Below are 121,896 nucleotides of genomic sequence, written 5' to 3'. Positions count from 1 at the left end.
GCACCTGTGGCGTGCGGTGCGGCCAGCCCTGGGCTCTGGTGAAATTTGAAGAACTGTGAAACTGGCTGTAAACCCCAAGGTGCAACCATATGCAAAGGGCTGGTTCCACTGAACTTTCCTAACTAATAAGGCAAGCACACAGAGGAAAAAGCGAAGAACAAAACAGTAATCGAGTCATGGTGAAGGCAACGTCTCCTAGGGAGGGTGGTCTTAGACCCAGTGTGGCAGGATGGACCCAGTAGGGGTGAGGCAAGGCTTTCGGGGTTGAGGGAGTGGGGGAGTAAGAGGGTGGCCTGAGTAGAAGCAGCGAAGTCCCAAGTGACCAACTGGGGGAGGATTTGGAAGGGGCTGCAAACTGTCACAGATGCACAGCCCTTGGGTGCAAAGAGGGTGGTGAGGAAGTCCTGGGGCCCGTGGGGGCAAAGACCGAAGCTGGGGCCCCTGACAGGGAGGGCAGATGCCTAGGGTGGCACCAGCCCTGGGCAAAGAGGTCACCCACAGGAGGAACAGATGTGGCTCTAGTGTCCAGGGGACAAGAGCTGGGACCTGGAATGGATCTTTGACGCGTGGCTGTGGTAAGTGACCCGGCTGTGTGCCTCAGTGTCCTTTTCTGTGAAACAGGGATCAGAGGAGGGCAGCTTCCTAGGCTCAGTGAGGACTCTAGGCTGGTCACAGCGCTGGGCGCACCGCCCGGCCGCTCCAACTCGGGCGGCGAGGTGTGCTCAGGACAGAAGCGGGGCCCGCAGCTCCTCCAGGAAGCCCACGCCACCTCGGCCTTTTTGGACAGGGCCTGTAGAGCCCGCGGCCCTTCCCGGCATCGGGGCGCGTCCTGGGAGAGACGGGGACCGCGAGGGAGGGTTGGGGGGCGTCCCGGGGGGAGGGGCGGTGACCGCGGGGGGCGGGCAGGGACACGGGTCGGGCGTGGAGGGGTGGGGGGGGGGCGGGGACGTCTCGCGGCGCGGGGACGCGTGCGGGGAGAGGGGCGGTGACGTGAGATGGTGATGGAGGAGGTGGGGCGCGTCCGATGGGGAGAAGGGGCGGTGACCCGGTGGGGGGGGGCGGTGATCGCGGGTGTTGGGGGTGCGGGGGAGACGGGTCTGGGCGTGGAGACCGCGGAGGGGGACACGTCGGGGCGGGGGAGTACGGAGACCGCGGAGGGGGAACGGGCCAGGGGCGGTGACGGCGGGCGGGGGACGCGTCCCGGGGTGGCTGGCAGTGACCAAGGGCCGGGGTCGCGTCCGGGGGACGGTGAGGTGAGACGGTGATCGAGGGGGTGGGGCGCGCCCGGTAGGGGGAGGGGCGGTGGCCGCGGGGGCGGAGACCAGGGACTACGGGCGCGTCCAGGTTGGGGCGGTGACGAGGGGCTGGTCGCCCCCTTTACTGGGATCCCGCACACTCAACTCCTGACGCACCCTCTGCGTCTCCCTGGCAACCAGCCGCGGCCCCGCCCCTCCCCTCGCGTCGCGTACAGAGGAAATGGGCGTGCGCGCGGCGTGCGCTTCCGGCTTGGCGAGGGGCGGGAGCGATTGTGAACGGGCGGCACGTAGGGCCAATCGCGGAAGACGGCTGGGGAAGAGCCAATCGCCAGGGCCGGCGGGCGCGGGTAGGGGGCGGAGCCTCGGGCGGGGCTGGCGAGGCCGAGCCAATCGCACCGGCCCTCGGGGCGGTAGCTGCGGCGACCGAGACGGCGGCCTCGTCGGGTCTGGGTCCGGGGTCGGGGTCTCGGGCGGCGGCGGGCGCGGCCATGCTGCAGCTGCGGGACTCGGTGGACTCGGCCGGCACGAGCCCCACGGCGCTGCTGGCGGCCGGCGAGGAGGTCGGGGCGGGCGGCGCGGGCGGGGGGCGGCCGGGGGCGGGCACTCCGCTGCGCCAGACGCTGTGGCCGCTCAGCATCCACGACCCCACGCGCCGCGCCCGCGTCAAGGAGTACTTCGTCTTCCGGGTGAGGCGGGCGTGGGACCGGGGCGGCCCGGGAGGGGGGTGCTGGGACGGGAGGGGAGCGGGGCGGAGAGTGACACCCCCCCCCCCCCGCCCTCTGCCCGCGCAGCCCGGCACCATCGAGCAGGCGGTGGAGGAGATCGGCGTGGTGGTGCGGCCGGTGGAGGACGGCGACATTCAGGGCGTGTGGCTCCTGACCGAGTGAGCGGGGCGCGCGGGGCGTGGGGACCGGCCGGGTGGCCTGTGAGCGGGGCGACGCCCGGTGACTCGTGTCGTCTGCGGGCAGGGTTGACCACTGGAACAACGAGAAGGAGCGGCTGGTGCTCATCACAGACCAGGCACTGCTCATCTGCAAGTACGACTTCATCAGCCTTCAGTGCCAGCAGGTGGTCAGGGTCGCCTTAAACGCGGTGGACACCATCTCCTGCGGAGAGTTCCAGTTTCCCCCCAAATCGCTCAACAAGTAAGACTGTGGGACACAGAGCCTTAGTACCAGGGCCTGTAGCAGGTCCGTTCCAAATCGGCCCCCTGGTTGTCCTGAGTCTGCCATTCTGCGCGAACATAAAAGCGTCTGCTTCAAATCGATAGTTTCTTAGAATAGAAGCAAGTGGGCAGCAGGTGCATTAAAAGGAATTCTGGCACAGAAGACAGCTATCAGGCTGGTAGTAAGATGAACTTGAGGTCTGTTGAAGCAGAGCTGACGTGGTGTTCTTAAGATGAGAGCCACATTCGGTGTGTGTCACCTCTGTCACATCAAGCTCTGCTCCGGTTAAATTTTAACAGAAAAAAAAAAGCATCGCTTTTATTTACTGATGTTACTAAAGGCAGAAGATAGTTACTGACCTGCTTTCAGAAGGGCGGATCTTGAAATACGAGAAGCCTGGACTTTAATACAAGGTAGAGCTTTGCTGCAGGGATGTGATCGGGGCTGTACCCAAGTCAAGACCGCTAACCGGCCGTGGGGCCTCCTGGACAAAGGGCCTGAGGCTACAGACATGTTGTTCTCGTGGTTAGCCTGCCTGCAGCGCCTTCCCGTTGCTGTTGAACTGCACTAATAGCATAAAGGGTGTTGGGCCCAAACCAAAACAACGGCGTCGGTTTGTAGTATTCAAAGTGCTCGGTGCGGGTGACTGGAGACCCCCGGCTCTGAGTGACACAGGTCCTGTCCGGGGTCCCAGAGCAGCCCCCTAACGTCACACCCCGTACCTGCCGGGCTGCCAGGGAGCGCTGTGGCCTGCTGGGTGACGTGAAAGCTTCTTTCTTTGTAGGCGAGAAGGTTTTGGGATCCGCATTCAGTGGGACAAACAAAGCCGCCCTTCCTTCATAAACAGATGGAACCCCTGGTCCACCAACATGCCCTATGCCACGTTCATAGAGCACCCCATGGCTGGTGCGGATGAGAAGACAGCGTCTCTGTGCCAAGTAAGACCGTGAGGGCAGCGCTGTCCAGCCATGATGGCGACACTCTAGGCCTATGTGGCTGTTGAGCACCTGGACTGTTCTGTGTCCTGGGAAAACTGAGAAAACAAACTTTTAAGTTTTAGAAATTTTAGCTAACTTACGTTTAAATAGCCCCATGTGGCTAGTGGCTCTTGGTCAGGGTGCTGTATGACATCGCCCCTTGTGGCCATGGTCACCTTGGAGAAGGGCCCGGAAGGGCTCTGGGCAGTCTGTGCTGGGCCAGCAGGCTGCGTGCTCGCCAGCAGAGGAGGCCCTGGGGCCACCGATGAGGGGAGTTGGGCCTCCCTTGCCAGTCGCGCTTTGGCCTGCTCACTAGTCTGGTGGGTGGTGGTGAGGATTGAGTAGGTCCCTGATGACACAAGTGCTCTGTGAGGCCTGTCGTCTGTCCCAGTGAGCACAGAGCTAGGATCTGACGTTTCCAGAGAGGCGCATCGAGGAGCCGAGGGGAGGGGCTGCCAGGGTGTGGCTGGAAAGGCACGTCCTCCAAGGGCAGGGATGGGGCTGGCACAGGAAGGGGTGGTCTGTTCCACGTGTAGACCACTGACCGGCAACATGATTTCTGTTTTTACAGCTGGAAAGTTTCAAAGCTCTGCTAATCCAAGCTGTCAAGAAAGCCCAGAAAGAGAATCCTTTGCCAGGACAAGCCAGTGGCGTGCTGGTCTTGGATCGTCCCCTCCTCATCGAGACCTACGTGGGACTCATGTCCTTCATTAACAACGAGGCTAAACTGGGCTATTCCATGACCAGAGGCAAAATAGGCTTCTAGATGGCACCCACAGGTAGACTTGGGGACGCGGGGCCTCAGACCCGGGCCAGCTCCGCTGCACCGGCAGAGTCGGGGCTGTTAACCTCTAGGGATCTGAGTGTGATTAGAATAGTCGAACGCATTCCCTGCTATCCCTGGGTTTTGGAAGTCTGGTAATAGGAGTCACAGACAAAAAAGCCAGGTGAATCCAGCGGTCCCGCTCGTGGCTGGTGTTCTATCTTCTAGAACTTGTTTCCATGTTTCTCTCAGAGTGTCTCCATTCGGCTTCTCGTGGTCCTGCCCAGCCCTCCAGCATGTGAATAAACATGTGCCCCCACCAGAGCCTCCCCGCTAGCACTCCACCCGTGTGGATGGTTCCATCCGGGGAGAGCCCCAAACCCCAGTGCCTGGAGTGGCAAATAAGTTTATACTTAGTGTCAAGTTTTGTATTTGGAAATCTAATCCATTTTTTTAAAGCTAAGTGCAAAACAAGCCAGCAGACTGGTGAAGTAAACAGGGGACAGTCTGCCTTGTCAGCTCCCGGATGGACAGTTGCTTTTGTGCAAATACGTCTTTGACCTGAAGTCACACTTTTTCTGAAGTTATATCGTGTTCGTATTTGTGGCATCTTTCCCAGGCCCCAAAGCTGGCAGGAAATCATTTTTAGACAATTCATTAATTTGAGTCACCTTGGTAGGTAGTTCTTTGACAGCTCTACGTGCTTTACGTTTGTACGGTCACGTTCGTATTTAAGATGGGGACTGCTCAGTTTGCTTTTGGAGAATGCCCTTTTGAAAAAGGAACCGTATTGTTAGAGTCTCGTGAAGCCGCTAACGCCCGGCTTGGTTACCGCAGTGCCCACGCAAATGCGAGGCTTTATTGGTGTTGCCCTGAGCGTGCCTGGGGCTTGGCGGCCCGCCGAGCACGTCCGTGTGGGAACCGTGGCCCCCCCCCCCGCCCGTGGCACCCACACATCGTCGGCTTGCTGGCTTGACTGGAAGCTTTGTTATCAACCCCAAGCGCTGGTGCAGGGTGTCCTCCCCATTTACAGCTCTGGTGTAGCTCTAACCCGCGTGGATGTGATCCAGATCATAGCCTGTCCACATCGAGAGGCCGCCGCCTCCATCCTGCCTGGGTCCTGAGCCTTTGCTTTTGGTCTCACAGTAAAGACGTTTACAACCGAATGGATATCGTTCGTTCTTTGAGATCGTTATTCAAAGTAGGGGCGACAAGCAAGAAAAGTCACCTCTGAAGTGTGTACGTTAAAGCTTTGTAAACCTGCCACCTTGCTGTGCACGTTCAGGAGGATGCTAAGGAAGTACGGTCCCCTGAGTTCGCTCACAGAAAAACCCAGAGTGATGGGCCAACTGTCTAGCTTTTAGGAAGACCAGTCCAGGTTTGGAGCCCTGCTTCATTCATCACAAGCACCTGAACGTAGAGGTGGGGGGACTCTGTGCGGAGCCGGCCTTGACCCGACGGCCCTGGGGCCGGCAGCTCCTGTCCCCGCGCTCCAGCACGCACCCCATGTGAAAACCGAGCCCGCTCTCCAGAAGGTTCAGTGACCAGGAACGGGGGCGCCAGAGCAGAGCAGGATGTCTGTCTGAGGGGGAAGTTGCTGCCTGGGGTCAGTGACTTTCTATAAGAACGTGAACCCAAAACCTGAAACAAACCAGAAAACCTTCCTATGACTTAAACCTGTCACGAAAACCAGCATCAGCCGTCTCATGAGTTAGCAAATGTTTATTTTAAATAAAAATTAGTTTCATACCATACATATTTACAGGAATGCTATACAAAAATAAAAGCCGGTCATTTCATCTGGGCCACTGTTGGGGAACACCCCCCGCCCCCCAGAAGCCCCGCACCTTCCCCGTAGCTGCCACGTGCCGCGGTGTTCTCTCGTCTCGGCCGGGCCTGGGCACTCGCAGGTCCTACGTGTGGTCACCTGGCCGTCCAAAGGCCGTGCCAACCCTGTCCTCGGTTTCCAGGAAACACAGGCAGAAGTGGTCCTTACTGAGGAGGGCCAGTGAGTCCCCGTTTAAATGCCAGCACAGAGAAAGCACCTGAAAGTCACCTGGAGAAAGACAGGCAGCCGGAGGGTGAAAGGGTGAGGCCGGGGTCCCAGGGTGAGCGCGGCCCCAAATCCTGTGGCCGAAGGACAGGCCTGGAGAGACCCAGCTGCAGCCCCAGAGCTCAACTCGGGTGGGCATCTCTGTGTCCCGTGAGAGCTCGGAGCGGTGGACCCCCACCCGGTGTGTGATGCCGGGGACCGGCCTGAGGTCTCCCCGGATGTGCCCAGAGGGACTCCGACCGTACACCCGAGGCGGTCGCCCACACGAGCCACGGTGCCCAGGTCGGCTGGGAGGGACTCATCTGCTAGGGTTCTGCCTACAGCCGGTCGCAAGCGCCGCTGCGCTCACCTTCCCCAGGCACCTGCACGGACACGCAGCCCGCTGGCGACCACAGGTACACCTTGCCGCCTCCCGTGCAGATGGCCAGCCGGGGCTGCTGCGGGTCCCACTGGAAGGAGCGCACGGGGGACAGCTGCTCCAGCACCACGAAGAGCCTCAGCTTCTGCATGTCCCAGATCCAGACGGCGTCCGGGACACTGTCTGAGGAGGGAAGACGCAGACACCCTGCTTCAGTGTCCCCGCCTGAGATGCACGCTGGGGGGCAGGCCACAAGCCCCGTGGACGTGGCTGCTCCGGTGTCTCCGAGCCAGATGGTCCCCCCGCCCAGGCTGAGAGCCCACAAGGGCGGGTTTGGCGGTTTTTACAGCCCTCAAAACACGTGAGCCCCCTTCCCGCACGAAGCGGGCCGTGGCTGTGGTGGCGCCCGGACCCTGCTCTTCACCCGATGGCAAGCAGCGGGCGGAGGCGCCAAGACACCGCGCCTCCGGAAGCTTCTGTGGGCACAGCGTCCCGGCAGGAGGACGCGACGTGCCGGAAGCCCGTCACCGGGGTTTCGCTCACCCGGTCTTCATGCCTGGGCACCGGAGGAAACGGGGAGGGGCACGGCCCGCGAGCGCAGCCACTGACCGCTTCTCGTTGCCAGGAAGTAGCTGTCCGGGCTGAAGGCCAGCGCTCCGATGCCGATTTTCGGGTTCGCTCTGTCGGCAACAGGCTTCAGGGTCTGTAAGGAGACTGGCACGGAGGCGATCTCATCTAGAACACGGAAAGGGAGGGGACAGGAGCCGCTGGCCTCGTCCACTCAGTTCAGACAGAAGGAAAAGAGGACTTCGCGTTAACCCACGGAGGCAAGATTCTATGGAAACAGAGGCTTAAGGGGACCCGGCCACGGCGCTGGAGCCCGTGTTGCGGGTCAGCGCGCCAGGTGCCCCCGTGGCGGGGTCTGTGTAGCGGAGAGGCCACGTGTGAGCGGGCAGGGGTGTGGCAACCCTGTGCCTTCCCCTCAGTTTTGCCATACACCTAAACTGCTCTAAAAAAGTCTTAAAAAAAACAAAAAGCCGTTATAAAACTCACGGCAAAAGGTGGTAAGGTGATGATGGAAGGCCAGGTGAGCGGGTGTGCTGGCTGTGTCCCTCCCCCCCCTCCTCCGTCCGGGGTGCTTACTGAGCGGGACTGGGCCGCGGACACCACACGACCCGGGGGCTGCTCCCCCACCTCCTGTACCTCGTTAGCCCACCGTACCGATGCCAGGACTGAGGCACAGGCCACCTGCCCAGGACCCGCGGCCAGTTCCGCAGCCCCACCCCGTCTGGCTCCTCCAAGGGCATCTTACTGGTCCTTAAAGAACCACCTGCAGGGTACCGCCTGTCACACTGGGACCGCCAGCCCTCCCGACGCGACGGAAACATCCCCCCCCCCCCCCCCCCGGTCAGGCGAGTCTAGTGACCCGCAGGTGGAAGGACGCAAGCCGGGAGGTGTTGCCGGCAAATGAGGGAGCACCCCCCCACCCCCAGCTGCTCACACTTGGTCTCCGCGGGGTAGGCCACGCCGGCCGCTGCTCTGGGCGGGGGGAAGGCCACGCGGCCCGGCGCCAGCCGCGGAGTCTTCTCGGCTTCCTTGTACACGACCTGGAAGACACGACGGTCCTGCCACCACCACCGCCCGCACATGACACGCAGGAGCAGAGGTGGTGACGCACCGGGTAGTGGTGACGCTGGACCTCGAGGTGAGGCGCTGCCGTTCCTGGTGACGGACACAGAGATGCCGGGCCACCGGCGCCCACTCCGCCGCGGGGGCGCCCAGCGTGGGTCCCACCCCAAGCCCCACCCCGAGCCCGCCCCTCGGGGGAGTGGCCTGTGCTGGCTGCGGGTTCGTACGCGCCCAACCGACCGCTGGCCAGTGAGGACACAAGCGTCTCAGTGGTGCCAAGTGACAGACGCAGGTCCTGGGAACGAGGGGACATCTGTGTCCCGAAGCCTGATGGGCCCATGAGGCCGAGGCGGTGAGGCAGCCCGGCTGCCCCCTGGCCTCAGAACGAGCTCGAGCTGCAGGCCGGGAGGGCCGAGCAAACCCTTCGCGGCCCGCGTGGTTGGCCTGCTCGGCCTCGGCCTCCCACAACCATGGATGGCTTCACCCGCCTGCACCTCCAGCCAGGTCCCACCTCAGGACCGCCGCCCCAGCCTCGCCGCCCCAGCTGTCCCCTCCCCCTCCCCTCCCCCTCCCCTCCCTCTCCCCTCCCCTCCCCTTCCACACGGCTACCTGCAGCCCTACTCCTGGTGGCCTCCCTCATATTTCCCACGTGTGGGACAGCTCCCCAAGGTTGGGGTCTGTCTGTCCCCTGCTAAAAAGGACACACATGCCCACCTCAGGCCCTTTGTACTTCCTGTTCTTGCTGCCAGAACTGCTCCTCCCTCCGATGCCGTATCACTTCTTCCTGGCCCCTGACCCCGTGACCGTCCCTGCCTGCCCCAGGGACACCTGCCCCCCACTTCTCAGGTCTGCTTCTCCAGCCCCAAACGCCCGGTGCTTGTGGGTGAGGGACCCTGGGTACTCTGCCGAGGGCAGGAACAGACCTGAGAGTGACCCATCTGGGGAGTGGGGAGGGCAGGGCAAGGACACCACTTGGGATCCTTTGGGAATTGGTCCAGTCAAACATTTGAAATGTTACCGTAACGGAAGTTTCTGGTGATGTGAGTACCGACATCATCATGAATAATGTAAAGTGAAAAAAGACGTTTTCTACCTCCCTTCTCCAAATGTGGCTCAAATAGAAACCTGCATTCCAGAGAGGGAGGAAGATGGCGGCGAAGGACGACGCTGGGCTCAGCGCGTCCTGCTGATCGCTTAGATTCCACCCACATCTGCCTAATTTACCGCGATAACCACGAGAAGACTAGCAGAACGGACTCTCCGGAGCCGAGCGCAGATGACAGGCCCACGGAAGAGGGTAGGAAGGGCGGAGGGGCGGTGCGCGCTCCACAGACTGGGCGCTGGGGCGGTGGAGGGGCAGCCAGCCCGCCCGGCAAGGCAGAGCCCCCGAGTCTGGCTGGCAAAAGCGGAGGGGCCGGACGGAGTGTGTTCCGTCAGCCAGTGAGACTTAACATCTGGAAGGATATAAGCTAACAGCTCTGCTCGGAGAACGGGAGGGCCGGAGGACAACGGGAGGGAGCGTTGTTGAGCCCCGGACGACAGAGCGCAGCTTGGCGGGGAACAAAGGCGCTGGGAAGCGCCTTCTCCCTCGCCCACCCCCCAGCCAAAATCCCAAAGGGAACGAGTTCCCGTCACGGAACTTGCTTGCACCGCGCAAACACCCAACGCTGTGCTTCTGCGGATCCATCCCTCCGACGGGTCGGCCTCCCTCCCGGTGCCGCAGGGCTCCTCCTGAAGCGGATCACCGAAGGAAAAGCGAGCTGAGCCTGCTCCTCCCACCCCCGTGCACCTTGCGGATCCACCCCGGCTAATACGCCAGATCCCATCGAAGCAGCACCACCAGCCTGGCAGTGTGCACGTAGCCCAGACAGGGGCCACACCACTCCACAGTGAGTCCTGCCCCTGGGAGAGGGGAAGATAAGGTACCCACCAGTCTGACTGTGGCCCCAGCAGTGGGCTGGGGACAGACAGCGGCTCTGACTGCGGCCCCGCCCACCAACGCAAGTTACTCCAGACAGCACGGGGGAAGTGTCCTGCAGTTCCGCGCCACCCCAGGGACTATCCAAAATGACGAAATGGAAGAATTCCCCTCAAAAGAAACTCCAGGAAATAGCGACAGCTAACGAACGGATCAAAAACGATTTAAGCAATACAGCAGAAAATGAATTTAAAATAATAGTCATAAAATTAATCGCTGGGCTTGAAAACGGTATAGAGGACAGCAGAGAATCTCTTGCTACAGAGATCAAGGGACTAAGGAACAGTCAGGAGGAGCTAAAAATGCTCTAAATGAGCTGCAAAATAAAATGGAGGCGACCACAGCTCGGATTGAAGAGGCAGAGGAGAGAACAGGTGAATTGGAAGATAAAATTATGGAAAAATAGGAAGCTGAGAAAAAGATAAAAAAAATCCAGGAGGATGAGGGGAGACTTAGAGAACTAAGTGACACAATTAAACGTAATAACATATGCATAATTGGGATTCCAGAGGAGGAAGAGAGAGGGAAAGGTGCTGAAGACGTACTTGAAGAAATCATAGCTGAGAACTTCCCTGATCTGGGGAAGGAAAAAGGCATTGAAATCCAAGAGGCACATAGAACTCCCTTCAGACGTAACTTGAATGGATCTTCTGCACAATATATCATAGTGAAACTGGCAAAATACAAGGATAAAGAGAGAATTCTGAAAGCAGCTAGGGATAAACATGCTCTAACATATAAAGGGAGACCTATAAGACTAGTGACAGATCTATCTACTGAAACTTGGCAGGCCAGACAGGAATGGCAGGAAATCTTCAATGTGATGAACAGGAAAAATAATGCAGCAAAGAATCCTTTACCCAGCAAGTCTGTCATTCAAAATAGAAGGAGAAATAAAGGTTTTCTCAAACAAACAAAAACTGAAGGAATTCATCATCACTAAATGAGCCCTACAAGAGATCCTAAGGGGGACTCTGTGAATGAAATGTTGCAAGGACCACAAAGGACCAGAGACACCATTACAAGCATGAAATCTATAGATAACATAATAACTCTAAACCCATATCTTTCAATAACAACACTGAATGTAAACGGACTAAATGAGCCAATCAAAAGACATAGGGTATCAGAATGGATAAAAAAAACAAGACCCATCTATTTGCTGTCCACAAGAGACTCATTTTAGACCTGAGGACACCTTCAGATTGAAAGTGAGGGGATGGAGAACTATCTATCATGCTACTGGAAGCCAAAAGAAAGCTGGAGTAGCCATACTTATATCAGACAAACTAGACTTCAAATTAAAGGCTGTAACAAGAGATGAAGAAAGGCATTATATAATCATTATAGGATCTATCCATCAGGAAGAGCTAACAATTATAAATGTCTATGCACTGAATACGGGAGCCCCCAAATATATAAAACAATTAATCACAAACATAAGCAACCTTATTGATAAGAATGTGGTAATTGCAGGGGACTTTAATACTCCATTTACAACGTTGGACAGATCATCTAGACACAGGATCAACAAAAAAACAAGGGCCCTGAATGATACACTGGATCAGATGGACTTGACAGATACATTTAGAACTCTGCATCCCAAAGCAACAGAATATACTTTCTTCTCAAGTGCACATGGAACCTTCTCCAAGATAGATCACATACTGGGTCACAAAACAGCCTTTCATAAGTATACAAGAATTGAGATCATACGATGCATACTTTCAGACCACAATGCTCTGCAGCTTGAAATCAACAACAGGAAAACATCTGGAAAACCTCCAAAAGCATGGAGGTTAAAGAACACCCTACTAAAGAATGAATGGGTCAACCAGGCAATTAGAGAAGAAATGAAAAAATATATGGAAACAAATGAAAATGAAAATACAACAATCCAAACACTTTGGGATGCAGCAAAGGTAGTCCTGAGAGGAAAATACATTGCAATCCAGGCCTATCTCAAGAAACAAAAATCCCAAATACAAAATCTAACAGCACACCTAAAGGAACTAGAAGCAGAACAGCAAAGACACCCCAAACCCAGCAGAAGAAGAGAAATAATAAAGATCAGGGCAGAAATAAACAATATAGAATCTAAAAAAACTGTAGAGCAGATCAACGAAACCAAGAGTTGGTTTTTTGAAAAAATAAACAAAATTGACAAACCTCTAGCCAGGCTTCTCAAAAAGAAAAGGGAGATGACCCAAATAGATAAAATCATGAATGAAAATGGAATTATTACAACCAATCCCTCAGAAACACAAGCAATTATCAGGGAATATTATGAAAAATTACATGCCAACAAACTGGACAACCTGGGAGAAATGGACAAATTCCTAAGCACCCACACACTTCCAAAACGCAATCAGGAGGAAATAGAAAGCTTGAGCAGACCCATAACCAGCGAATAAATTGAATCAGTTATCCAAAATCTCCCAACAAATAACAGTCCAGGACCAGGTGGCTTCCCAGGGGAATTCTACCAGACGTTTCAAGCAGAGATAATACCCATCCTTCTCAAGCTATTCCAAAAAATAGAAAGGGAAGGAAAACTTCCAGACTCATTCTATGAAGCCAGCATTACTTTGATTCCTAAACCAGGCAGAGACCCAGTAAAAAAAGAGAACTACAGGCCAATATCCCTGATGAATATGGATGCAAAATTCTCAATAAGATACTAGCAAATCGAATTCAAAAGCAAATAAAAAGAATTATTCACCATGATCAAGTGGGATTCATTCCTGGGCTGCAGGGCTGGTTCAACATTCGCAGATCAATCAATGTGATACATCACATTAATAAAAGAAAAGATAAGAACCATATGATCCTGTCAATCGATGCAGAAAAAGCATTTGACAAAATCCAGCATCCTTTCTTAATAAAAACGCTCGAGAAAGTCGGGATAGAAGGAACATACCTTAAACAGCATAAAAGCCATTTATGAAAAGCCCACAGCTAACATCATCCTCAATGGGGAAAAACTGTAGGAACACGACAGGGATGTCCACTCTCACCGCTGTTGTTTAACACAGTGTTGGAAGTGCTAGCATCAGCAATCAGACAACAAAAGGAAATCAAAGGCATCAAAATTGGCAAAGATGAAGTCAAGCTTTCACTCTTTGCAGATGACATATTATACATGGAAAATCCGATAGAGTCCACCAAAAGTCTGCTAGAACTGATACATGAATTCATCAAAGTCGCAGGATACAAAATCAATGTACAGAAATCAGTTGCATTCTTCTACGCTAATAATGAGGCAACAGAAAGACAAATAAAGAAACTGATCCCATTCACAACTGCACCAAGAAGCATAAAATACCTAGGAATAAACCTAACCAAAGATGTAAAAGATATGTATGCTGAAAACTACAGAAACCTTATGAAGGAAATTGAAGAAGTTACAAAGAAATGGAAAAACATTCCATGCTCATGGACTGAAGGAATAAATATTGTTAAAATGTCAATACTACCCAAAGCCATCTACACATTCAATGCAATCCCAATCAAAATTGCACCAGCATTCTTCTTGAAGCTAGAACAAGCAATCCTAAAATTTGTATGGAACCACAAAAGACCCCGAATAAGGCAAAGTAATACTGAAGAAGAAAATCAAAGCAGGAGGCATCACAATCCCAGGCTTTAGCCTCTGCTACAAAGCTGTAATCATCAGGACAGCATGGTATTGGCACAAAAACAGACACATAGGGGCGCCTGGGTGGCTCAGTCGGTTGGGCATCCGACTTCGGCTCAGGTCATGATCTCGCGGTCTGTGAACCCAAGCCCCGAGTCGGGCTCTGTGCTGACAGCTTGGAGCCTGGAGCCTGTTTCGGATTCTGTGTCTCCCTCTCTCTCTGACCCTCCCCTGCTCATGCTCTGTCTCTCTCTGCCTCAAAAATAAATAAATGTTAAAAAACAAAAACAAAAAACAAAAACAGACACATAGACCAATGGAATAGAACAGAAACCCCAGAACTAGACCCACAAAAATATGGCCAACTAATCTTTGACAAAGCAGGAAAGAATATCCAATGGAAAAAAGACAGTCTCTCTAACAAATGGTGCTGGGAGAACTGGACAGCAACATGCAGAAGGTTGAAACTAGACCACTTTCTCACACCATTCACAAAAACAAACTCAAAATGGATGAAGGACCTAAATGTGAGACAGGAAACCATCAAAACCCTAGAGGAGAAAGCAGGGAAAAACCTCTCTGACTTCAGCTGCAGCAATTTCTTATTTGACACATCCCCAAAGGCAAGGGAATTAAAAGCAAAAACGAACTACTGGGACCTCATGAAGATAAAAAGCTTCTGCACAACAAAGGAAACAATCAACAAAACTAAAAGGCAACCAACGGAATGGGAAAAGATATTTGCAAATGACACATTGGACAAAGGGCTAGTATCCAAATCTATAAAGAACTCACCAAACTCCACACCTGAAAAACAAATAATCCAGTGAATAGACAGAAAGCATGAATAGACACTTCTCTAAAGAAGACATCCAGATGGCCAATGGGCACATGAAAAGATGCTCAACGTCGCTCCTCATCAGGGAAATAAAAATCAAAACCACACTGAGACACCACCTCACGCTGGTCAGAGTGGCTAAAATGAACAAATCAGGAGACGATAGATGCTGGAGAGCATGTGGAGAAACGGGAACCCTCTTGCACTGTTGGTGGGAATGCAAACTGGTGCAGCCCCTCTGGAAAACAGTGTGGAGGTTCCTCAAAAAATTAAAAATAGAACTACCCTATGACCCAGCAATAGCACTGCTAGGAATTTACCCAAGGGATACAGGAGGGCTGATGCAGAGGGGCACTTGTACCCCAATGTTTATAGCAGCACTTTCAACAATAGCCAAATTATGGAAAGAGCCTAAATGTCCATCAACTGACGAATGGATGAAGAAATTGTGGTTTATATACACAATGGAATACTATGTGGCAATGAGAAAGAATGAAATCTGGCCCTTTGTAGCAACGTGGATGGAACTGGAGAGTGTTATGCTAAGTGAAATAAGTCATACAGAGAAAGCCAGATACCGTATGTTTTCACTCCTATGTGGATCCTGAGAAACTTAACAGAAGACCATGGGGGAGGGGAAGGGGGAAAAGAGTTAGAGAGGGAGGGAGCCAAACCATAAGAGACTCTTAAAAACTGAGAATAAACTGAGGGTTGATGGGAGGTGGGAGGGAGGGGAAAGTGGGTGATGGGCATTGAGGAGGGCACCTGTTGGGATGAGCCCTGGGTGTTGTATGGAAAGCAAGTTGACAATAAATTTCATAAAAAAGGAAGGAAGGGGAGGGGAGAAGAGGGAAGGGGAGGGGAGGGGAGGGAAGGGAAGGGAGATGCATTCCAGACTTACTATTTTGGGATTGTTAATGGTGGCTGGGTGCCCAAACTCTGTGATCATTTTCCAAGTCACGTGATTAAGGATGCGCACCTGAGGGGAGAGAGTGTGCTTGAGGGCCCCTGGCGGGCACCGTGCCCACAGCATCTCCACGTGTGCTACTCGGCCTCACCTTCCCGTCATAGCTTCCGATGGCCAGGAACTGACTGCTGGGGCTCCAGGCCACAGACTTGACGCCCAGGGACCACTCGTAGGCACAGTACGCGGACAAGAGCCGGCCATCCAAGGAGTAGAGCAGGACCTTGTACTGCGGGAGACAGTGCAGATGTTGACGCTCACCCTGACCGGAGCATGGGGGGGGGGGGGGGGGGTGGAATGGGGACACAGCCGATGGCCAGCGGGAGGTCAGAAGGAAGACCGGTGGAGCGGGACAGGCCCTCCCGCAGAGGGGACAGCGGGGACCTTGGCCGCAAACGTAAGGACTCGCTGGTCAAAGGGCTGGGCTTGGCCTCGGAGCCTGGTGAGCCGACCGAGCCTCCACATTCAGAAAGCGTCGGGTAAACACAGGTCAAAGCACCCCAACACACAGGGTCTGCCTGGTCACCCTGCATACCTCCAGGCAGGTGTCCCACACTGCCAGCACACAGCCGTTTGGGGCCCACTCAATCCCTGCGAGGTCCTGGGTCTCTGTGTCAAAGTGCTTCCAAAGCAAGACAGGGAAACATTAAATTCGAAAGTGTTTTCTTGAACAAATACACATTTTATCACTGACGTTGGGAACACGTTTCGTATTTAATTTCCTTGTACAGAAATGGACAATGTCTCCAGCCCTGTCCTTCCGTCGTTAAAATCCTGCCTGAGCACTCAGGAGGCCCCAGGCGGGCCCAGGTGGAGCCCACCAGGCAGGACAGTGCCCAGCACCGCTGGCTGTGAAGCAGCTCCTGCGGCCTGGCACCGCCCCCCCACTCCCTCCCCCTTCCCGCCTGGCTCGGCCTCACTCCTGGAAGATCAGCTCGGGCGAGATCCCGCCAGGACACCCCGTGCCCAGGTCGATGGGGCCGCCTCCGTGCTCTGGCAGGAGGGGCACTGCCAGTCCGAAGGCCTCTCCGCACCCACCCGGCCCGTGGAGCCGAGCCCGGCCAGGGGAGGAGGGCCCCGCGCACCCGGCCGGGGCCCCTGGAGGCTGGCCCAGAGCAGACCCTCCAGGGGCAGCAGCCCCTGGGCGAACCGCACGGCCCTAACAAGAGGACAGCGGCTCACGGCTCACGCCGATGGCCTGTGGCCGCCCCGCTCACCGGCAGCCGCCCCCCCCCCCCCCCGGGGCGTGCCCTCCGGTGACCCGCCCACCACGAGATGGCGCTGCCGCGACCCCTCCCAAAGGTGCCCGGGCCTCGGAGACGCGAGGCGTCAGCCGCCCCCGCCGCGCGGCCAGCAGCGCACCCCCTACCCGCAGGAGCTGCCAGTCGCTGCAGACGAAGACGCTCACGTGGTCCTGGCAGTCGCGCCGCTCCGCCAGCGCCATGTAGCGGCCGTCCCGGGTAAAGGAGACCCCTGGCGGGAGGAGAGGGACACCCCGCTGCAGCCCCAGGGAGCGGTGAGAAACCAGAGGCAGGGGTCACGGGGAGGGACGGGCGCCCGCAGCCAGACGGCGGGGCGGAGGGCGAGACCGCGGCCTCGGTGCAGCAGGCTCCAGGCACCCCCCGACCCCCGACCGGCAAGGGACCTGACGGAAAACCGCAGGAACCGGGCCCCCGAAGAACCACAAAGTGTCACTGAAAATGCAGCTCCTGACGGATCGTCGTTTTTGGAGCACAAATCGTAGGGAGCTCAGCCAGCTTGTCAGCTTCTCATCACACCCAGTTTTACTTTTTTAAAAGAATATCTTATTTACTTTTGAGACCGAGAGAAAGCAACAGCCTGGGGGGGGGGGTGGTGGCAGAGAGAGAGGGAGACGGGAACCGAAGCGGGCTCCGCCCCGACAGCACAGAGCCCGATGTGGGGCTTGAACCTGGGAGCGCAGAGATCACGAGCTGAGCCCAAGGCCGACCCTCAGCCGGCCGACTGAGCCACGCAGGCCCCCAACTTCCTACGTGTACTTTTGAATTACTCAGGAGAAGAAAACGTAAGGTCAGAGTTTAGAAATAAGCTTTGGTTGAAAATGTGAAACCGTATTTTCCGTTCTGTGTTAGTCGCAAGGCCCCAGGCCCCAGCTCACACTTCGTGAGCCACAAGAACACACAAGGCGCTGCTGTCTGCACCCATCACGGCAACTTCACGATTCAGGGATGGGCACCCCACTCGCTCTCCGCGGTCCAACCGAGTCCCGCGGTGGCCGGCTGGGCGGGGTGGCCGCCCTCTCCCCTGCACAGAGACCACAGAGCTGGCCAACAGAAGTCTGGAGGCTTGAAGTGCAGAACTGGGGGGGGGGGGGGGGGGGGGCAGGTCCTGGGACACACATCAACCGAAGGGACCTGATCCCCAGTCCTATGACAGGAAGGGAACCGCACGTAAAGCCTACTTCTCTGAGGTCCTTTAAACCACTGTGGTTCTATCTTGAAAGGGGAGCCCTTGTCCTCGGGAGACACACACGGAACTATTCACAGAGAAGCATCAGCAGGTCTGGGGCGTAGAGAAAGAAGCTGGCCACACGCTGATAAGCCGCTGAGACTACTGTGCCCGGAAACTTTCTGTATTAAAAAAGTGTCCCTCCCTCCCCCCCCCCCCCCCCCAGCCCCCGGGCCCTGAACAAAAACAACAAAGAAACAGCTTTCAAATCAGCTTCGGCCGACTCACCCTGCTGACAGGCTTTGGGGTATTTGATGTAAGACACGGACTTTGTGCACAAGGACCAGACAGTTATCCGCAGCTGTCGAGGAGAAGGGGAAAGAGAAACGGTGCACGTTTAGCAGCTGGGAAGACGGCGGTTAAGCCACAGACGGGCATCAGTGACCCAGTAAGAGGTTTACTGCAGAATTAAGAACAGCAGCTGCTCCTGGGTGTCCCCCCCCCACCCGTCTCCCGTCCTTTAATTTCATGCTCCTGGTGTCTGGTTTTCTTTTTGTAACAGTATCGCGTGAGCAACACAAAGTCGAATATAAGTGCATTTAATTTAAAATTTCAAAGTAACTGCGGTTTTCCTCTCCTAACAAACGTGCAGACGCCGGCAGGCAAGCTGTCCAGGACGCTGGGTGTCCCGGGGACTGAGCGAGGTCAACCTGCTTGGTCCTCTGCCTCAGCAGACTTGTGAGCAGGAGGTGGGGGCAGAAGGGCCCGTGCGGTGGCCTCGCTGCACGGCTGCTTCCCCACAGGGTTTCTGGGGGTGACCGCTGTCAGCCGGCCGTCCCCTCCTCTCCCGCCCGCGTGCCTGGCGGGGTGGTCACGGACACCCGTCCCCAGGAAAAGCCCACAGTATAGCTTTTAAGCGTTCAAACACCCGTCTACATTTACATCTAATATTGCGGTTCTATGACCCCCTAGATCCCATTAGAGTTTAAAAGGGAATAACCAGAATTTCTTAACCCCGATTCCTAGTTTTGTTTCTAAAAACTGTCTCCGTGCCCTTCCCGTTGGCTGACGTGGCAGTTCACTACTTGACGAGCGTCCAACAGCTGACTCTGAACAAGGACAACGCTGGAAAACACACTGACCTGGTTTCCAGATTTACTGTGAAGTACAATAATCAGAGAGTATGCTGTTCGCACAAAGCGAGGCTAATAGGTCAATGGAACAAGACAGAATCCGGAAACAGACCTGCACACACACAGGCAACGGGTTTTTGACAGAAGCGCGAGTGGAAAAGATCTAAACTCAAAATAGGTCCTGTGTCTACACTTAGGAGCCCAAACCATAAAACTTGTAGAAGAAAACAGAATAAACTCTTTTTGGATCTTGGGTTGGGTGGGGATTTCTTTAGATGCACAAAACATAAAAAAAACAAAACAAAAAAACCTGATCCGTTAGACTCCATTAAGAGGAAACACTTCTGCTCTTTGAAAGAAGCTGTTAACTAACTGAGAGGGCAGCCTGTAGGAGAAAACACTTGCCAGGCGCGTGTCTAGGAAAGGACTCGCATCCAGAATATAATAGAAGAAACTTCACAGTTGAGTAACGTGACTAGCCACCCGACAAAGGAACGAACAGACAAGTCCTACAATAACGGGCATGTGACAGAGGTCTAATGGCATTAGTCATGAGGACAATGCAAACTAAAACCACAGGCAGGGGCGTCTGGGAGGCTCAGGTGGCTGGGCGTCCGACTTCAGCTCAGGTCATGATCTCTGGGTTTGTGAGATCGAGCCCCATGTCGGGCTGTGTGCCGACAGCTAGGAGACTGCTTGGGATTTCTCTCTCTCTCTCTCTCTCTCTCTGCCTCTTCCCCACTTGTGCTCTCTGTCTCTCTCTTTCTCAAAATAAATAAACTTAAAACAAAAACAAAAACAAAAACCCACAGGGAGACACCACGACACAAGACTGACTACAGCAGAAAACCGCACTGATGCGTGTCGAGGGTCATGAGAGTGTGGACACCTGAGCTCTAACCTGGGGGGGCAGCCACGTTAGAGAGCAGTCGGCAGTTTCCTGAAGCGTTCCGCACATGCCCCCCTGGCACCCCCTCCTAGGGATTTACCCGAGTCAAATGACGTGTGTCCCAGCAGCTCGTTCCGGACAGCGCCCACGGGAAAGCGCCCACGGCCTGCCAGATGGTGGATGGAAAGCAGATGCCGTGTCCCCATGCCACGGAATGGCGCCCGGCCACGAGGGACCGCTGCTGATACCCTCAGTGACAGCACAGCGCTGAGTGACAGAGGCCAAACACAGAGCCCCCCACGCCACGTGGCCCCACCGACAGAGAATGTGGACAGCAAGCAGGCAGTGGCTATCCGGGAGCAGCGGTGGGCGCGGACGGGGCTGTCCACGTCCTGGCTGAGCTGCGCGCCTCAAGGGGTGAATGGTGCTCGTCGGTGGTTTTAACTAGCTTTGTGGACACGTGAGAAAAAGGTTTTCGGCTTATTTTTTTGGGGGGCAGCTATGGGCTGTTTACAACACAGACACTGAAATTTAAGGACACGGGAAGGTGGAAAAGTAACAGGAGTGAAAAAGAAAAACCACGAGAGCCACAGGCTAGGCGAACAGCTGACAAAACAGGTTTGTGAGGCAAAAAGATCCACGAGGGACCACGAACGATGAGTTACAATCAAGGTTCCACTGGCCGTGAGGACAAAACATCCTCCGTCCGAGCGCAGCTGGTAACAGCACCTCACAAGTACAGTAAACAAACCAACACCACAAGGGCAACAGGAGGGGGCAGCCCCACAGACACCGACACGCTACAAACCCGGGGACGTAAACAGTGTGGCACGGCAAACCGGCGTGCCAACGGCGGAAGAGGAAGGAAAATCGGAAATTGTATGTAAACATAAAGAAACTCAGTTCTTGACAAACGTCGTTGGGAAAAAGATAGACGTGGATCCCTTCCTCACACCACACAGTCCACGGGAACCCGAAGCGCATATCAATCAAGTGTGCGAGAGTGTGCGTGTGTGTAAAACAAGGTATGAAAGCACTCAACCTCACTAATAGTCAGGAAACAAGTAAAACCACAATGCACTTCCTCTGTAGCTCCACTGGCCTGGCAGCTACCTATCTATCATCTATCTATCTATCTATCTATCTATCTATCTATCTATCTATTTTTGAGAGAGACAGAGACAGAATGCGAGTGGGTTAGGGGCAGAGAGAGAGGGAGACACAGAATCTGAAGCAGACTCCAGGGTCCGAGCTGTCAGCACAGAGCCCGACGCGGGGCTCGAACTCACAAACCGAGAGATCATGACCCGAGCTGAGGTTGGACGCTCAACCAACGGAGCCAACCCCGTGGCCCCCAAGTTGTTTTTTAAAATTAGATTCATGCTGGGGCACCTGGCTGGCTCAGTTGGGGAAGTGTGTGACTCGTGATCGCCGCGTTGTGAGTTCAAGCCCCATGTTGGATGTAGAGATTACTTAAATAAAAATAAAACTTTAAAAAATAATAATAGTAAATAAACTTAGACTCGTGTTGTCAGGAACTTGAATGAACTTAGAAGGAAATTAGAATTTCACTCATGTTTCTTTTTTTATGTTTATTTAATTTTGGGAGAGACAGAGCGCTAGCAGCGGAGGGGCAGAGAGAGAGTGGGGGGTGGGGAGGAGACCGAATCCGAAGCAGGCTCCAGGCCCCGAGCTGTCAGCGCAGAGCCTGACTCGGGGCTCGAACTCACAAACTGTGAGGTTATGACCTGAGCCAAAGTCAGACGCGTAACCGACTGAGCCCCCCAGGCGCCCCAGGACTGGCAGTCAGTTTAAATCCCGATAAAAAGCTTTGGAAAGTCGAATGCCATCTACTATAAGCAGGCAGTCCCCCAGGCTACCCCCGACAGGGTGCCTCAATATAGTAGGTCACATACAATATACTCCCGGCACCGTGGCCCCTACCCCCTTGAACACCGGCAGCAGCAGAGGGCAGACGGGTGTGCCGTGACTTCCCCTGCGAGGAACAGCAGAGTGAGCCACACCTTCCAGACGGACGAACACCGAACACAGAGGGTGAAGAGAACCACCCCGGAATACAGAGGACGAACTCCCCTCAGCAAACTGGAAACAGATGCAAAGCAAGCAACACTGTATACGCTCGTCATGCATGCGCACACGTGCACACACACACACACACACACACACACACACACACACGACCCAAAGGAAAGCAAGAACGGGTTAACACAGAACGCGGGGTCCATCCCGCCTCTGTGGGGCATGCAGGCAGCCCTGCTCTGGGCCTCGGGGGTGGGGTGGGGCACACAGTGCTTCACCCTCGGGGACCCTGTGCAAAGGGCCTGTCACATTCATGTATGGGAGGCAGGGAAGCCCTGGCACACGCCCGTCTGGACACTGGATTCTGGCCCCAAGAATTCTAATCACGAAGACTGTCGGGTGAGGCCGTATAAACAGTTCAACACGTCTGAAAACTTCCAAATTGCAAACGTCTTTAAAAGGCCAACGTGTGCAGCTCTGGGTCTCGGTCCACTTTCAGTCTGACTCCGGATTTCAGCTCAGGTCATGATCTCGCGTGAGATCGAGCCTCTCACTGGGCTCTGCACCGAGCATATGGAGCCTGCTCAAGATTCTCTCTCCCTCCCTCCCTCTCTCTCTGCCCCCACCCCCACTCTCTCTCAAATGAAAAATGAATGAATGGGGGCGCCTGGGTGGCTCAGTCGGTTGAGCGTCCGACTTCAGCTCAGGTCATGATCTCGCGGCTCGTGGGTTCGGGCCCCACATCGGGCTCTGTGCTGACAGCTCGGAGCCTGGAGCCTGCTTTGGATTCTGTGTCGTCCTCTCTCTCTGCCCCTAAGCCACTCGCATTCTGTCTCTGTCTCTCTCAGAAATAAATAAACATTAAAAAAATAAATAAAATAAAATAAAATAAAATAAAATAAAATAAAATAAAATAAAATAAAATAATAAAAAAAAATGAATGAATGAATGAAAAGTCACCATGTGCACCGCAAGGAAACCAAGTGCCCTGCGTCCTGCTCAGTCTCCGACAGCCTGTATGAGCAGACGCCACATCAAAAGCGGGTCTTAAACCGTAACAGAAGGTACGTGAAGCCACACGGCCGTCTCAGGCGGCCGACTCAGCCGCCCCCTCACGGCTGGACACAGACCTTCTCCCACATGATGCCAACTTGAAAAAGACCCGATGATGACATCCCACAGGGTCGCCCGGCACCCTCACGGCTGGGCACAGACACTCGCCCTCGCCACACGCACGTACTGTCCCCTCTGCAGCCTGGGGCGGGGCTCCTGCAGGGCACCGGGCAGCCCAGGCCTGGGGGTTCGGGCCCACACCCTGGGTCATGACGCCCCCTCAAAAGGCACATCGTTAACAGGATCTGCGCGTTTTTCTTTGAAAACAACACTGCTGACACCAAAGACCTTCTACCCCAACACCTTATATGTGCAAATTCCCTAACTTTGGCGGGGGGGGGGGGGGGAGCCCCAGTGAGGCTTGGACAGGACGCAGCAGCGACCGGCGGTCACAGGTCAGGCATCTTAAAGATGTGAAGTCGATCGTAGTGAATTCATCTTCTACCCCCGAAGTAAAGGAACTGTTTAATTCTTAAATCCTGTCATTTAAAACCCACGTTACTTTTCCTTAAATTTGGGCAGAAAGATCATATAACAACCGTGTCGACCTAAGACACACATCTTTCTCCGTCTCTCCCTCTCTCCCCATATATGTATATACATATACATATATATGTGAAAGATGCACATCGTTCTCCAAAATTCACCCGCCTGACCGCTACCCAGCAATTTCCGGAGAAAGGCGCGAGGAGTCACCCTCCTCCGCTCGACGACGTGTGCCCGGGGCCTTTGCACTTACGTGGAACTCGGTTGTGTTGAGGATGTGGCGGCCGTCGGGGCTCCAGCAGGAGGCCACCAGCCCGGCCGAGCCCTCGTCGATCCTGCAGTGCCACTCCGGCTGCTCCAGGGACCACACCTGGATTCGCAACGGACAGAAACGCAGACCCACAACACATGAGCGCACGCGCGTCAAGCTGGAAAACAGCCGGTTCAACGGCACACGGTCAGGACACAGGGCACGTTTCCACATCCGCCACGAGGCAGGGCTGGAGCCGGAGCAGTGGTGTTTTAAAGCCCTTCGCCAGCCCTCCAAGCTCCTTCGGGGAAACTTCAGATCTGCTAGAAACGCATCTTCGCGCTTCCCCAAACCCGTGAGGCCCAAGCTTCTAGACAGCTGTCTGCGGACACTTCCTCTTACTGAATTCTACCTGATGACACATTAAGGCTACTTAAGTGTTTTCCTGTTTTCAAAGTACTTAAGCTATTAGGGAACCGTTATAATTTTAAGAGGAAACCGGCTTGAGCCGCCTCGCCTTTTTTCTCAAACTACAAGGGCACAGAAGAGGCTGCTCCTTCCCGGGTACCCTCAGGCAAGAGCCCCTGGCTCGGAGCCCGCGGGCGGCGCACCTGAACCTGCCCCCGCTTGTACATGGCGCACAGGATGAAGAGGGAGTCCGCCGACCACTCGATGTGCTGGATCTGGTCCAGGCACGTGTACAGGTGAAGGATCTGGAGGGTGTGCACATCCCGGACCACTAAGCGGTACTGGACGCAAGAAGCCTAAAAACGGGGGAAAAAAAAAAGCCCTTGATGGTCTAACAGTCTAAGGGAAGGGAGCTCAGGAGCCGGTGCTCCCCTCCGTCCAGGAATTCTAGCTCCCTCTGTCCTTCCGGACGTATTTCCTGCCTGGACGGCCTCATGTTCACAGACTGTCACCCCCTCTAAGGATAAGGGTTCACGAAAAGACAAGGTTGAAATACACAAACTAGGTGTTGACGTTGCTCCAGGATAAGGCACTCTGTTAAAACTCTCTACTAGGTCACTTTTTACTTTCTGACTCACGTCTTAAAAACTAAAGCAGGACACAGCGTGGGACCAGCTCTTCTGTGAACTAAGCCAGCACTCCGCTGCTTTAACCACCGGCAGACAAGGCACAGGGAGTGCGGACGGGGGCCTCAGGGTCCTTGGTGAGAAGGACCACGGAGACATAAGGACGAGGCAACAGAAAAATACGTATTTGTCCCTGCCCCCAGGCCCTGGCACAGGACTCCTCGAGTCCTTGAAACGTCCTGGGCAGTAGGAGCGTCTTTTGTTCTAACGAGGCAACTCTAAGTGGGCTCCTGGCCACCAGAAATACCAGCCATGACTAGAAGCTTGGAATGTTCAGTCCCACTCCCCCTTCTCCAGAGAGGGGAGAACGGCTAGCAGCGGAGTTAATAATTCATCACGAGGAATCCTCTGTAAAAATGCCAACAGGACAGTGTTCAGAGAGCTCCAGGCCGGTGAACACAGGCACACAGGGCAGGTGACGCACCCACCCCCACGGGGACAGCGGCTCCTGCACTCGGGGCCCTCCTGGACCTTGTCTTCTGGATCTCTTCACCTGGCTGTTCACCTGCATCCTCTCTGGTCTCCTTTAGCACAAGTGTCTGAGTTCTGTGAGCCACGCTGGCAAATCAGCCAAACCCGAGGAGGGGGCTGTGGGAGCCTCTGACTGGTGGCCCAGGCAGACGGAAGTTGTGGGGAGCTCGAGATTCCTGTCTGGAATCTGAAGTGGGGGGCACAGGGGCGCGTGGGGGGCACAGCTGGTGAAGCGCCCGCCTTCGGCTCACGTCACGATCTCATGCTTCAGGAGTTCCAGCCCCACACCGGGCTCACTGCTGTCAGCACGGAGCCCGCTGCAGATCCTGCCCCCTTCTCTGCCCCACCCCTGCTCATGCTCTTTCTCTCTCTCTCAAAAATGAAAAAAAAAATAAATAAATAAAATAGACAAGAAAATAAACATTAAAAAAAATGCAGTGGGTGGGCGGTCCACCTCGGGTCTCCAGGGGGACAGTGCCAGCATCGAGCTGTGTGGCACCCGCTGGTGTCCTGGGGGCTTGTGTGCTGTGACACACCCCCAGCTCCTGGCAAACGTGACGGGAAGTGTCAGCAGTGCGGCGAGTGTAACAGCGGCAGCGGGACAGCAGAGGCGAGGAACAGCAGCAGGCTGACGCTTTCCCGACACAGGAGGGGACGCAGGGAGGTTTCTCTTCCACTGCGGGGACTTATTCTGAGTACTGACCATGAAGATGTTTAAGCGTTAATCCTGTTTTCTTGAAGAGGCAGTCTGTGTCCACGTTTGTTAATAATATCCATATCTAAGCACATTATTTGGATATACTCCTCTGATTTTAGATTATATTATAGTTTAAAAATCAAGAACTGGTTTAAAAAAAATTTTTTTTAATGTTTATTTAGTTTTTTTTTTTTAATTTTTTTTTTCAACATTTATTTATTTTTGGGACAGAGAGAGACAGAGCATGAACGGGGGAGGGGCAGAGAGAGAGGGAGACACAGAATCGGAAACAGGCTCCAGGCTCTGAGCCATCAGCCCAGAGCCTGACGCGGGGCTCGAACTCCCGGACCGCGAGATCGTGACCTGGCTGAAGTCGGACGCTTAACCGACTGCGCCACCCAGGCGCCCCTATTTAGTTTTGAGAGAGGGAGAGAGGGAGAGAGGGAGAGCGAGCGAGCAGTGGAAGGGCAGAGAGAGAGAGGAAGATACAGAATCCGAAGCAGCTCCAGGCTCTGAGCTTTCAGCACAGAGCCCAACACTGGGCTCGAACTCATACACCCCGAGATCATGACCTGAGCCAAAGTCAGAGGCTTAACTGACTGGGCCACCCAGGCACCCCAAGAACTGATTTTTAAATGTTAATTGCTTCGTTCTTATCAAGATCGAACTCAATTATTGGTTTGTGTTTTACAAACCTTTTCCTTTCCTTTTCCAAACCTTCCTTTTCCTTTTGAAAAAAACCTTGGGGCGCCTGGGGGGGGCTCCTTGTGATCTCATGGTTTGTGAGGAAGTGTGAGTTCTGTGAGTTTGAGCCGTGGGCTCCATGACGCTGACGAGGAGCCTGCTTGGGATTCTCTCTCTCCCTCTCCCTCCCTCCCTCTCTCCCTCTCTCTCTCTCTCTCTCTCACCTCTCTCTGCCCCTCCCCCACTCGTACGCTCTCACTCTCAAAAATAAAGTTTAAAAAACACACCTCATGAGTCTTCCTTGTAAAAAGGAGAAGGGGAGGGTAACTTCAGGTGAGAACATGTGTCACATTGTAGCTTTGTCATCAGTTACAATGAGCTTAAGACAGGGAGCATGTGTCATGGCGTGGAAAAACCATTATCAGATCTGTTGCAAGATATTAAAAACGGCAACACAGACCTACTTTCTTCAGGATTTAGGATAGAGCTTCGAAGAACAAGACTCCAGTAACACCATATTTCCACCAGGGTGGAGAAGCCAAAAAAAAAAAAAAAAAAAAAAAGCACCAAAACGAAGCAAAGGAACATAGTCTCTCTCTTTATAATTCACTGGAATTTTCATAGACGATTTTTTTAAACAATGAATTTATGGGGAGCATTTCAAAAAATACACCACGGTTTCTGGGGGTGAACTTGAAGCTGAAGACATTGCGTATCTCTTAGCAGAATGCTAATTTATGTATTTAGGATAATACCTCCACAAAGGAGTTCCAGTTTCAAAGAGCTGGAAAAGAACAGGAATGTTCAGGTTCAATCTGAAAAGTCATGAAGCGTTGGTGAGTTAACATACAGAACTAAACAGACACACTTTCTTTCTTTTTTTTTTTTTTTAACAGACACACTTTCTATAAGGCTGATCTTTTTCTGAATGGACTTCCAGTGCCAATCATACCGCCAGGTCCCGAGGATACACACTGATGATGCTGGTGTGCTTCCTGCACAGACTGGCTCAGCGATTTCAGCAGCATTTGGTCGCCCCCTCCCCCCCCCCCCCCCTCTCGTGATGAACAGCTCGAATCCCAATCGTTCGAATAAACAGCAGTGCGGACGACTGGACTCATCCGGGCAGAGACTGCTGGTTATTTCAATCGCTTATTTGCCATATGGTGGGGGGCGGGGAGGGCTGGCAAAGACAAAGTCGCTGCACCAGGTTACAGCCAACAGAACTAGGTATGTCCCCCCATGTGTCAAAATAACAACAACGAGCTGATATCCTTTGTACCCTCAAATGTGTGACGACAACACTGCCATTACCTGCCTCTGACAGATGGAAACTGGGGTGTAGGGAGGCTGGCACCTGCCCACGCCCCATTCCCCCGGGGCCCCTGCTTGGGGCATCTGTCGAGTCCCCAGCCCCGGTGTCAGCCCGGGCCACGTGCCCTGGGTCCCCTGCTCCAGGGCGCCTGCCTCGGTGTCCGCCCGGGGCCCCCGTCCGAGTCCCCAGCCTAGGGTCCCCTGCCTCGGGTGTCAGCCGGGGTCACGTGCCCTGGGTCCCCAGCCTCGGGTGTCAGCCCGGGGCCCCTGCTTGAGGCCCGCACCGGCGGACCCCCAAGCTGCCCCCTCCCCCCGGGCCCCGCGGCCGCTCACCAGGTACTTGCCGTCCGGGGAGAACTTGCAGAGCAGGCCGGAGAGCTTGAACACCTCGGAGAAGTTCATGGCTGCCTCCGACCCCCGGCCCCAGGCGCTCCACTCCAGCTGGGTCTGCGGCAACCGCCAACACCGCGGCCGGAAGTGACGGGGGTGCGGAAGCACCTCGCAGCCTATCAGGGCCCCGGGTGCCCGCGCAGCATTGTGGGGCTTGTAGTTCGCGCGTTCCCGCGCCGCCGCGCTTCTCGCCAGCAGGACGATCCGCCCCCCAGCGAGGGTTGACACCGAAAACGCGGGACGCGCGCTCAAGTTGAATTTCAGGCAAACGACGAATCATTTTTGTGGGAAAATGCTCTCAGATACTGTATGGGACAAACACCAAAAAAGTACCCGCTTATCTGAACTTCAAATGTAAACGGGCGTCCTGTGTGTCCGCTTACGTTTGAGTGTTTATACTTACACGTGAATGCGCTTAGATGTAACTACGTTTACGGACACCTACGCGCTTCTATCTAAATACGTAATAGTGTATATACACACATTGTATGTTATACACGGTGAATAAGTACGTATTCGTTTTCTGGGTTTTTTTCTTTTCTTTTTTCTTTCTTTTTGGCTGAACTGGGCAACCCTGCCTGCAGGGAGGCCCTCGCCTCCCCTCGGGCACTACGCAGATCTGGGGAGAATGCCTTTGGCGTTTGCACCCGCGCGGAGGAGAGGGAGAGCGCAGGGCGCGACCTGGGACCTGCCCACGCAGGTCAGCGCGGGTTTTGCGCGGGTGTCAGCGCGGGTTTTGCGCACCTTGCTGGCGCCCCCGCGAGTGCCTTGTCCTCTCGCCCTCTGGGAACCCCTGGTCCTCTTCCCCCGAAGGAGGCTTGCCCCATGACCCGACCAGGCCCTGCCTGCCAGAGCCTCCGCAGTCTACCGGGGCCGGCGGACCCAGACACTCACGCTCGCCCCTCCCTTCTGAGAACCCAGACCCAGCCTGGGCCCTCCCCACACCTCTGTGCTCACAGCCCCCGGCCTGCAGCCTGCCGACGTCCCCCGCCACCCCCCTTTGGAACACACGGGCAGGGGATGCGTGCACGCGTCCAGCTAGGCGGTACCACAGCTCCATCCGTCTTTGTGTCTCCAGCCCCCCCGAATCTAAACCAGTGGGTGAGCAGTAAAGGTGTGTGGAAGTGAGCCAGGTCCGCCAGGGGAACGCGGACCCAGGCGGCCAGAGAACCCAGTTTGCACCAGCCCGGCTCGTACGCAGTTCCACAGGCGACACTAACACGAGGGTCACGCGAGCCTGGGGACGCCGGTTAGGAGGCCGATAACGGGTCCTGAGAGCACCGGAACGCAGTTCACAGCAGGTGCACGCCGCGAGAGCCTTTCCAAACGTGTCCTGCGGGTCGGGTTCTCTGTCCAAGGACCCGCCCAGAGTGGGTCCAGACCCGTGGAGCCGTGGGTGACACCGGTCCGAGGGAAGACTCGGCCCGAGGCCGGTGTCTGAGCGTAGAGAGCAATTCCGAGTGCACGATCCACGTGTCGCCGTGGACGCCCACGCGCACCTGCCCGAAGAAGAGAAACCAGCGCTGGGGGGCGGCCAGGGGAGGGAGGGAGCAGGGTGCGCGCCGCGACCTGGGAGTGTTTGCGTCACCAGATCCTCCCCAGGGGCCAAGGGACACAACCTCCGCCCAGGATGAGTGTGGGCTGGGGCCAGACAGTCGTTCCCAGAGGGTCCCCGCGGATCCGCAATGCCGAACGGGGCCGGGGAGCGGCCGTGACCTCGGCTCGGTGTCAGTATAGATGGCGCGCCCTCCTCAGAGTCTCACTGGAGCCCCACCGGCGCAGACGACCCCACCCAATCCCCTCGCCCTGGGACCGCGCCCCTCACCCCTGCTCCCGGCAGCGAGGGCGGACACTCCGCGGACCAGGACGGCTCTTCCCCTGCTCCCGGGGGTCTGAGCGCCCCGCGCACGGAGGAGCCCAGCGCCGGTGGGGGCGGGAGGGCCGCCCGGGGTGTCGGGAAAATGCGGCGTCTGGGGGATGGGGTGGGGTGGGGCGGGGGGAGCAAGGCGTCGGGACGTGGAGCCTGCTTGGCTGCCCGCCCTCGCTCCCGCGCGCCCTCGCCCGCGGCCCCCAAGCTGGCCGAGGGTCGCGGTCCCCATCTCGCCTGCGTCCGGCCCGGGGTAGGAGGCCCAGCGGGCTCCGCAGGGGCGACGCGCGCCAAAAGGCGGCGGGAAGGAGGCGGGGCAGAGCGCGCCCGGGACCCCGACTCGCACGCGGCCAGCTGGGGGGGCGGGGCGCCGGCGGCCACCTCGGCCTCGGCCCGGCCCCGCCGCCCGCGCTCCTCCCGCCGCGCTGAGCGGCCCGCGCTGCCTTCCCGCCCGGCCGGCGGCGCCAGGCGCTAACTTCCGCGGCCGCCCCTGCCCGCGGCGCCTCCCCTCCGCGCGCGCATATAACCCGCCTGGGCCGCCCGTGCCCGCCGTGCACCCACTGCCGGGCCGACTCCGGCGTCGATGCCCCCGGGCTCCGACTGCACCAGGTAGGAAGCGCCGCGAGCCCGCGCGAGCGGGGCCTGGGCGTGGCGCCGCGCGGCCTGCGGGGGCCGGAGCGCGGGGCTGGGGGGCACACGGGCTCAGAAGCTAGGGGTTGCGAGGAGGGGGCGAGCGTGCAGGAGCTGGGAGAGAGGATGACGTGGGGCACCCCTCCGGGGTCCGACCGGCCCCTGGGACGCCGCGCGGGGGGCAGGGAAGTGGCCGGAGTTCAGCCCGCGAGGAGATGGGGGGAGGGGGGGGCCTGCCAGCAGTGGCTCGGGGGGGGGGGGGGGGGGGGGACAGCGTCGCTGGGATTCCCGGAGGGCCTACCTCTAGCTGACCCCTCTCCAACCCAGCGTCTGAGGGGAGGCTCCGAAGGTGACGGGGAAGAGGCCGGGTCGGAGTGCAGGTGCGGATGGAAGTTGGTGAGCGTCCCTGTCGCTGACAAGCTCCTCCCCGCCGGTGCCCTCTCGCTCCGTCTGCACCCAAGAGGGCTGTAGAAATCCGGCCGCGTTACTCCCCACTTCCCCGAGGCTGAGACCCAGTGCTCCCCTGGACCCCGGCGCTGGGCGCTGGGCGTGACCACCAAGCCACATCCATGGGGTCAGTCACTAAAGAGCCAGGGTTCCAGAGGGACATCTCCAGGTGGTTCTGAGCTGGCCAAGGGTGCCTGGCCTGTCTTCTGAGCCTGTTTCAGGAGGAGCAGAGTCAGGCCCCGGGCCCACCCTGGGGAAGCAGCTCCTCTGCCCTGGCTCCCTCGCTCCCTACCCTCCTTCCCTCGCATCTACTGTCCTTTCAGCCTTTGGAGGGAGGGAGCTATCGTTACCTTCTTACTCAGCTTGCATTTTTGTCTGGTCCCTAACCGGATATGCAGAAAGTGTGCACATGGCTACATAAATAGACGGGTGACAGGTAGACCATTGTCAACCAGCAAGGGACCGGGGAGACAGTGCATGGTTAACTTCTGACCGGAGGTCAATCGGTCCCAACGATTGTTTATTAAATTACTGGACATTTGGGAACCGTTAGCACAATGGTTTGGTTCTGTTTGCTCTCGTTTATTTGTATAGACTTCATAATCACCTTTGGAAGAAGACGAGTACGGAAATGTATCGCATTCCAGGGCTGGGGTCTACTGTTAGGTCCAGCCACCCATCTTTTGATTTACCCATTAAAGATAAAAAGGCGTTGCATTGAGAACAATTTGAGATTTTGCAACATGCAGATTCACGGATTGTGTGTGTGATTTTAAAAATAAGAGGCTGCAGGGCTGTGCCTGCTCAGCGGCCTGTCGGCCGGGGCTGCCGCAGGTGAGCTGGCCCAGCAGCTGGCACTTGTAGATTGTCCGCAGTGCTTATGCCCTACTCGCTGTCTTTCTAGTGAAGGCCGTGGGGAACAGTGTCGTCTCTCCAATTTCTGAAGGGTAGCCCATGGGAAGGCCAGTCTGAGACAGAGATTAAGCAGGGGGATGTGGAAGTCAGAATGCTGGGGTTCGAATCCCCTCTCCCCAATTACAAGGCAATGCCTGTCTTTCACGAAGTGGCTCAAAAGTGATGGCGGATGGTTCCAGGTGCCGCTGCCCAGCTGGGAGAGCCAGGAGCCGGGGCGTGGGGGCAGCTCTGGGGCGGCCAGCAGGTCTCCCCTGGGAGGGAATGGAGTGGCTGGCATCCAGGCAGGAATCTGCCCAGGGCTTGGGCGGAGGCTGATGGCCCCAGTCAGGGGCACTGCCTCCAGGATGCCTCAGTTCGGGATTTATTTATAGAGTATGCCCCACCCACATCTGGGAGTGGATTTGTAACATTGAGCACATGCGAAGACACAGCTAGGGTGGAGGTGGAGAGCCTGAGGACATAGGGAGAGAGGCAGACATTCACCCCCCCCCCGCCCCCCCCCCCCCCCGGGTTCTGATACCTGAAAGGGAACCATCTCATCTCATGGGTGGGAGGGTGGGTGGGGGCGGCATGTTCATCCACGTGGGAGACAGTTTTGAGGGGAATTTACCCTCTAGATACTTGTATGAAAGACGTCACTTAACATGAAGTAAAATAAAATAAAATAAAATAAAATAAAATAAAATAAAATATAAAATAAAATATAAAATATAAAATAAAATAACAATAAAATAAAACAAAATAAAATATAAAGTATAAAATAAAAAATAAAATAAAATATAAAATATAAAATAAAATAAAAAAGATAAAATAAAACATAAAATAAAATATAAAATATAAAATAAAATAGGGCGCCTGGGTGGCTCAGTCGGTTGAGTGTCCGACTTCAGTTCAGGTCGTGATCTCACGGTTCATGGGTTCGAGCCCCGCGTAGGGCTCTGTGCTGATAGCTCAGAGCCTGGAGCCTGTTTCAGATTCTGTGTCTCCCTCTCTCTCTGCCTCTCCCCCACTTGCACTCTGTCTCTCTCTGTCTCAAAAACAAATAAAAATTTTAAAAAATTAAAAAAATAAAAAAATAAAATAAAATAAAATAAAAAATAAGATAAAATAAACCATAAAATAAAATATAAAATAAAATATAAAAACAAAATACAAAATAAAATATAAAATAAAACAAAATATAAAATAAAATAACAAAATAAAACATAAAATAAATAAAAAATAAGATAAAATAAAATATAAAATAAAGCATAATATAAAATATAAAAACAAAATACAAAATAAAATATAAAATAAAACAAAATATAAAATAAAATATAAAATAAAATAAAATAACAAAATAAAACATAAAATAAAATATAAAATAAAACAGAATAAAATAAGGGGGAAAAAAGACGTCGCCCACACGGTGAACCTCCGGTTTGCCAGAAAGGCAGAAACATTTTCCAAGTGGCTTTCTTCCGTCCGGCCCCCATGAAAGGGGAACGTACGCCTTTATTTCCCAGTTTGGGTATTTCTGTGGGAGTGACCAGTCAATGTTTTTAAAACATGTCACGTTCTCATGTATTACCTTCATAGAGCAAGAAAGGGGAAAGGAGCAGATGGCATCTCCCTCGCCACCCTAGGCGAGGGTCTTCTCTCCAGGTGGGACCGGCTTTCTTATGGACCCGTTCCCCCTCCCCCTCCCCGCCTACCCCTGCCGAGTGCGTCCGGGTCCTGCCCGGATTTCTTTCACAAACGCAGAGGACACATCAAAACACACAACCACGTCTCCTTGACAAGTTGCCTCTGAAGCAAGTTACGTGGGACGCCTGGCAAGTCCTTTCCTTGTGTGTTAGGTAGAGGAAGGTGGATTCTGGTTTCTAGAAAAGTTCCCTCTGCTCACTGGGCTTCAAGTTAAAGACACGTCATGGCCAAGCGGGCTCCAAGAGACAAGCACAAGTGGTTATAAACTTTCCATGTGCCCCCCCTGTCCGCCCACCCCCCCCACCCCCCCACCCCCCCACCTCTGCCCACTCTGACCAGGATTCCTTAGCAGAGCAGACATTTGCTCATCAAAAGTGCTTTCTTTTCCGGGACACGCTGCCCTAAATCAGAGACCCAAAGAGAAAAAAAAAAAAAAAAAAAACTTCAGCCAAACAAGTTTTGGTTGGACACCTCTGATAATACCTAACATCGAGCGGTGGCTCAAGCTGGGACTGAGCTGAATGCTCGGTACATTCTTTCCCTGTAATCCTCACAGCCCGCAGAGTGGGTGCTCGCTTACAGAGGGGAGGTGGAGTTGTCGGAGACTCGCGCACTTGCCCAAGGTTACAAACAGCAGGGTGCAGGAGTCGGGGCTCCAGGGCAGAATGCTCAGCAGGGACTGGAGCCTCGGGGCTCCGCCACCCGTGCAGTGCGGCGACCTCAGGGCACCGCCCGACCCTGGTGCTGCGGGACCATCTAAACCGGAATGTAGGGATGCTGTGACCTGCGGTGGGGAAAGAGGAAACCTTTGTATCATTTCTGCAGCATGAATTTCAGCATCCCGTCCGATTGTGGACGTGACAGCAAACCCCTATTTTAGTGGCGCCTGTGACTTTTTCTGTGAGAGGAATCACCGATGTTTTCACCGTGCATCACAGTGGCCGTAGAAATTAAAAAATTTCGTTTCTGCTTGTCACCAAGTTGAAATGAGGAGTTATGAGACCCGCGGTGGGACCTTGTCATTTCATGCATAAAGAAACACGTCCAGATTTAAGTCACAAATTTTCGTTTTGATAGCTGTGGTGGTTTTCTGGAGCACCGACCGTAACAGATTACAGAGACTGGGCGGCTTAAACAACAGAAAGTTACTCCCTCCGGGTCTGGGGGCCAGAAGTCTCAAATCAGGGTGTGGCTGTGACTGCTTGGCGGTGGGGGGCAGAGCCTGAGAGGGCCGTCCTGATCTAGGCGAGTTCCCAGGGTGTTCATGTGTATGGGAGCTGTGGGCCCGCCTGCCTCCCCGTCTCCCTAGGGAGGCCCTAGCCTTTCCCTCCTGTGAGCTGCCCACGAGAACTCACCTGGGATCCCCGGAGGGCAGGATTCCCCAGGGAAGGCTGGTGCAGCCCCCTCCCGCCCTCACCAGGCAGGCACAGAACACCTGGGCACTGCCCATCCGGCCGTTCCAGCAGCCAGGGTGCGGGGCCCGAGCGCGCAGGGCCAGGCTGGGAACCCGGTGCAGCCAGGGACATCTCTCCTTTGTGATCCTGCTCAGAGTGGCTGCGTGCAGGAAGTTCCTGTCCCTGATGCCCGCCCAGCACCAGCTGGTGAATCGCTCCCTGTGGCCCTGGATGCCTGTGGGGAGGGGGCAGGGGCTGTAATTGCTCACCTGCTGCTCTGAGGTGCCAAGCCCTGGGGGAGGGGGCGGACATCTGGGGAAGCCTCTGGCTAATTGGGCAGGTGGCTTCTCCCTGGGGGAGGTGGGGGGGGGTTGCACCGGTTCCTTTAAAATGGGCAGGGAGGATGTCCCCTCACCCCACCTGCCCCGTCTCCTGGGATTTTAGAGGTGACTTCTGGGTTCTGTTTCCTCCATTGGTCTGCACCGCAGGAGCAACATGAAGAGGTGTGTCTTCTGAGGCTCACCTGGGCCGTGCACACTCTGGCGGGGCTGGGTGGGGGCGGGCGGAGGGGGGAGGGACGGGTCCTGGCGTGGGTCCTGCCCTCCCGCCAAGCGACGCCGAGTAGAGGGGGCGTGAGGATTGTGGGCCACCTGCCACAGAGACAGGCGTCACTTTTGCAGAGGTGGCAGCCGTCAGGAGGGAAAGCTCCTAAGTGTGAGCGCACAGTTAAATAAACAGACCCGAACGGTGCTTCCCCAGACCGAACGCTCTGGCACCTGCCCTATGCAAATGTGGGTCTGCGTTAGGGAGCGGAGTGAGGGCCGCTAGGCATTGGGGTGTAAATCGAGGCGGCTCCACGTCGAACCGCTGTGATCCGCACCGTCTCAACTGCCCGCTCCCTCTTCCTGGCCGTTTTCTGCTTCCCACTGGCCCCGACCACCAGCAAAACCCCGTAATTAGGCATCTCTTGTCGGGTTTTTTTTCTTTCGGAGGAAGGCAAGCCTCAACTTGCTTCTGGGTTCTTAATTTTTGATCAGGGATGCTCCTTGACTAATTATTTGGCAGTAACGAGGGAGGAGGCATCGAGGGGGGGACGTCTCCCTGAGCTTTCAGACCAAGCCGTAAATGTAAGGATGAGGCATTTGGTAAACAGGACGCTAATTGGATTAACGCAAAATAATGAGTTCTAGTGAAAATAACAGAAAAGACGATTGTAAGATTGAGGTCAAGGTAATTCCAAGAACACTGTCCAAATCTCCCTCTGGTCGATTTGATCTCTGAAAATATTTAGAATAAGACAAAGAGTTTGCTCTCCACGGTGAAACGTGTAGGAGAGTGATTTCTGGACAGCATGTTTTATTTATTTATTTTTTTATTTTTTTTCAACGTTTATTTATTTTTGGGACAGAGAGAGACAGCATGAACGGGGGAGGGGCAGAGAGAGCGGGAGACACAGAATCGGAAACAGGCTCCAGGCTCCGAGCCATCAGCCCAGAGCCCGACGCGGGGCTCGAACTCACGGACCGCGAGATCGTGACCTGGCTGAAGTCGGACGCTTAACCGACTGCGCCACCCAGGCGCCCCGGGACAGCATGTTTTAAAACAAGAAAGGCTCAAGGGGAGTGGCACGGGGTAAAGGGCTGGGAACCCTGGCCGGCTGCTTTTCCAGAGTTTCCGGGACTGTCTGGCCCCAGATCAGTGTGAGTGACCAGCAGAGCTTGAGTTACTGACTTTCTCCTTCTTCCAGTTACTGTAGTGAAAACCCCTCCGTTTGCTTTGTCTCTCCAACTCCCTTCTCTGGCGGCCAGGACAGCCCTGCCAAATCCAAGAGGCGGGGTGTGGACCAGTGCTTTGCCCTTTGTGACCTTTCGAATTTCGTGCTATTCGAAGGCATTCCATTGACGAGAGTTCTTGATGGTAAAAGGTGACAAAATCATGGTGAGGGTGGCCCTGCTTAGGAACCAGCTAGAAAGGGGCTCAAATCCACCCCGGATGTGCTACTTAGTCATGTGATCTTGCAAAGCTTGGCTTTTGTAGGATGAGAGGAAGAACTGTCCTCCCAGAAACACTGTGGTCCCAGAGCGCCGCCCACAGTCCCTCATCTGGGCCCCTCATCTGGGTGTCATACTGGGGGCCACTGGTGTTTCAGAATTCAGATTAAAGGAAGAATACTTTAGAAGAGTAGCACAGTACCTGCATCTTGTATTAAAATTTTTTTTGAATGTTAATTTATTTTTGAGAGAGAGAGAGAGAGAGACAGAGCGTGAGCGGGGGAGGGGCAGAGAGAGAGGGAGACACAGAATCCGAAGCAGGCTCCAGGTTCTGAGCTGTCAGCACAGAGCCCGACGCGGGGCTTGAACTCACGGACCGTGAGATCATGACCTGAGCCGAAGTCGGACGCTCAACCGACTGAGCCACCCAGGCCCCCCCCCACTCCCGCCCCATGAATCTTGTATTTTAGAAACACCACCAAGGGGTTCGATGGAAACAGCCCGCAGTCCGGCTCTCCCCCGTTCCTGCAGCAGAGTGCCAATGAACGTTTACACTGAGTGGGTTTAGAGTTTGCGTCTGCCCAGCGGAGTCCGCCCCAGACGGAGGGAAAGAACTCTCAGTTTTCTGAGCTCTCCGGATTCCCAAAAACGTTCGGAAGTGAGGCTAGGCTGTATTCCACTGAAGACTTAATTTGCGCATTCATTCATGGCTCGTGTGTGAGGGGGCGCCCACCCTTTCCCTGCAGGGTCTGAGCAGGCAGGTGGGGGCCACGCCCAGGACCCACCGGACCTTGGCACCCTGCCGAGGGCCTGGGAGCGGGCTTTGCTCATGGGGGTGGGGGGTGTGGGGACGGGTCTTGACGGTGGGATGGGGTGGGGGGACAGCTGGGGGGCAAGAGAGCCCGTCCCCACGGCTCCAGCAAGCCCCTTCCCTCGACGTTTGGAAACCTGCACTCAGGAGGGCGGGTGGTCGGACACCTGATGCTCAGGAGACAGGAGCCCAGTGACGGCCTTGAACCGTGAAAAACAGAAACAGACACGGGAAGTACGCGTGCCGCCCGGGTGCGCCTGGAGGAGGCGACTCGGTCACGCGATTTGTGCGGGGTTTATTTCCAGCCTCTAACTGCCCCACGTTGGAGAAGTCACGCGACCTCCGCGCCTCCCTTTCCTGGGCTGTAAGATGGGGTCAGTAGTTTTTCTCGTGGGGCTGATGTGAGGGCCTGGGACTAGGGCCTGTAAGACACTCAACAGGGTCCCCGTGCAGAGAAAGCCGGGTGTCAGGCTGGAGCAGAAGGCGTCCCGGCCTGTGCGCTGCCGTGCGGCCGCTGTTTCGCTTTCGAGCACGTTTCCGGGGTCTCGTCCTTGTGAGGCAGGGGTGGCTGGTAAACGTGAGGGAGCAGGAGGCGCAGAGGCGAGGGAGGAAGGGCGGCTGAGCAAACAGCCACCAAGGTCCCCCCGCCCGACCGCAGAGAGGCGTGCCCTCTGTCTCCCCAGCAGAAGCGGGACCTTCCGCCTCAGGAATGAGTAAATGCCGACCCTGGGCCTTCTCCTGGAAGAGTGAGGGCCCCCCAGACACCCATGTCCTAAGGCCCCAGAACTCTGGTCATGTTATTCACGCGGCCAAAGGGACAGTGACTCAGTCGGGGACCTGGAGGTGGTGATGACCCTGGAGCGTCCAGCTAGGCCCATGGCATCACACAGGCCCCTGTAACATGGAGGCTGGAGGGTCAGGGACAGAGGGGGCCATGGCCGTGGAAGCAGAGGCTGCAGGCGTGGGCTCTGAATCTGCAGGAAGGGGCCTCGAGCCGAGGGACATGAGCACCCTGGCCGCTGGAAGAGGCCGGAAGTAGGAGGAAGCAGCCCTGCCACCATCTTGATTTTAGGCCCACGAGACTCCCCACACTCCGGGCTCCGGAACCCTGAGAGAGTGCGCGTGCGGCCACACGGACGGAGCCTCGGGTGACGTCCTGCTCTCATCCTGCTCGAAAGACGCCCAGGCCCTGGGCCAAGGTTCCCACCTGGACCTCGCGGATGAACATCGGGCCCCGGCCTAGGCAAGAGCGTCCCGGGAAGAGCTTTCCAACAGGGTCTTGTGGTGGCAGGAAGTTGTGTAGGAATGCTCGTCCGGCTCCCCACTGAGCACCCCAAGCTGGTGGCCATTCTCACTGCCTCGACTGTGTCCAGAGGCCCGTCTGACACCATCACTCAGGGCCACCCACCCACCTTTGGTCTCAGACAGGGACGTCGGGGGCTGTGGCAAGGGTTCTGTGAGCCCTAAGTGTTCAGGGCTGTGTGTCCACCACCCAGCTCAGAAGGCAGGGCCCCAGCCTCCCGAGTCAGGCCGTCCGTCTCTCTACAGGGGATGGGCTGGGAAGGAGGGTGTGCCAGGAGGTCACCCCCACAGGAGCCCTGGTGATGAGATCTCAGGCCATGAGATCTCATGGGCCAGCGTGGGGGGGGACCCTCCCAGGGTCGCATGGCTTCAATGAGGGCCGCTTCCCAGACATGCAGGTCATGGCACCTACCTGCTGTGGCCAACAGCCGGCCGTGGGCATCCTGGCATTGCCCGCTGGCTGCTTTGCCTCTTTTCCAGGACCAGGGAACACCTCCCTCCTGCCACCGCCCACTGTCCCTGCATGGCCACGATGCCTCACACCTGCAGGCGTGTGCACACGCACACAGGACTCCCGCAGCCCCATCCCACGCCTGACACACGGGCTGCACACGGACGCGGGCTATTCTGCAGAAATGTGTCCGTGTTCAGCAGGAGTCAGGGAGCCCACAGCTGCAGGCCGACGCTTCCCCAGGAACAGTCAAGGAGCAGAGCCCCTCGCGCTGGGTGGCCGCCCCCCCCCCACCCAGGGAGTCCAGATGAGAGCACCATGGCAGCGTCCCTCAGAAGTGTGTGCGTGCGTGTGTGCTGCGTCCCTGAAGGGCGAGGGCTTTGGCTCCCGGGTCGGCCGCATCTTCAGTTTCCATCCAGCCCGGAGACCTTACCCTGCAGGGTACCCTGCCCCCCCACCCACCCCGCCGAGGGTTTCTCCCCAGACTCCACGGGGCCGTGGGGTCTGCTCCAGGGGCTCCAGGAAACCACTGCAAACAGCGTTCCCCCAACTTGTGTTACGTGAAACTGGATTGGTCTCCTGTTGCCGCTGTAACAAATTACCACAAATTCAGTGGCTTAGAGCCCCGTGGATTTGCTTTCCCCATAGTTCTGGAGGTCAGAAGCCTGAAATCCGTCTTTCTGGGCTAAAATCAAGGTGCAGGCACGGGGTGCTCCTGGAGGTTCGAGGGGGAGAATGCATCCCTTGACTGTCCCGGCTTCTAGAGGCACCTGCACTTCCTGCCTCGTGGTCCCTTCCTCCCTCTGCAAAGCCAGCAGGTCAGCACCTGTGCGCCCCCCTGACCTGCTGCCTCCCTCTAACCAGGACCCTGTGGTTGTACTGGGTCCCCCCGCCCAGTACAAGATGCCTCCGCCCCTGGATATGTCCCTTAATCCTGTCCGCATGGTCCCTTCTCCTGTCAGGTGGCTTGAGCTTTCAATGCTGCTGCCTGTGGTGGGGGAAGGAGGGGCAGTGAGTGGTGACACAGGTTAGGGCCCCAAATCTGGGCTTCCTCAGGGTCCTTCTGGCCAGTTGTTAAAAACATGTGCTTGGAGCGCTATCGACAACAGCCAAACTATGGAAAGAGCCCAAATGTCCATCGACTGATGAAGGGATAAAGAAGATGTGGTTTATGTATACAGTGGAATATTACTCGCGACCAGAAAGGATGACTTCTTGCCATTTGCAACAACGTGGAAGGACCTAGAGTGTATAATGCTAAGTGAAATAAGTCATACAGAGAAAGGCAGATACCATATGTTTTCACTCCTATGTGGAATTTAAGAAACAAAACATGATCATTCGAGAAGGGAAGGAAAAGCAATATAAAAACAGATACAGAGGCAAATCATGAAAGACTCCTAAATACAGAGAACGAACCGAGGGTTGCTGGCGGGGTGTTGTGGGGGGATGGGCTAGACGGGTGATGGGCATTAAGGAGGACACTTGCTGAAATGAGCACTGAGTGTCATATGTAAGTGACGAGTCACTAAATTCTCCTGACACCATTAATCCACTTGATGTTAGCTAACCTGGATTTAAATTAAAAACAGATAAGTAAATAAATAACCCCTAAGATCTAGGTGCTAGAAAAAAAGAAAGAAAGAAACAAAAACCACGTGCTTGGAAAATCAGAATGTGGTCTCGAGGCCGCGTATTACACTGAATTACCCGAATTTGCTGTGTGTGTGCGTGTACGTGTGCTCCCACACGTACTGGCAGCACAAAACAGTTGAATATCAACTTCCTGGTTGGACCTAACGTTGAAAAAGGTGGGTCCTTTTTCAATCACCCGCTGCTTAGAATCACCCACTGACACGTCGTGGGTGGAATGTCGTGTGTGTGGAACTCGCTGTAGCTGGAGGGCAGCCTGCCGCGGAGGCCGGGGGTAGGTTCACGGGCTGGTTGCACTGTGCTCTCTGTTTCTGTGTGCCTGTGGAAATTTCTCTGATGAGGACTACAGGGGGACGTGCGGGCGTGGCTGACACAGCCCCACTCCGAGCCCCGCTTCCAGCTCTGCTTCCTGCGGCCAGGGGCCTGTCCCCAGGTCGCTGTGCGGAGGGCATGGTGCTGCCCGCCAGCCCCAGGGCTCCCAGCCACGCTCCGCCCCGGCGGCCCCAGGCTCCAGGCCGGCCACGCTGCTTCCTTGGTTCCAATGTCATTGCCTAGGCGACCGGGACGCTGCCTCCACCGCCTGCCTGCCCAGCCACGAGCTGCTTTGGGCCTCCCAGCCGCCTCCGCCTCCGCCTCCACACCGACCCCGACCCACCCTCGGGGCCCAGGCTCCACCAAGGTAGGCTTGGGTTCAGCCTGGCTGCCTCTCTCAGGCCTGAGCGTGGGGTCCTGTCCTGGCCTCCCGGCCACACAGCAGCCACCTGCTGCGGGGGGGGACAGAGCCCCCTCCCCGCTGCCTTCCACCCGGTACCCAGGACTGGGGTGCCCTGGGGGCACGGAGGGCAGACAGGGAGGCCGTGTCCGTGGTTCCCCTGATGGGCAAGGAAGACCAACCCCTTCTGGTGGCACTTTGCAGAGCCCTCTGCCCCTGGGGGGCCCTGAGTGACCCAAAGGGCCCCGGGTGGGGGGGGGGCAGGCTGGGTGGGGGCAGAAGCGGCTTCCTTCCGGCTGCCTCCTCCCCTTGGCCTACTGGGAACTCTCTCTCTCCACTTCCTGCCAAGGAGGCACGGCCTGCCCAGGCCAGGCATCACCCTCCTTCGCTTCTTGTGTGGCTCAGTCCTGGTCGATAGGTGTGGCCATCCCCCTGCACATGCCAGAAAACAGAGGCCCCACACGTGCAGGCCAAAGGCACTGAACCTGTCGCTGGTCGCAGCGCGTGAACCGGCTTGGAAGGGGAGGCGGGACACGTGTCCTCATCCCCCTGCCCCTCTGTCGGCGCGGTCCGTTATGCCATGCGCTCCCAGCTCGTCTGGACCCCGCCAAGGCCTGCCTCACCGACCGCCTGCCTCTGGGCTCGCCGGGCCCACGTGTGCCTGCCAGGATGACCTTCTCCTCGAATGTCCCGCTGCGTCCCCGCTAGAGCTGGGCCCTGAATCTCGCTCCCCGTACTCCATAGGCTCAGGGCCCTTTGTGTGGCCTCCAGAGGGCCCCGTCCCTTTTCCGGCCCACCCTGCTATTCCTGCTGTCCCCGACCTAAAGGCTGCCAGGGCCTGTCCTTGGCCGAGCTCCACCCTGTCGGTGCCCATTCTCCCCGGGCCCCCAAGTTCAATGTCAGCTTGGGAGACCTGCAAACGACAACGGTCATCTGGGCCTTCGCGCAACCTTGTGCTGACGCTGGCCGTGATCCACACCCCTTCACGGCGCCCTTTACACTAGGGGGTAAAAGCTGGTTTATTTGTCTGTCCCCCAATAGAGGGGACCTCCTAGAGAGCAGGGCTGCCTGGTGGGGACGAGTGGGCTCGGACCCGGTCTGCGCTTCCCAGCTGTGTGGCCCAGGGCAGGTGACCTACCCTCTCTGTGCTTCTGTGAGAGCATCTGGAGAGTAGAGGTGCAGCCTGCTTTCCTTCCTCCTGGGTGATTGAGGTCAATAAATACAGAACACCCAGGCTGGAGCTGGGACTGGGCATCGTCGTCAGAAAGATAACCCCCAGGCTGAGGGCGTGGGGGGCAGGGCGGAGCCCGCGGGACAGAGACAGCTCTGTGGAACGCTGATGGATGTTTCTGGAGCGAGTGAGGGATGGCTGGCCGGCTTGGGGGAAGTCACGTGGGATGTGCAGGGGACCTCAGAGCAGGGAGGAACATACTGTGGGAGTCGGACTGAGTGTTGGTAAAGCAGCTGGTGTCAGTGACTTTGGGGGGGGGAACCCCAGGCAGTTAGTGCGTTTCCAGGCCCAGAGCAGGCGTCCAGAGCGCCAGAGGGTCTGCATGGGGGTTGGGGGACACACCTGAGGGGCATCTCCTTCTAGGAAAGTAGAGGTGTCTAGAGGAGGGTGGCTGGGAGGGATGACGGTTTGGGAACAACCATCCAGAGCACGGTTGAAGGAGCTCACGGGCTTGTCTGGGGAAGAGAAGATTCCAGAGGACAGAGCAGGCACCTCCAACGATGCCACGCTGGCCTGTGGAAGCGTGACCCCTCGGGGTAGAAACAGGGCCTGGGAGGGGAGGGTTGGAGGAGACAGAGAGGTCAGGGGTGCCTGGCAGCCCCACAGGTGAGAGGCAGTGTCTGGTCACCGGCACGGGGCTCCACGGCCACCCCCTCCTGGTGGTCCCCGAGGTGGAGGCTCTTCCAGAGAGCCAGGGACCGTGCCGGTCACCTGTGCAGACAGGGAGCAGCTGTCACCTCAGTGTGCCGAGCGAACGCTCCCGGGCTCTGGGGATGCAGCAGTGACCGAGCCCTGGGGGAGCTGACATCTAGAGGAGGAAGCAGGGGGCCCGTCCAAGCCGCGGGGGCATTCCAAAGCTTCCTCCTGTGATGGGACACGGGTCTGTCTCAGCCTGCAGGCGCCTCGTTCTTGGAGAGACCAGGATGCGGGGCGGGGGTTCTGCTAACGAGTCGGGGACGGGCCAGTGACTGTTGCTACCCCTGGGCCAGGGCCTGGCTTATGCCTCCACTGTCGCCTGCTCTGAGCGACCCCTGGCCGACTGCAACCCACGGCTGTTTCTCAAGCTCCCAGTATGTCTCTGGATCACCTTGCAGGCTTCTTCCCACACACCGCAGGAAACAGCGGCTCAGAATGGGCAATACACCTGTCCAGCGTCACACAGCTGCCAAACAGCAGAGGTGGGCTGGCTGGGCGTGGACGGAGGGGGAGACGGAGCAGGGGTGTGGGGCAGTGCCGAGCTGCAGAGCAGGAAACGATGGGACAGGAGCCGTGTGCCTCGGCAGGACCTGCAGGTATTGTGGGGGAAGGACTCCGGCAGATCTGCAGAGGGCAGGGGGGCCCTCGCCGCGGGTGGGGGCTTCGGGGTGCGGGGCAAAGAAAGGGCTGGGCAAGGGGCTTTCCAGGCAGGATGCTTGGTGTGCAGGTGGGGCTGCAGGCTGAGGAGGGTCGGGCCAGGTTGAGGGCAGGGGCCATGAGCAAGGTTGCTGGAGCCAGACTGCTGGGTAGGGCTCTCGGCCCCAACTAGCTGTGTGCCCTTGGACGGGTGCCCTCACCTCTCTGTGCGTGTTCCCACATTGATAGTAAAATGAGCTGCAGATCTGCTGGTCTCACAGCCTCCCCCCCCTCCGCCTCGGGGATGCTGTGCTGGTTCGCGAGCCTTGGGTGTTTCCGGTTTAGTTCCTCTTCCAGGAGCTGGTCTGCGACAGCCCTTTCCCACGGGGCTGCTGGGGCATCGCCGATCAGCCGAGCCCTTCTCGCAGCCGAGGCCTGAACTCAGCCCCAGGAAGCTTGTGTCACCATTGTTTCCTTCTGGAAGTGCACAAAGCCCACGTGGTCAGAGGGCCTGTCTTACGTGGGTGCAAAGCCAACCCCTAGACTCAAAGCAAAACTTCTGGCAACCTGACTCACAGTTCTCTGGGCGGGCCCAGGTGCCAGGGGAAGGAGGCCGTGGGCCACGACGGAGGCCGGTGGCCGGGGTAAGAGGCTGGCAGATGAGAAGGGGCAGGGCCGGGCAGGGGGGGCTCCTGGGGTGGCTCCAGAGTCTCCCCCCACCCCCTTCGAGCGGGCCCCAGCCCAGGAGGGAGAGAGGGCGGCTTAATCGGGTACCTCCAGCTGTTTTCATATTTCACAAGTGCACCCTGGCCCAGGGTGGGGAAGCTAAATTTGTCCCTCCTTCCCAGGGCTTGGTCTCCCCCCAGTGTGGGCAGAGGGGTGGCAGGGAGTGGTCTCCGGGGGACATGAGGCCCCTAGTCATGCCCCCCTCCCTGGGCCCCGCGGGACCCCGTCTCTCCAGGGCGAGGATCTGGCCGGCCCTGTCCTGACCCAGCCTACCCTACCCTGCGTGGCAAGGTCAGCCCAGCTCTCCTGTGGCCACGTGGCCTGGGCCACAGGCAGGGGAGGGGGGCGAAGGTGGCTGCTGCCACTGCCCCCGGCTCCCTGAGGAGGGAGGCACTCCAGCCGGGTCCTCCAGCCAGGCCGCCCCCCACGAGGCCAGGGCCACCCTTGTTGCAGTGGGCGGCAGGAGCAACAGAGGCCTCTCGGCCCCAAGCGCCCTGAATGCCCTGAGCGTCCTGCTGGAATTCGGCGGGGCCACCACCCAGGGAAGGGCGCCATTTCCCAGAGGGGTGGCCTGCCCGCTCCGTCCTCCCCTGACAGCTGCCTGAGCCCTCCACCCAGGTAGGGGGACTTCTGGGTGCCAGAACGTTCTCGGTGCCCTTGAATTGGGGCCACAGGGGTGACTAGAAGGGGTCCAGCCCAGGATGGCCCGGGTCCCCTCCTGCGACTGTCAGTCTGCTGCGTCAGTGTTTACTGGTGGGGGAAGGGGCCTCGTCACGGCCGTTGTGACAGAGCGGAGGAGACGAGTGTTTGTGAGTGGGGGTCAGGATGGAGCTCTTGGGCCTCGTTTCTTAGAACTGAAGGAAGTTGCCCCTCCTGGTGTGTGGGCACCCAGATGGCTGGGGGTGGGGGGTGCGGGCCCCGTGTCGGCCCTGTCTCGGGGCTCTATAGGCGGCTGGGACTGCCATTCCCACGCGTGGGGTGCCTCTGTTTGCGGGGGCCTCGCAGGGGCCCCGGTTTTTCAGATGTGGCGTTGGAGCCTGAGGCAGGCAGCGGGGACAGGCAAGCAACCCTCCCTGACTAGCAAGGCTGTCCTGTGGCCACACAGCCGAGGGGTGCTCCCCACCTGCCAGTGACGGGGCAGAATGAGGGGCATCCTGGCTAGGAGTCAGGGAGGACAGATGCTTCCTAAGGAGGCTGGGGTCTGGCCTGGCCTAGGAGGATACAGGTGTGGTGGGGGCCACGTGGGGACAGGACGGAGTCATAGATGGGCCACATGCAGATAGGGTGGGGGCCATAGAGGGGACCCGTGGGGATGGGGGGGGCCGTGGAGGAGACATGTGGGGACGGGGTGGGGGCCGTGGAGGGGACATGTGGGGACAGGTAGGGACAGAGAGGGGACAGGGTAGAGGTCAGGGAGGGGACACAGGGGACAAGGCAGGGGGCATGGAGGGGACAGGGTAGCAGGCAGGGAGGGGACACGCGGGGACTGGCTGTGACAGGTGGTGTGAACGCCCAGAGGCCCTGTCCAGGGCGTGGCCAGCAGCACCTAGAAGCAGTGGTGTGGCCCGTGTCTCCCCTGCACACTGACCTCTGGGCCTGTGGGTTCTCCGCTGTGAGGGGCTGCGTGTTCTGTGCGGTGTTGGGGAGCACCCCTGCCCCCGCTCCCAGAAGTGACTAAAAATGAAAATATCAGTAGATGCCAGGTCTCCCTGGTGAGAAAACCCGTGAGTCACATCGAGAGGCCGAAAGCGGGGAGGGTGGTGCCCCCGCTCGAGTGAGCTGGGGTTGAGGGCCCACCCCGTACGCCCTGCACCCAAAACCTGGATCCACCCACGTGGCCCCTGGATCCTCGAGGGCGCGGGCATTTCCCGTTGACACTTTACAACTCCGTTACCGCCCGAGAGCGTTTCTCACACCCCCCCATACACATGTGGTTTTTAAGATGATTTGCAGCGTTTGGGAGCAATTTCCATTAGGTCCGAGAGCCACGTTTCCGTGGTGGACGTGGTCCCAAATTTAAGGCGTGGGCCTTCGGGGGTCACCGGGGACCCTTTGCAGGGAGAGGTTTTGGAGTCGATTTCTTTCTCTCACCTCTGCTGTCCGTGGCCGAAATGCTGCCGTGGGGATAGGGAAGACCGTGCCCCTGCCCCTGCCCCTGCCCCGTCCCGTGGAGAGAGGAGCAGGGCCCACGGGGTCCTGGGAGGCCCCCCGGGGAGGGGCCTGCGTCTCTGCAGCCCCGATCCTCGCCCGACATCACCATATCCTCACACCCTGGCAGGCGCCCCGGCACCGACAGGGACCGGTCTGCAGCTCCGTGGGCTCATGGTCCAGGGGGCCTGGGGTCAGGGCCACCAGCTCTGGGGAGTTTCCCAGGGAAATTGGAAATCGTGGAGCACCGTGGCTTCCTGGCTCCAGCCCCATGCGTCCACTGAGCAGGGCAGGGCAGGCTTCCGGACCTTCCTTTTGCCGGTGAAACACCTGAGCGGAAGTCACCGGGGAAGGCCAGTGGCCGTCCTGGGGCGGACGCTGAAGGGCCCTCGGGACAGGGTGAGCGGGGCCTGGGGGATGCTCTCCCCGCCAGGGTCTGTCTCAGAGGCGTGGTGAACCCCGGGAGCTAAAAATGCAGGGTTCTGAGCCCCCTCCACGGGAGCCCCTTGGAGGAGGCTCAGTCTGTGCGTCTGTCTGCCATGGACACGCGGTGGGCGGAGTCCCACGACGCGTGGTCCTTGGCGTCGGCCTCTCTCACTCAACACGACGTTCTCGAGGCCCGTGGCCGCTGCGGCGGGTGTCCACGCTTCCTTGTGCGGAGTAACACCGCGCTGTGTGGACGGACCGTGTCTATCCATTCATCTGTCCTGCACACTGGAGCCACTGGCATCTTTTGGCTCCTGGGGTCAGTGCGGCCGTGAAGGGGGGCCTGCAGGGTCTTCCTGACCATTTCCTGGGTGCCGTCAGCCAAGCGGTTTCCATCTCTGGGCTTGGACGGTCCATCTGCAAAACGAACAGAGTGGGTGAGTCGAGCCTCGTGTCGGCACGCACTACCCACACCGCGAGGCCGCTCCGGCCGGTCCCCGCTCCCCCGTGGGGAGCGGGTAAGGCGGGTTTCTGCCCAGCCTCGGCTGGGCGGCCGGCTCCGCAGCCAGGCAGCTGGCGCTGTTCTGCCTCCTACCAAACCCGCCCCATCCCGACCTCACCTCCGCTGGGCTTTGGACAGCTCAGCTCAGGGTGGGAGTGACCTCCCCAGAATAGGAGGCATGCAAGTCAGCACTGCCCAGCCTTGCTAAACCCCTTGTGGGGAGAGCGTGCGCTGGAGGCGTGCGTGCCGTCGGGGGTGACTAACTTAATCTTGAACTCTGAGGGGACCACTCCGTCGTCCTTGTGCGTAGGGCTGTGCTATACCACCTCAGCAGGTCACTGAATTTCTCTGAGCCCGTGGGAGATTTGGTTTGGGAGATTTCTAAGCTGCCTGCCTCGGGCCATCCTGTTTGGCCGGCCTTCGCCCGGGGGGCCTCCTTTCGCCAGGGCCCGGCCCCCGAGGGGGCCCCGCTGGCTCGTGCCACTGCTCCAGAGACCAGCGGCCCGGCATGTGGCGGTCCCGGGAGAGGGCCACAGACCTCCACCAGCGGCCGCCTACCTGGGGACATGGTGACAGATTGCGGGTGTGCCCTCCCTCCCCCAAAGGCTCTGGGCAGGTCTGGGCCTGCCCGCTTGGTCACTGCCAGGCAGACGGTGGCCAGGCTGATTCTCACGGCCCTCTGCCAAGGACCCGGAGGCAGGCCCGGGGAGGCACCACCTTGGCCCGGGTGGGGCAGCAGGCAGGGTGGGCTTTGGTGTCCCTGCCCCTCCCTGCAGGGGGACGGAGGACGGGGGCCCCAGCTGTGCCAGGCCTGGGCAAGGCCATGGCGGGGTGGGGGCTGGGTGTGGACGCTCTCAGGAGAGGAAGCTCTGGGGACAAAGGCCGGTGTGGCCGGGCATCTCCTGTGACAGGAGAGCACCATGCGGCAGTCCTGCTGCTGTGACAGCTTCACAGCCATGGCCTTGGGCTGCCTCATGGGGTCCGAGTTGCTTTTGTGTCCAGCCGGGGGTGGGGAGGACCCTGTCTCAGAGGCGGACGGCTGTCTCAACGTGCTGCAGCCTCGGGGCACAGCAGGACTCAAGCCCGGGGCTCTGCTCCAGCCTCTGGGCGTGCCCGGCACATGCCCTTCCCGAGAGGGAGTGGCCTGGGATCTGAGCCGTCCTCGTGTCCCGGAGCATCGGGATCCCCCAAACCCGGCTTGAGCCCCGAAGGCCAAACCCGGAGACACAGCTCAGAGCAATGGTGACCACACCCGTCGGGGCCTTATTGCGGTCCAGGCACAGCCCACTGTATGCAGCACCTGTCTGTTCCCCAGCTCCCACGGGGCCCTGCGGCAGCCTCCCGAGAGGGTGCCGTGGTCACCCCCACCCCGTAGGTGGCAGCTCTGAGAAGCCCCTGCCGTGCCAGGCACCGCCCGGCCCCCCAACCTGGGTCTGGAGTCAGGCCCGCCCGTCTGCAAAGCCGGACCCGGGCCCGGAAAGCGGAGGACGGACGGGGGGGTGCGAAGGGGTGCCCTGCCTTCGGCGGCGTCTGCGTCGGTGTCACGGGCCCTGCCCAGACCCCACGGATGCTGAAGGAGGGCGGGGGCCGGCCTTCCCAAGCACCCACTGTCCTTCTTCCCTCCTCGCAGAGCCAGCTGCCTCCGGGCCGGGTGCGGGGAAGATGTCCCAGCCCACCGCCGCCGCCGATGAGGGGGCCACGTTCGAGCACCTGTGGAGATCCCTGTGAGTACCTCCTCCAGCCGCCCAGGGCCGGACTCGGGCAGGGCGAGGCTCGGGGGGCTTTCTCCTGGCGGTGCAGCGTCCAAAGTCTGGGCTCTTTCCTCCAGCCAGCACTCCTGGGCCGGGAGGGGTCCAGGGGACAGAGCTCACGTGTGGCCATGCACCCCGGGCACGGACACTAGCCCTGGTGAGGCCGGCAGAGGAGGGAGGGGGAGCAGAGGAGACAGGCGATGGGTTGAAGGGCTCCTCCTGCGGGCAGGACGGGTGTAGGCCTAGCGCACGAGCTCGGGGCCTGAGTGCCCCGGGGCTGACGGCTCTGTTCCCCTCTTCCCAGGGAACCAGACAGCACCTACTTTGACCTTCCCCAGCCAAGCCAGGGAAATAACGCGGTGGTGAGCGGCTCAGGGGCCAGCATGGATGTCTTGCACTTGCAGGGCATGACCACGCCCGTCATGGTGAGTGGGGCGGCTGTCTGCGGGGGTCTCAGGACGGGGGCGGTAAGTGTGGACTGTTCTGTCTTGGGAGCTTGCAGAACCGGGACACTGGTGCTCAGGAGTACAGCTTCCTCGGTAGGCTCGTGAGGACATTTCAGTTTCAAAATAGAAAACGTATCAGCTCATGAGACTGTTGATCCACGGGCAGGAATGGATTCAGGTATGGCTGGATCCAGGCGTAGGAATGACTGGATTTAGGTGTTGCAACAGCCTCTGTGTCTCCTGCCCTGCTCTCTCCATGATGGTGCCAGGCTCCAGCAGCACCTCCACCCCCTCTCTGCCACCGAGGCCCGGACACCCTGCTGTGGTGTCTCGGGTCCTACCGCTCTTGCGTTCCTCTTGGCAAGAAGGCAGGGCTGTGCTAACTGGGTGGTGGCCGCGTCCCTGCTTCTTTCTCTGGCCGCCCGCTGCAAGGCACTGCCAGAAGGAGGTTGCAGAATGCAAGAAGGGGGTGTGAGGACCCCTGGCCCCCGGGGAGATCTAGTGACGCCTGCTGTCCCCACCATATGCCTGGTGGTTGCCAGCCCCCCCCCCCCCAGGTTGCTACATACCCCCAGACGGCAGCGGTGCTGGTCCCTGGCCTCTCTGCGGCCAAGTGTCTGTCTCAGGGCACCAGCACCAGGCCGAGAGCCTGGGCCCAGGAAGGAGGCGGTGCTGGGAGCTCTAGAGGCCAGGAGGACCTGGCCCCCATTCCCTAAAGCCCCTGTCCAGAAGTTGGAGCCCCTCACCCCAACACACACCCGTCTGAGGCACCTTGAGCATCCGGCAGATAGCGAGGGCCGTGTGGGCTCCAGTGAGCGTGTGAACGAGCCACGGCGAGGCTGGGGTGGGGACAGGGGGCAGGAGGGTCCCCTGAGTCCTCTGTCGTGTCCGTCGAAGCCACTGGGCTGGCCACTGGCCCACATGCGACTTGGGCCGTTGCAGCCGGGGGGTCGGGGTACGGCAGGCAGGGGGCCCCCGTGACATCCGTTCCCCTGAGGAACCTTTCACGCTGGATCTGAGAAAGCTGACTGTCCGGCCCGGCCTCCTGCTCGGGGACGCCATCACAGTGAAGGCAGCCCGCCTGCCTTCCACACCTGTTTGTTCCCATTTTACAGGCGGGGAAACTGAGGCAGGTGCTGGCAAAGGGTGGGCCTCGATGGGCTGGGGCAGAGTCATCCTGGACCAGGACGCAAAAGCGCGAGCTCTGTCCTGTCCCCCCAGAACCTTCCCTGTCTACCAGCTGCTCCCCAGGGGCCAAGGGTCCTGACCCCTCGCCTCCCAGGACCCCCTCCTGGACCTCAGTGTCCTCCCCAGCATCTCAGTAGGGCTGCCGTCGGCTGGCTGCCTCTGGGGCGCTCACCTGGGGGAGGCCCGCAGGCATCTCCCCACGAGCCGGTGCTGTGGCTGGACCAGCCCTTCTTTGTTTGACAACAGCAGGACCCGTGTCATTGCTCTCAGGGCTGGAGGGTTCGAGGCGGGCCCGGGCCACGCAGCCAGGTGGCAGGTGGAGAGAGAAAGAGACAGTGCAGACTGGAGGTTCTGCCTCTATGGGGGTGGGGGTGCGGGCCTGGGTTTCGTGGGCTCACTCCTTACTGGTGAATTTAAAATACAAAGGCAGATTTAAAGCTCAGGAAGGGGAAAGCAGGGTCACTCGATGGTCAGTTTCTAGATCACTCAGGGCTTTCTCAAAGGGGAGCTGTGTCGCAGGGGTGGCCTGGCCCTTCCTCGAGCTGGGCGGCTGGCCGCACGTTTATTCCAGGTGGCTGTCTGCTGAGTGGCCGCCTCGAGATCAAAAGCAGAACGAAAGGTACTTCTGTCACAATAAAAAAAGCTGACTGCTGGTGCTGGCTATGTCCACTGTGTGGAGGGCCGGGGCTCTAGGGACAGAGGACCCTTGAAGAGTGTCCTAAGGGGTCTGTCTCCTGAGTTTGGGAAGAGGCCAGCCTTGCCCTCGAGGGCAGAGGAGCCTGGAGACCCCAGCAGCGTCAGGAGCGGGAGTAGGGGTGGGGTCTGCTCCCCAACGGGCAGAGGCAGCAGCTCTGGGTTCCTGAGGGGTGGGGCACGCTCCCTCAGTCCCCCTGGGAGCATGCCAGGTGCTGAGCACGTCTGGGCTGGGAATGGAGGGCACATGCCTCCCACCAGCCGCGGGGGAGAGAGAGAGTGGCCTCCCACCCTGCAAAGGGCACCCCTGAACCAGCCAGGGAGGGACACACCTCTTAGTAAAAGTCACGCAGAAACACCTGTGTGCAAAACTCTGGCCACAGAGGCCGGGACTCCCTGACCACCTGGTCAGCCTCGGTCTCGTCCTGAGCCCTGCCTGGGCCAGTGGGAGCGGCGACTGGTCTGGGGCAGGCGCCATGCAGAGAGCTTGCCTTAGCCCCCCTTCACCCTCTCGTGGCCGACGCAGCCGGGTGCACAGACGGAGGCAGCCCGGCAGCCAGGGCAGAGCCGGGTGCCTGGCCGCCTCGCCGAAGGGCCCCCCCGCTCCCTGCCCCGTGTGGCCAGGGCCCTGGAGCAGGTGTAGGAGGGAGCCCCCGGAGGACGCTCCACAGCGGCGGTGTGGCGCGGCTCTCTCCCCACCCAGCCGCTCAAGGGGAGGCGGGGTAGCCCCAGCCTGGTGACCTTAGACAAGAGGCTTCCCAGGCCGGGCCTTGGAACCAGTGACCCCGGCTGGCCAGCGCTGCAGTTGTGACTCAGCATGAGGCAGGTGTAAAGGCTTACGCGCACTGCGCCCCCCACCGCTCCTGGGCGGGCGGCCTCAGTCATGGGGCTGGTCCGGCAACAAGGCAGAGCCTAGATGGGCGCAGTCCTTGAGTGGGGGACATTGGTCCTCCAGGGTGGCGCTTTCCACCGTCCGGGGCCTTCTTCCCGCGGGACGGGCCGGTTCCTGAGCGGCATCCCCTCCACAGTCAGAAGAGAGGCCACTGCAGGCCCACGGGATGCCCTTACCCAGAGCTTCAGTGGCCAGTGGGGACAGACAGAGTGGATGGGTTGCCCGCCTGAAGAGCCACTCTGTCCCGGGTTCAAGTTCCCCATGACTCTGAGCCTCAGTGTCCCTGCCTGGGGCGCTGAGGTGTCAGGTGTGGGCCCAGCAGGAGCTCCGCCCAGCCCTGCGGGAAGGACGGCTTCTTGTCCTTGGACCTCCCTCCCGCCACACGGGTCCAGCGGCAGTCGAGAGGACAGGGCCCCAACAGGCGGGCCTTGGAGGAGACCTGAGCACAGATTCTTGGGGGGGCAGTGAGCTCCTGAGGTCCCCACCACACCACATGCTGAGGTGACACAGAAGGAGGCCGCCGTGGGCATGGGGAACTCTGGGATGCATCCCATCCCTACCCCTTTTCTGCCAGGGGATGCACACGGGGCCTCAGTTTCCTTGTCTGTACATCGAGCTGGGGCAGCAAGGTCGAGGGTGGTGCGGGGCCTCAGGCGGCGTGTGACACAGCTAGGTGTGGGGTGGGGGCGGCAGGGGAAGGGCCCCGTGTCCAAGAGCGCTGTCCCCCCCGCCCTGGGGAGGACCCGATGCCCCTTGCCCAGGGGTCCCTGCGGGGGGGAGCCCTTGCCCTGGGTGGTGGCCCCGGGTTCTGGCCACATCCGCCTGCCGCACATGGCTTGCTCCCTGCCACAAGGAGCTGTAAGCTAGGCCTCCCGCATCCTGCAAGGGGAGAACAGAGAAAAGTCTATCGGATCCCTGGCGTCCCAGGGGCTCAGGAGGGCAGTGGGCTGGCATGGTGAGGGGGGCGGCCTTGTGAGGTCTGTACTGGCCCTGGAGGCCCCCCCCCCACGGTCTGGGGGGGGGGGCGCAGACAGGATGAAGTCCTTCATTGTGAGCACTCCGGGTGTCCCAGGCAGGCAGTGGGAATCCTGACTCTCGCTGGACAGTGCTGGGCCTGTGTGTCTCCTCTGAGTCTGTGTCCCCGGGGACAAAATGAAAGCCAGACTCTTGGGGGGGGGGAGGGGCAACTTCTCAGCTCCGATGATGCATGAAAGGGGGAGATGGCATGTGGCCAGCCTAGGCTGGAGGGCTCGCCTCCCTCCACCCCCTCCCAGCATCTCGCCCGGCAGAGTCCCCTCCCCCCTGCACCCCTTCCCGCCTCTCCTGGCGCCTCTTCTCTGGTGACAGCTGTTGTGGGCAGGTGGGCCACAGGGGTAAGGGCTGTGGCTGGCAGGGGCGGCTGATCCATGCTGGGGCCCCACCCCCACCTGCTGCACAGCCAGGCGGACGCCCAGGGCTCGAGACCCCAGCAGTGACCCGGGGCAGGCCTTCCTGGCCTGGGGGTGCATTTCTCCCCAGGTGGGGAAAGGGAGGACACAGCCCAGCGTGTCCTCCCGGGAGGTGTTCCCAGGAAGCCGAGCTAGCCCACAGAAGGGGGCAGGTGCGCAGACGGAGGGGAAGGACGCCCCCTCCTCAAAGGGTCTGCAGCTCGAGGTCAGCTCCAGGACCCCAGCCCGCCTGCCCTCTGTAGTGAGCCCCGAGCAGCCCTTCCTTCCACCGGCTGTGGTGGGGACTCCTCTGGGGTGCGTGGAGCTGAGTCCCAGCCAGTCGCCAGGTCATGGAGCCAGCTCCGTGGCATCCTCCGTGGGGTGAGCAGAGCCATCCTCCCGTGGGTGCTCAGGAAGGGGTATGAGGAGTGTGGCCCTGGGCTGGCACGTCGCTGGTGCCCTTCCTGCGCCCGTGGGAGGGGGAAGAAATATCCCACCTCCCTCTGCTGCCACGAGCCTGCGGAAGTGGTCGGTGGGGTGGAACCTCCAGTGAGTTAGAATGAGGACAGCAGGTGCCAAGGCCCAGTGGGGCTGCCTGGGAGGCCACCCGGAGGAAGCAGCTGAGGACCAAGCGAGGAGGGGGCACAGTTCTGAGGACAGAGTCCCCCAATGCCCTGTCCCTGCCCCCTGGGTGGCCAAGACTTAGGACACGTGTGCAGGAAGTGGGTGCTGCTCGGGAAAGACGCTGGAGTCAGGCACGTCTGCATATGGTGTCTTGCTCTCAGTCGCTCTAGGACCCCAGCCTGGCCCAGCTCACGGTGCGGGGGACAGTGCTGGTCCTCAGGCCCCAGGTGCCCAGAGCCTCCTCTGTGCCGCCCCTGCGGCCTGGGTGGGGCACGGACCCTCTGCCTCTGCTTCCGTCAGCGGTCGAGAGAAGATGCCTTCCCGACCTGATGCCCTCCCTCTGGAGAGCATGCTGTCCAGGGCTTACGTGTGGCTGGCTTCCCCTGGGCCCAGCCTGTGTTCCCCGGCCATCCCAGTGGCCCGAGCGGCCCCACCCTCACCACACACTTGGTGGCCTAAAACAGCACTCGTGTGTTTCCTCATAGTGTCCGTGGGTCAGGAGTCCCGCGGGTGTCCCCTGGGTCCCCTGCTCAGGGTGTCAGCCAGGCGTGCAGTCTTGTCTGGCCCAGGGACCCCTTCAGCTCCCTGGCTGTTGGCAGAGTTCAGTCCCTTGTGGCTGTCAAACTGGGGCCCCTGCCTCCTTGCTGGCTGTTCCGAGGGACACTTTTCTCAGCTCCTGGGGGCTGCCTGCCATCTCCTGCCACGTGGTGCCTCTACAGCCTGGAGGTGTGCTCCTTGAGGCCATTTCGAGGACGTCTCCCTGACCTCTTTGAAGGGCTCGCCTGATTAGGCCTGGCCCACCTGTATACTCTCCCTTCTGATCAGCTCAGAGTTGACTGGGTTTGGAACCTAATCACAGGGGCTGTCATCACATCTACGGTGCCTCCCCAGGACAGGGGGCATTCAGGGCACAGACCTGGAGTGGGAGTCTTGGGGCCACCTGAAGATTGAGTTCCCACACGTGGGTCCCCTGTGTGCCAACCTGTGCCCATTCCTGGGGTCTCTCACCTCAAATTCTTCTTTCCTCTCCTCTCCCCTTTGGGCTTTTACAAACCCAGCATGATTAAGAAGGCAGCCGACCTCCTCCAAGCCAGCTGCCCTGCATGGAGTCCCAGCTGGAGGTGTTGCCCTCAAGGGGGGTGGCGGGGGACACCAGCTGTGAGAGGTTGGGGTTTGAACCCTCCTCCTCTTCCCCTACCTGGCTCTGTGTCCCTCCATTCCGCCCTCCTGCCCAGCCCACCAGGCGCCTCCACCTCCAGCCTCCCTCCCTGAAGAACGGGCCCCCCAAGGGCAGCGGGCTCCCCACCCCAGGCCTTCCCATCTTCCAGCCAGAGCTCCCAACCTGGGCCCCCTGCTTTCCTCCCTTGTCTCATTGTGAGCCGGGAGCTGACAGCCTCAGGCCACAGGAGTGAGTGAGTCTCGGCCAGCCTGCAGAGCAGTGTCTCTGGTGCAGGCCCCAGGGCCCCCCCATGGGCTCTCCCTCCCCATCTGCCGGAGGAGCCCGGGGGCTGGGCTGGGCCTTGGGTGGAGCCTGCCTCTGCCCTGAGCCCCCCAGGAGGCTGGGAATGGCTGTGGACGCGACAAGAATGGGCTGGCGGACAAGGGTCTCGAGGACGTCTTTCCAGCACCTCAGTGGTCTTGGGGGGTGGGTGGGGCTTGGAAACTTGAGGGTGGCCCGTCCGATTTCACATGATTTATATGTAACTGTATAACTGATGTCCTGCCTGCTTCTAGGGAGGGCTCCGGCCTCTACCCCAAAGGCAACGTTGAGCCACAGATGGTTACGTTGCGTTGGAGATTCAGACTCCAGAAAGGGGGTAGTGGCGGCCCCCTCGGAGCCCCCGGCTAGGCGGGCCACCGTTATGCGGCGCCTGGAAGCCAGCATGCAGTCCCCCTCCTGGGCCACATCCCTGTTTCCAGGGGCTCAGCACCGGTGGGGACAAGGCCAGCGTCAGCCTCGGCAGGGCTGGGGCATCGGGACTCTGGTCCTCCGGCTCGATCTGCTGCTTTGGACCGCGCCTAGGCTGCTCGCTCTCGTAGCAAGGCTCCCTGCGGGTACTGGGGGGAGCAGTCTCCTGGGGTGCCTCTCCTCTCTGTTCAGCCCTGCAGGGTGGCCCCGGTGGACCACACGCTCCCGAGGCAGGAGGATTTGCTCCGCCCAGGATGCCAGGGCTACGGCACCACGTCTTGGCTCTGGGGTGGCTTGGCCCCATCTATCTGGGTCTCAAGGGCCCGGGCTGGCCCCCTCACGCTCAGGGGTGCAGGCCTGTGGCCGCTGAGCCTCCCAGGGGCGGTGTCTTGGGGGGAGCCGGCTGTGGCTTAATTGCGGAGCGGGCCGGTGGCCCGGCGTGCCGCCCCTCCCCGCGCGCCTCCGTGGTGCGGTCCAGCACAGCAGTGGGCAAGCTGAGGCCTGCCTGGACTTTGATGAATAGGCATGAGGAATAAGGGGTGGGCCACCGGTTTTGTTGTTAGATGCAGCCGGTTGACAGAACTGGGGAGATGAGGAGAAGGAAAATGCCCGCAGATAGCCCACATGTCCCAGGGCATCCTCCGCCCCCCTAGCCACGGCGTCCCTCCGCCTGGGCCCACCCCGCCGGGCGGCCACCACTCTCCGCCTCGCCCCCCGGCCACCCAGACCCATGCCTCGTCCCGCGGCACGCCAGCTCCCCGGCGTGTGCGGACCCCCGCGTGCCCACCATGCTGTATGTCAGTGACCCCGCGCAGCATTTTGCCACGGTAGGTGTGCCGCATCTCTCCGGAACCGTATCTCCATCCTCCTGGGGGAGCCTTGGTGGGGCTTTTGCCGTGATGGGGCTTAGGAAGTGCGTTCTCTCGTCTGTGTCCTGCTCAGGCATCCGGTGCTGGCTGGGTGCCGCGATCCAGGGTAAGCTGAGGCAGCCAGGATGCACCGAGGGGCTGGGGCAGGTCCTGGGCAGAGAAGCAGATGCCTGCCCATCCTGGAGAAGTTTTGGGACCAGTGCCCACTGGCCGGACAGGACCAACAGCCAGGGAGAGGAGGGCGGGTCATGTCTGGTCGGGGCTAGGCGGTTGCCTTGAGTTGTGGGGCTTTCCGCTGCTTCCCGGCTTTGGGCTGGCAGCTCGGTCCTGCCCGCACCTGCTCTCCGGTCAACAGCATCCTCTCCTGGGAATCTGCTCGCTAGGCTGGCTTGGTGTGGTCTGAGATCGAGGTCAAGGACTTGTGGCAAACCGGCCTCAGGGTGTCCGTCTCATGGCAGGGTAGCAGCCTGGCAGAGGGAGGGGAGGGGTGGCAGTGTTTGCCGGGCCCCTGCCGTCTGGGCCCTGGGGACCCGGGCTCATTTCCAGACTTGCCAGGTCCCCGGGGGCCAGCAGGTACCAGGCTGCTAATTGAGCAGGTGGAGGCTGGGGCCGTCTTTCCTGCCAGGGATGCAGGTATAGTGGGGGCCGTTGGGACCTGTGGGAGACCCGGCGGCTGGCAGAGGCCAGGAGCCTGAGCCACAGAGACCTGGGGGTGCGGCAGCCTCTGGAGACGCGAAGGTTCTGGGCAGTGTGCGTGAGTGCACGGGTGTGCTTGTGTGCGAGAGAGTGTGTGTGCGCGTGTATTGTGTGCATTGTGGGTTTGGGATGAGCATGTGTGTGTGCCTGTGCGCGTGTGTCCCCAGCAAGGTCGGGGGTGGGGGGAGTGACAGTGTGTGGCCCAGGGGAGCTATCTGCCTGCCGCCGGGGCACCTGGTTGTCACGCGCACAACCCAAGGCAGAAGCCAGAAGCCCCCGGGGCCCCTGGAGGACAGTGTCCCTGCGCAGTCAGCGGAGAAGCCTGGACACGTGGGGACCTTTTCTCTCCAGTCAAGTGGCCCCTGCAGTGCAAATGTCGGGCAGGGTTGAGCGTGGCTGCTGCGTGGCATCTTCCCTGGGGCGCGGGGGTGAGGGGCGCAGGGTCCTCCCGTGGACGGTGGACGGAGCATCTACATTGCTGCTGCGGCCCACACCCTGCTTGGTTCTGTGTAGACGAGGACGAGTCTGTCCGCAAGGCTGGTGCGTTTGTGCCCCGGGGGCAGGTGGAGTCGCCCTCTTCTTCCCCTGGGGAGGAGGGGGGGCTGGGTCACTGATTTGTAAATGTGTCTGTTTCCTGTTTCTGTCCCAGGAGACAGAAACTTCCTGCTGCTGCAAACCTCAGGAAAGAGGAAGTGAGATTTGGCCCAAAGCACCTGAAACCCCAAAACCAACAAACAGGGTTGTCCCGAGCTCACGTTGTCACGTCCCTTGTCGCTGGGAGCCCTTTGGGGCCGCAGGGTGCTGTGCCACAAGCAGCACGGGGTCTCCCGTGTGGCCCCGCCCTTGTCTGTGAGCAGGATGCGCCCTGATGCTCGGCTTCGGTCAGGCCTGCGCCCGGGTCTGCTCAGGGGCTGCTCGGGGGCTGGGGCATCCTCTCTCGCTGCTGTCTTGTACTCAGGGTTTGCCTCCGCACCGTCCCTCTCCGTCGAAGGCTGAGCAACCCCTTTCGTGGCTCCCACTTACTGGGGGCGTTTGGCCGACACCGGGGCGGGGGGGGGGGGGGCTGCTTCTCCCACCTTGGCGGGCCACCTGCCCCCGACCCAGGAGGGAGCTGAGGGCACGGACGGTCCCTTCTCACCTGAGACCACACTGGAGATGGTTCGGAGCAGGCACCTGGGGCCGACTTTTCCGTGTTGATCTCTGTGATCTCCCCTTCACTATCCTCTTGGGCTGTTTCACTATTTAGCAAAAGCTTTAGAGCCTCAAGAGACAAGCAGGGTCAATGTTAGACCCCATGGCTCTTTTCAGGCCTGTCTGTTGACCAGGGCCCAGGACTGTCTGGGCTGCAGAGTTATCGTTTTCTTGTTGTTAAGCATACTTGAGAGGCAGAGAGACAGAACGTGAGCAGGGGAGGGGCAGAGAGAGAGGGAGACACAGAATCTGAAACGGGCTCCAGGCTCCGAGCTGTCAGCACAGAGCCCGACGGGGGCTCGAACCCACGAACCGTGAGATCATGACCTGAGCCGAAGTCGGACACTCAACCGACTAGGCGCCCCTGCAGGGTCATGTGGAGCTGGGTCATCAGCGTCTGGCCGGTTCCCGCTGTCCGCCAGTCTGGTGGGCACCGGCAGGTGTGTGTGTGTGAACGCCCGTGCCCACGGTCCTGGCTCAGCGCTTTCCACCCGCTGTCCGACGAGGATCCGGTCACTCTGTTCCTGCAGACAGTGCAGCCTCTGGGCGGGAAGGGCCCCAGGTAGGAAAAGCCAATCCGTGCATCAGGAACTATGTCCTAAGCGCCTCCTGTATCCCAGGCACACGGAGGGAGGGAGGGACGAGATCCCACAAGGCTTCTAGAAGGGGCCCCTGCTGCAGTGCTCGGAGGAGACCACAGGAGGGCAGGGCCGAGGCTGGGAGCCCGAAGCCGCTGGAGGATCCTGCGGAGGGATGGTACCTAGGGCCAGGCAGGAGCAGGGGAGGCGGTGAGCACCTGAGTCCTGGATGAGATTTGCTGGTGGGCTGGGGGGTGGGGACGGCGAGCACAACCCAGGTTGGACCCGGGAAGCTGGGTGAAGGGAGTCGCCCCGTTTATTCAGATGGGATACGGCAGGAGGGGGATTGGGGGTGAAAAGTGTGAACTCAGCTTTGCTTCGTGAGCCACTCATCAGCTGTGGGGGAGGGGACGGCGGGCCGAGACACCCCCCCCCCACCCCCCACAGCACAGAGCCTGCTGGAACACCTGGGGGCAGGTGTCGGCGAAAATGACAGTGAGGAGGGTCCTGGCATGGGAGGGGGCTGCACGGATGGAGAATGACCAGATCCGAGATAAGCAGCGACAGAGAGGGGCAGCCTGGGAGCCAGGAGGGGGGGCCTTGGGGGACAGGAAGGGGCGGGGCCTCTGGGGACCTGGACCTGGCAGGAGGGGTTCCAGTGGCTGGGAGAGGACAGGGCTGGAGTGGCCAGGGGTCTGGGCTGCAGAATGGGGCAGCAGCCACAAGGTGTCCTTTCCGACCTGGTTCAGAGCCGCTGGGGTCCGGGCAGGCAGGGATTGACTGTTCCAGAAGGGGAATACAGGAGCCTGCCTCAGTGAAGGTGAGGGATGGCCCCACTCACCAGGCTCGCTGAGCTGCCCCGCCAGTGGCCAGTCGGCCAGTCGGGTCTCTGCTAGTGGAAAATCCCTTCTTCCCTTGCTTGTGGCCAAAACGCGGGAGCTATTCTGCAACAGCCAACGTCCCGTTCATTCGGAGCCCCCGACGTGACCTCTGAGTGTGCCAGCCCCTGCACTGCCCCACGACCGGTATCACGCCTTTGACTCGGGAGCCAGAGGGTCCCTGGGCTGAACCACTCCCCCGCCTCCCATCAGCCCTTCCTCTGGCCGCAGGTGCTCTGCCCTCTGATCTCCAGCCTGGAAGCTTCCCTGCGCCCTGCCCATCTTTCACTTCTGGTGGGCTTCGCTAATCCTTCTCATGGGAAACCCCCAGCCCCCACCCCGTGAGTTGTGTGTTCAGCCTGTTGTGAAGTCCTGAGCCCCCTACACACTCAGCGGCTGGTTTGCCGGCTGCCATGGCCACACGTGAGCACCAGCTCCCGCAGGGCATGGGCCGCATCTACGTAGTGCCGCCATCCCCCAGCACCCAGGAGACCCTCACCCGCCAGGAAGCTTGTCAGGCTCAGAGCCGGCAGGAGGGCCTGGGGTTGGCCTGTCTGTCCGCCCCGGAGCCGTGAACTGGGGAGGTGATGGCTGCTTCTCCATCCCCGGGTGCTGGCCGTCGAAGTGACCACCCCCCTCCCCCCACCAGAGTCCCGCCCTCTTCACTGTGCTTGTCGCTGAGGAGACCAGGGGCCGCTCAGTGAGGTGCTGTGCAGGCAGGGCCTCATTAGCGCCTGCGGATAGACAGACGGACAAGGGAGACGTGGGCGAAGGAAGTCAGGGCAGACACCTGGGTCAGCGTCAGGCTCTGGGAAGGCTGACTGTCCCCCGTGGGGCTCAGGGGCGAGGGGTCCCCCACTTGCTGCACCCCACCTTTGCTCCAGGCCCCGGGCACCCTGGAAGGGGCTGTTTTCTGGGGGCTCAGTAAAGTCTGTGCATCCGTGGGCCTCCGGCCTGTTCACCGGGGGCCCCGCAGAGGCCGGCAGGGAGTCGCACGGGGACCCTGCGCGGCTCGGGCTCCAGGCCGCCGCCCCGGCTGTCTCAGCAGCGCTGTCTGCAGGCAGAGGCGAGCAGGGCCATCCTGCAGACACACGCCTCGGCAGCTGCAGGAACGGGCTGCTGGGGGCACGTTTCTCCAGCGCGAGGTGTGGAAAGTTCCACACGGCCCTGGCGTAGGATTGGGCGAGGAGAGTGCGCGCATACTTTCAGGAGGGGGGGGCGCCTCCCCCAGCACGAGTACGGTCTTGTTGGCATTTCCACCCATTTACTCAGACTCCGGGAGATGCTGTGGGAAACACCGCGGGTGGAGGTCCTGCTCCGAGGGGGACGGGTTCTCTCCCCCTGAAGCCCGGACGGCGTGCCAGCCACTCACCTCTGGGTGAGGCCACACCCAAGCCCAGACATGCCTGCCAGAGAAGACCAGGGGGCTCGGAGTTTCGTGCCCTATGAAACCTCTGGTATCAGTGTTCTGCGGAGAGCCGGGGACGCTGGGGTCAGAGCAGAAGCCCGCTGGGGGTGGGAGGGAGCCCCCCAAGGCAGAGCCCTCTGAGATCCATGGGGTGCCCGCCTGCCCACCCCCGGAGCCCCCAGCAGGGGCAAAGGGGCCGCAGAGCTGGGGCCCCGTCTCCCCCACTCCGCACACCCTGCCCCAACCGTGCAGGAGAGAATGATGCTCGCACCCCCCCCCCCCCTTGCCCCGGCCCAGGCGGTGCTGCGTCCCAGGAGTGGGGAGCGCTGAGCTGGCCTCACCCCAGGAGGTGACATCCGAGGGGGAGTCAGGGGAGCCTCCTGAGCGGAGGTCTGGGGAGGACATCCGGGCAGAGGGCCCGGTAAAGACCCTTGTATCCACCTGTCCAGTCAGATCCACTGTGGTCCCATGAGGAAGCCACGGCCGACACCGTTCACCCGTTTTCCACAAAGACGGGGGCCACGCAGCCGGACGGTGACGTGGTTCCCACCCCGGGGCCGCCAACCTGGGAAAGGACCCATTGCTGTGTCTTACTGTTGGGCTCAGCTCCTGGCTGGAGGGGCAGCCGGGCCAGGATGCTTCCTGGGGGAGGTGGCCCTGAGGTTGGAGGCTGGAGGGCAGAACCTGGCCAACGGGATGGGGAAGGGGCCAGGGAAGCCAGGGCGGCTGTCTGCCAAAGGCCGACTATTCCTCCGGACTGTTCCCCTGCGGCCGTGAAGGGAGACGTGTTTGCCGGGCCCTCGGGCAGCACAGGACGCACGCGGTGCCTCAGGCGTGGGGAGCAGTGGACGCGGCGGGCGGGGCGGGGCGCCGGGACCCAGCAAGGCATGCTGGGGAGGGCAGGAGGCAAGGAGGGAGGAGAGAGGAACCCGTGAAGCCTCAGGCCAGGTGCATCGCCGCCTTCCACGTCTGGGAAGGTCACGGGTGGACTTTGTGACGAGTTGCATTTGGACCTCTCGGCTTTCTTCGGAAGCGCTTGGGAAATGTCCTCACTCCCCGTGGTCAGGAGCCTCAGGGGGCAGATAGAGGACCCTGATAGGACCGGCTCTGCAGCCTCGCCTCCCCTTCTGGACACTCGGGTTCCCCCGAGTGACACCCAGGAGGCCGGCCGGGGTCACAGAGCAGAGATACAGGCAGCTGACTTCACTTGCTGCTCCCGGTTCAGAGCAGCCTCGGCCCGAAACGCATCGAGGGAAGTGGGCTTTAGTGTCCAGAAAGAATTTCCTGAGGGTCAAGGGTACACGATGCTGGACGAGCTTATCCAGGTCAGCTGTGGAAGCTCTTTGCTGCAGGTTTTTCAAGAGGCGTGAATAGATAGTCAGAGCTGAGCTTTGGATAGCATAGCTTGGAACAGCTCAGTCCTGTTGGCTGTGTTTTGTTTCTTACTAAATACAGCGCAATACTGAAATGTATTTCCTCTTCCTTATGATTAAAAAAAAAAAAGCTTTTCAAGTTATTTATTTATTTTGAGAGAGACAGAGACAGCGTGAGTGGAGAAGTTCCAGAGAGAGAGGGAGAGAGAGAATCCCTAGCAGGCTCTGTGCTGAACTCACTAGACCGTGAGATCCTGACCCGAGCTGAAATCAAGAGTCAGGTGCTTAACCGACTGAGCCACCCAGGCACCCCTCCTTATGATTTTCTTAATAAAATTTTCTTTTCCCTGGCTTACTTCATAGTAAGAACATGGTATATGACCCATGTGGCTTACAAAATCTGTGTTACGTGACTTTATGGTATCGGTAAGGTTTCTGGTCAACAGTAGGTTAGTAGTAAAAAGTCATACTTGCATTTTTGACTGCATGGGGTATCGGTGCCCCTAAGCCTAGGTTGGTCAAGTGTTTCGGGGTTAAGCTGTGTTTCGGGGTTAAAGCCAGAGGAAAATGGACACCCATGAGGTACGCACCCACAAGGGTGTGGGTCATGGTGTTTGTCACACTACCCAGAAAAGCGGGAGAGAAAGCCCCAGAACACACAGGCAGGTGAAAAGAGCCAGGGAAGCTCCTAAGAGGAGGTGAGCCTTGAAAGGCTTTTCAGGTGGCAAGGGGACAGACAATGTTCCAGGAGGGGGACAGCAGGAGCAAAGGCCCTGTGGTATGGACAAGAGGTACAAAGGAGGCTGGGATGGGGGCTCCTTGGGGGACCCTTTATCAATGCCCCCCCCCCAGAGGCCCAGGGGCTCTATCTTTTGAATCAGTGTTTGAGCCCAGTGTCTCCCACTGCCCCTGCTTGGCCTGGTGCAGGGACGAGTCTGGAGGTCTCCTCTCTCCCTCAAGTCCCTTCCACTAAGTGAGTCAGCCTGGAACTGAGCCTCTGGGGACATAAGAAGAGTCGTCTGAAGTTTTACTGACGAGGTTTTCTGTTACGACTTTCGCTAGAAAAATAAGGTCCACCCGGGGGATCCTGCGTGTGGCAGCTGCACTTGGTCGCGGGCCGCGTGCTCACAGCCGGTCTGTGCTCCTGACTTTCCCTCCCGTCTTACTAGCCGCGGGTGCTGGGAAGGGAGGGGAGGCTGAGGCAACCAGCACACAAACTTTAAGAGCAGTTTGCTTTCCATCTACATCCCCAAAACTCGCTTGAGATGGTTTACCGATTGTCAATAAACACATAAAATGAGAATCTTCTCCAAGTGCAAACCCGGCCATGCGTTGTGGCCGCTCCTTGAGGCAGGACTCGCCTTGGACCCCAAAGAGCACCCAGGGCAAGAGCGGTGCTGCGGGCCCACGTGTGTGCTGAGTTCCAGGGTCCGTTTCCTTCAGCCCAGAGTTTTCTGAGCCTCCAGTCTGGGGCTGGGCGCGACGGGACAGTGGGACGTGGCCTCTCTGGGGCACGGGGGCCTCCCCGCTCACCCCATCCCTGTGCCTGGCGCTCGGCCCTGAACTCTGAGTGGGGAGGGTCTGGGGGTGGCCCAGCTTGTTTGCCCGCAGCCCTTACCTTGTCGGGCCTTTGTGCGGAGGACGGGGAGGGGAGAGGAGTGTGTCCAGCTCGGTCGGCTCCCTGGCTCTGGGCGGGCCCCCTGGGCAGGGGTCATTCCTCCTGATGTACAGTCACAGGTTATGGCCTTCCTGGACCCTCCTGATCCCCACAGCGGTCCTATGGATGGCTTCACCCCAACTTTGTAATAGAAAGCTGAGGCCGGGAGCGGTGCAGTCCCGGCTGGGTCACATGGGGGGGTGGGGCCTCGGCCCCCAGGTCTGCAGACCTCGGAGCCCCGCTCTGCCCTGCTGGACCTGAGGGGTCCCTCCTGCCCTTCTCCTCTTGCCCCAGGACACGGTCCTTGTGGGCGGCACTAATCCTGGACCTGGGCACATCAGAGAGTCCTGTTCTGGAGGGTGTTAGGTGGGCCGTGGGATGGCCAGGAGAGCCCTGCGTTCTGGGATCACCAGCCCGGGCACCACCACCTGACCACCTGTGGGGACCCCCGGCCCTGGGGGCTTGGGCGGCGAGGTCTAGCCTGTGGGGCAGGGGCTGGAGGGCTGGGCTGAGCTCAGGTTCCCGGGAGAGGAGGACCAGTGGGCAGGCCGGACCCTCTGCTGCCTGTGGGGGTGCCTGGGGCGCTGGGGCCTGGCTCCCGGGGCCTCTGAACGCCCCCACCCAGCCCCCATTCTCCGCTACCCCCTGGGCAGGGGACGGGGGCTGAAACCTGAGACCCTGGCCAAAGTGAGTGTCCCCGCTGTGTGAGGACAGTGCAGCCATCCCCAGCTTGATGCACCCCCCTCCCGCCCCCAGCCCGGTGCTAAGCTTTGCTGCTGCTGCCCTGTGCTGTGACAGCCCCCCGCGGTCTGCAGAACCGGGGAGGCCCCGAGGCTGGGGATGCAGGGCAGGGCGGGCTGGAAGCTGGGACACCCCCACCCCAGGGCGGTTCCTTCTGTCTTCTCCCTACTGCTCCCGGGGCAGGACCCCCTTTCCCTGGGACTCCACTCGCTGTCCCTGCCAGAGACCAGCTCCTTTCCCAGAAGAGGGCCAGACACAGACACTGTTCAGGACCTCCACGCCGGGGGTGGGGCCTCCCATCGGGCAGCCTCCTCCCTCTGCTGGAGGCCGCAGCCTGAGGTCTAAGCCCCTTGCCCCTTCCCAGCGCGTGTTCTGGGCCCTGCGTGTGAGCACACTCGGGCGTGTGGCCCCGAGGCCTATGTGTGCCCTTGCCTGGGATTCTGGCCCCAGAGGTGCTGACCCTGGGAGCCAGCCTGGCCCCCTGCAGAGGCTGTGGGATGGATTCCCTGGTGCACTGGCCAGAACCGCCTGCACCCTGAGGGCACGTCCACCCTCTCTGCCCCTGCCCGCTGTCCCCTCCAAGTCAGCAGAGAGCACCAGAAAACATGTTTGTGGAGCAAATGGACAGAGACTGTGTTGGGGGGCCTATCTGGCCCTGGTGGGAGGAGCCCCCAGGCCATCTGCCAGGGTCCAGCAGGGCACACTGAGGATCTGGGGGGAGATGTACTCCCCCGGCCCCAGCCCCTCCCGGAGCCCGGGCCCGGTGCATCCTCCGCGGGACCTGGAGGGGAAGCCGCCCGCCCGCCCGCAGCCCTGCTTGGGTCGGGCCCAGGAGCCCTGCACGCACATGTAGGCACATGCGGGCCGCCCCGGGCTGGGCATGTCCTAATCAGCCCGCTCTCTTGGGAGTTCTGCTTGAAAGCAAACAAACCAAAAAAGTCCTGGTTTTGCCCGAGGTTCCTCCCGCTGCCAGGGGCCTCCGGTCTGGACGAAGGGCACCCCAGGCTTCTCTGTGGCTGTGCTGGGCCCGGTTTGGACAGCGAGGTCGGGGTGGGGCTGGTCCCCAGGGTGCAGTGCACCCCATCCGACTGGGAAGGAATGCAAAGGGAAGGAAGGAAGGACCTTTCAGGAGCCATGCAAAAGCCGCCCCACTTCCTAAGCAGCGGGGTTCCCTGCAGCAAAGCAGAAACGGCACAAAGCAAACCGGCCAGAAACCTCTGCCCTCTGCCATTTCCTGGGGGTGTGGGCGCAGGTGTCCCTGGGGAAGCAGGACTCAGAGGAAGGGTAGCAGGGATGGCCCTGGCCCCGCACAGGGGCCCGACGCTCTCCTAGGGAGGAGGGGCGCTCCCCAGGAAGCTGGACCACAAAATGCCACGGAGTCACGGGACGGGAGGGAGGAGGGTGCGCACAGGCCACTGGCTGGCTCGTGGGCAGACAGAGGGAGCCTGTCTGAGGCGCCCGCCCCGTGTGCAGAGCGCTCCCTTCCCGCTCACCAGGGCTCCCGCACGCGGGCCCTGCCCCTTGTGGCTGCTGGGTACATGATGCTATCAGCCTTGCTCTTTTGGTTCAGTGACTAATTCCCTGGCACCCGCCGCAGATCGGTAAAGAATGTGGACAAGTTAAAATCTGAACAACGTTGTTGTCGTCGTGGGGCTGTCTCTCATTTCTGGGAGGGGGGGGCCATGGGGGCCCTTTGCCCTGCTGGCCTGGGCCGTCCCGTCGGGAGGGGGCGGGGAGGGGGACAGACCTGCCCCCCGGGTTGTGCCGTGCTCCCCGAGGCTCCCACCGCCCTTCAGTCGCCCAGGGCGCAACTGGCAACATGACAGACGCTCCCCAGGGCCACGGCTGGTCACCTGGGAGGGAAGAGAAAGGTCACGGAGCCTGGGGAGGAGGGTGCAGGCTGGGACCCCCGCCCTCCCCCCCGGACCCGGTGGGCTCTCAGCCTCCTTGAGTGGGAGGGCCGGCTTCCCACCTGGCCTTCAATCCCGGGCATCGGTCCGGGGGAGACCTCCTATTGCCTGGCACACCCATGCTCCGTCATTCATTCATTCATTCATTCACTCACTCACTCACTCACTCGCCCGCTCAGCAGGCCTCTTGGGAAGCACTCTGTAATGAGAGCCCGTGGTACCCCGACAGGGGCCGGGCTGCTGATTGCAGCGGTTGTGATGCTGGGGAAGGTGGCAGCCTCCGGAATGCCGTGAGCCCCTGGCGGCCTGGGCCCTGGCCCGGCCCGGAGCAGATGGCTGTGAGCTGCACGTGTGATTTCCAGTAGCCACGTCGAAAAACAAACGGTGAAAAGCAACCCGTGGAAGTAACTTAACACTTTATCTCACTTATGGGAAACGGTGCCCGTTCCGGCACGTGCTGAACGTGAAATCGTGAGCTGGATTCTGCCCTTTATGTTCTCGTGGCCAAGTGTGGAGTCGGGGCGCCCACGCCCACAGCAGCTGCCTCGGCTGTGAGGGCACGCTGGGGTCCCCGGCCGGGGCCCCACGTGGAGCGGGGAGGCTTGCTCTCCTCCCCGCCCCCCCACCCTGCCCCTGCCCCCCACCCCTGCTGGGCCAGGAGAGGGGAGGAGCTGGTCCCCAGTTGTTTTGTTTTAAACAGCTTGATTGACTTACATTTTACCTGACACACAATTCACCCATTTCAAGTGTGCAATTCAGTGGGTTTTCGTATATTCACAGCTGTGTGTACCCCCCTTGACGGTGAATTTTAGAACCTCTTCATCACCTCCAAAGGAAACCAGCTGCCCCTTAGCCTCCGCCCCCAGCCCCACCCAGGCCCTGGTGGCCAACTGCTCTGCCTCTGGCTGGACTCGGCCGGCCGTCAGCGGGGACCCCACGGCAGGCATACTCGCGTCTGTGGCTGGCTTTGTGCCCTCGCTGGTGGCCCTGCCTGTAGGGCGTGTCTGACTCCGGAATGGTTGTGTCCCATTGCTCCCTCAGACAGACCCCACAGTTTGCTCATCTGGGTGCCGGGGCCTCCCAGGTTGACAGGTGAAGGCACGGAAGGCTGTGGGGAGCCAGAGCGGGGAAGGAGGCCTCTGCGGTTGCCCTGCAGGGGTCCCCTGTCCCGCTGCCCCCCTGTCCCGCTGCCGGCCCTTCCCCAGGTTCACAGCGGGCCACGGCTCCGGAGGTCCAAACGGAAAAGGCCTGAGGCCCGCCCAAGGGGTCTGTCCGATGGCAGTTTCAGCCGGGGGGTGGGGGGGGGGCTCAGGTGGCTGTCCCCGGGGGGCTGGAGCATCCTGGGCTCCAGGAGCCACGAAGCCATGGCCACCTGTCACCTTCTTGTGCTCCATCAGCCCTTGTGGTAAGCTTCCTTCAGACTGGCAGTCTTCAGTAGAGGCTCCAAGGACCCTTGTCACCAGCAGGCCCGATGGGGGAACGTGTGCTTTCCAGACAGATGCTGAGCTGGAGGCGCTCTGGGTTATGCACACCTCTCTCCTGATGGAAGAGGCAGAGAGGGGCTGAACATTCGGTCCCCCTGGGGGATGCACCCCTGTGCTTTGCAATTTGGAGAAGGCAGGCTGGTGAGGCGGGGGCTGCAGGGCAAGCCCCCCACCCCACGCTTGCTGCTGGTCTGTCCCTGCCCCCCAGGGGGACCCCAGGCCCTCCGCCCGCAGTTCCCACCATCCCCACCCGTGTCCGGGGCTCTCGGGGCCACTGCCTCACCCCAGGCCGGTCACTCCCTCTACGTGCCTCAGTGTCCCCGTCTGTGAAACGCGATAATGGCAGTGTCCACCTCGGGCTCCTAGAGAGGATTACAGTAAACCTTGCCGCCATCCTGGCACAGAGAGCAGCTCACAGGTTTGCAGGTAGGAGCCCTTCTGGCCAATAGCAGCTGCTCTTTGCTCTGTCAGCTCACCTGCCGCTCGAAGCCTCCAGATTGGGAAAGGCGTCTTCCTTGCCGGCCCTCCAGGAGGAGTCTGATCTGCCCTAGATTGGGCTGGTCCCCTTGCTGGGGCCTCCTCAAGCCCCAGGCAGGGGCTGGTCCATCTCGGGGTCCCGGGACCCCAAGGGGGTGAGCTGGGGGTGCACACACACAGTACAGCCTAGAGTCCCTGTTCCTCCTGTGTGTGTGGGGGGGGGGAGGGGCTGGGCTCCCGGGTTAGGGTTCGGGTGTGGACCAGTAGGAGGGGAGTATGGGCCCCCTTCTGGCGGGCCCGCCTCTCCCACAGTCAGGCTCCCTGGGCCTGGGGTCTCCCCGCTTCTGGCCGGAACACAGGGTGTCCGGCTGGATACCGCCCCCTGGAGAGTGCCGCTGAGTCTGCTGGCCTGTGAGAGGGTCCGGAGGGCCGGGAGCCACCCCCACCAGCAGCTCCCTCCAGGTGTGCTTGGTGGAGCCCCGGAAACCCTGGCACCCGGAGCCGATGGAGGGGGGAGGCGAGGTGAATATGTCAGTTTATCCCAACACAAGCAGTGACCTGTCGGGTGGGGGGGGGGGACGGGGAAATATTTGGGATGACTGAGCTGCTGGCCCTTTAAGTCTCCTGTAACAGGACACCTCTGGCCGCGCGTTTCCACTCTCCAGCCTGACTGTGTGTCCCCCTCCCTCCCCCTTCCCACGTTAGCCCCAGTTCAATCTGCTGAACAGCACCATGGACCAGATGAGCAGCCGAGCGGCCTCGGCCAGCCCCTACACCCCGGAGCACGCCGCCAGCGTGCCCACCCACTCGCCCTACGCGCAGCCCAGCTCCACCTTCGACACCATGTCGCCCGCACCGGCCATCCCCTCCAACGCCGACTACCCCGGCCCCCACCACTTCGACGTTACCTTCCAGCAGTCGAGCACGGCCAAGTCGGCCACCTGGACGGTGAGTTGTGCGTCTGCTCCCAGGGGCGCCTGCGGGGTGCGGGCCGGGGAGGGGTGATCGCCCCGGGCGGCCGGCTGGGTGTCCGCGCGCGGGGTTCCCGGCCGCCTCCGGGAGGAGCGTCGGGCAGGAGGCGGGTCTGGGGCTGGGCAGTCTGGGCGTGCCCACCCCTCGGACGGACGCGGCCAGAGCGGCCAGCCTCCGCGGGGCCCCAGAGGGGCAGACCATCCTCAGGGAGACCCGCCAGGCGTCCCCGCACCCCGGTGGGGTTTGCGTCGTGTCCTGGGTGAGCAGGAGGCGCGTGGATCGCCCCCCCCCCCCGGGGTCTGCAGAGGCCACTTCCTGCGGGTGGTGCGGGGCGGCGGGGAGGTCCGGAGTCCGGCGGTTGGCGGGCTTGGGCTGTGCCCGCACGGTCTCTGGGTTGTCGTCTGTGAGCGTGGGTGTGAGACCGGGACGTCAGGGCTGGGTCGGCAGCTGTGCGGACTCGAGTCTTTGGCGCCCGTGCTTGGGGGCATCCTGGCCCCTGGTGGGGACGTTGCCAGCTCGGATGGCATCCCGCACACCCACCGGTGCTTCGAGTTTACTCTAGAAACCACCCAGATTCTATCTCTATAACGAGATAGAATCTGTTATTGTCCCATCTTACAGCCAAGGAAGGAGGCACCGGAGGGAACGTAGCTCGCTCGGAGTTACGCCGTTAGTAAGGGCCAGCAGGGAACCCCGTGGCCGGCTTCCCGGTCGTGGGGTCACTGGGGTTACGGTCCTAATCGCTGAACCGCGCTGCTGCGGCTGCGAGAGGAAGGGGCTGCCAGGCATGCCCACGGGGGCAGGGACGCAGCAGGGACCCGGAGATCCCCAGGACGGACCACAGGCTTTCCTCTGAGGGTAGGGCACGCAGGGCATTGGCAGGTCACCTGTCCCCCCCCTACAGGACAAGGACAGTGAGCCTTGCCCAGTAACTACCCCGGACACATCTAGGGGGTCCTGGCCACGGGACAGCGTCACCTCCTGCAGGGGACAGCAGCTCCATGGTCTCCCCCAGTCCATGGAAACAGGACCCTGGAACAGGGAAGTCTCCAGGCAGGGTGGCTGTGTCCCTCCAGGAGCACCAAGCAGGTGACCTGGGGGCTCTGCTGCTTTAAGGGGGGGGAGGGGTCCCATGATCCCCACTGCCCTGCTGGGCTGTTTCTCGTGCTTCTGCGGGTGGGGGTGGGGTGGAACCACAGGGAGCTGGTCAGGCTCTGCAGGGGCCAGTCTGGGTCTGGCTTCCAAGTCACAGCTCCCCCTGACGCCCCAGCTGCTGACCCATCACTGGTCTGGGGCTCCCACCCCGTGGGCGCCCAGTTTTCCTCATTTGCGACTTTTTCCTGCGGTGTTCCTTGTCGCTGGTGGTAAGGCTTAAAGGGCTGTTGACCACGCAGCACGGGCTGGCACAGTAGGAGCAGTGCGTCACCTTAGCAGCAGAACTGGGGATGGGGTGCCATAGAGCTGGTCCTCCTGGGTGAGGTTCTGAAGCTGCAGGTGCTAGAGGGTTCTCTTACTGCCTGCGGGGTCCTGGTCCTCCCACCCCGATCTGAGGTTTGACTGGGTGACTGTAAGCCAGGTCAGGAGGCTTCTGAGGCATCCCCACACTAGCACACCTCTGGTGACAGGAGGCTCACTACCACTCCTACTCCACGTTCATACCGTTCCCCAAGCCCTTCCTGCAGCCTCTCGGGGGAGGGTCCCAGCCTCCTGCACCAATGCTGTCACCCAAGCCTGAGCTGCCGGACCCCTAGGAATCTTGGCAAGCACTGGAGGGGGGGTCCCGGCTGTCTTCCTCTCCACTGTTTGAGGAGGCAGGAGGGGTCTCTGCAGTGTCTTGGGGGACTTGGAGTGCCTTGGATGGTCTGAGCTGGTCCTCAGGAAGGGACAGAGGCTGCGCCTCGGCTGGCTGTCCCCCCCTCCCCACCCCCCCACCTGGGGCCTCTGTCCCCACCTCCCCTGGCAGGGGAGTGACATTAAGGGTGGAAAGCCCATGGCTGGGTCACAGTTGTCTGCCCCTAAGTGGCCCCATGGAGTGGCCTGCCCCGGCCAGCCACACCAGAGAGCAGGGGAGGGCTTACCTTTGCCCAGCGGCTCTGCCCACAAGCCCTGACCAACCCTGCCCCGCGTGCCCGAGCCCCGATCCCCACCTCCCTGTCTGGGCCCTCTGCTTTCGCGTGGCTGTTCTGAGAAGGAGGTGCTGTTGTTGGCACACACGGTCCCCCCCCCCCGCCCCAGACCTCGTCAGCGCAGGGGGTGGAGGTGGGACAGACGTTGATAATGAGATTTTTGGCACCTTGGCTCTCTGGGAGAAGACCCCCCGTGGGCTCCTTTCCCTGCCCGGGATCACGGTGCAGGACGGGGACTGCCCGGCCGCCCGCCTGCTCGCAGCTCTGGGGGTCTGGCTGCGCGGGCGCTGCCCGGACTTGCTTCCCGGGCGCGCTGTCTGGGCTCCGCACCGCGCCGTGCGTGGCTCCCGCCGTGCCGGATGCCTGGTAACTGATAGATAATTCATATTTTTCTCAAGTACAATTCCAAATTGACTGTTGCCTTCACTCCTGTCCCCGCTTGGAAAAAACACCCTCACCAAGTCCCCAAGGGACTGCAGCTGTTAATGGGGTCTTTGGCCTGTGCCTGGCCGAGGCCCCCTGCGAGCACCCCCACATCTCACTTCCATGCTCCTTGGGCACCGAGGGGAGCCCTCAGCTCACAGGCGTGCGCGCCACACGCGGATGCACATAAGGAAACATCTTGCACACGCGTGAAGACAGGGACACGCAGACGTGCACAGGCATACACAAACACATGTGCACATGTGCAGCCTCTTCTGGTCCCGACCCAGGGTTCTGACAACCCCTCCCACCCACAGGCCAGGACCGGTGGGTCAAGCACAACTGAGCAGACAAGGGATGTGTGTTCAGCCTCCAAGATTATAAACTGGGGGCCAGGGACGGGCCGAGGTGGGAGTTTGGCTGGCAGGGTCCAGGTCTCGGGTCTGTTGCACTGCTCTGGGCCTGGGTCTGAGGGTGCGGTCGTGACAGGACAAATGAGCTGCCTCCTGGGACCACTTCTAACGGGGCCTGGAGCCCGGGGAGCGCCCCACAAACCGCTGCTGTTGAGCCGTCCTGGTGAGGGCCTGTCCCGTGTTGGCGCTCCTCGGGGCTCTGGGGGCGTCAAGGAGAGACCTACATCAAAAAGCTCAGGGCGGCGAGTGAGGGCTGGCACCCGGGGGCGCTGATGCTCTTTGGACCGGTGGACGGTGGAGCCCGGCCCGCGATGGCAGTGACTGTGCCTTTGTCGCTGTCCCAAGCCCTCCCCAGCACCCTCCAGCCTGGCCTCTGGGCCCTGACGGCCACTCTCACCCCGCAGCCCCCCAGGGATTGGCGGTGACACGGACGGCTGGTCCCAGGAGCCTGGAGGAGCAGCCGATGAGAGGGGCATCTGGATGCCGTCCAGCCCAGCTCAGTCTCCCCCGGCTCCTAGGCTGGGCCTCGCCAGGGAAGAGGGCTGTCCTTGGGGTTTGGTAGGTTTGGGAGGGGGGTCTGAGGTCAGGCAAGAGGCTTGGGACAGTCGGAGCCCCGGCCCAGCTGGGTAGCGTGAGGCGTGATGGTGAGGGTGCACGTGGCGTGAGGGCTCAGCTAGTCCCCGGGGGGGCCTGGACACAGCCCCCTGAGTGACCTCCAGCCGCCCCACACACGAGCGTCAGTCTGTCCGTCTTGGGGGCCAGCCAGCTCACGCAGCGTGAGCGCCACCCTCCTGGCCGAGGAGGCTCCTGTGGAAGGCAGGCGGGAGACACAAAGGTTCTCCACGGGGTTCCTGGCAGAATGTGGCTGAGTCAACACTAATGGATTCGGGAGAAAACTTTCCAGCCCCTCGGAGGTTTGCGAGCAGGAAAATAATAGCGGATGTGTCCCGACATGATCACAGTATCAATTGCGTTATCCTAAAAGTTTATGGAATGCATAAGTGGAATTAATACCTTTTACTGGCACCAGAAGCAGTTACACGTATTTAAGGCCGAGGGAAGAGCTCTCAGTGTCTGTGGTGGAGACAGAATGAGGAGCGAACAGGGGAAGTGGCCGTGATTGCCTGCATTGTGCAAAGCTCCTGGGGCGGGGACCCGCTTCCTGCCGGCTGGCCCTGGCTGGTGTCGGCGCCCTAGCCTGTGGCCTGAGCTGGGGATCGCTTCTCTCACCACCCTCTGCAGCCGCTGGGGCCCCTGGGCTTGGAGGTCGCAGAACTTGGCCTTGGAGGCCGAGTGGGGCCGGGGCTGGGGCCCGGGGGTCGGGGAGTCGGGAGCGGGGCCTGAGAACAGCCCCTCCTCGCCTCTCCCTGGGCATCTCCCAGGCCCTGGCTGCCCAGCCAGCATCAGTAGCTGCCGTTATAGGGGGGACAGCTCCTCCTGGAACCGGGGCTGAGAAGGCCACGCGGTCCTGAGGCTCCCGCCCCCATCCTGTGGACTCTGGGCAAGGGTCTCTGCTGAGCGACCAGTGAAGCTTTTCAGTGGTCAGTTGCGGGGGAAATCCGTGTCAGGATTTTGGAAGCGGGGCTCGAGTTCATGGACCCCAGGCCCCAGAAGTCCCCTGGCCACGCCTCTCCCACCCCCGCCTTGCAGGGGGCGGTCCGTGTATTTGTCCAGGCGGCCCCAGGAAGAGGAGGGGGCAGAAACCTGAGGGCGGCAGAGCTGGGGTGAGGTGTGAGGCCCCCGGGCTGGACAGGGCCACAGGGCTGCTACGCTCGGGCTCATTTTAGGGCAGGAGCACCGCCTCGCACAAGTGACTAGCACTCCAAGCTCCAGTAAAGTGGAAGCTCAGGGGTTGCTGGGGGATCCCACGGTGGCCTAACGCCCAGGGTCCCCCTGGGATTACAGACCTGCCTCATCCACCATGGCTGTGTGCCCCAGGGCGAGGCAACCCCTCCCCTCTCCTCCTCATCCTCCTATGTGAGGAGCCAGCTGGCTCCTCCAGGGCCTTGGGGAGGATGAGACGAGGGGGTGCCACATGCTCACCACCTGGCACTAGGAGCCACTGCCCTCTGCAGGGCAGTCAGACGTTTAGGGTCCCAAACTCTCCTTTTCCCCCAGGGCTTCGCTGGGTATTTATCTTCGATTCCAGCCAACCATTGCCTTAAAAGCTGGAAAATGCCCATCCCCACGTGTCCGGGGCATCCCCGAGCTCACTGGAGAAGCTGTGGGCTCCTGTCCTGCTGGCAGAGGGTGCAGTTTCTTAAGAGTGAAAAAACCATGCTCACCACTGCCTGGCCAGAGGGCAGGTCTTTAACTGAGGTCCTGAACTGGAGACTGACCTGTAGCTTCCATGGCAGGAAGGTCAGAGGCAGGAGAACCCGTGCCCAGGGCCCCCAGCTGGAGCTGACACAGGGCCATCGAGGCCATCCTGAATACCCGTCCCCACTGTGGCCACGGCCGGGCCAACCTCCCCGCTCCCAAGCCACCTGCAGCTGGGCCGGCCCCAGGCCCAGGCCATCTGGAAGCTTCTGGGCCCTGGGGGCAGGAGCCGGCCCACCTGTGCCTGCACTCACCAGACTGGCAGTCCTGTCCAGAGTGGGGTGCCTGCAGTCAGAGGATCCCAGGACCATCCTCTGAGCAGAAGGTGCCTGCTGGCCCCCACACCCTGCCCAGGCGGGCTGACCCTATGAGCACTGCATTGACAAGGCCAAGCAGCTCAGAAGGGGAAGGTGGGTGTTAAGGGTCATAGGGGATCTTTCCCCTGGCAGTTGAGGGGACCCTCTGTGGTGAGCAGAGCCGGGCTGGTGGCCAGCCTCCTCATTCTGTCCCCACACGGGTAGTTCTCTGGTCTGGCTCACAGCCATGCTGCATTCTTACCAGTGTTTTCCCCATGGGGCCAGCCAGTGGGGTGTCTGCCTTCTCTGGGAGGCCAGGACAGACAGGCTTGGGCTCTCCAGCTGGCAAAGTCAGAAACCAAGTTCACAGGCAGAGGAACTATGCTTGAGCCTGGCTGAGGCAGATCCTGGTGCTTCAGACGTGGCCACCATTTGTGCTCTTGGCCAGGAGGGTGGCTCCTGGTGGGAAGGCTGGGGCTCCCCGCAAGCCCAGCTGGGTCCCCAAAGACACATCCTGCTTACCCTCTCCATCCTCAAGGCCCCCTCCTCAGGGTCCAGGGGAGGCCAGATGGCAGGGCCTGGGTATCTGAGGCCAAGGGCAGGTCCCCGCCCATTGGCCCCCTTGCCCCTGACCCCAGGCCAGAGGAAGAAGCATGTTGTGCCTGGCACCTGTGTCCTTGCTCCGTCCCCCTGCATGCCTCTTTGAGTGGCAGTCTTCCTGGACCCAGGGCTAGCCTGGTGGAGACAAAGGGGACTCAGGGGTCTCAGCGCTCCCACCCCTGATGTTAGCCCGGGACAGAAGCCACCAGAGACATCCTTCCCGGCTTGCAGCCATGTGTGGGAGGAGGGCGGAGTGGGCCCAAGTCCCTGTGGCCTGGGAATGCCTGAGGGGGATGCTTGCCACTTCCCAGGGCATGGTACTTCCAGGTCATGAGGGTCCCAGGGGCTCCTGCTCCCTTGATTGGGAACAGGCTCTAGGATGTGGGGGGGCAGGCTCCTGAGGGGTGTCGCTGCCAGCCCCAGGCCCACCTCTCACAGGTAGGCAGCCTCTGGCCCACAGCCTCTGGAGATGCCCCTGGATAGTGGTCAGCGTCACTTGGCACCCGCAAAGCCCGCTTCTGCCTCCCTTTTATCCTTCTCTGGGCTCCCGGCGAGGGAGCCCCCTGACCAGCCTGTGCAGGGTGTCAGCAGATGCGTGTGTCTCCTCCCCTAGCCAGGAGCTCTTGAGGATTCTCGGCAGGCTTCTTTATCAGGCACGGTTGCAGCCTACCGGCGTCCAGGAGCTCCCAGGAGCCCCCTCCAGCCACCAGGCCCATGGCCAAGGTGGGGCGTTGGCTGTGGGTTTCCTTGTGCAGGGACCCTCACCCCTTTCTGTCCATGGGTGCTCTGAAACGGGGTGGGGTGATGGTTACAGGCTGGCACCCTCCCTGTTATCCTGCCCAGACCTCCCTGACATGTCAGAGTCACCCCATGTCCCAGCAGCTCTCCGTGGAGTAGGGGAGGCCACCAGGAGGGGGTGTGGCAATGTGGCTTGTGTCACTCACGGGGCCCCTCCTTACCCAGGAGGGCTGTCAATGGGGGCTGTTGGCCTAGGCCCCCTGTGGGTCTTGGGGGTCACCCTATGAACCCACACAGCTTCTTGGTAAGTGTTCTTGTGGGAGTTTCTCTAGGGAGGAAGGGAGTCTGTGGCCTTGGGTAGGTCCTCAAAGGGGTCCATAACCTGAGAGAGGAGAGAAATGTGGCTCTGAACACACACGCACGCACACACACACACACATGCGGCAAGCAGATAAAAGTGGGCTATAAAAAAAAATCATTTAAAAAAATAAAAGCCCCCCCTCAAGGCCCCGTCTTCCAGAATCTGTTGTAACAGATTCGCCCAAGCTGGTTAACGGTATTTGCGGTTTGCAAGATGCTACACGTCCCTGGAAAATGACAGACAACCTATTATCACCTCTCCACTCTCCTCCTGTCCAAACCTGCCCATGCCGGGCACCCAGCTGCCGGGGAGCGGGTGCGAGGAAATTAACAGCCACGGAGCCTCGCCTGCCACCCGCCACCCTCTCGCCTGCCACCCCCGCGCCAGCCCTGCCAGGCCCCGGGCTCCCAGCCAGACAGGGCCCGTCGAGGACTCTAATGGGGGGAGGGTCCGGTGGGGGAGGGCAGGGATGGGCAGACACCAGCATTTGGGCAAACCGTTTCCTGCAAACACGAAGGGATACATGCATCTCGGGGTAGGCAAGTCTGGACGGCTCTGTGTCAACAGCCGAAGATAAATAAGATTTTATCAGCTCAGAATCTGTTGAAACACATCCATCTAGCGGTTCTAGGGAAGGAGAGGCAAGAGGGAGGGAGAGGAGGCGTCTTCACGTGACCTTCTCTGTGGACCAGGCAGGACCCAGGAGTCTTCCTCCCCACCTGCCCATGCCTGAGTCCCAGGAGCTGCGGGAGGAGGGAAGGAGCTGGCTGGGGGGTGGGGGCTCACGCCTTCTTAGACACAGGCTACCCCACCCTGACCCCACCCTGGGTTTGGCCACCCCACACCTCCGCCCTCCAGGCCCACCTCCCGCCCCTGTAGCCCAGCAGCTGTGCCCCTGCAACATGCTACCAAGTGTAGGGAAGCCTCAAGGCATCCCTCCAGCCTGCCGTTCGCTGTTCTACCAGAACCGGGCTAGACATTTGTGGCTTCAATCCCCGCAGGGGTGGGGTGGCTGGTGTATGTGCCCACGGCCATATTATCAATCATCTTGGGGTGGCACTAGACTAGGGACACCCCTGTGGGGAGTGGGACCAGGCCCAAGGCTGGGGGTGGCCCTGCCAGGGACGCAGAGGGAGGAAGCGGGGCCCTCTCTCCTCGCCCGCCCTACGCGGCTCCGGGCTCCCAGCCCAGCCTGGTCCGGCGCGGGTACCACGGACAGCTCCCCGCGGCTCCTCCCCAGGGCGGGGCGTCCTCCGCGCGCCCCTCCGTCCCCGCCCTTCCTCCACCCCGCGCCGGCCACGTGTCCCTGCGCTTTCCTGGGACCTCCTGCGGCCCCCTGACACGGAGAGCACCCCCGGCCGCCCCCATCCCCGCCTGCCGGCCACGCGCCCCTGCGTTTCCCCCGGACCTCGGGGCCTCGGTCCGACGCCCAGACACGGACACCGAAGGGGCGCCCCCACCCCGCCCGCCTCAGGGCCTGCAGAGGAGGGCTCACAAAGTCTCCGCTGGTCAGGGGCCTTGAAGCCCCGCCCCACTGTCAGGACAGGCCTGCGGGGCTGCACCTGGAGTCCTGCTCCCTCCCTGCTGGCTGATGAGCCAAGGCCCCTGGGCCTTGGGGGGCCAACAGACCCCATCTCAGGCCGTGGAGGGATCACGAGGTCAGAGGACTGACTGATGGGAGCCGCTGGGTAGTCGCCCCAGAGAGGGGACTGGAGGGCCTGCTCGCAGAGGGGCGGGGAGCCATCCGGCCTGGAAGTGACACTGCACACTGGGCCATGGCCGACGGCTCAAGGGTGTTAAGTGTGGTCAGCCAGCGGGTTGCCTGCCCAGCCTGGGAGAGGTCTGTCCAGTGGAGTATAGCATCCCACTGACAAGCACCAGAACCTGGGGGCCAGGCCTCAAAGGCCATTCTCCTCCTGACACTTTCAGGCGGGAGCCTCCAGTAAGTCCAGATTCTTCTGAAGGCTGAAGGGGCCTCTCAGCCCATTTTCTTTCGTGCTTCTGGGGCCTGGCAAACGATAGGCACCCCACAAACACTGCTGCAGGGATGGCCCTCTGGACCCCGGTTGCCCCTATCATTGGTTCTCTTCGGGTCCCTGCAGGCCAGCCGGGGCTCACAGTTCCCGGGGGGCCTCCTCCATCAGGAAAACCCCCTGGGTGACTGCTCTCCTGCTGAGCCTCTCCGAGGGCCTCCAGGATGCTTGCCTGGCAGCTCCCTGCCTGAAACCACCTGCACACTTGTCTGAGAGCCGGGGACCTGTTCTGAAGCCTCACTGTGGGTCGACAAGAGAGCGGGGTGCCGAATGGGCACCCGGTGTCTGCTTTGGGCCGGGCAGGCTGCTGCTGTCCTGGGCAGGGGCGCCCAGCTTATCCCCCAAACTGGTGCTTCGGGGAGTGAAGGGGCAGCATTTGTACTGATGAGGACATCAGAGGTCAGCAGTCACCCCCTGGGAAGCAGGACTGAGCCCCACAACAAGCAGGCTGCCCCCACTCCCTGAGCCCTGTTTTCTGCTCTTCCCAGAAGGGCCTCAGCAACCCCCCCTCCCCAGGGCTGTGTGTGATCATTCTTTCCTGCACTGTAAGCAGGTCTGGGGACTCTGCTTCTCGCCAGAGGTGGGGGACCCAGGTATGGGGTGGCAGGCTGCACCGGGCTCCAGGGAGCCTGGCGAGTGGGAGGGGGCGGTGAAGCCCACGGCATCCAGTTTCCTTCTGTGACGGGGGGTGTGAGGGGCGGGTACTGAATTCAGCGCCAAGGGAAAGTTGAACAAGGTCCAACACCCTGAGAATGCCTTGAACTCCACCCCAGGGATGGGTGTTTCCAGGAGGGAGCCCCGGTCAGCTCATCAGGGGAGGGATGGCTCACACTGTGGGGCCAAAGGCTGTGAGGGCACCGGGGACCCCCTGCTCTGGGGCTCTGGGTAAGTTCCATCTCCCTATGTTTCCCACCCCTTGCTTTTTGTACACTTGGAGTAGCTGAGGGTCCATTGTGTCCCTTGGTGGCCAGAGGGGGGCGCTCTGGAGGCCAGTGGGGGCCTTACCTTAGCAGTGTGAGGGTGTCGGGGGCCCCCCCAGCTTCCTTGGCAGAAGCGGGCTGTGACCTGCCCCTTCTCTGGCTCTGTCATCCATGTGTCCGGCCTCAACTGCCCTGACTCTAGCATGGTAGGTACACTTCCCGCTGTGAACCGTGAGCCCCAGCCTGTGGTCTCCAGTTCCCTGTGGTGACCGGACCCCAGCTGGGCGCCTGTCTGAAACGGTGTCTCCTGGTACAGTACGGTTTCTCTGACCCCACCATGGTGGGGTGTGATGGGGCACTCTCCGGACTTTGTGTCTGGGGTGACTCCAGGTCACCGGGGACTTGTGGGGGGGGCAGGGAGATTGTGGGGTGTGGCCAGGAACCTGAGACCAGCAACACTGCCCCTGGGGGAAGGAGGCATGAGGAGCCCCAGACGGGTCTGCCCAGAAGCCAGTCAGCTTGGAAACTAGTGGCTACGCCTGTGGTCACCAGCAGGGTCTCCTGTGAACTCATGCGAGGGTGCTTGGGTGGGCGACCTGGTCCCCCGGCCACTGCCCCCAGAGGCCCCTGCCAGGGTCAGGAAGGGCATCATCTGACCCTCCCTGGGCAGGGACCCTGGGCTGCAGGTACTAGGGCTTTGAGGTCCCCGGTGGCCCATGCCACGCTGCAGAGCTCAACCCCTCAGACTCCATGTCTCACATTCTTCTTCACTCGATTGAGAAACATATCTGAAAAACACTGTAAAACTTCCTATTTTTAAAGGGTAGGCTTTGCAAGCGCTCTTGCTGGGCCCTGCGGGCCTACGGTTGACAGCGGTGGGGCTGTGGGTGGGGAGGAGCCGGGCTCGGCAGGGCACCCCTGGCTCCCAGCCCCCACTCTCCATCAGCTTCCCCCTTCCCCGGCCTTTCCTGGCCTCACCCGTGAGGTGGACATAATGGTGCCAACGTCTCCAGCCAGCGATGGCGGGATGAAAGCCGTCTGCTCTCCGTGCCCGAAGCGGCCGGTGCTGCCGAGTGGACGAGGGGACGCGGGGAGGGGCGAGACTCCTGGCTGGGGGTGGGGTGCAGCGGAGCGAGGGCGCCGAGCCGGGGCCTCAACCCTGCCCCCCGACCCCCACCAGTACTCCCCGCTGCTAAAGAAGCTTTACTGCCAAATCGCCAAGACGTGCCCCATCCAGGTCAAGGTGTCCACCCCGCCGCCCCCGGGCACCGTCGTCCGGGCCATGCCCGTCTACAAGAAGGCAGAGCATGTGACTGAAGTGGTGAAGCGCTGCCCCAACCATGAGCTCGGGCGAGACTTCAACGAAGGTGAGGCCCCCGGCCGGTCCCGTGCCCAGCAGCCAGGGCACCCCGGGAGGGAGGGCTCGCCTCGGGCGTCCGTGCTTGGAGACAGCAGGGGCTGACAGCGTGGACCCGGCAAGTCCCCGCCCCAGCCCCTTTTCCTCCCAGCTGTACCTGGGGCCTGGGGTGCAGGTGCCCAGGGGACAGTGGTCAGCAGCGATGCTGGGCCAGGCACCCTGAGGGCATCAGGGCTGGTGGCCCGAGCCCCACCAGGCTGGTGGGGCTGGCCTTTGCGGTCCCCAGTCTGCTGCGATGTGCCTGGCACAGGGGTGACCGGGCCCCGGCCAGGCAGCCCCCTGAAGCGGTATCCCCCCTCCCGGCAGGACAGTCTGCTCCGGCCAGCCACCTCATCCGCGTGGAGGGCAACAATCTCTCACAGTACGTGGACGACCCTGTCACAGGCAGGCAGAGTGTCATGGTTCCCTACGAGCCCCCGCAGGTAGGTGGGGGCCCCTGCAGTTAGCCACGAGGGTGAGGGTCCGGTCACGGAGCACTCATGTCACTTCAGATGGCCAACCCACTGTCCCCAGCGCCTCTGGGTTAAGTCTTGCTGTGGAGCAACTTCTTCACCTCCTGCCCCCACCCCCAGCCCCTGGCGCCTGGCACTTGTTTCTGGTCACTTCCGTGCAGGTCTAGGTGGGACCCCCCTCGGCCTCTCTGGCTACAGGAGAGAGGCCTGGAGGTGAGGGTCCAGGCCAGAGGTGGACGGTGGGCGGGGCGGAGAGCTGTGGGCGGGGCTCTGCTGTGACCTGAAGGCAGCAGAAGGTTCTGGGGCTGCTGTGAGGGCCCAGCCAGAGAAGCTGGGGGTGGAGCCAGGTGGGGGTGGGGGGCTGAGCAGTGCCGGTGGGTTGGGGGTGGGCCCCAGTTGGGCCCGTGGGCCATGCTTCCACGGGTGAGGGGGCACAGCGAGCCCCACCTTTCTTCTACCTGGCTCTGACCCCTAGACTCCCCAAACTGTGATCAGTTCCCCAGGCCCCCAGGCCCCCAGGCCCCAGCCCTGCACCTGGCCCCTTAAACCCCCAGCCCCCAGGAAGGGGTGTGACCACCCTGCACTCCCTCCTCCCTTGCCCTACCTCACCTGCCAGGAAAGCAGGGCTTTCCTGCCCCCTGGTGGCTTCTGTGTGCCAGCAGTTTGGTGAAAGGCCAGGTTTGCCTAAACCAGTGACTGAGTTTTATATCCTGACCCAGGGAGACCATGACACCTGCCCATTTTGTGGTCCTGGGATGCCCAGGAGTCAAGAGCCCTGGATTCCTTGTGCAGCTGTCCACAGACTGCCTGGGAAATGGACACATGTGCTGGAGATGGGGGTCCACTCAGATGGCTCTGGTCCCTGTCTCTGTCAGAGCAGTGCCATTCACCTTTCTGCCCACGAGAGCCTGCAGCACGCAGAACACACCTTTGTGCCCACAGAGACCTGTGCACATGCCCACTCACACCCAGCCTCCAGGGCTTGACCTCCAATCTATGTTAGGAGAGGTGGTTGGGGCAACCAGACCACAGGACTTTGGGCCTCCGAGAGCCAGCACAGAGCATGGCACTCAGTGTAGTGCATGATTGGGTGGGTAGATGAGAGGTATAAGTGGATGAGTGGTTGGAAGGAAGGAAGGAAGGAAGGAAGGAAGGAAGGAAAGATGGAGGTGGAAGAATGGATGGATGGATGGATGGAAGGATGGATGAATGGATGGATGGAAGGAAAGATGGGTGGATGGATGGATGGATGGATGGATGGATGGAGGTGGGTCAGTGCATGCAAGTGAATGGCTGGATGGATGGGTGGGTGCACAGAAGGTAAATGCATGGAGATGGAAGGATGGGTGGATGGATGGATAGATAGGTTTAACTGGATGAGTGGATGGAAGGAAGGAAGTATGGGTGGATGGATGGATGGATGGATGGACAGAAGGAAGGAAGGATGGATGGATGGGTGAAAGGAAGGAAGGAAGGATGCATGGAAAGAAGGAAGGAAGGAATGATGGATGGAGGTGGGTCAGTGCATGCAGGTGAATGGCTGGCTGGGTGGGTGGGTGCACAGAAGGTAAATGCATGGAGATGGAAGGATGGGTGGATGGATGGATGGATAGGGGTAACTGGATGAATGCTTGGAAGGAAGGAAGGAAGGAAGGAAGGAAGGATGAATAAAAGGATGGAAGGAAGGAAGGAAGGGTGGATGGGTGGATGGATGGATAGAAAGATGGATGAATGGATGGATGGAAGGAAGGATGGGTGGATGGATGGATGGATGGATGGAGGTGGGTCAGTGCATGCAAGTGAATGGTTGGATGGATGGGTGTGTGGACAGAAGGTAGATGGATGGAGGTGGATGGAGGGGCGCATGGGTAGGTAGACGGATGGATGCCAGAGGACCACAGCGCAGGGGCCTGCCTCTCCCCCAGGCCCACCTAGAGTCGGGGCCTGGCCCAGAAGCACCCGCCGCGGAGGGTGGGGCCTGCATGCGGATAGCACCGCTTCCTCCCCTCTCCCTCTCCCGTGTGTAGGTGGGGACAGAATTTACCACCATCCTGTACAACTTCATGTGCAACAGCAGTTGTGTGGGGGGCATGAACCGGAGGCCCATCCTCATCATCATCACTCTGGAGACCCGGGAGTGAGTCTGCTGGGCTCGTGGGGGGGGGGGGGGGGAGAGGGGTGGATGGGGACCTAGGGCGGTTTTGCTGGGGGCTCGGCATGCAGAGGGGCAGGGTGAGGAATGGTGCTGGCGCTGGAGGTGAGTTTCAGGAGGGAGGGCTCCCCCTGGCTGCGAGGGCTGCCGGAGCAGGGCCTGGGATTTGGGAGGACGCAGGGGACCTGGTGTCTCAGAGTGGCTGGATGCTCCGCCTCGGTCCCCTGGCTCCTCAAGACCCCGCCGTGGGGGCCGAGGTGGGTGGCGCAGGCCCCCGAGGCTCACGGTTCTGGCCGTGCCCGCCCCGCCAGCGGACAGGTGCTGGGCCGCAGGTCCTTCGAGGGCCGCATCTGCGCCTGTCCCGGCCGAGACCGCAAGGCTGACGAGGACCACTACCGCGAGCAGCAGGCCCTGAGCGAGAGTGCGGCCAAGAACGGGGCCGGCAGCAAGCGCGGTGAGTGGCCTGGGCTGGGGCGTGGGGGCCGCCTGGGACTTCGGGGCCGAACGTGCCTCGATGGGCGTGAGCCACGAGGCTGCCGGGGCTCCGGCCCCGTCCAGCGTGGGCCCCGCCTTGGGTTTGCCCCTCTTGAATGGGCTACTGGTCTCTGGGCCCATCCACGCCGCACGCTGGGTGTCAGGGGTCCTGTGGCTTGATCTGCAAGTGGCCTGCCTCCCCTGCCTCCCCTTGCAGCCTTCAAACAGAGCCCCCCGGCCGTCCCCGCCCTGGGCACCAACGTGAAGAAGAGGAGACACGGGGACGAGGATGTGTACTACATGCACGTGAGTGTCCTCCGTCTGTGACGCCCAGGCTGGGGCGGCCGGGGAGGACGCCACGGGCCACCAACTCGTCGCATGTTCTAGTTCTCCGAGAACGATCGAAGCCCCACGTCTGTTGGGGGTGCAGAGCCCCGGGGAGGGGAGGAATGGTGGGCGCTCACTGGGTCCCGGACCTGCTCCGGGGAGGGGGGAAGGGGGGAGAAGGGGTTCCGGGGAGCCCGGCGGAAGAAAGGGCGCCTTGCTGCACGAGCACCTGTGCAGAGGGTCCCCCGGTGTGTGCTCAGGTGCGGGGCCGAGAGAACTTTGAGATCCTGATGAAGGTCAAGGAGAGCCTGGAGCTGATGGAACTGGTGCCACAGCAGCTGGTGGACGCCTACCGGCAGCAGCAGCAGCAGCTTCAGAGGCCGTGAGTGCGGCGCCCCGAGCCCCCGGCCCCCTACGCCCCCAGGCACCGGGACCCCCACCCCCCCGGCCCCGGGACACCTACCCCCCCAACTCCGGGACCCCCCCTACCCCCCCAGCCCAGGACCCCCCCTAGCCCCCCAGCCCCGAGACCCCCCTAACTCCCCAGCCCAGGGCCCCCCCTACCCCACCAGCCCCGGGCCCCCTACCCCCCCCAGCCCCAGGCGCCCTGTCCCACTGAGTCCTCACTGGGTCCCAGACCTGCTCCTGGGGAAGGGGGAAGAAGGGGTGCCGGGGAGCCCGGCCCCAGGCACCCCACCCCACTGGGTCCCAGGACCCCCTACCCCCCCAGCCCCAGCCCCCACCCCACCCCCCCTGCCGGCCAACACCTGGTGGGAAGTATGGGGCCACTTCCACCCGCCAGGACGGGCATCCAGCTCCCCTGCTTGGTGCCCCCCTCCTCCTGGAAGCCTCCCGTGCTCGTGCTCAGTGGCCATCTGGGCTGTCCCTCCACCTCTCCCGCAGGGGGGCCTAAGTGGCCGCTGACAGGAAGGCGAGGAGGGCAGGTCAGAGCACGGCCGACCCGCTGGCTGACTCTGGTGGCAGGAGCCGGCTCTCCCTCCCTCCCACCCCAGGCCGGGTCCCGGGGGACGGCCAGCAGCCGGGTGTGGCCCAGGTGTGGGTGGGAGTGCTGGGCTGGAAGGGAGGCCCCCAGCAGCCCGGGGCATCATATGGAGGTGAGCACAGGGGGACGTGGCCGCCTGGGCCTCTCACCAAGAGCTGTCGCTGTCTAAGCAGGAGCCACCTGCAGCCGGCGTCCTACGGGCCCGTCCTCTCGCCCATGAACAAAGCGCACGGGGGTGTCAACAAACTGCCGTCTGTCAACCAGCTGGTGGGCCAGCCTCCCCCGCACGGCTCGGCGGCCGGGCCCAACCTGGGGCCCGTGGGTGAGTGGCCCGGGCCGTGGGGACGCAGAGCGGGCCGGGGAGGCACACGGCAGGGGGTCTAGCTCGAGACACTTCTGCACAGCTCAGGGCTCTCGAGGGCAGCCCCCCCGCCAGCAGCCCCTGCCCACGGGCGGGGGGCACAGCCACGGACAGCCCCCCGTGTCCATCGCCCACCTCAGGGAGGTCCCGGTCATGCAGAGCGTTGCGGGGGGTGGCCCGGCCCAGCTGGCTCTGACTGTCCCACTTGCCCAGGCCCCGGGATCCTCAACAACCACAGCCACACCCTGCCAGCCAACGGCGAGATGAACAGCAGCCACGGCGCCCAGTCCATGGTCTCGGGGTCCCACTGCACCCCACCCCCCTACCACGCCGACCCCAGCCTGGTCAGGTACGTGGGCGGCTGCCGGGCCCTGCCTCGAACCCACCGACCTCAGCCCCTCGTGGCCGCCGGCCAGCTTGGCCCCCAGCCCTGCGGGCAGTCCCTGCCTGCTGTCCTGTGTGTCCTCACATCCACTCTGCCACCACGAGGACAGACACGGGCGGAGGAGAGGTCAGGAGTGAGAGTCCAGCAGGTGCCAGGGGAAGCACAGACACAGGGTTCCGTGGAGGCTGAGCCCCGGGGTGAGCACCTCGCCCCCGCCGGGCTCCCAGCCGGACAGAGCAGCCCCGGGCTTGGAATTTACTGCCGCTTTATTTCCCACATTGTCTCTGCAGTTTTTTAACAGGATTGGGGTGTCCAAACTGCATCGAGTATTTCACCTCCCAAGGCTTACAGAACATTTACCACCTGCAGAATCTGACCATAGAGGTAGGAGCCCTGCCCGCGGACCCAGAGGCCAGGGCCCTGTGCCAGGGCAGAGCGGTTCTCCGCTTTGTGGGCCACTCTTTCCTGCTCTTGCTGAGGGAGGGAGGCACGGGGGGGGGGGGGGGGGGGAATCTGGAAAACCCTTGTTCCCATGAATGAGCTCAACCAACTCCCTCTCATCCGGCTTCCTATGGAGTCAGCTCTGGAGAGAGAGTCGTGGGTGAGCTGAGCTGCTCAGGCAGTGTCTGGACGGGACGCCTGCCCGGGGCCTCTGGCAGCGGGCCGCTCACTTGGACTTGGCTGTGAAGCTGCTCTCACGCACCCAGCGGCCCGGCTGCCTTTGATTTGGGGGACAGGCTATTTCCAACTCTCCAGAGTTGTGAGGGTCAAGGCCGGAAGGGTCTTGGAGCTGGCGCGTCTCAGTGCCACTTACTGGGGGAGAAACTGAGGCCCAAAGAAGACAAGTCACACCCGCACATCCTGGGGTCAGATTGTGCCAGGCTACAAGCATCTGGGCACGGTGACCAAACAGCCGTGGCTCACCTCTGGGTCGGAGGACAGTGCCAGCCCTGAGCCCCTCCTAAACCACGGAAGACCGCACCTGCTCGCAGCCTAGGGCTGCCTTGAGCTGTAATGTACCGTTAGCCAAGGGACGCGCAGGCCTCAAGAGCCCAGAGAGGCAGAGGCCACAGGGGACACTCCAGCCCAGGCGCCCCCGCCCCCTCCTCCCCTCCCCGCCTGCCGTTCTGTTCCCACCCAGGGCCCCAGGCCAGAGGGGCGCAGTTTGCCCGAGGCGCTGGGGCCACTCGCTCAGCTGTGACCATGTGCTGTGTCCACCGCTGCCCTCCCCCTCCCCCACCCCCACTGACCCCTGCTGGCCCAGCTCAGTGCATGTTAACCCCCGTCCCCGTGTGACCCGCCTGCCTGGCTGGTGCGGGGAGGCCCCAGGGGCTTGATGGTCGGCTCTGGTCCCGCAGGGGCCGGCAGCCCCCAGGGCGTGCAGTGGAGGTGTCGCAGAGCCCAGGAATGACTTCACCCCTGCACGGGGGCGCGCGCGCGCACGCCGCTTCTTAGCTCCCCGGTCACCTGGCAAATGCGGCGCCGGCGGCTCCGTTGTCCCACCGCCAGGTCCCGGAAGGGCGCCTTCGGGGCGGGGCGGGGGTGGGGCCCTAACGGCGGCTCTTGCAGGACCTCGGGGCCCTGAAGATCCCGGACCAGTACCGGATGACCATCTGGAGGGGCCTGCAGGACCTGAAGCAGAGCCACGACTACGGCGCCCAGCAGCTGATCCGCTCCAGCAGCAACGCGTCCGCCATCGCCGTGGGCAGCTCCGGGGAGCTGCAGCGGCAGCGGGTCATGGAGGCCGTGCACTTCCGCGTGCGCCACACCATCACCATCCCCAACCGCGGGGGCCCGGGGCCCGACGAGTGGGCGGACTTCGGCTTCGACCTCCCGGACTGCAAGTCCCGGAAACAGTCCATCAAAGAGGAGTTCACGGAGAGCGAGATCAACTGAGGGGCCGGGAGGGCGCGGCGGGGTCCCCGGGCAGCCTCGCGGGGTCTCCTCTTCCTCGTTTTCACAAACTGCCTCTGGAGGCAGGACCAGCAGGCTGTGCCGGGGGAGGGGCGAGGTCCACCCCGCGGCTCCCGGACAGAGGCTGGCGCGTCTGGACGCGATCTGGGCGGGGGAGGGTCGGCCCCCGGAGCCAGCGCCTTCCCCATCTGCCCCGTCCGTGCGTCCTCCTCCGGGCTCTGCGGCTCCCAAGCGAGATGCTCCGAGGACACAAGGATCGCCTCCGCTGACGGACTGCCAAAAAGTATTTTTCGATGTCTTTTGTTTCCTGGCAACGAGCGGCCCCGTGATTGTGACCTAAAACACGTTTATTTTGGGGTCAGCGCTCCAGACCCTGTCTCTGCCGAGGCGGGGTCCCTCTGCTGGACTTGAGGGTCCGTCTACCCCTCACACTTCAAACCCACTGCTACCTTCCACTTCCCGCCCCAAAACGAGAACCAGAATTTCCCCAGACTTGGGGCCGACTGGGGAGGAGGGCGTCTCTCCTTGGAGGCAAGGAAACTTCTGGTCAGTTGCCACCAGCCAACACCCGAGCCAACACCACCGGCCACGGCCAGAGCTCTCCAGTGAGCTTCTCCGCACAGACACGGACAGCATGCTCCTTAGACTACTGGAAATTGTCAATATTTGATAAAAACATACCCTTTGTACTTGGTGGGTCAGCTTTTTTTTTTTTCTTTCATTCCTAACATTCCCTTCAGGGTTCAACCTGGCGGGCATTCCTGGCATCCCCGGGTCTGTCTAAACAAGCAGGACTAAGAAAGCAGAGGGCAAGCCAGGCAGGGGCCGGCGGCTGGACAGGAGTATGGAAGAACGAGGCAGGTCCGGCCACTGTTTGGCCGGGAGGCTCTCCACTTGGGACACTTCCAGTCTGGTGGCTACTGTGGCTAGCTGGGGGTAGGGCTGTGGGTTGCCTTTCTCGGGGAGAGCAGTTGGCAGGAAGGTGCACCTGTTGGGGGCTTGGAGGGAGGCGGGGGCAGGGATGAGGCCGGTTTCATTTGTAAGGAACCTCCTGAGCCTTTGTGGCCAGAACCCTGACAGACCCAGCGCACTGCCCAGGGCAGGAGACAGGACAGGAGAGACGTGGGCGATGGGTAATGAGGCCAACACCCCCGGTGGGATAAAGGGAAGCCTGCCTGATGTGTGAGCCGAGACAAGCCTTGGGTGCGGCCACACGGCACTTCCCAAGCACAGCCCGGGGAAGCCTCCAGGCCAGGGGAGGGTGTAGACGACGCAGCCCTAATCGTCCTTTGGGTCTGTTCTCGTTGCCATAAACCGCCCAGAAGATGCCTCCCTCCCGGGGAAGGCAGGACGGACTCTCTTCAGGCTGCGTGTTCAGAGGTGTCCCCTGGGAGCGGGAGCACCGTCCCCCTCCATGCTGAGCCCAGACTGCATTAACACGCCAGCTTCTTTCTTAGCTGTCCCCACTGGGAAGAAGGCGGCCGGTGTTCCTTGTTTCACAGTGTTTCTCGGAGACTGGCCAGCAGGGGGAGGGAGCCCCACAGGCTCTGATCCCATCCCGACTCCCTGAAGGAGCCCGGAGCCAGCTCCGTCCCAAGCTCGCTCTCCGGCCGTCTCCAGACAGGACTTCATCTTGGAAAGTCACGCCTGTACATGTCTACGGTCTACACTTACGTGAAAGCGTGGTGTGTGCAGACAGGAGTGCCTGCGTCTAGGGTAACGTGGCCATCCTCCCCCTCCACTGCGCACTCTCTAGGGAACCACCTTCCGGGGTGTCAGAGCCCCCTCTCGGGCCCTAACTTCCGGCCAGGGCTCCGGGGCCACGGGACCAGCTCATTCCAATGGGCAGCAGGCTCTGCTCACCAGAAGGGGTGTCCGTGCCCACAGGGACCTGCATTCCCCCCAGGGTACACCCCTACTGCACTCACAGGAGCCGTGGACTCAGGACTACGGCGGGTGCGTGTGGCTGCCCCTGCCCCCCATCCCCCGTTTCCTCACACCCCCTCCCCCTGAGGCTGGGGAAGGAAGTACACTGCCCGTGCCATTTCACAGATGAGGAAACTGAGGCTAAGTCTGGGGTCTCAGGCATCACAGCTGGGCTGGAGTCTGGCACTTGCTCCGGTGGCCATATGCCTGAGCCCCCCCACCGTGTGCCCCCTTGTCCCACCTCAGGAGTTGGGAACCCGTCCCTCAACTCGCTGGGGTCCATGAACCTGGGCGCAGGCCCAGGCGTCCCGTGGCTCTGTCTGCTCCTGGAGGCCAGAGTCCGGTAAGGGAATGCCACAGCCCACTCCCCACCCCAACCTGTGTGCCCCAGAGAGGGTCAGCGCGGGGCAGGAGGGGCCCCAGCTGCACCGGTGCTCACCAGACCCCACACACGGTCCTGGAGCCTTTCTCCCACTGTGCTGGGGGAGGGGCACCTTGGGAGAGCAAAGCCAAGAACTCACGGCATGGAGAAGCTCTGTGTGCTTAGCGGAAAACGCAGATCGATCGATGGGAGTCACCATCCCTGGGTTCCAAACTCTGGGTCTACAAAACTCAAAGGTTCAGAGAAAATAAACCTTTAAGGGGTGAAGAGGTGGGAGGGACGCTCTCTCTCGCAGGGGAGCATTCTGGAGAGTGGGGTGGACCTCTCTTCAACACCGACACCAGCCACTCTGGGGCGAGAAAGCGTGCCGTCCCCCCCCCCCCCCCAGCCCGCCTCAGGGCCCCAGTGTACGACCACCAGGGTCAGGCCAGGGTGTCAGGTCAGTCGCAGACTGCCGCGTCTCTCTCCCATAGGCCAAAGCACTTTAGCGCTTTAAGGCTAAAACAAAAACAAAAAAACAGAAACACCACCCATGTTTTTAATGTAATTAATCCTTTTCAAGCAGTATTAATGGATCTATTCCAATGATATTAACTTTTTTTGGTAATGTAATCTTGGGAAAACGTGTTATTTTTTTAGCTGTGTTTTGGTGGGAAGTTTTGTTTTTGTAACATAATAAAGCCAAGTTCCGAAGGCTTGTCTCTGAATAACTCCGCTAAGACAACAGCACGCACGAGCAGCAGCTCCTGAAGCCCCCACGCCAGGCTTGAGCAGCAACCCCCACCCCGCCCCGTCCAGGGTTTCTCCCGTGTTTTCAGTGGGAGGAGCCCGCGGGCACCCTCCTCCCCAGGGCTATGTGCTCAGGGGTGTCCGACGTCATACAAGAATGGCCTCAGGGCAAACACACGGCTCTGTCCTTGCAAAGCTGGTGAACCTCACAGGCCTGACTTGGGCCTTGGCCTGCCAACTGAGCCCTGGAAGAGCAGGCTCATCCGAGCTCCATGGGGGCCGAGAGGGGGGTCTGGACTTCAGAAAGGTCACGGGGCCCGGGTAGGTCACAAATTCCCTCCCAGCAAGCAGCCTGGAGTCGAGCACATTCACGTTTCTCTGCAAAACTTAGGAAAAGACGGCAGAGAGCTCACGTCTGTTCAACTGGGGCTGGGCCCACGCCGGCTTGTTTCCATGCTTCTAGTTCTCAGGTTTCTGCATTTCAGAACTCAAAGAGTCAGGGCGCTGCCCCAGCAGAATAGGGCTCTTGAATCTGTTCAACCTGGAGGGAGGTCCAAGTCTTTTTAGACCTCGGGCGGAAACGAAGCACAAGATAAAAGGGACAAAGGCCAGATAGAGCCATGCCCACAGTTCTCTGGCACACACCGAGGCAGGGACACCACATGAAGGCAGGTCAGGAGAGGCCAGGTGGGGCCAGGAGAAATCAGGTGAGGCCAGGAGAGGTCAGACGGGACCTGGAGAGGCCAGGGGGGGCCAGAAAAGGCCAGGAGAGGCCAGGTGGGGCCAGGAGAGGCCAGGTGGGGCCAGGAAAGGCCAGGGGAGGTCAGATGGGACCAGGAGAGGCCAGGTGGGGCCAGGAAAGGCCAGGAGAGGCCAGACGGGACCTGGAGAGGCCAGGTGGGGCCAGGAGAGGCCAGACGGGACCTGGAGAGGCCAGGTGGGGCCAGGAGAGGCCAGGAGAGGCCAGACGGGGCCAGGAGAGGCCAGACGGGACCTGGAGAGGCCAGGTGGGGCCAGGAGAGGCCAGGAGAGGTCAGACAGGACCTGGAGAGGCCAGGTGGAGCCAGGAGAGGCCAGGTAGGGCCAAGAGAGGCCAGGAGAGATCAGATGAGGCCAGGAGAGATCAGACGGGACCAGGAGAGGCCAGGTGGGGCTAGGTGTGGCAGCCTGGGCCCCAGCTACACCTTTCTGGTCGGGCCCATTCATTTCCTTTGAGCAAAACCTGTTCATCCCTCTCCTCAGTTGTCATCTGTTCCAGGGCCCACTGTGGCGGGCTGAGCGGAACGTGCCCTCGTCCCATCACAGAGACAGGAATCCCAACACACCGACACCTCTGAACTGGAAGGGAAACAAGACTCAGGTTGTTTAAATAAAGGCAGCTTCTGAGGAGCCAACACAGCGCGACAGTTTCCCCACGAGGGCGCCTTTAATATCCTCGCTCAGAAACTTTTGAAAAGTAGGGTATGAGCGACGCGTCCAATTACTTTCAAACACATAAAACACCTCCAGTATGTCTGCGGTGTAATTTAAGAAGAGATCTGGGCTCCGAGCAGACCCGCCACTTTGCAAGGCTGTCTTGTCCCGGGAGCGTCCACACCACCCCTATGTAGCTGCGGAAAAGAGAAGAGAGGGCCTGCTTCTGAAGCATGTTCCCCGCCCCTCGGGAGGAAAACGGTGTCCATTCGTGCCCCCACCCCACCTCCAAAGGGAGCCTTTATTCAGGCAAGGATAGCAAACAGCAAAGTGGGCTTTCACATGGTGTCAGGATATTTCGTCCCATCTCCCAGGACAGTGCTGCACATTATCGTACGCAGACACACGTCTCCACGGGTTCTCCAAGACATCTGTCTGGTTTTTAGTATTTTTATTTGTTTAAGTTTATTTATTTCGAGAGACAGGGAGCAGGGGAGGGGTGGAGAGAGAGAATCCCAAGCAGGCTCCGCACGGTCAGCGCAGAGCCCGAAGCACAGATCCCGCGAACAGTGAGATCACGACCGGAGCCGAGATCAAGAGTCCGACGCTTAGCCGACTCAGCCCCCTAGGTGCCTCGACTGTTTGGTTTTTAAATACTGCTACCACTGCTCAAAACGCCCCAGTGAGACCTGCAGCCTGCCGCTTGCACGTGACATTTAGTTTCGAATATGCCCCACCAACCTCAGCTCTGCTTTCTAGAATCCACACTATCAACACCGGTCTACACCTCAGGCACAAGAGAATAACCGGAGAGAAAAAGGGCTTTGGCAAAACGAACTGCGAAAACGCTGGCAGCGAGCACGCCCGGCTTCTGGCTCTAACTTCCCGCCGGGCTCTGAGGAAGCACGCAGCCCCGGGTCAAGCCAGAGGACCACACAACGCCACAAACACAACCCTGGTAAGATTTTCAGAGTAATGATGTGCTGAGCTCCCTCAGTGATCACTGAGCTGACGGTGCTGGGTCTGGGCTGGCAGGGGGCCCGAGGGAGGTCCCGGGGACATGGCGACATGCTGGGGGCTGGTCACATAGGTTGTTCAGTTTTGCAAAAACGCGCTGAGCTCAGGCACCTGTGTACATGCCGTGTACCAATGTGTGTTCTCTATGTGTGTTATGCTTCAGTTACAAGGGTGCAAACTCTCCTAAGAAGGGAGCCACCGGGAAGACAGCACCATAGATCATCTAAAACTACAATCTGCCAGCTTGCCAAAAACCCACAAATTTTAAACCTTTATGAACATGCTTAGGTGATGAAAACAAGACTAGTACGTACTATAGCATTCGGCCGAACCCTTTCAGAACGCTGTTTGTGCGTTAACGAGTCAGGATTAAGCCTTCTTAACACGTTTTAGGAATGGATTTCCCATTAGGAGTAGTTAGGGACTTGGGAGAGTCAGGTGGGCAGGAACTACAGGCAAGCCTGGAGGCCGGGGCGCACCAGCCAGCTCCGGGTCAGCAGGCACCAGAGGGGCCCTGCCCCCCTGTGGCTGGCTGGGCTGCACCTGACACCGGCCGGGCTGCTGCCGTGGTGGCAGCGGGTCCGGATCGCTGTCACTCCCAGTGTTAGGCTCAGCTGCTGGAGATACCGCTACCTGACAAGGGCTCACGTCCCCCCCAGCTGTGAGTTAGGGAGCAGGGCTCTGCGTTCAGAACACCTCAAATCCAACCACGGGGCCACTGTGGTCCGAGCCTGAACTACTGCAGTGCCCCAGCCCCCGCCCCGCGTCTCCCTGCCTCCTGCCCCTGGGCCGCTACCGTGGGGTCTTCCAAAGGGTGCAAGGACCTGCTGGAACAATGCTTGCAAAGCTCCAGCCGGGTCAGTCAGCCTTCCATGCGCCGCCCCCAGGGGCTTCCCAAGGACCGGGCTACGGAGCCCCACCCGAAGCCTCTGTGCCCACTGCTCTGACCTTGTTTCTGGCCCTCGCTACCAGCTCGCTGCACTCCTGCCAGCTCGGTGGCTTTGCTGTTCCTTGAACAAGCCACAGGGGGCCTACTTCAGGGCTTTAAGAGGACTTAGTTTCCCCTCTGTGCAGATACCTGCACAGCCCGCTCACCCATTCGGGTGCCCGCCCCAGTGACCGGACCCTCTTCAGAAGCCTCCCCACCCTCCTCTTCCCCGCCCCGCGTGACTCGTCTTCGTGGAACCGAGTGGCGCCGACGTTCCATTGTACTCGTGTTTGTCCACCGAATTCAGCAGCTCAGAACGAGGACTCTGCTGCGCTGGGGGCCGTGTCTACAGCGCCCAGAGCGGTGCCAGCCCGGGCAGGTGGTAAGGGAACATCTGTATCCTGCTCTCGAGCCCCCGGCGCGCCCAACACTCCTTCGCGAAGGAGGAAGCCAGCGTGCTTGCAGCCATTCACCTCCTAAGGAGCGCTCGCGCTCGCGGCCACACCCCACCCCAAGTGGGCCGGGGCCGAGGCGGCCAGGGGACCCGGCCCCGAACGACCAGGCGTCAGGCCTCTGACGGAAGTGTTTGCTCGGCCAGCTTTGAGGGCACCGCCGGCCTCTTCACTTGGAGAGCAGGAAACACGGAAAGGGGGCCGGCAGGGCAGACGCGCCACGGCTGGTGGAGGAGCTGATGGCACGGGGAGGGGAGAAGATACCCAGCGCAGACGCCCGAGCGGCCGACGGGACGACCCCCACGACACGAGGTCGGAGTGGGGTGCGCGGGCCCCTCCTCAGGCCCGGGTCCCAGCGCTACCCCGCCGCCAGCCAGAAGCGCGCCCTCCCGCGGGAAGACGGCGCCCGGGCCCCCGGGGGCGGGAGGGAGGGGGTCGAAAAGCAGGGACTGCAAGGGCGCCCGCAGCCGGAATGCGTCCGCCGGCGAACGCCCGTTGATTTAAGGCCTCCGAGAACCCCGCATCGACCCGGAACCGGAAGTGCGGGGAAGGTCAGCAGCAAGGTCTAGGCGTGAGGTGTGGCTCTGGACGCGGGGCGTGGCCGGAGCTGCTCTGGGCGGGGCGGGGCCCGGGCGGGGCGGGACAGAAACACTCCTCGGAAGGACGTGGTTCCGGACGCGAGGCGGGGGAGGGGAGCGGGGGTTAGGATGGTGGGGCGGGGCTGGGGGCCGGAGCACCTCCTGGAAGGGCGTGGTTCTGGACTCAGGGCGGGCGGGGGCGGGGTTTATGATGGTGGGGCGGGGCTAGGGCGGAGCCCTGGGCTCGCGGCTGGGGGCCGGAGGGCGTCCTGGAAGGGCGACGTTCTGGACTCAGCAGTGGGCTCTGGGCGAGGGCGTGGAATGACGGCCACTGTCTTCAGATCCCCGAGGCCCTCACCTTCTGGCGGTGGCTCTGTGCCTATTTCCCTGCGGAGCCTCTTCCCCCACGAGATTTCCTTGATCAGCGACAGGGTTTTTTCACATATTAATGTCTATCTTTGCAAAAATTGGCTTTCCAATTAAAATTTTTTTTAATAACCATAAATCATAGGCTTTTGGGGCACCTGAATTTTGCTCGGGTTTTGTTAACAGGGTCACTGAAAACCCCAGGGTGCGGGACTCCGGCACCTGCGCGAGCTGTGGGGTGTCTCACTAGCTGAGCAGGGCGCTCCTGGAAAATTGGCTGCTGCGGGAGACCCCGCCAGCGTCCTCTCGCTTCCAAGATCCATTATCTGGTGTCTCCCAGTCGGTTAGCCAACTCCCTCCGATTTTCGAGAAAATCTAGTCCTTTTCTTGCAAGGTGACCGTACCAGAAAGGTGGCTGGTTTACGTGTTGGAATCACTGCCCCAAGATAAGTGTTCTATTTAATACTGACTTCTCTAATGATTGCCACCTTGGGTTAAAGGTTATTAAATAGGCTTGTTTTATAAGTTTCTATTTAGCTGCGCAAGTAATCTGAAAGCATTTTGAGGTGGTGAATTTATTGTTTTAAATAAAAGTTTCTTGCAAAGATCATATCATGAATTTCCTTCAGCCCGCAAGAAAAGAAGTCATCCGACCTCCACTCCCACCCCACTAAAAGCTTGTATAACTGGGGTTTTGTCTCTGTGTCATTAAAGATGTCCTGAGGAGGGCTGGGAGACCATCAGCAGGAGCCAGGCTTCTCTCTCTCGTCTTGCTTTCTGTGTTTTTTCTTAAAGATGCAATTTTTAAGTAATGTCCACACCCAACGCGGGGTTCAAACTCGCAACCCTGAGGTCAAGAGTCGCACATTCCACTATGGAGCCAGCCGGGTGCCCCCCTTCTTGGTCTTTCTTGGCCAAATGGTTTCATTCTCAAGGCCAACTCCTGGTGTGGAACTTTGGACATCCATCTTTGCTTGAAAGATGGGAGAGTGGGGCGCCTGGGTGGCGCAGTCGGTTAAGCATCCGACTTCAGCCAGGTCACGTTCTCGCGGTCCGTGAGTTCGAGCCCCGCGTCGGGCTCTGTGCTGACAGCTCGGAGCCTGGAACCTGCTTCAGATTCTGTGTCTCCCTCTCTCTCTCTGCCCCTCTCCTGCTCGTGCTCTGTCTCTCAATAATAAATACACGTTAAAAAAAATTTCTTTAAATGAATAAGCGTTGAAAAATAAATAAATAAATAGCAGGATACTGGATAAGCAGCTGTCCAGTCGGGATGTGATCCCATTTCTAGATTTTGAGCTCAGGATGCCTTCCTGGGTCATATCTGAGTAACAGTAAAGGTGAAGACCGAGTGTCTCAGGATAAGGTGTAAGCTCCACAGGACCAGAGACCTCACTGCGCTGTCCCCAGCCCCTGAAACAAGCCCGACATTTTTCCTGGCTGTAAATATTTCCTGAATTGAAGTTTAAAATAAGCTGGAATGTCCTCCGCTTCTACTGCATTTTTCTTCAAAGTCCTTGAAGCCAGAAACGGTACTTCATTCAGCCAGACATTTGTCAGGCACCTGCTATGTACCAGGCACCTTCCTGAGGCCGGGGAATCAGGTCTGGAGAACTCCCTGAAATCACTACTGCTCGACCGAAGGCAGTTCTAATGGGTGGTGAATTGTGTCTCCCCCAAATTCGCATGCTGAAGTCCTGTGAACGTGACCTTCTTAAGAAACAAGGCCAGTGCGGATGTATTTGGCTAAGATGAGGTATACTGGAATAGGGGGGCCCCCTCTTCCAAGATGGCCGGTGTGCTTATAAAAAGGGGAAATTTGGACACAGGCACACAGGGACAACGCCACGCAAAGATGAAGCAGAGGTGGGGAAGGTGCTTCTACAGCCACGGATCCCCAGAGGCTAGCTAGGGAAGAGGCTGGGAACAGAGTCTCCCTCCCGGTCCTTAGAAGGAGCCAGGTCTGTTGACGCCTTGATCTTGGACCTCAGAGGTGCGGGAGAACAACCCCGTGCTGTGAGCGCCCAGCCTACGGTGCTGTCATGGCGGCCCCAGGAAACCGGTACAGTGAAAGTCACCCTTGGGGATTCTGGCTGCATCCCCAAAGTTCTTACACCTTCCACAGAGGCACTCCCCAGCAAGAGGAGTCCAGGCCCCAAGAATCTGGCCTCTGCTGCTCTTTGAACAAGCCAAGGTCACTCCCACGTCCAGCTGATGAGTTGGTCTCTGCTGGCAATGCTGTTCCTCCCGATTTCCCGGTGGTGGACTCCTCGGCGTCTGGGCCCCGGCGTCACGGGGAACAGCCCACCTTCTCCAACCCGCCCACAGCACCTGCCATTACCGGCTCCCTCGACCCCCGCGCATCTCCATCAGAGCCCTTACCCCGAGCTGAAATGCTCCTGTGCGTCTGCACCTCGGTTTTTGTTGTTTCCTCTGCTGGAGCATAAGAAACGGGAGAGCCAGGGTTGGGCTGCCGTCTTTCCATCCCAGGGCCCGGAAGCGCGTCAGGCTCGCAGGAGATGCTCAAACCACGCAGGGAGCCGGGCGGTACAGCGTACTCAGATTGCCTCCAACAGGTGCCTTAGGACCTTAGGGCACGTGGGCTTGCATTCGGCCCGTGACCACCCGGAGAATTCTTCTGGGTCCTTCCCAACCCCTTCTCATCCTGTCGCCTCTCCATCTGCTGGACAAGGAGGGAATGGTCAGGGATGGTTAGAGGAGAAGAAAAGGACTCTTCCACACCTTTTAATAAGCGTTTGTCCAAGTTTATTTATTGTTGAGAGAGACGGAGAGAGCGAGCGGGGGAGGGGCAGCACGGAGCCCGATGCAGGGCCGGAACTCACAAACCCTGGGATCGTGACCTGAGCCGAACCGACAGTCGGACGCCCAGGTGCCCCTCTTCCACACCTTTTAAAAAGTTATTTGTTAGGGGCGCCTGGGTGGCACAGTCGGTTAGGCGTCCGACTTCAGCCAGGTCACGATCTCGTGGTCCGGGAGTTCAAGCCCCGCGTCAGGCTCTGGGCTGATGGCTCAGAGCCTGGAGCCTGTTTCCGATTCTGTGTCTCCCTCTCTCTCTGCCCCTCCCCCGTTCATGCTCTGTCTCTCTCTGTCCCAAAAATAAATAAACGTTGAAAAAAAAAAAGTTATTTGTTAAATAAAATTGGGGCAAAATATAAATAGCACAAAATTGACCACTTCAAACGTACCGCTCCGTGGCATTAGGGCACAACATTCCCCCTGTGGTGCCGCTGTCATCACCGTCCATCCCCGGGACACTTTCCGTCTTGCAGACTGAGACTGAAACTCTCCGCCCTAAACGCTAACCGCCATTCCCCCTCCCACCTTCGGTCTCGAGGAGTCTGACTCCTCTGTGTGCTGCGTGCGTGTGGCATCACACAGGGTTTGTCCTTTTGTGCCTGGCTTCTTTCACGAAGCATAATGTCCCCGGGGCCATCTGTGCTGTGGCAGCCATCAGGATGTCCTGCCTTCTCAGGGCTGAGTGAGATTCCATTCTGTGGATCTCCTCTATTGTGTTTCTCCATTCATCCGTTGATGGGCATTTGGGTTGCTCCTGCCTTTTGGCAACTGTCACTAATGCTGCTGTGAACGTGGGTGGGCAGACATCTTCTCTGCCTTTTTGTTAATTTTTTATATTTGTTTTTGAGAGAGAGACAGAGCACAAGCAGAGGAGGGGCAGAGAGAGAGGGAGACACAGAATCTGAAGCAGGCTCCAGGCTCCAAGCTGTCAGCACAGAGCCTGACACGGGGCTCGAACCCATGAACTGTGAGATCACAACCTGAGCCGAAGTTCGACGCCCAACCGCCTGGCCACCCAGGTGCCCCTGTTTCCCCTTTTTATAAGGACCCCAGTCAGATGGCTCAGAACCCACCCTCATGACCTCTGTAAAGACCCTATTTCCAAATCAGGCCACATCCTGAGATTCTGGGGGTTAGGACTTCAACAGACCTTTTTGGGGGGTAACGGTCGCTGTGTGTCCCCCCCCCCCCCCCCGTTGCAATGCAGTGCACCAGGTGGTGTGCTTGGGCGGGGCGGGGGGGGGCCACACCTCCAGGCCAAAGCACTGCTAACCAGGGGCCCTCGGGGCTCCCACCTCCTGCCTCCGACGCTGGTCACGGAGGTGGAGCCTTGTCAGCCTGGGTCCCTGACCAACAGACACTCTGTCCTCGACCCAACTTTAACGGGGCCCCTCTGAGCCCTCTTCTCGCCCCCGAGGCCCCCATCCTGGCCTCCCCCGTCCATGTTTGGCCAAGTCAGTTTTAGCAAGAGTCCTGCAAGGCCAGTTTTCAGAGTCCCTGGCCCCTTGTCATCCAACCACACCCCTCTTCTTCCCCTCCGTGTGCGTGAGCCCTCGGCCTGCCCCCGGAGAGGAGCCCCCACTCCTGCTGCCCCGCTTAGCAAGGTCCACCACGACCCCCTCAGGCTGCTCCTGGGCTGGGGGCCCCGCTCACCTGCCGCATTCAGAGTTGAGTTCAATCTCTCTCGCCTGCTCTACTCCTTGAATAAAGTCTTCCTTTCCGTCCTGACGAGGGTCGGACGAATTTTTCTGCAACGTGGCCCGTGGTGCCCAGCGAGGCAGGCAGCAGGGTCCAGAAAAGCCGTGCTGCGCTCAGCCCCTGGGGCCCGGCTGGCCGCTGCCACGGCGTGCCACGGGCTGTCCCACGGACTCCGTGGTGCCCTTGGGGCCCAGGGCAGCCCCAAGTGAGAATAAGTGAGAATAAGTGAAGAGCCCAAATGCCAAAAAGACAGACAGAAAGGCAAAGTTAGAACTAATTTGCTTCTGAGCTCCTTGGCGTCCAAACTGCTGACGGTGAACAGCAGTGAAAGCGGAGGTCAGTGCCACATGTGATTCATTAGGCCCCTGTTTTGTCCCCCTTCCCAACTACCCAGCTGGGCCCGGTCCCTCTAGGACGGCAAACAGGTGGCAGCACTGAGGACGAAGGGAGTTAACGATGATCATAGTTAACAACAGGCCGTCCTCACTACGTGCCTCAGCTCTTTATCTACTTTTCCCGATTGAATCCTCACGCCGGCTCTGTGAGCTGGGGATTATCTTTACCCCCATTGTAGAGATGAGAAAACCGGCCCAGAGAGGGGACGTGGCTTCCCAGGGACCAGTCATAGGAGAATGAGGAGAATGTGGGTTCCCACCCAAACCAGAGGGGGTCTCGTGCGCGAATGTGTGTACGCGGGTCTGTGCGCGTGTGGGTGTGCGCCGTGTACGTGAGTACGGGACCCGCGCCTGGACCGACGCCTGCAGGGAACACAGGGTGGCACTCGCGGTGTGACCTGGGGGTGCCTCGCACGCTCCTTGCTGCAGGCTGTGCTAACGGAGCCCCGCTCTCAGACAAGCGGTGCGGTGAGGGAGCAGGCTTGCGCGGGCGGTGATGAATTTGGAGGGAGGGAGTGTAGATTAAGAGTCTGTCCCAAAAATTCAGGGGAGAGGGGCGCCTGGGTGGCTCAGTCGGTGAAGCGTCCGACTTCGGCTCAGGTCATGATCTCACAGTCAGTGAGTCCGAGCCCCGTGTTGGGCTCTGTGCTGACAGTGCAGAGCCTGCTTGGGATTCTCTCTCTCTCTCCCTGTCTCTCTCTCTGCCCCTCCCCACCTACCCCGCTGGTGCGCACGTGAGTGCTGTCACAATAAACTTAAAGGCAGGGCACTGATGGGGGGCGAGGACAGAGACAAGAAGGGACGGGGCTGCCGGGGCCTCGGCCGCCTCTCCTGGGAACAGCTTCTGGGTCCCCTCGCGGGCAGGAAGTTAAGACGAATCACAGAAAATTAGGCCAAATGGCACGGCCTGTTTCTATGGAGACGTCAGTGATGCCACACACGCTCCCCGGATCCCACAGGACGCGGGGCTTCCGGAGCCGGTCCCGCCCGGGCCTGAGCAGGCGTGCCCGCAGAGGCCGACCGCCCACGGCGCCCTTCCGCCGCCCGACCGCGGTCTCTGCACCTGCCCTGAGGATGCTGCGGGCCGGAGCCCTCCCCCCCAAGAAGCGCAGCCTGGAGCCCAACCCGCTGGAGAAGGGCGTGCTGCTCCTGCAGAGCGTGGCCGGCCACGGCAGCTGCGGGTGGCGCGGCCTCAGCAAGTCGGCTCGGGCCCTCAGCCGCTTCTACGGGAAGATGGTACGGGGTCCCGGCGGGCGGACGGCCTGCTTCTGCCCCTCGACCGAAGGCCTCCAGATACGCTCCGGTGATGGCCCCAGAAGGGCAGATTCTGGGGGGTGCAGAGCCCGTGAGCGAGGAGGCACCGTCCGCCTTGAGCCCTCCTCAGAGGGGTCTCCAGGAGGAGCCAACGGGGAGAGGAGAGGATGGGGGGGAGGGGAAGCACAGCCGGCAGGTCCCTGAATGTACCTCAGGCTCCAGGAGACCAGAGAGCCAACCCGGGGTCCCCAAGGACTCCCCAGGCGGATGCCGCAGTGTCTCCAGCCGGTGCACACGCTGTCCTGAAGCTCGCGGTGCTCGGGGAGAGGGGCAGGCGGCTTCCAGGGTCTCCTCTCTCAGTGTCTCGTTGTCCCCACTCCGCCAGGACGGACGCAAGCAAGACGCCAGTGCCGAGGACACCAGCTTCACGGCCGAACTGGAGGCGCTGAGAAAGGTGTTCCTCGCGCGGCCTGACTGCCCTCGGTTCAACACCAGGGCCACATCCATGTGTTCTTACGGTGAGAGCCACCGACCAGGGGGCTCCCGCGTGAAACCGCCTCCTTCCCCCATGGAGTCGGGCGGCCTTCCCTGCTGGCACATGTCAGCCAGAGCGGCGGCCCGCGGTGGCTGTGCGCGGTGGCCGCGGTTGCTGCTGCTGCTGAAACTCGCTGTGTGGGCAGGAGCCCCAGCTGGAACCAGCAGCAGAGGCAGAGGCTGGAGGGATGGGAGGGGGAGGGGTGGGAGGAGGGAAGGGTGGGAGGAGGAGGGGTGGGAGGAGGGAGGGGAGGGGTGGGAGGAGGAAAGGGTGGGAGGAGGAAAGGGTGGGAGGAGGAGGGGTGGGAGGAGGGGGGTGGGAGCAGGGAAGGGTGGGAGGAGGGCGGTGGGAGGAGGAGGGGTGGGAGGAGGGAAGGGTGGGAGGGGGAGGGGTGGGAGGAGGGAATGGTGGGAGGAGGAAGGGTGGGAGGAGGGAGGGGAGGGGTGGGAGGAGGGGGGTGGGAGGAGGAAAGGGTGGGAGGAGGAAAGGGTGGGAGGAGGAAGGGTGGGAGGAGGAGGGGTGGGAGGAGGAGGGGTGGGAGGAAGAGGGTTGGGAGGAGGGGGGTGGGAGCAGGGAAGGGTGGGAGGAGGGTGGTGGGAGGAGGAGGGGTGGGAGGAGGGAAGGGTGGGAGGAGGGAAGGGTGGGAGGGGGAGGGGTGGGAGGAGGGAATAGTGGGAGGAGGAAGGGTGGGAGGAGGGAGGGGAGGGGTGGGAGGAGGAAAGGGTGGGAGGAGGAAAGGGTGGGAGGAGGAGGGGTGGGAGGAGGGGGGTGGGAGCAGGGAAGGGTGGGAGGAGGGCAGTGGGAGGAGGAGGGGTGGGAGGAGGGAAGGGTGGGAGGGGGAGGGGTGGGAGGAGGGAATGGTGGGAGGAGGAAGGGTGGGAGGAGGGAAGGGAGGGGTGGGAGGAGGGGGGTGGGAGGAGGAAAGGGTGGGAGGAGGAAAGGGTGGGAGGAGGAGGGGTGGGAGGAGGAGGGGTGGGAGGAGGAGGGGTGGGAGGAAGAGGGTTGGGAGGAGGGGGGTGGGAGCAGGGAAGGGTGGGAGGAGGGCGGTGGGAGGAGGAGGGGTGGGAGGAGGGAAGGGTGGGAGGAGGGAAGGGTGGGAGGGGGAGGGGTGGGAGGAGGGAACGGTGGGAGGAGGAAGGGTGGGAGTAGGGAGGGGAGGGGTGGGAGGAGGGGGGTGGGAGGAGGAAAGGGTGGGAGGAGGAAAGGGTGGGAGGAGGAGGGGTGGGAGGAGGAGGGGTGGGAGGAAGAGGGGTGGGAGGAGGGGGTGGGAGCAGGGAAGGGTGGGAGGAGGGCGGTGGGAGGAGGAGGGGTGGGAGGAGGGAAGGGTGGGAGGAGGGAAGGGTGGGAGGGGGAGGGGTGGGAGGAGGGAACGGTGGGAGGAGGAAGGGTGGGAGGAGGGAGGGGAGGGGTGGGAGGAGAGGGGTGGGAGGAGGGAAGGGTGGGAGGAGGGAGGGGAGGGGGAGGGTGGGAGGAGGGTGGGAGGGGAGGGGAGGAGAGGGGTGGGAGGAGAGGGGTGGGAGGTGGAGGGGTGGGAGGAGGAGGGGTGGGAGGAGGAGGGGTGGGAGGAGGAGGGTGGGAGGGAGGGTGGGAGGGGGAGGGTGGGAGGGGGAGGGTGGGAGGAGGAGGTGGGAGGGGGAGGGTGGGAGGAGGGAGGGGTGGGAGGAGGGAAGGGTGGGAGGAGGAGGGTGGGAGGAGGAGGGTGGGGAGGAGGAGGGGTGGGGAGGAGGGAGGAGAAGGAAGCCTCTCTCTTTGCAGAGAGTAAGCTCCTCTCTTTCAGTCTCTCAGCATCAATACGCTTGGGGGAGGGGGGAGAATGTTGAAAATTCTGAAAGCTGCCAAAAAGGGGTCATAAGGCCAAAGACAGGAACAAACCCCTGTGTGGGGCCCGACAGCCGCCTGGTGGTGCTGGGCCCCGTCTGACCCGGGAGAACCGGAGGCTTTGAGAGGGCAGCCGGGCACTCCGTGGTCACCAAGGGCCAGTGGCCAGGCCAGGCAGCACCCCATACCCCTCAGGTCCCAGCCTGCACTGGGCCCACGTGCCCACACATGACCTTGTCCGTAGGGACAGGGCAATGGAGGCTTAGTGCTGTGGCCGGGAACAGGAGCCTTGTTCGTGTCCGAGGTGGGGGCCCCCACCAGCTCCCCTTTGTCAGGCCTGGAACCTCAGCAGCCTGTGCCCCTGATCCAGGACCTGTGGGCTGGGCTGGCCGGGACGGCTGGGGGACCACAATGCGTCCTGCATGCTGCTCGTGGCGTGAACCGTGACAGGTCGGGGGCAGCTGGGTCTGCCCTTCGGGACAGAGGGGCTTCTCAGATACCATGAAGCTGAGCCTTTTTTCCAGGGGATGCGGGGTCCTTCCGGGGAGGGGTGCCTCCATTTGGAGAGACTCAGCTGCACCTGCTGCTCTGGGCCGGCACACCAACGCGGGCAGGAGGACGGAACCGTGTCTCCGTTCAGTCCCGGCGTTCCCGCAGGTCCCCTGACACGGCCCCTTTAATCCCACCCGAGGTTTACAAAGAAATGGAAGCATGGCCCCTGCCCTGGAGGTCGTGGAAGGTGTAGCCTTAGCGGCCATCGGCTGGCGTCTTGAACCCCCTGCAGGTTCAGCCATCTCAGCCGAGTTATCCGAGGAGTTGCGCGTGGCACTCGATTCCTGGAAGGCGACCCAGGACCCATTCTCCAGCCAGCAGGTGGACGGTGAGGGCAGGGCCAGTTGCCACCGGGGTCCTCTCCTCATCACGCCAGCCCCGAGGCCTCTGCCTGCACCTTCCCCCGGCCCCTGCTCTCCCCAGGCCTCCCTGATCCTGCCCCGTGGGGACCACCTGCCTGGCTCTGTGTCTCTGACACAGGGTGCGTCCCTCCTTGAGTAGAACACACTGTTCCCACACACGAATATACTTTCTTTCCTTTATCCAAAGACGATCTCTGCACGCAGAGGTCTCCTTTGTCTGAACGCCAGGAAACCCCTCACAAATGTCTGGGCCACCTGGCGCACCGCGGCATCAGCATGACCCCTGCTGTCCTGGCCCCCAGGCCCCGGAATCTCGAAGGGCTGCTTTCACTATTTCCCTCCCTTTCTTCAACACACACATGGGCAGGTGGGGAAGGACGGACGAGGGTGGTCACAAGTAGGGGTGTGGTGAGCCCGGCCGGGCAGTGAAGGGTTTCTGGGGGGGGACACGATCATGGAAGGCCCCGGGGCTGCTCAGCATGGGACTCGTCTGACTGCCCCCCACTTCTCGACAGGGCGCCTCCTTCCCTTTAGTAAGAGCGCCTGTGAGTTCAACTACTTGAGGACAAGCGAATCCCGGATGATAAGCCCGGTCCCCAGCAGCCCAGTCCTGGCGCACAGCCAGCTGAGAAAGCGCGTGCCCTGGTACATCTCTGTCATCCATGAGAAGGTACGGCCGTGTGCGGAGCCCTGGGCACAGACCCTGAGCCGCATGCCCCAGCTCCGCATCCTGCTGGAGAGGAGGGCCGCGGCCACCCCGGGGGCTCTCGTCCCTGGATCAGGTCAGCTCTTCAGGCAGGTCCCCAGACGCGCCGAAGCTGACCCCCAGCTCCTCTTCCGGTTCCGTGAATCAGACGTTTCCAAACCCTGCAGCCCCCGTGCGCCTTCACCCCAGTGGGCGGCGGGTTAAGCTGGCGTGGGTCCCGCCCCCTGGCATGCAGCTGGCCGCACGAGTCATGACCTCAACCATTCACATGCCTTTGACCTGATATTTCCACTTGGGAGGATGTATTCTTAAAGATTAACACCAGCTTGGTGTGCAAAGATCTACCTACGAGTTGGTTTGTTGGGATTTGATTCTCTGCATCCTTGTTTGTGACAGAGAACGGCCAGTAATTTACCTGTCTGGTAATTCTCTTGTTTGCTTTTGGTGTCAGAGTAAGTCTGGCCTCAAAACAAACCACCAAGTGATGCCCCTGTGGCTCAGTCGGTTAAGCGCCTGACTCTGGATCTCGGCTCAGAGCATGATCTCACTGTTCATGGGTTTGAACCCCGCATCGGGCTCCATGCTGACAATGCCGAGCCTGCTTGGGATTCTCTCTCTCTCTCAAAATAAATAATAAACTTAAAAAGTTTTTTTAAAAACCATCGAAAAGTTGGGAGGCATTTTCTCCCTTCCGTTCTCTATCCTCTGGAAGGGTCTACACGAGATTGGTGAAGAATTCATCACTGAGGACTCCTGTAGAGTCCTCAGAGAGAAGGTTTTACAAATAATGAAGTCACTTCCTTGAAAGATATTCAGAGTTCCTTCTCCCTCTTGTTTCAGTTTGGGGAACCGATGGTTTTTTTTGTTGTTGTTTTTTTTTTTTTTTTAGGAATGTGTCTGTTTCATGTAAATTTTCAAATTTATTGGCCTAGTCCTGTACAGGATGGTGTTTTATTACCCCTCTAATTTCTGCAGAGAGAAAGCATGCCTCTTTTCCATTCCTGACGGTGCTAACTCCTGCCCTCTCTGTTTCTCTCCATCTGTCCTGCTAGGTGTTTATCAACGTTAATAGTCTTTTCTTAGAACCTGCTTCTGTAGTTGTCTTAAAGCTGGTGAAGCTTTCATGGCCGTCATGGAAATGAGCACACAAAATGTTGAGTAGCTGGTGGGCACACAAAACCCTGAGGGTGTGGGTCCACGGGTCTTTGTGTTACCTTTGATTCCCGAAACTCTGCCTCACATTTTCTGATAGGTTTCACAACTTTGAAAGTGTTGATATCCTGGGACCACTTTGGGGAAAGCCTGAGGCTCTAATTAGCTAGAGCTACACAGATCTGTGTAAAAGAATGTCCTTTGCAACATGGTGTTCTTATGCAAACAGCGGGAAGGGGTATTACCAAAGGCGGATGTGAACGGGCCTGGGGAAGGGCTGCAGGCTTGGCTGCCTCCAGGAACTCGGAAGGTGTCCTTAGGGCTGTCTTTCCCTCATCTCCGCCTGGTCTGAACTGGCCGAGGTGATGCTTCATCACTGGAGGGAGGCCAGAGAGCCACCTGCAGCCACAAGCCCCCAGTCGCACCGAACATCCCCTTTCCAGCCACCGCTGTCCAGTTTGGGACACATGCGTGGGTCTCGATCACTATGGCAGGGGAAAGAGGTGCGATTTTGGCAAAATCATTTTAACGTAATTGTATAAGCAGTTCCTCATTCTTTCAGATGCTCCCGCCCCCGTCTTGCTGCTGGCTCCGCCCCTCCCCCCGCCATATTGCTGGCTCCGCCCCCCGCCATGCTGCTGGCTCCGCCCTCCCGCCATGCTGCTGGCTCCGCCCCTCCCCCCATGCTGCTGGCTCCGCCCTCCTGTCATGCTGCTGGCTCTGTCCTCCTGCTGGCTCCGCCCGCCCGCCATGCTGCTGGCTCCGCCCCTTCCCCCCCGCCATGCTGCTGGCTCCGCCCTCCCGCCACGCTGCTGGCTCCGCCCCCTGTTGGCTCCGCCCCCGCCATGCTGCTGGCTCCGCCCCCTCTCCCCTCCCCACCCTCCCAGATCTTCGTCCACCCTCTCCTCTGCCACAGCCTCAGCTCTTCTCTGAAGCCCTGAGGTGGATGGCTAGCCCGTTGGTTCCCTGCGGGCCCCAGTCGGTGCGCGTGGGGCTCGGAATCCGTGCCCTCCGTGGCCTCGGCCTCACCCTACAAATCTCCATATGTCTTGATGTTGATCATTGTTCCGTTTCAAACTTCTAACCTCCTTGGCGCATCTGCTTCTTTGACTCGTGGGCCCCGTGGAAGCCTGGCACTTAAATCCCAAACATCTGGAGGGCTTCCTAGCTGCCTCCTTTTCCTCTGGCACCTGTGCCTGGACCACCTCCCTCCGGCCTCAGCTCAGATCTGGTGGCAAGTCCTCCGGTTTCCGTTTGTCCAAAAACATCTGTATCGTGTCTCCGACTCTGAGGAACTGGGGGCACAGAGATTTTGAGCACAGAAGGTGGAGGGGCAGAGGGCGGGGCTCTCTGACAAGGCCCCAGGGCGGGGGTGGGTGGCTGGGGCCAGGCCTGAAGGGCAGGTACCAGGAGCCCACCCCCCCCAGGCAAGGATTTGGGACTTGCCCTTAGGCAGGGGTGGCTGGGATTTCAGGGTGCCTGAACGGCAGACCTGCCCTTCCTGGGCTCAGAGCTGCTGGTCTGCAGGTGCCCCGAGAGGGTGGGCCCGGGAGGGGCTCGAGTGGCACATGGGGGCCACCTGCGCTTCTGTGCAGGATCACTGCCTGCGCACGCTGGGGGAGGAGGTGCAGCGCCTGTCCCAGCTGGAGGCCCTGCTTCGGAAGAAAGACGAGGAGGTCTCGGCCCTCCAGGAGGAGAGGGAGGCCTTGAAGAAGCAGCTGAAATTCCTCCTCCAAAGCAAAAGCCAAGAGATATTGGTATGTCAGGGCACGGGGTGAGCAGGGGGCCTGAGCCACGAGCTCTGCTGCCAAGGGTCCAAAGCTCCGGGCAGCCCTCGGGCCCCCCCCCGCAAGTGGCCCGTCGTCCCGGAAGCCTGCCACGTCCTGGTGGGGGCAGGGGCTCCGCGTAGAAACAGACCCCTGTGCTTTGCTGCCCGCTTGCTTGGTCCCTGGGGCGGGCCGTGTGTCTGTCTGGACTCCGCTTCCTTCCCGTAAGATGAGGATCCTCCGAGATCCTGAAGGATGGAAGGAGCCCTGAAGGTGGTGTCCGGGGCTGAGACATGGACCCGGTGGGCGTGGCGGCTCAGTTGAGCCAGGTCTGTTCTGCCTGCAGGACATTCAGTGTCCTTGCCTATAAAGCAGGGCGGGTGGGTGCTGCCCCTTCCCAGGTCTGGACAGAGGGCTGAACCAGGCAGGTGTCGGTAGGGCCGGGGGAAGCAGTCGCCTGGTCTTTCTAAAACTTGATTTCTTTCATCCCTGAGGATACAGCCCAGCATTATGCTGGGGGCACACATGAGGCAGGGGTGGGGACCCCCGAGATGCCACCAGAGAGAGCTGGACCAGACGCCGATGGCACGGTGCCAGCAGGCAGGGGCAGCAGGAATCTCCGGGGGGCCTGGGGGTGTCAGCCTGCCTTCCCTGCTCCCCAGCCCCCCCGGGGGCGCTTAGAGAGCTGTGAGCCACAGGAAACATGGGCCTGCTCACGTGCAGGCCACCGCCCCCCTTCTCAGCAACACAGCACCCTTGGCAGGAGGACACTGGCTCCCCTCCCTCCCCTGCAACATGGAGAGGCTGCTGTCCCCTTCCAGAAGGACAGGTCTCACCCCCCGGGGGAGCCGAGGCAGGCTCACGCAGGCGTCTTACAGGAGGAGCCCTCAGAGTCTGCACCAAAGCCCTTGGGGAAGCTGAGCATCCTGAGAACCTTCTTCAGAGACGAGGAGGAGTTGCAGCACAGAAGGCAGGTGCGGGCCTGTTGGGAAATGGGGGGGGGGGGGCGGGGGGAGGCCTGACCCCGGGCCACATCTGCAGGGCAGCCGGGCGGGGCCCAGGCCACGGTGTCCCACCCGTAGCTCTCACCTGCTGGCCATTCCCCAGTCGTAGGCCCTCAGACACACCTGGGGGGAACAGGTGCAGGGTGGCGGGACTCCAGCCCCCCTGCCCCGGGGGGTGCCAGGGTCTCCGAGTGGACGAGGCTGACCCTGCCCCGGCTGGGGGGCCACGGCCCCACGCCCAGTGCACTCCTGCCCGGCGTGCCTTCCGTGTCCCAGCCGCAGGACGAGTGTTCCGCGACCCATAGGGGCAAGGACCTGGAAGTGGATGGCAGCCAAGGAGACGAGGCCAGAGAAGCAGAAGGCGGAACGGGCAGCGGGGAGGCTGCGCCCGAGGAGGGGGTTGAGGTGGAGGTGGAGCAGCTGGAGGAGGAGGAGGTGCAGGGGGCCGAGGCTCAGTCTAAGAGAAGTTCGAGCTCCCTGGAAGAGGCCTTCGAGCGGGAGCTGGTGGCCCAGCTGGAAGAGTACGAGCAGGTGATCTGGGAGCTCCAGGACAAGCTGCAGGTGACCAGGACCAGATACTCGCTCGCGACAGGTGCGGCCCCAGGGCCTGGGAGCCTCGGGTGTGGGGGGGAGCCCAGGGGACCGAGGCCCGCGGGGCGGAAGGCCGCCACCCTCAGCCCGGCTTCTCAGGCCCCTGCTCTCGCTCCTCTCCTCCGCGGCGCTCACTCAGGTGCCATCACGTCCTTACAACGCCGAGTGGGTTTCCAGGAGTCCCGGCTGCGGCAGGTGCACACAGAGAGCGAGGCCCTGCAGAGGGAGCTTCGGGAGCGGGAGGACCAGCTTCGCGCCATGTCCAACAAGGTGGCCGTGCCCCTGTCACCCTGGCACTGGGAGCTGGGAGCCCGGGCAGCCCCGCACCATCCACCCTGGGCCGCTCGGCTCCGGGCCACTTCCCAGGACCCCCCGCCCCGCGTCCACCCGCCCCTAGCTGAGCACCGTGTTTTCTCGAAGTTTTTCACACTCGCAGCGTAAAGAATCAAGGAGTCCCACAGGCTCCTCGCCCCAATAGGTGTGTCCACCCTCCTCCCCCTCACGCGCCCCTCCCCCGTGGCGACCGCTCTCAACTCTTCCTTAGGAATCGCTCTGCAGGTTCCCGGACGGCATGCTTCCAACGCCCATTCTGGAACTTTCTGCATCATCACATTATCTATTGCTTCCTCCTTCCTCCCCTGCCTGGGGTCCCCAACGCAGGGAGGTCCGCCTCCCACCGGTGTCCCCCACCCAGGACCCCCAGGGGGGTGGGGGTGGAGGCACGTTGTCAGCAGCACACGCCCGCCTGGGGCTGAAACACGGGCTTCCGGAATGAGGATTAAGGTCCATTCTCTCTTCTGACCTACTCCCGCGTCTTCATGAGCGCGCATCCTGCAACGATCTTTTGATAAAAAAACGAGTATGTGTAAACTGGGGGGACACCGCACTCCGCGAACGGCCTGCTTCTACTTGGCGGCAGAGTGTGGCTGGGACGGCGCCTTCCGTCAGTGTGTCCCCGCCTCTCGCTCGCCCGGGCCCAGGCCGGGTGGCCGCGGTGCCGTCCTGGTCCCCGGTGCCCTGAAAGCTGGCGGACTTGTGCCATCGCGGCCCGTTCACGGTCCTGGGCTCTCCGGGACCAACCGGGAACGCGTGTCCTGTGGTTCTGGAAGCTCACGTTTATCTCGGTTTTTTGTTTCCTCCTCTTGTCTCTCAAACCTTCCGTCCTCCTGGCGTCTCTAGACCTGGTTCCCCCTCCTCTTCTGTCTCCTGGTCCGTCTGCCGTGCTTTCCTCGTTCTCCGCACTTTCTCCGCAGCCTCCTCCCTCCTGCCTTTGTCACACTGACGCTTCCCCGATCCACCTTGTTCTCCGAACGTCCTTGTATCTTCTTTACCTCAAGATCCGTGGCCGGTCTGACCTCGCGCAACACTCCTGGCTGCCTGGCTTAATTGCTGCAACATCCCTCTCTCTCCTGCAGGTGTCCTGTGTCCCTCCGCCTCGGTCTCTGTCGTTCGCGAGAAAGCTTTGCTCCGGCGTCAGGGCCGAGTGGAGTGGCCACGCGGTGCTCATTTTGTGCTTCACGCACAAGGGCACACGGACCCCCGTCAGCCCAGCGTTCAAGGTCGTCTCGTTAGGGCTTTCCTCTTAATTTGCTCAGATTGCCCCGGAATCTGGCACCTGGGAGGGTTTCTTGCCTGTGATGTGAAGGCCCAGCTGCTGGTGTTGCGGGAGGCCCGGTGGGGGGGGGGAGCCCACATCTGGAGCCTGGGGCCACCACCCCCACACTGAGCCTGGCACCTCCCCCGCCGGAGCCCCTCTGCCAAACCCCGGCCCCCAGCCTCCCGCCAGGCGGACAAGGGGCAGGCTCCTCGCCGCTCAAGGTTGGGGACCGGTCTGCCACTCGGTTCCTGAGATAGTCACCACCGACCCCCACCCCACATGAGGCTCTACACCCAGAAGCAGCCGCACCTCCAACTCCTGAGCCTGGGGGACTCCGGGAGGGAGCTGGGCTCGTCAGCTTTCCCCGCCGCTGGCTCAGCACCCATCCTCCTTGGCCCTGCCCAGCTCCCTGCGTGTTTGCAGGCCCCCCGTCCTTCTCCCTGCCCTTGGCAGGGGTCCTGCGGCTTCTGTGGCACTGGGGCTCGGGGAGACGGGTGGACACCGGTGTCCCGTCCGTCCTCCCGTTCCCTGAGCCAACCCCCCTTCTGCCTTCCAGTTCTCCAACCTCAGGGAAGACAAGAAACACGGAGAGATGATGGGCCTCATGGAGAAGGACAACTTTCTCCTCCACCAGGTGACCGCCAGGCGTGGTTAAACGGTCAGCCAGATCTTGCTGTTTTTGCTGTAAGTCCTGACGCAGCGTGGGGGACATGAGCCGCGAACCCCCTTCGCAGTCAGTCAGGGGCCCCCCTCCGTCAGGCGGCACCCCCATCAGCAGTGGCTGGAACGCAGGTGCACACAGAGGCTCCTCGCCACTGCTGGCTCCACATCTGGCTTGAACTCGGTGACGCCGGCCGTCTTGGGGGGACAAAGGGGCGGGGAACACGGGCGACCCTACTCCCCCGTCCTCCCTCCCCCCCCCCCCCCCCCGCCCCCGCAGCAAGTGGCGGAGCTGCAGAGCAGACTCACCAAGCAGGAACATGTCATCTCGGAGCTGGAGGCCAAGGTCAGCCAGCTGCAGGACCAGGTGAGCCAGAAGGAGGGCCAGCTGCAGAGACAGAAGTGGCTGCAGGAGGAGATGGGGAGCAGGAACGAGATGATCCAGCAGGCGGAGCTGCAGGCCCGCGTGGCCCTGGAGAGCGCGCAGTCCCGGGTAGGCCCCTGCGTGCAGAGCCAGGGCGCCCCGGCCTGGGGAGCTCAGGGAGTGAGCAGGGGCTCAGGCTCTTCCCCCCTCGTACCCCGGCCCCCCTGGCGCAGAGTTGCACTCCAGAAATGGTGGTGGAGACAGCAGAGGTGTGAGGGGCCTTGCACACTTCGGCCCCGAGGCGGGGGCAGCCTCGCCCGCTTCGTGGATGGAGTCGCTGCCTTGGCTTGTGCTGGGAGTGGGCACCAGGGCTTGGCTGGCCAGGAAGGGGGGCTCTGCGGTCAGGGGGTATGCTAGTAGCGCCACCATCTCCTTGCAAGCTACGGGGTGCTTGCCATGGGTCCGACACCGTTCTAAGCAGCTCGTTGAAGTCTTCTCACCTCGTGCACAAAGCTACAAGCAGGTATTCTCAGCGTCCTCACTGTGTACGTAAAGGCACCCGCAGCAGGGGAGGTTAAGTAACGCGTCTGAGCCCCCAGGGCCGCGCAGGGGTGGTGCTGGGATTTGAAGAACAGGATCCCATATCGGAGCCCCTACATGGGACGGGACGTGAGCAGAGGCACAGAGGGAGGCCGAGGTGCCCTCTGCTATGAGGGACCTCCCCCCCACCCCCAGGCGGAAAAGGAAACCCGCGGAAGAGCTGACTTGATTTAGAATCCAAAAAGCGGCAAAGGGAAAGGTCCTCTCTCTTTCCCACCCAGAGTGCCTGTGGCCACCCAGGTGCGCCCAACTCCCCGTGGGGGGCCAGCCTCCTGCTGGGCGGCTCTGAGGGCATCACCGAGCCCCCTCCCCATACCTGCTATCTTTCATCAAGTGGTGTCCCACCCAGCTGGAGCGTTAAAGGGGTGCTGGGGTCTCAAGTCTGTCTAGTAGGGCCTGGAGCGCTGTGCTGAGAGGGTGAGCCTAGGCCTGGGGTTGGCAGGAAGGGGTGCCAGGACCTGCCAGTGATGCCTGAGACAGCCCGGGCGTGGGGCACTGTGGCCGGACACCCCCAGCTGACGGGCACCTCCAGTAGAGAGGGCAAGACCCCCACATCAGTGCGGTGCCAGCACCGAGCTGGCATCGGTCCACACTGGAAAACATGGGAGCCCCCCCCTCAAGGTCCCGGGGCTCCTAACGTCCCCTCTGTCCCGGAGCCAAAGTGGACCCTCCTGCAGCCTCTTCAGGCTGGTTCCCCCTTGGCCCTCCTGCTCTGTCAGGGCTTCCAGACGTGGGGGCTGAGGAGCTGCTAGCGTGCCGCCGTCAGAACTCGGGGGGCCCTGTCTGAGGGCTTGTGGGGTACAGGCGGGTGGAGGCGGGCTGGGGCCCTGCACGTGCACAGCCAGGCCGATGGCAGCGAGACCAGACAGCCTGAGCCCCGTCCCCGTCCACACCCGGTTAATGCCCTGTCAGCGGCTAGTTACCGCCAGCAGCAGGAGGCAAGGAGGGAGGGACCCCCAAGTGCCCCCTCCAATGCTAACAGGGAGGGGCTGACAGGCTCGCAGGGCACCCTGGGGTCGGGAGGGGGCTGTGCCAGTTCCCTAGGGGAAGGGGGTGGCCCGGTGGGGGGTTGTTCAGAGCTCTGGTACCCCCCCCTCCTGCCTTTTAAAACCATTTCCTTTTCAATTACAAAGGAAAAAAAAAAAGCAGTAGAAAGTCTTAAAGCCTTGGTGTCAGGCCCCCCTGGGCCTGGGTTTGGATCCGGCCCCTTGTAGCTCCCGGGCAGACCAGCCGGCCTCTCCCGACCTCTTCCAGTTTCTGAGGCTGTGAAAAGTGAGGGCACGTCTACCTTCTGAAAAGCTTCAAGCGGGGTGGTGACTCCCCCGCTCCTTCCCTTTGCTCACAGCTCGAAAGACTAAGAAACAACATCATCCAGGCCACCTTCAGCACCCCCGGGATCAAGTCCTTGGCCACTGAGATCTCTGACAATGACATTCTGGAGGCCTTGCAGGTACATTTGGTGCTGGGGCTGCCTCCTTGTCCCCGAGGCCGTGTCTCCGGGCGGGAGCTGACTAATTTGCAGCCAGAGGCGGAGGGGAGAAGCCAGCATGGATGCCACGGACCCCCATTCTGGTTCTGTGTTACTGTTCGCCGTCACCCGGGCGGGGATCATCCTTACTCTCTGCTCAGGCAGAGGGGGACCGGACCCCCTGAAAGGGTGGCGATGTTGTACAGTTGGCGAGGCTAGCCGCTCTCGGCCTTCGGTGACCCCCAGCAGCAAGTCCGCGGGGGATGCAGAGGGGCGGGGGGCCGAGCTGCTGGAGTCCTGGAGGTTCCCCCGCAGCAGGGACCCTGGCCCACCCAGCCTCTTCAGGGATGCTTCTCAGCACCTTGGCGTGGCCTCAGCTGGGATAGTCATCTGTTCACGCAGGACCCTGGCACAGACCCCTCCCTGGCCTTGGCCCGCGCTGTCATCTTGCTGACCCCAAACAGAGGTCTCACAGGGGCACGGTGGTGCAGGGAACATGGTGCAGACTTTGGGGCCGGTAGGGGTCAGTCACCACCCCTGTGGTCCTCGGCTGAGAAGCTGTGGCCGGGTCACTTGAGTTCAGAGCCATGGAGTTTCCCTCTGCACGTGGGAGACAGCACGTCTGCCTCGGGGCGTGGTGGGGAGAGGGCCCTGGGAGCCGAGCCCCTGACCCATATGTGCTCTGTGCGGCCCGGTGTGCTGCTCACAGGGGCTGCTTCGGTCCCCATGCTGCAAGCCTCCCACGGCAGGGCGCTTGCCACCAGGGCCTGTCCCCTTCCAGCGCCCCGCGTTTCCCTGAGACCTGATTTCTTTCCTCTGCGCCGTGGGGGTGGGTCCGTGGCCAGTGGCGATCCTGCAGGGTGGCAAAGGTCTCAGGGGAGGGGTCCTTGCATGAGGACCTGGAGGAGGTCTCTGCAGCCTGGCTACCGTTGCTTGGGGGAGAGGGAGAGGGAGGGGGCAGAGAAGAAAAGGGGGAGGAGAGGGAGAGAGGAGGGGGAGGAGAGGGAGAGAGGAGGGGGAGGAGAGGGAGAGAGAGGGAGGGGAGAGAGAGGGAGGGAAGGGTCCTGGGTACCACCCAGTAGTCAGGGAAGAATCCTTTCCCCTGCCAGTGTCGACACAAAGGACACAAAACAGTGACCGGTGATGAAACAGGAGAGGTGAGGGAGGGGGCAGGACAGAAGGGCCTGGAGGGACAGGCTCCGTGGCCTCTGAGGTCTCTCGGTCCGGGGCTGCTGGAGATTCCCAGGGGACCTAGTACAGCTTCAGGGGAGAGCCACCGCGGCCCGCCGCCCGTGGGGGGAGGGGCTCTCTTCCCCACTCCGAGTTCTGTGGGCTTCATCTCCGGGGGCCTGACCAGCAGCGGTGGGAGTGTTTTCTGCACAGAAGTTCGCAAGTGCTGCAAGACCACAGCTTTTCCCCCTGGAGAGCTGGTGTCAGTGCTCGGAGCTCCGTGCAGGCCCTGCTGCCGGCTGCCCTTGGTGGTGGGGGGAGGGGGAGGGGGAGTGCGCCCCTGCAGCCTCGGCCTGTGCTCCTCCCCAGAGGATCATCTCTGAGCGAGCCGACTACTACAATCAGCTGAAACAGAAAGGCATCAGGATGCCTCCCTGCACCAGTCGGAGGCCCCTTCCTCCCAGAGCAAGTCCAAGAAGCTGGCCTCCAAGTAGAGCCTGCCTGCCCACGCGCCCCCCGCCCCCCAGACGCTGGGCCCCAGCTCGCGGGACCATCGTGTGTGGCCCGGTCTTCTCGCTTTAGAATTAAACCCTGTCCTTGGCCATGGGCTCAGTTTCTCTTTCCCTCCGGGACTCGTGGGGGCTCGGGTTCCATCCGCAGCCCCGATCTGCATCCCTGGCTCCTTCTTGGGGAGACCCCACACGGAGCAAGGGCCCCCTCCAGAGGCCCTGGGCTTTGAAGGCTTGAGCCTGGGTGCCTATAGGCTCCTTCAGTTGGGCCCACGGGGGGCCACCTCCGAAATGGGGCTTCCCTGGCTGGGGCGACCCCTTTGGAAGAGGGTGGATGGAGGCCGTTTTTCCTGCTGCTGTTCCTTTCCATCACTCTGCGGGAGGGACAGCTCCAGGCGGCCGGCCAGGCACCTCTGTCTGCGTCCTGCGCACCGCAGGCTTCGGGCACATAAACAGGCGCTGAATGAAGGAACCCATCAGGCGCGGCTCTGCTCTCCCGCCCGCACCTGTGCGCGCAGCCAGACCCGCCTCGCCCAGGCGCGAACTGGAGGGACCAGCGGGGAGCTCCGCAGCGCCCCCCCACCCCACCCCTGCAGGCCGCCTCAACTCTCGGATGAGACCCAGGCGCGTCCGGAGGCTCCGGCCCCGCTTCTGCGCCCGAGCCCGTCCCTGCGCGGTCTTGGTGGAGGACCCCCGCTCTCACGCCTGGGACCCCCCCAGGGCCCAGCGACTCCTTCGGCCTCTCTCCCCAGCCGCCCCTCGAGCCTGACAGCTCCTCTCCCTCGCAGCGCCCCTTCCCAGCGCCTCCGCCCCTGCTACGCCCTCCCTCACACGCTTCTCTTTCCGCGGTCCCCTCTCCCCTGCGGGCCCTCTCGCTCCCGCCGCACCTACTGCCATCCTTCCCGGCAGTTTGCACGCCCTCCGGCGGCGCCCCCGGAGCACCTGCGGCCTGGGCTCGGCTTCCGGCTAGCTTCGCCCCTAGCCCCGCCCCTAGCCCCGCCCCTGACCCCGCCCCAGGCCCCGCTCCTCCCGGCCGGCTACGCGACTGCGCTGCTCGGAGGCCCGGGGGCCGAGGGGCCCGTGGGACACGCGTCGGGGCGCAGCTTCCTGGTGCGGGCGGACCGCGGAGGTGGACCTGGCTGCGGCCCCCCTGGCCTGTGAGCGTCGCCCGGGAGAGCGGAATTGCGGGGTAGGAGGCGGGGGAGGGTCTGGTCCGGCCAAGCGACCCCCTCTCCCCGCCCCGCCCCGGCCCAACCCGTGGAGGGACGGCCACGAGCCGGAAAGGGCCATCTGGTTCCTGCTGGCCGCCCCGGGACACCCCAGGGCTCCTCCTTTCCTCCCCGGCTCCTCGCAGAGCGGTCCTCTACACTTTATTTTCTGTGGGTTTTTTCCCCCTATTTTTCAGGTTGGAGCATCTGCCGCACCTCGGACCTTGACCTGTGGCCTGGGAGGAGGTGAGATCTACTGGCCAGGCTCTGACCACCTGACCACCTTCCTGGGCGCCTGAGTCTGGGTTTCCTCGCCAGGACTCTCCCTTTGTAAGTTGTGGGCTCCTCGGGGGTGCTTTGGGAGCGAAGGGGTCTAAGGTATGCGGTGGTACCCGCGAGGGCCCCCAGCTTGGCTGGTGGCTCTGGGCAGCACAGCCCCAGGCTCTTGCTACAGGGCGGGACCTTCCAGTGGGGGGCTGGAGAGTGAGGCCCTCAGGAGCCCAGCTCTGGGCACTTCACTGGCTTCTAGGGGCTTTGTTCAGTCAGGGCAGCTTGAAAGCCACAGTCTCCCATCAGTTGGGAATGCTTTCTGGTGCACACGACGGGAACTCCTTGTCCCAGGCTTGAACAGGTGTGGGTTGAGTCTTCTCACACAAAGAAGCCCACAGGTGGGTAATGGGTGTGGATTTGGAGACCCCCACCCTGTCAGGGCTGGCGCTGCGTGGATATCCGGTAGCAAAATGGCTGCTGGAGCTCCGGCCATCACTGCAGGGCGCCAGAAAGAAGCCGCTGCTATTTCTCTCGTGAGAGCAAAAACTCTGCAGCTCCTGCTATGCCCAGCGGCCAAGGTATTAAGCTTGAATTAGCCCCCGGCTGTCATTTAGGGCAGCACCTTGCTGCCTGGAACCGGCTAAGGATTGTGCCCCCAGGTGGAAGGAGGTGGACGTTAGGTAGACAGCTAACAGAGTCGGCCCAGTAGCCCCTTTCCCAGACCCACCTGGGAAAGCGGAACCCACACTCAGTGCGCGCTTGGCTCTCTCCCTTGGGCCTGAGAACGGCTACTGGCCCGAGTGGCTGCCACCAAGCAGGTGGCTCCCGCCTGAGAGGCAGGCCTTGAGGCTCCGAGATGGGCTCCCTCCCTTCCTCCCACTGGCCTGGGACCCGGGAGGCACC

General features: G+C 60.9%; 5 protein-coding genes across 10 annotated transcripts in view; 4 read left to right on the top strand and 1 right to left on the bottom strand.

Moving 5' to 3' along the window:
* The first annotated feature begins 1,642 nt into the window (after positions 1-1,642).
* Positions 1,643-5,328, top strand: TPRG1L (tumor protein p63 regulated 1 like). Its single transcript, XM_047870000.1, has 5 exons — positions 1,643-1,942; positions 2,048-2,139; positions 2,225-2,401; positions 3,207-3,360; positions 3,971-5,328. The coding sequence occupies exons 1-5, from the start codon at positions 1,745-1,747 to the stop codon at positions 4,163-4,165; spliced, it is 816 nt and encodes a 271-aa protein (XP_047725956.1). The 5' UTR covers positions 1,643-1,744; the 3' UTR covers positions 4,166-5,328.
* Positions 5,329-5,881: 553 nt separating this feature from the next.
* WRAP73 (WD repeat containing, antisense to TP73) lies at positions 5,882-29,535 on the bottom strand. Of its 3 annotated transcripts, none has more exons than XM_047869987.1 (12): positions 28,551-28,859; positions 24,569-24,721; positions 23,961-24,077; positions 18,335-18,407; positions 16,989-17,092; positions 16,155-16,241; positions 15,714-15,848; positions 15,557-15,634; positions 8,075-8,180; positions 7,183-7,308; positions 6,565-6,756; positions 5,882-6,218 (listed from the first exon to the last, which is right to left on the bottom strand). In XM_047869987.1, the coding sequence occupies exons 1-12, from the start codon at positions 28,617-28,619 to the stop codon at positions 6,076-6,078; spliced, it is 1,383 nt and encodes a 460-aa protein (XP_047725943.1). In that variant the 5' UTR covers positions 28,620-28,859; the 3' UTR covers positions 5,882-6,075. The 3 variants fall into 3 exon arrangements, with proteins under 3 accessions (XP_047725943.1, XP_047725941.1, XP_047725942.1); XM_047869985.1 differs by having other exon boundaries at positions 5,883-6,218; positions 23,961-24,135; positions 28,551-29,535; XM_047869986.1 differs by lacking the exons at positions 23,961-24,077; positions 24,569-24,721 and having other exon boundaries at positions 5,883-6,218; positions 28,551-29,535.
* Positions 29,536-30,884: 1,349 nt separating this feature from the next.
* Positions 30,885-91,403, top strand: TP73 (tumor protein p73). Of its 4 annotated transcripts, XM_047869982.1 has the most exons (15): positions 30,885-31,083; positions 42,310-42,433; positions 50,462-50,555; positions 50,887-51,007; positions 71,729-71,971; positions 83,405-83,591; positions 83,948-84,063; positions 86,121-86,230; positions 86,557-86,699; positions 86,937-87,025; positions 87,307-87,428; positions 88,223-88,371; positions 88,624-88,759; positions 89,086-89,179; positions 90,365-91,403. In XM_047869982.1, exons 3-15 carry the CDS (start codon positions 50,494-50,496, stop codon positions 90,689-90,691), a joined length of 1,899 nt encoding a protein of 632 aa, XP_047725938.1. In that variant the 5' UTR covers positions 30,885-31,083; positions 42,310-42,433; positions 50,462-50,493; the 3' UTR covers positions 90,692-91,403. The 4 variants fall into 4 exon arrangements, with proteins under 4 accessions (XP_047725938.1, XP_047725936.1, XP_047725937.1 ...); XM_047869980.1 differs by lacking the exon at positions 42,310-42,433; XM_047869981.1 differs by lacking the exons at positions 30,885-31,083; positions 42,310-42,433 and adding an exon at positions 45,428-45,673.
* Positions 91,404-104,304: 12,901 nt separating this feature from the next.
* On the top strand, positions 104,305-119,608 carry CCDC27 (coiled-coil domain containing 27). The gene is given in 13 exon segments (XM_047869979.1): positions 104,305-104,643; positions 105,047-105,179; positions 107,799-107,894; positions 108,444-108,598; positions 111,382-111,543; positions 112,431-112,526; positions 112,833-113,148; positions 113,287-113,417; positions 115,301-115,378; positions 115,685-115,897; positions 117,714-117,818; positions 119,376-119,439; positions 119,442-119,608. Coding segments are annotated over 13 exon segments (1,947 nt in total). The 3' UTR covers positions 119,501-119,608.
* A 927-nt stretch (positions 119,609-120,535) lies between these two features.
* Positions 120,536-121,896, top strand: part of SMIM1 (small integral membrane protein 1 (Vel blood group)) — a 3,165-nt gene continuing 1,804 nt past the window's right edge. The window contains 2 exon segments of the mRNA XM_047870001.1: positions 120,536-120,704; positions 120,921-121,053. The gene's annotated coding sequence lies outside the window, so the exon portion shown is untranslated.

This window comes from Prionailurus viverrinus, chromosome C1, assembly GCF_022837055.1.
Source record: "Prionailurus viverrinus isolate Anna chromosome C1, UM_Priviv_1.0, whole genome shotgun sequence".
NCBI lineage: Eukaryota > Metazoa > Chordata > Mammalia > Carnivora > Felidae > Prionailurus > Prionailurus viverrinus.
This window is presented reverse-complemented; position numbering and strand designations above follow the sequence as displayed.

Coding starts and splice junctions, on each gene's coding strand:
- TPRG1L (XM_047870000.1), top strand. CDS start 1,745: ATGCTGCAGCTGCGGGACTCGGTGGACTCGGCCGGCACGAGCCCCACG. Junction 2,140..2,224: donor GGCGTGTGGCTCCTGACCGA/GTGAGCGGGGCG, acceptor GTCTGCGGGCAG/GGTTGACCACTGGAACAACG. Junction 3,361..3,970: donor AGACAGCGTCTCTGTGCCAA/GTAAGACCGTGA, acceptor CTGTTTTTACAG/CTGGAAAGTTTCAAAGCTCT.
- TP73 (XM_047869980.1), top strand. CDS start 50,494: ATGTCCCAGCCCACCGCCGCCGCCGATGAGGGGGCCACGTTCGAGCAC. Junction 51,008..71,728: donor GCATGACCACGCCCGTCATG/GTGAGTGGGGCG, acceptor TTCCCACGTTAG/CCCCAGTTCAATCTGCTGAA. Junction 84,064..86,120: donor TTCCCTACGAGCCCCCGCAG/GTAGGTGGGGGC, acceptor TCCCGTGTGTAG/GTGGGGACAGAATTTACCAC.
- WRAP73 (XM_047869987.1), bottom strand. CDS start 28,619: ATGAACTTCTCCGAGGTGTTCAAGCTCTCCGGCCTGCTCTGCAAGTTC. Junction 8,181..15,556: donor CCATTAACAATCCCAAAATA/GTAAGTCTGGAA, acceptor CGTGTCTTCCAG/GTCGTGTACAAGGAAGCCGA. Junction 6,219..6,564: donor CGTGCAGGTGCCTGGGGAAG/GTGAGCGCAGCG, acceptor GTCTTTCTCCAG/GTGACTTTCAGGTGCTTTCT.